The sequence below is a fragment of the Aquila chrysaetos genome, chromosome 7 (genome assembly GCF_900496995.4).
Source record: "Aquila chrysaetos chrysaetos chromosome 7, bAquChr1.4, whole genome shotgun sequence".
Lineage (NCBI taxonomy): Eukaryota > Metazoa > Chordata > Aves > Accipitriformes > Accipitridae > Aquila > Aquila chrysaetos.
In genome coordinates this window covers 22,975,532-23,119,710 of record NC_044010.1, presented here as the reverse complement: position 1 = coordinate 23,119,710, position 144,179 = coordinate 22,975,532, and the positions used below count along the sequence as shown (strand labels likewise).

The window sequence follows — 144,179 nt, the reverse complement described above, 5'->3', positions numbered from 1 at the left end:
CCACTTGAGGCTGTCACCTACAAAGCCAGTGTGGCAAATAGCATCGTGCTTGCATTCATGAGTGTACAAGAGCTTTTACTGGGAGGGCTGCATCTAAGAAACAGGATACTTAATTCTGATCAATGTGAAGCAGAGGGGTTCCAGGCAACCATTTGCAAACTAGCAAGGCTCCACAAGGATTCAGCTTGGTAGGCAAGTGCCAGCTTTGGTGTCTCCGTATCCCTGTAAAGGAGAGATGGTGCCTTAATGCTGGTGGTCTTTGTGGTTGTGGAGCTCAGATGCAGGCACAACCACGCAGCTCCCCTTTCCAAGCGTGCCCCATTAACAAGTTGCTGAAATCCCCGGGTATGACATAGTGCCAGACTATGGGAGAGAGAAGTCCATGTCCAAGGGGCCAAGAAAGGATGCTCCCTGTGTCCCTGCAGGGTCATGTAATAACAGAGGGCTTGCAGCTTAAAGCTGCTGCCAGGGCCTGTGCCTTTTTGTGAGACAGTCCATGAGGTGCAGAACAAGTCTGTGCAGACAAAATTAAACCAGAGCTAGGACAGGGCAAGGACTAGAAGAATAAGTCTTGCAACTGAGACTCAACTCTTATGTCTGCAGGGCTGGGGTAGCCCACAACATCATCCTTTGCAGTGCCCCTCTGCTTGTTCAGGTCAGGTAGAAGGGCTCCTTCTCTGCCCATGTGCCGAAGGAAACCGATGTGTACAGGTGGTGCTCCTGACCCAAAAGCCAGCCTGGTGTGCTGACAGCAGCATGGCCAGGGCACCCTGCAGAGACCACCTGCCCTGTCGTGGCAGACGGCCAGCAGAGGCGTAGAAGTCTGAAAACCATCCCATGCAGTGTAGTCCCTAACCTGTGAGAGAGAAGAAAAGATGGAGCCTAGGAAAATGGGCCAAAAATAGCTCAAAAGAAAGAGGGAAGCAAGAAGAGAAGGCTTTTAAGAAGGGAAATATTTAATGTATGGAGGTATGTAGGTAGGTCAGCAAGGGGGAAAAGAAGCAGAGACACAATGGGTAAGGCAAGTGGAAGAAATACAGAAGGAAGAGGAAAAACTGGGTAGATGGAATAAAACCATTAATAAGGATGGTTGGAATTTTTAATCTATTACATGAGCTGTTAAATATAATTTTTCAGTAAGTATAGCTGATTTTTTAAATGTATTAGATGACCTCTTAAATATAATTTATTCTGCTCTCTCATGTTTGAATCTAAATTTTTAAAAGCAATTCTGAAAGGAGTCGATAGGATTTTTTTTTTAATGCGATTCAGTTGGATTTGACTGTTATATATCTGTCAAAATATTCTAAACTATAGCTTTTGCTGTTGTATTGGGCCTTTACAGAGCATAAACGCTGCAGGAGAGTGGCAGGTCATAGAAAGGGAGAAGAAACCATTCAGAGATTAAAGCGTTCACAAAATGAGAATTTGTAGGCGATGTCTCCAAAATGGAGGTGGAAATACAGAGTGTGTGTATGATGTGCTTATGTTTTATATATGTGTATGCATAAAGTATATATAAAATGCAATTAATGATGTTTTTACTAGTGAGATGATGATATATCAAGCAAACCCCTCCCTTAAAAAGAAAAAAAAAAAAACCAAGGGGGAGAAAAAAGTATTACCATTATTCAGATGTAACACCTTGTTGTGTTGGAGAGAAGGCATTGGATAGAGCTTAGTGACTAATTTGCTGACTATTAGTCATTCATTAGTTTTTCTTCCACTTCTGTTTGATTTATGTGCTACATAGCATGATTTGCTAAATAGTTTCTGCAAACAATTAGCTGATGTAGGAATATAATATTCAAAACTAAAGCTATAATTTAAATATTGCACAGACTAGTTACAGGCTATGTTTTTGATCCCTGACTGGATTAATAGAAAATGGATTCTGGTCCAAGCACAGAAGTCTAAACTAGGTTTTGGTTTTAAAAACAAACAAACAAAATCCCCAAACTCCAACTTCATTTCTTATCCTGAAAGGTCCTGTTACTGTAGAAGACCTTTCTGCGTTGATGGGGAGCACACATGCAAGGACAGAGGTGTTCCCAGAGCAGCTGTGTATCGAAATGCAAAGTGGCTCTTTGCGTGCACGTTCTGTGCCCTGATTCAGGAAAACACCTTCATAGGCTGACGTCCTCCTCGCTTTCTGATACGTTGGTGGGCCTGAAACACTTGCAGCAGGATTGAAGTATATACTTATGCTGTCTGAATTGGCATCTACATGCCTACTGTTTTTGTTACTAGGACTTTTTCTTTCTTTCTAAATATTGATGTCAAAACAGTACAGGAGGCTTTGTGACTAAAGAGTTCAGGTTTTCTAGAGGTTAGCTGATTTAGCCTTGGGTCCTTCAGATACTTTAAGCAGTTGTGCAATCTCATTGAAGTGGGATCTTTAAGTTCATGAAGTTGCCTCGTGTTCCTAATTGCTGTATATAGATGGCCAGGTCTTGAATCCTGTTCTCACCATGCTAGATGAGATGGCTCTTGTAGCTATAACCTCTTCAAAATATGTTTTTCACAAGCTTGTCTCTTTTCCTTGATGATAAGGGAAAAAACCCACATGTAATATTGTTGAATGATAAAATTGTCATTACATTTTGCAGTGAAAAGTTCTCCCTTGTATGGTAAATCTTTATTCAAAATGTGCTAAACTAAGTGTAAATCAAAGTCATCTGATTCTTCTTATATCAGTTTTGTTGTAACTGGTCACCAATCCTAGCTACCTGTTGTTTGGAGGATTTTTTTTTTAATTTTTTTTTAATGGCCAATGCCTGAAACTAAAGGGGTTCTTCTCCCTAAAATTCAATGAGAAATCTCCTTTAAAGGGTTGAGTAGCCAGGTCATGTTTCTGTGACGTTTTCTTCTGTTAGTGTCCAGTCAAAACACGGATCTGATGTGAAAATGAAAATAGCTTGTCAAGATTTACAACAGTATGCAAAGGCTTGGGAGTGGGTAAATGTGAGTCAGAAAGAGGTTCGCATGAACTTAGGTGATTTTTCTTTTCCATTGTATGAGATAGGTGCTACATGACAAGCTATTTTAGAAAACTACATAAACTCTGCACCTTCTGTCAAAGCTTTCACCAGAAGATGGGAGATACTCTTAGCAAAGAGGAGCTAGACTTAAATGAACAGTGGGTCAAATCTGGAAGCTTCTTGCTTTGACTCCATGTCCAGGGAGTCATCTGGGGCACTCTTGCTAAGCTAGGAGCAAACAGGCACTTCCAGCTGGTTTAGTTCCTTATCTGCTGTGGAGTCAGCAGGGGAGGTAATGCATGGAAATATGGCACAACACTGAAACATCATGGGCCACTGTAAGCAGCATACTAAATCACCAAACTGAATGGAAGAATTAGCTATTGCCCATTCTCTTGTGGGCGTGGGAAGATCCTTTCAAAAATCCGGTCATTTTGGTGCCATCCAAATGAATGCTGCGGCAGCGCTCTGCCCAGGGGTGTATGTACGGGTGTGCACTTACATTTAACAGCCATTGTCAGACAAAGGCTTGTGGGGGTGTCATCTGCGGTCAAAGCTGAATTTTCATTTGGTTGCTGTTTGAGAGCTGTCTTGAGCTTCTCTTGGATGTGGTGGCTCTGAGGTTGTCTTTTTTATTATTTTTTTATATACACTTTATTTTTTCCATGCTAAACTAAAGCACTCATAAAGCCTCTCCAGTGCATCTGTTCTTCCTTCTGTATCTGTACCCTCATGGCCTTTGCTGTGTCTGCTACAAGAGTCATTTGGTTTTTAACATGGTTTTCCAGCCCAGGTCTGGGTGATATGGTATTGCTGAAATCACCTTTCTTAATAATCCTGTGATTTCTGCCTTGTAAAACCCAGAATATACTCTCTGATGCTCCGATTATTAAACTCTTTCAGAAAAAGTTGTCCTATATCTTCAAGAGCCTATTTGACTCAGCTTATTGCTACATCCCAGATCTTTTGTTTCCTTTTCTAAGATTTTTTTTTTCCCAGTCAATGACTGAAGCCCTTATCTCCGACAATTTTTCCATCTCTGTTTTTCGCATTTGTATTGTATCTATTAAGCTACCACCATTGCCTCACTGTACAGACCTTGAAATCTGCAATCACAACTAATTAACATATTAAAAATTGTTTCAGCTGCCCTCCAAGCTCCAGTCCAGCAAAGGACTTCCACATGAGAATAGCTGTGAGTGCACGGAACACCCCGACGAATTTAATGGCCCAGAGGTTTTGACCATTGCAAGCAGTAGTACCGCTACTGTCCTGGAAAACACAAGCGCCAGCAGAGCTGGATGCATGGTGTGCATCAGCATGTTCTCTGCAGGGTGGTGCTTGTGAGGTTGTGCTCCTTCCTGTGTCGTTTGTCTAACGCACAAATGTTTAAGCACTCAAAATTTGCCTGTCTGCTTGCTCTGGGAGTAGTTTTGAGAAATGGGAAAATTCTTGTCCTAATCAGGTTTGGTTAAAGATTTGTGTCCGTCTTCAAAATCACAGCACTGCAATGTTACTGCATGGCAGCTGCATGTGGAATAGGCCACAAAATATAGTAACCTTTAAAGGAAGACAAGAAGATACAGGTTGAGAGTGCAAAAGGTAATAGTGATGTACATATAATGGTGGTGAACTTAAATGATGATGCCTTACTAAATGAGGTCATCATCTAAAATGCCCTCCCCTCTATGCCTAGGAGCGAATGTGTGGCTGAATTCTGATGAAATATTTGTCAGTCAGTGGGTGTTTCTTATGTTTACTTCTACAAGTATGGAGGCTAAATCACTTGTTTCAGGACCATATGAGTAAAGTGAAGGTCACTTTCAGCATACTTTAGCATGCCTTGGAGGCACTACTGATAAGGAAAAAGACAAAAGGACAAAAAAAAAAATTAACTTTTAATTTCCCGCCAAAACTATGGCTGTCAGAAATAGGGAGATGAGTGAAATCTCTTGTAACAAACGGCACAGGACTGTATATTTAACATCTTATGTGATTCAGCCTATCACAGAGACAGAGCATGTAATTGCGTGTGTGTGTCTGTATAAGTATGAATATATATGGATCCTAACACGTAGCTCAGAAAAATTTTAGTGACGCACTTTCATATCTAGTTTCAGTTTGAAATCTTTCTGCCCTAAATTAGATGAATACATAAACAAATCAGATATATTAATTTTCTGTTGAGAATGCTTTGGTGATTGCTTACAAAGAAAAGTTATTTACATGCTGATATAAGGCATTACTTAGCATAATGAACAGTAATTTTCTCATCCTCAAAGGTATTAGGCTCCCTTATGTGTTATACCCAACTCAGTTACATAGTTGTGCTGCTCAGTATGATCCCCAGGTGCATATTTGAAAAGCTTGGGTTTTATCTGATTGGGTTTTATGGAGCTGGCTCAGAGCCCAGGAGTCAGCATGCGGGTACCAGACAGGCAGCCCCCACCAGCCTCCAGCACCCACCGCCTCCAACTGGGGCGGCTAATGCCAGCTGCACCCTAGAGCCCCCCCGCCGCTGCCAGGGGGAGGTCAGACGGCAAGTGCTTTTGACCACTCACTGGGTGTTGGTAGGCAACATACCTACTTGCAACTATCCTTAATGCGATGGATGTAATGGTACTGGGGTTTTCTATTTGTTTTTTGAGAAATGACTAATACATCCCTTGAGGATAACTGGTGATTATGTTATGTTCTTGTGTGGGATCGCTTCCCCCTCCTCGTCTTAAAAATACATTTGCTATATATATGTAAGAATGAAGAGTCACAAATGATAATAGTTGTTATTAACCACTAATGACATTGATCTGAGGCTTTACAAAGAAGATGGTTTCTAGAGAGAGCTTTCAAAGTCTGAAGTATAAAAGATCATATTTTTCTGGCCTGAGTTGTGGAAAGCCCCTTCACTTATTTTGAGGTTTCCCAAAGAACTTGTTTCTGTTCAGAGACCATCTCTCTGGAAAAAGACTTGTGTTCATCCACTGAATGAATAAAGGGGACAGAAAATTAATTCATGTCTTCCTTGACAATATTTTGGGTTTGTTTCAGCCTTGATCTGGTCCTGAAACTACTTTGCCTTTTAGAGTCTCTGGCTTTTTGGTTTCTAGGTTTTCTATGGAGAATCGTGGCAAGGATATGAAGTGCAGTTGTGGTCTCCATAAGGTAGATGAGGAATAGCATGAGACTTACTGAATTGAGACAGTCAACTTTGTTAACATTTATTTGAATTCAAACCAGTGACAGGCTGTGAGCCCTACAGTCGCTCTCAGTTTTATGATATTAAATTATGAGCTGTTCAAAAATACATTGTATTTTCTGCTTAAATAGTTTTATGTCTGTTTATATCTTAATTGAAACGGTATGTAGGCATCTGCAAGTACCTTTTGTATGAAGGCCATTATTAAATATTGATATAGCAAAGGTGTCTTAAAAATGCATTTTTATTTTGTTACAAGATAAGTGTTTGTTGAGAATTTCTCCATTAAACAATTAAGCCTCTAAGGCTTTTGCCTGTAACAGGTATAGGTTCTGTTTTGTCAGCAACAAATGACATAACTGCCTGGAAATTACAAGAAAAAGATCTCGCATTGAGCTACAGAAAGGTCAGCATGAATCTGATAGCAGCCTGAGCTTCCCCATGTTTCAAAATGGCGTGACCTGCTCTTCTGAAAGCTCCAAGTGTGCTCCCCACGCAAGAGGGCCAGGGGGCACCTGAGCCTTCACCTTTACAAAGCATGCAGGAGTGGGAGTACTTTGAAGAAGCAAATATCGGCTTTGTCCTGAGATCACAGCCCTGATGGACCAGAGTGAAGGCAGGTGTTCATATAAACCGAACTGTTGAATTTACTCACTTCTTTTTGAAGGACCACAGAGGGATTCAGGTTGGAAGGGATGTCGAGAGGTCTCTGGTCCAACCTCCAGCTCAAAGTAGGGTCACCTGTGAGATCAAACCAGGTTGCTCAAGTCTTTGTCCAGGCAGTTCTTGAAAGCCTCCAGCAACGGAGCCTTCACAGCCTCTCCGGATGACCTCCTCCACTGCCTGCCTGCCCCCATGAGGAAAAAGTCGCTCCTTATATCCAGCCTGAACCGCTCTTGTTTCAGCTTTCAGCCATTGTGTCTCATCCTGCCATACACCGCTGCAAGAGTGTGGCTCCATCTCCTTGATCACTGCCCTGTTGGTACAGGCAGGTGACCATTAGGTCCTCCTGCAGCCATCTCTTCCCTAGGCTGAGCAAGCCCCAGCCCCTCAGCCTCCTCTCAGTTCCCTCAGTTATTCATCAGCTAGAAAAGATCTCTTTTGCCTTTTCTGCCTTAGCACACGTTCAGTGAGGGTCGCTCCCAGCTGCGTGCCCACAGATGTTGGGAGGAGAGGAGGTGGGAAGGGTAGTACAAAAAGGACTTCTGAAATGGGATAATACCTGTGCTAGCTGAGACGGCTTCTGCAGCTCAGTGGTGCAGAGAATTGAGTGTCCTAGCTTGGGAGCAGAAAGTGGCACAGGCTGGCTTTAAAGCTTTAAGTCAGAAATCATCGTTCAAAGTAAACAAGAACTGTGTGCATGCAGCATAGGAATACAAGTGCAGGATGTTAAGCACCCTCTGCATCATTGTGCTCTAACAGCACAGGAAGACCCTCTCAGCATGTGTCTGAAAGGGCCATGGGAAAGTTAGAGTGAGTCTCAGCACTTCTTTTTTGTGTCTTGAACTCTACTAGACCACTCTTGAGGTAGGACAGTAATTGCACTCTATAATCACTTTAGTTCCTGTATATGTACAAAAACTTTCTTAGTGAGTAATCATTGGCAGGTACTGTTAATAGAAAATCTGGAAAATCAGAAGTCCTAGCTCCAGCAAAGGAGTACTTGAGTTCTGCGGTAGTTACAAATATTAGAGGTTCCCAGCACATTTTGATTTCATTTCACTTTGATTTCTGTTGTTGTTGTTGACTGAAGAAAGGCTCTTCTCCCTCCCTCTCCATTCTCTTTGTTTCTGTACTGAGTACTGGATATGCTGTTACTCTCTCACCTAAGCCACTGTAATGTCATTAACTGCTCGCATACTGTGGAACACAAAAGAGAAAATCTTGATCTGTGATTTCCAGGATGCTTTTTTTTTTTAAAAATTATTTTGGGGGGGGGGGGGGGGGGGCAGTGAGTTCATCTGGGGAAAAAAAACTTTCACAGGAAGTTTCTTGAAAGGGTTCTGGGCAAATCTGCTTGCTATTCAGGTTCTGAAGACACTGGAAAAAAACCTACATGAAAATGAATTGAACTTTAGTCTATTCTGGCCCTAAAACCTAGAGGAGTTTGTTTCACACTTTTATCTTTCAACCATGGACAGATGAGACTGGACAGCCAATTAGCAATGATGCATATCTGTTGACTAGACATCATGGGACAAAGCTACGGCTAGTTTAAAATAGCATAATTCCACTGCCTGCCCTGAGTTTTCCTCTGTGCTGGACAGGGATCCTGCCTAGTTAGTGTATGTAGTGTATATAATGGAAGTGTGGGTATAATTACATATAGGTCTCCTTTAGAAAAATAAGACAACCACAGAAAAAGAAACTTTATTGTCTGAAAGCAACAATTCTACAAGAATGGGAGAGTCTTTGCCAGAGTTGTTATGAAATAACATTGGGGATCATGGTATACCTGAATGCTGTTTCTTTCACGTTGCATGTGAGGCATTCCAGCTAAGCCTTGTCTTTTTTGTGTACTCTGCAGGGCAACTGTCTCAAAAGAGTAGCTTATAAATTTGGAAAGAAGGCGATTCTGTGAAGTAAATCCCACTGGATATTTCCACTGTTCCTTTTAATTATTTTTTTTTAACTCTTTAACATTTTTATTGTTGGTTTGGTTTTTTTTTTAACAGATAAGGACCACAAAGCAATCTATCTAATTTTTGCCAAAATGTAGCTCCATCACAATTTCAATGCAAGGCTCAGACAATTTTAGCTACAAATTTACCCTAAAAGTTCTCCTGAAATCAGTATTTTTAAACAAAATTATGGAATTAGAGAAATAATAGAATTGATTAGCAGATGTTTAAAAGTTGCTGCTTTCCAGCATTCCTCTGATGATCCGTAAGTCAAAATAACAATGGGAATTGCTTGACTGGAAGACTAGCTACCATCCTGCATTTAATTTACATCTTAATGCATTGTTGTTGTTTTTCCTGTTCAAGTAAGCTACTTCTCAGGATGCACCTGTATAATAAATTTCCATGGGAATAGGCTTATGTGAATTTTTTCCAAGCTATGTTAAACGTTAGAGGGTCTTCCTGAGATCAGGCTGAGATTTAAATAGATGTTGTCTTGAACACTAGGAGTGAAGTGTAATTTTAACCAGGAATTAGGAGTTTAGGAGTCAGACCTCTCCTTTTCTTGGTATTACAAATACACAGAGGTTCAATGGGTTCGGTTGGTACATAAAAGCTAGTGTGTTGGCTATACAGAGACAGGCCCAACTGCGTAGTTTATTATTAGTGTCACACAGTGATGGGTATGTGTGTGAGAGAGCAAGCGAACTGTGTACGTACACCCAGCACGTATCTATCACAGTCCCGCTTCTGCCTATAATTGGGGTCTGCAGCAGCATACAGGCTTTCTGATAGTCTTCAGCACTGGGCTGAATACTGCCTACAGCTCTTGATCCATCAATAAAACAGCTGCCAACCATACCATACCACACCTAAAATCCCCTACCCGACTGGTCTCTACTACGTTTGTGAAGTCTTAGGAGAAATCAGGTGAATATATTTTAAATATACAAGTGGCGATGACCTTTCTGACTAACACTGACTATGGGTCTGACTGACCTTGGCAGCATGAGAGGGTCACTTTTTGACATGGCTGAACTGTTCTTGAACAATTTATCCAGTGTGCTGGGTACAAACAGTCTTTTCTTCAGTATCAGGCATGCATGTCTTATCTTTCTACCTATTCTTTTTTTAAAGAATCTTAGCTATTGTGAAGCAGGCAAGGAAAAACATGTTCTCTATTTATATTGTTTGTTCTCCTCGGCCTCTACTATTCTATCTTGGACAATATATCTTGGACATTCATTTCATGAATGCCTGTTTTTACTCTTTTTGCTTGGATGACTTTAAAGGAGTCTCTTTCTTCTCCAGCACTACAGAATGGGGTCTCAGGGACTGATTCTGTGATGCTGATGTTGATGGGCCATTTCCAATTGACTGAACTGGGTTTAAACCAGTTACCTAATATTGTCTTGTGAATGCAAGAAAAGGAAAAAAAAATACTTGCCAGTCTTTTAAAACAGCAGTTCTTGAAAGACGACAGGACCGAGTGAGAATGCCTAGTAAGACAACTCCCTTCTACTTTGTCTTCCAAGGAAAATTCTACATTAATACAGGGAAGAGAACAGATTTTAAGGTACCCAGAATGACGAATCCAGTCAGCTCTGCTTTTTTTTGGAGGGGAAGGGTATGTGTGTGTGTCTCTAATTTCCATGGTGGGTTGTTTGCTTTGTGGGGTTTTGGGGGGTTGATCATGTCAGGTTTTGGTTCAAGATGAAAATCAGTGTTTTCTTCTCAGTGGATTATCAATGATAGTCTCCATAACAGATTTACTCACCTGAATTAGTCGAGTCCCAATGCAGACAGTGACAAATGCAAGTGTGTTTACGTGCAAGGTTTTCTTTTTCTAACAGAAATGCTGTGAAGCCACTGCGCATGAAGAATATCTCTGGGGAAGAAAAACATGGTTATGAATTTTAAGGGAGAGAATCAACTCTTATCTGCTCCAAGCCATTCTCCACTGCCCCGGCTGTTCTGTTGTTGGGTTTGTCTGGGGCTTTTTTCCTTCCATTTTACTGTTTCACAGAGGGTTTGGGGTAACTCGGAGGCATATTTTTTTTTTATTTTATTTGTTTAGCAGCCATCAAACATAACATTACATGAGCTTTTAGATCTGTATTGCTTCTTGTTTTCCTGAAATTTTAATTTTTTTTGTCCTTGTCATTATTTTAAAGTTTTATATCTGTTCTCTGTGAAATAGAGAAATAGAAGATGCAGGTGGTGTAGACAGTATTTTAACCATGTCATTTTAGGCCACAATCTAACAATGTGTAGTGCTAATTTTAATAATGATTTTGGTGGAAGACATCTAATTCTAGTGTAGAGCATGAATTGCAGAAGAAATATACCTGTACAATCCTATTAGGATGTCCTTGTTTAAAAATCCGGAAAGTAAAGCATAATGCAAATGAAATCAGTTATGTTATGAATAATGTAGGCTATCCATTATTCTTTATAAAAAGTTGCACGTGCTTCTCAAACCTATCTAGATACATTCCTGTTACGTGACCCCCATAGCAATGAGAGCCATGGAAGACCAAATGTTATGTGGCAGAAGGAGAGACCAGAGAGGATTATGTTTGGCTGTAGTGTTAAGCCAAAAATGCATCTAAATTACACCAACATGCCTCCATGTCTTCACATCGATGAACTCCTTCATGAAATGTAACTCCCGTCTCTGCAGGTGGAGGGGGCCAGGGCTTTTGCCTGTCTCTACTTTGCTTCCCATGGCTGGGTGTGCTCCGGGGGGGGGGGGGCTGTGTTTCAACTGTACATCCCCAAAGAGAAGTGAACTTGTGTTTCTGAGGACAGGGTTTGGCTCACAGAGTTACCACAAGCCTATGTCTCTTTATTGTTTCCAAAGAAAACAGTCTCTTTGGCTGAGATCCTGCAAAGATTTATGCACATGCTTAATTCTGTACTCCGGGAATAATCTCGCTGGTTTCAGTGGGACCACAAGCAATGTGTAAATGTAAATCATTGCAGCGCTTGTTTCTGAAAATCAGTGTAAATAGAAGATAGATCCAAATGTATAGCTGGTCATGCAGCCTTCTTATTTAAGGGGGGAGGGGAAAAGAAACATTTTCTCTTGATAATATGGATCTTGAAAATCCTTCTGCAGTCAGACATTATTTCAAAACTGGTAGTGGGAGCTGGTTTTAAATAAATTTCACTGCAAAATAAAGTTGATCATAAAGGTTTCTAGGTCTTAACTCCTCAGTGACTGGTGATAGAAACCTCAAGAAAAAATTATTTCAGTGAGGACTATTGACTTGCTTTCTCACTCAGCCTGGTCCAGTTCTACTACCTCCCTCTCTTTTGTCTCACAGGACCAGAGCTTCAGGATCTTGAGAGAAAGTAATCTTTTCAGTAATCAAGAATCCAAGAGGGTAATGTGGGATTAGAGAAAGTATGGCATGGCTAGCACTTCTTTCAGCAGTGTACGCTTTCCCACCTAGGATACTTTCTCATGATGTCCTCTGCAGCTTGGGATGCTTTCTGAACACCTCATTCACTCACTTGGAAAAATTTATATAGATGTATATTTTTTTTTTACTTTTTGTTAATATTTTCATTTCTTCAGTAAGTAATTTCTTCCCTCCCTTAACTAAGTTTCTGTACCCTGCAGAGAGTTAGAGACTGGATTTTGGCAAGAGGAGACACACCAGGCTTCAGCAGGTTAGCTGCTGACCTCACCGAGAGCCTCCTTGGAGGGGGAAGAGAAAGATCTCAGTAGACATCTCAGAGAAAGATCCAGGCTGCATGTGACTGGGAAGCTACACAGGGGTTTTGGAGACATATACCTGAGTATACCAGGGTTATGCTTGAGGGTGGGCATAAATGTTGTTGTTTTCTAATTTTTCGGGGAGAGGGGGAGAAGAGGGATTTTCATTGTGCAAGTGGGGCAGGTAGTACAACTAAGATAAAGAGAACTAAAAAGCAAATGCCCCATGTTCCTTTTTGACTGCATCCCTGCTTTTCTCAGCATCACTTCACCATTTGCCTTTAAAGCCTCCTATTTAGAGGGACTAGTAGAGGTGGAGATGGGGAAGGGAGTTTACCAGTACAGTAAAAGAGTGCTAACCTCAGTCTTGCGTACCAAAGGGCTTCTGCTGTTGTGGTATAATTCTTTGCTAGAACGAGCCAAACTCTGTTACTTAATTGGGCAAAGCTCCCATTGAGTTGTGCTTGATTAACAGCTCTGGAATCTGGCTGCGCAGATGTGATGAGAGAGGCTTCGGCATTTCAGCTCAGCCCGCCAACACTGATCTCCCCAGCTGCTGGTTCCCTGAATTTCCCAGCTACTGTTGTTGTGCGCTATTTGGGGAGAGAAATTTCTCTTTGAGCAGCTGTAAAACATTGTACTAGGCATACTGAAAGGCAAAGCCATAGGCTGGCAAGTGGGAATGAGGGTTAGGCAAATGGCAGAGCACAAACCTCTCTCCTTTCTGGCTCATCTCCAGTGTCATTGCCAAGAAAGTTTTGGGTTGGCTTCTTTCTTTTTTTTTTTTTTTTTTAATGCGATTGGGTTGCTTTTATGGTTGCCTTTGGGGATTTGTGCAGTGCAAAAGCCATTGGTATTTGGCATTAGTTAAGACCTTCTATCGGTCTGTCTTGATGGTACCAGAAGGCTTGGTTTTGTTTGGGTTTTGTCTGTTTGTTTTTAATGGAGCCAGCAGACCTGATTGCAGTTTTTAGCATCTCGGAAGTCAGAGGTGGAGACCACTGATGCTGCATCTTGGGGTTTTGTGGTAAAGTATGGTCTCCTCTAAGTTACAACAGGATTAGAAAAGCACTAGGCTGAGCATACACTTATGGAGACTGCCTAAAATTGTATCCTTCAGACAGATTGTGAGGTTTCACCTGATGCTCATTGTACATGGCTTTCTAATTGATGCGTGCAGTTTGAAACTCTGCATGTCAGACATGTACAGCTATACTGTACTGTTGCTACGCTGTTACCATATGCAGGAGTCACTTTAAGCAGAAAATAGTCTAGTTGGTACAGTCTTTTAAAAACAAATACTCTGCTGTACTTGCCTAATGAGCACTGGCCATGTTTTATTACATGTAAACTCAAAGAACACTATTCATCCCCTCAAAAAAAAAAAAGTCAAACTGTATAGACTGGAAAAATTAGGTAGTGCACAGGGCTGTTGTTAAAACACCTTAGATGTCCCAGTCAACCTTTGAATTAAAAACAAACAAACAAAAGGCCTGCAGGCTGCCTGGTGTTTAACTAAAGAGGGGCAATTAATGAATTGGGTGTGAAGCTGCACTGTGATTTTTATGAAAGATTATGAAAAGGGTGTTAAACTTATGGAATCCATAACATTTGGCACAGGGTTTATTGGTTTTAATTTCACATTCTTGGTTCACTCTTAACTGTCTCACATATAATGGACAGGAGAAACTTCTTGTGTAACACTTCCTCAGTATCTTCACTTCTTTTCTGTATAAATATAAAAAGCTTAAGCAAGAAAATATAAACAAGTACATTATTTGGTTTCTATTAGAGAATTATTAATGATACGGCAGATGTAGTGTTTGCATATTATTCTTGATCATTAAAACCTTGCTGCATATCTCCTTAACAGTAACGTTGAGCAATAATGTGGCTTGAATGAAGACTTCAGGGTTTAGCAAATGAGGAATACACAGGGTTGGGATTCAGAGGAGCTGATGCTCCGTCAGCTCTTCTGTGTTGACGGTGACGTGCTCCTGTCATGTTCACTATCTGTGCTTGAGAATTGCCTTTTGAGAAGCAACAGCCTCACGCTGGCTGAAATTGCTCTGGGGTCAATATCTTTATCCTTCTTCAGGAAGGAACATGGATCCTGCCATCCTCTCTACGGACCGCAACGTATTTCCATTCCTTTTGTTTAAAGGCCATAGTTCCCACTGTTTGTTTGTTCAGCTTCTTTCCAGTCCAGAAAGGTGTAATGACAGGGCGTGATAAACATGTATGAGTCATATGTATAAAAGGCTGGACACTAATTCTTGGGACAGAAGTAGATATAAACAAATGGATTTCTATGGGGCATATATCTATTTGATTTGCTAGGTAGAAGGGCGATATCACTACGGAAACAATGCTGTTTTGTTTTGTTACGAAAAAATAGCTGATATTTTGGCCTAATTCTCTGAATTTCTGGAGTTATATACCATCTGAAGAGTGATTTATTAGAAAAGCAAGGAATAGGCGCCCTTGGTTTGAAATCAGTGTCCCCAAATATGCAGCTGTTGTACACATAGAGCCAAAAAGAACAGATGTGGGAAGAAGAAACTGGAGAACATAAGAACGTATCATAAAATAGATTATCCTATACCCAGAAACATATATTTCTCACATGTATGCCTCATATGTAGCTTGCACCAATTTAGGTTATAGTTCCTGATATTCTGGGTAGATGGAAGCAAGTTTGGGTACACTGAGGGATGGTCTGATCTCCTCTAGGATACCTTTATTTTTATGTACGTACTCCTCTGAAATTGGTCCCATCTATGAGGCCCTGCAATGTTAAATCAGGTGAAGCAGGATCACCTTAGCACAGAAACTGCTACCACACCTCAAACACTGTGGCTCTGCTCTGTCTATTCTGTAACTTACAGTGTCACTTTTGCTGGGATAGTATAAAAAGAAAGGGAGGGACAAGTAAATTACAGCAGTGCAGTCTTTGGTACTCTAGCTTTTATGGGACTGCTATACCTGGCTGCAAAGGGATTCTTTACTCTGCTGACTTTCATTTTACAGCAGCCGCTTTGTGTTCTACTTTACTGCTGAATTTTCAGGAGTGTTACTTTGTTATTGATGTTGTTCATGAATTGCAGTTTTAATTGATGGAGACCTTATGTGGGGAAAAGAGGTTCTGATGTGTCTGCATGTCACTGTCATCGCTTTTTTCTCTGTGCCTTTCTATAGTAAATCTACTCTTATACTTCTGACGGTGCAACTGTAGTAACTGAGCTAAGTGATTATATGTAGATACACACCAGTTTTTCAAAAAGCAAATCCATTTACATTTCTCAGGGAGTGCTTTAATTTTTTTAACTTGTATTGGTAGCTGAAATGACTCTAAGCTTTAATGATATTAATACTATTTTGTGTATTGGGGTCTAATCTTTGATACATAGGATATCCCTATTAGTTAATGGTAGCTCTGAGGGTTCAAGATCTGTCCCTATGTAACTAATTCCTCCCTTTATGTTTTTAAAGTGGTAGAATAGTGGAAAAATATTTAATTCAGGGTGTATTTGTGAATATTCCCTCAGGTTGATTCATGCATAAAACTTAGAACTGATGTGCTGCTCAGCTAGCAACTTTTCAGCAGGCCCCCTTCCTCTCAGCAGAGAGACCTCCTGTTTTGAAGCAATAATTGTCCTTCCAAATATTTGGCCAAATCAAATCGTGGTGCAGATAAGCATAGCTTCGTTGGCCACAGAAGACTAATGACCCTTCCCATCACCCAAGGCTTTGATTGACTGCTTGTATAAAGGCAACCTTGTTACAAATTAATAGGAAAGTTATACTTGATTTTATGTGACTTTTTTTTTTTATTTTAGGTGAATTTAAACCATTTGGCAATATCTTAAACTGTGTGTGGCACTGGTTTTTGTTGATTGGGGTTTTTTTTAATACTAAACTCTATTAAGTCTTCTTGAGCTCTGTGTTGAGAGACATATTACACTGGTATACTGGAATAGAGGTAAACACAGAAATGTATGTCACTTCCAAAAATGGAAATAAAAAAATGGTTTTACCTGATTTACCCTGTTGGAACATGTGGTTTTGCTTAAGAAAAAACAACAATAAAAACATACAACAAACATCACCCTCCCCCAAAGCAGAGCACATGGAAAATATAACAACTCAGTAGGAGGCATAATACAGATTTGCTTCATGTAGTAATCCCTTTGATTTCTTTTTCTTTCATGTGTGGTACTATCATTTATAATTCTAGTATTTATCTGCATGTCTCTAACTATAGTGTTTACTCCCAGGAATTGTTTTGTGATGGCTGATTGCCCCGAATCAAGGATAGCCAGATAACCTTGTCTTTAGCTAAAATAGCTTGGTGTTTTTTCAGTGGATAAAATACAACTATTGATAAAATACAAAAATCAAATATTTTTCCTTTACTCATAACCTGCAGAGGAAATAAAATGAAATCTGACCTTCTATAATAATTTGTAGCACAATATTCACAATCTTGTTGAGAAATCAGATTCTTCCATTGAAATGCAAACTAAAAATGCATTTGCTTCTGCTTGTTTTTCCCTACTTGCAATGTATTTGGAGACCTAGTAGAATAGCATTAGCTTGAGGCTAAACACCTAATAAAAAACATGGTTTCCATTTTATTCACCGAAATCTTCACTCACAGAAAAAAATTGGACAAGCTTAAGCAAACATATTGGTAAATGACAAGTGACACCTGCCAGAGATGTGACTACTGTCATCATTTTGACGTACATTCCATAATCATTCCCTGTGATATCCTATACGTATACCAAAGATTGTTCTAAGCCAAATCCCTGTGTAAAAACATACGTATTGTCCCTGGAGGCCATAAAATCCAAGTAGAGATTTTGTTGTTGGACCCTTCTCTAATTTCATCAGGTATATGTGCTTTCATTGCAGATTTGTTAAATTACTGTATCAGCCCAGTTCTATATTCTACAGTTGCTATTTTATATAAAAAAAGATAATGGTGATACATTGCAAAATGCATCTTTCTGTTTGCCCGGGGTTTTGTGCCGTTTCAGTATCTCACAAGTGTAGGAAAATAGTAGTGCCATAAGAAGAAAAAGTTATGAAGTCTGATTTCCTATAGGTTTGTGCTTAATATGTGGATCTTCTTGTTTCTAATAAATTAACATGGCAAGTTTTCCTCAGCAAAAGCATTAACTTTCTTCTGCCCTACCATTTATACATGTACAAAACTCAATCAGACACAGTATTTTTATAACTGCTACCATTCTGTCAAAACCTCATTGAAATTGCCCTGGAAAACTGGAAGTTACTTTGCAAGATAGACAAATGGATAGATACACCTGTACAGGCAGTTGTATAAACTGGCTTCCTTAGGAAGGTGGACTGATAATAAAAACTGACTTGCTAAATTCAAGCTCCTTCAACTGTATGCTGGAGTAGATAACGTGTGCCTCCATTTGTCACGGAGGCAAGAAGCAAGAGCAGCCCTATTATGGCCAGATTTGATTTGCTGCAACTCAGAAGTGCTGTTCTACTTCTAGGAGATCTCTGAATGGATTCTATTCTGCAATAGTATCAGCTGGATGGTGATTGATTTGGTTGTGCTTTTTTTCTTCCCTATTGTGTAAGAGTCTTGGAGATTTCAAAAAAATGTTTCTTTGATAGCATTAGCTGAAAGACTGGGGAAAAAAAATAAAAATCAACAGTGTGTGTCCTCTCAATCCTTCTCTTCCACCCACCAGTAAAATTCAGGGAATTTGAGTTGCTGTGTTTCAATTTTGACTATAAATTTTTTCAAATTAAATTTTCATTGTTGTTGATATCACTTTAGAAATGGGAAATGTAGTATTTCATTCTGAAACCTCAAAATATACATACAGTTGGAATTTCACAAATTTAAAAATATTCCACAGCTTAAAGTGTGGTCAAAATGCTGCCTTCCTGGGCAGAATTCTCGTTCCTTTGGATCCATATTTTCTAATGACTGGTGGGGAAGTGTGGATCTATGATTATAAATAAATACATAAATAGAAATGCTCAGCTGTTCCAGTATTCAGGCTTTGTCAGCCCCTCTCTGAGGAGCATCTGTTGGGAAGTCTAAAAAGAAGTGTGTATTCTGGACGGTTTTCCTTTCCCCTCCTTTTCCCCCTTTGTTTTCATTTCCCTTCCTGGAAGGGAACATCTGAGGCTCCCAGGAACTGGGGATATTTGAATAAACGAGAGACTGACAGCACTAGCTTTTATATCGACAATGACTATCTGCATGTAACCTAAACTTTTAGAATACTTAATGATCAGCTAAGCTAAACAGATTGCCCAGAGTAGCTATAGGTTGTTTCAAATAGCTTTTTAACGGTCATTTTGGTGTAAGCATACTCTTGAGCAGGTTTTTTAAAGTGGACTTGGCACTGAAGAAATCAGTTAAAAAAAACCCAAAAAGCCTGTGCATGGAGAAGACGATGACACTTATCAGAAGATAAGGTTACCATAGCTTTCCCTTGTACTTCACTTCCTTGTGGCTGGAAAATGTGATTCTTGAAATGGCAAGTGTTATCTGAGTAACTGTTACCATTGGCAGGGCAACGCTCCCAACCAGCCCGGGAAAGCACATATCCCCTCTGCTCCAAGTGGGTACCTATACGTCTGTGCATGAGTGCTAGGAGCGTAAAGCTTTCATGCCAAAACCTAAGCCACTTGATGACGTTGCCCGTGGGATCTTCTGAGATGAAAAATAGCATTTAGATGAGAGATCTACTATATTTGTTCTGTATGGTTACTCGGAAGTTAGACTTGGGAAAAGAGCATGCAGTCTAAAAGCAGCTTTGCTAAGAGCAAAGAAAAAAGGAAGAGATTTAGACTCGGTCTTTCCTCCAGGACCAGAGCTCTGTGTGTATCCTGATAGGACTCCTAAAGCCGAAGTTTCTGCCGGTGCGGCACAGGCGCTGGTGGGAGGCGTGCGGACGTGCTGGCGAGGCCCTGCAGAGCGGCCACCGCTTCTCCTGCTGCCCCCCGCCGCCGGGGAGGAGGGGGCTGCCTGCCAGCTGCGGCTGCAGGGGCTGGGGTTTCTCCTTCTTTTTCTTCGTATCTCTTTTTAATGCTAGCGTCCTGGTTTTGTCAGCTGAGTTTTCCTCCTGCTTGAATTATTCCTGCTATAAAACTGGCTCTGAAAGTGTTCTGGTTTTAATTTTTGCCTTTTGTATTTTGAACATCCACTCAGGTAGCTGTTTCTACTGGTTGTTCTGACTCAGGGCACCTCTGGATCGTGCTCCTGCCTCTGCTCCACAGGGCTGGGGAACAGCCGACAACCCTTCAGAGACACCCAGGTACTCACTGAGACTTGCCGTGATGAATAGTCTGTGTCCGATGCTTGTGATGGCCTCGGGCAACTCTGGTTGCTTCTGGGTTTTAGAGCTGCTTAAAGATGTTTGTGGGAGCCTCTGGGTCCTGCATTAGACAGTAGCTGATCCCCTGCAAAGCTGACATTAGTTCAGACCTGTGGAGCTGTATCTACATGACAGACTTGAGCATGCCTGTCTTGCTCAGACTTAGAGGGATTGGTGTTGTCCGACTGGCAGACACCTTGCATAAGATGCAGTTGAAACTTTTTACCAGAGCAGTTTGTTGGTAGTAGTTCATTGACAGTGGCAGCTGAGAGGGTGGAGGTCATGACAGAAAAGTTGCTTCTGTCTTGTTCCTCCATTAAGTGAAAATTGCTGGTGTGGTAGGGCAGTATTCCTGTATCAGCAAGGGCCTCCTTTGGTATTATATTAGACTCTAGATCTCTTGCTGGAAGGAGTCGTCTGAAGAACAGTTATCCCAAGTTGACTGTGACAATCAGAGCTGTCCTGATGAATGCTCTGTGCAACATTGTGTCTGGGGGGCCGAGGCTGGTCACCTCCACTACCCCACCGTGTTCAGAGCCAATACGACACCACCAAACCATTGGTGGTTTTAGAAGTTTAATCAGCAGCAGTTAACTCTGGAGGATGAGGTACCACCAAGGTTCTCATCTGGTTGTTTTTGTTTACTTCTAATGCTCGAGTACTGGCGACGAGGATCACCAGGAGCTACCCAAAACATGACCTGGAATAACTTTCTCACTAGACCTAAGCCTTGCAAATGTTTTCCACTGCACTCCTGTCATTTCTTCAGTCCTGTAAGAGCTTTATGTTTCAGCCAGTTAAAAGCCCTTCCTGGTCTCATTTGTGCTACTGCTCTATGTGTACCTTTCCCTTTAGATGTACCTAGGCAGCTGGGGAAGGTTCCCTAAAATGGGGATCTTGATGACAAAAAAAAAAAAATACAGAAAATTTTCATGAAGTGTATAACTAACTGTCCTAGTTAATGACCTCTCCAAGAAGCTTATCAAGCAAATACTGAATAGTCTTTGAACTTGCCCTTAACACAGGCATTGATATTGGGCTCATCAGTGCTGCAGAATTACAGTATACTTCAGGGAATTTTTTATCACTGTGATCCTCAAAAACAGGATGACTGGAATGGTTAGAGGCAAATACCAGCCATTTTGTCCTGGCATGGGCTGGGTTTTCAAACACTTTTGAGATGATGAAAGCTATATTGTTTTGCTTTATGGATGTTATCCTGCCTGCTATTATCTTTAAGCATCTGGGAAATAATATTGCATTTAGATGGACTAACTCAGTTTTTTAAATAAAATATAAAGAATTTCCTGTATTTTATTCAGAAATTTTTAATTTTTTTACTTCCTCCCAGTATTTGTGGCTGCACATGTGAGGTACATCCAAACTGATGTACCTCATGGCTTGGCTTCTAATGTATCTATCACCTTGGGGTCTCTTTGGCTCTAGGCTTTTGTGAGTCCTTTACTCAAGTGGTGATTTCAATAGACTAAGCACTGAACTTTGAGTTGGATTTTTTAGAACTCAACAACAACTTTATATTATGTCTGTAACTGAACAGTAGTGGGAATAATATTTTACTCTTAAATTGCTTTTGTTTTCAAAGAATTTTTAGAAGTTAATTCACTGATCACTGAATCCTTCCACATCTGGAGTGGAGCACTGCTGTCAGACGATTTGAAGGCAAGTTCACACTTACATGTATGAGACACGCTGTTGTTGTACACATCGTGGCTAGACTATTCCAACATGAAACTGGAAAGAAAAGGAGAAACTCATTACAAGAGGTAGCATCAGGAGAAGCGATATCCTCCTCTCCGAAAATGGAGAATTTTATGTTCTACCTCCTCTTGTGTGATTAGTCATTTGGAGAACAGCTGTTCACCATGGACTGGGCAGCATTCCAGCTGTGTGATATTATTGACGTGCCCTGATCATCACCCATTTCTGCCTACACTTTCGGCCTACATGCTTAAAGTGTTCATTTTGTCAGCTTTTGGGTCAACAGGAGGCTGGAGCCTGTATGGAAGTGAGATGAGGGTACTTCTATAACAAACAGGACTTCTCATTTCATGCGTCCTTACTGCAGTTTTCTTCTTTCAGTGGGATTTCAGTTGAGTTAGCAAAGCTAACGAGGAGCTCCCTCAACTTGGGGATCAAGTTGCAACCTAGAGGTTTTTTTATTTAGCAGTCCTGGGTTAAATTATCTTCAGCAGCTAAAATAAGACCCATATCTTTTTTCAAAAAGGTGGGTTTCTGAGTGCTTGAGTTCTGTTGAGTAACTGAAGGAGAGATTCCACAGATAGTCTTAACATTTCTGTGTGGTCTCATGAAATTATATCTGTAACCCCTTCCCCCTCCAAGGGGTCCGTACATCATTATATCTTAGTCAAAGGGGTTTGGAAGGGTTACAAAAATAACTCTGTTACGCTCACTGAAACGTGACTGGCTCACTTGGAAATAAAACCTATACTGAGGAACCGTAAGAAAGAGATGAGCTACAGCTGTCCCAGATTTTGAATGCGCTTTTTGGTCTCTCTTTGCACTTCAGAAGCATTATGTAATTGTCAGAATGAATCAATGAGTTGTGTGTATATGGAGAAAGCTAAACCAGAAAGGTTAGTTGCTCAAGAGCAAAACCAAAAAAAGCAATAATCCTTTTCTTCTTAGTCCCACAGTAGATGTATTTGACAGTGTTAAGGCTTGTTCTCTTCCTTCTTGTTCCAAGGGAAGGGGATGTCTCTCGGTCCCCAGTGCCCTACTCCCACAGCCGTGAGTGGGGCTGGATCTCCTTTGAGCACGGGTGCTGTGGTCAGAGCCTGAATAAGCCCCAGGGACCTTGAACCCCTGGCACAGGAGGAGTAACTTACTTGCAGGGAAAATCTTGCAGGGAAAAATGGTGATAAATGTTCCACTCCAGCAGCTAATTGCACTTTCAATGGTCCCTTGAAAAATAAGGATTAATAAAATAGCAGAAGACTGGCATATTTAGGCTTTGTTTTACCTTGTTTTTAAGTATCTCAGTGGCTCAGCAGCTGCTTCTGAGAGCTCCAATATCACCTGGACAATCAGTGCTCAGAGAGACGAGCTTTATGTTTCCTTCAGTGTTAAAGGACAAGAGCTACCTGCCTAGCTGGTGAATGTGATTAATTGTTGCTTGTCTGTAGTAGAGGAGTTATGGCCTGCTGGCTTTTCATACTGGCTTGTCTGCCTTGCCTCTCCTACAAGGCTGTGAAAACAAGAGGAGGTGAGGCTATTATAGAATTTATCAGTATGATGCTGATATACAGTGAAATGCATGAGTATAAATATACTTTTCCTTTTTAAACTGATCTGCATCCACAAATAAGCAGACTACAATAAAGCATGGGGTAAATCTCTTAATTTTTTTCACAGATAAGTGTAGTCACGAAAAGCAGATCAGTTTCCAAAACTACTGCTTTGCCAAATGCAACATTTCTGTATATACATCAGTGTGGATCCAGCACTGACATCCTAACAGCAATGGAACAAAATCTTTGTCTTTTAATGCCAGTGTTTATTCTTTGTTCCCTCAATAGCTCCTCAAGACATGACTCTGTTGATGAGCATTCATTGGGTTTTGTTTAGAGGAATTATTTTCTATATTCTCCCTGGGACATGGGCTGGGGAAAGAGCTTAAAAACAGCAGGGCTGCCATGTAACTGAAAGTATTTAATTTTTTGACATTTTGTATAAAACTCATGTAAAATTATTATTATAAAAAAGGAAACTAGTGAGTTGTTATTACTTATTTGAAAAGAAAAAGAAGACCCTTCAAGAGATTCTCATCCTCATCATCTTGTGCAATTCTTATTTTTGCTGCTTATTTGAGCAGAGAAAAGTCCCAGTTTTTATAATTATTAGGTATCCGGATTATGCCCCAAGACGTTTAGGATGTAGTCCTAGGTGTGTTATAAGCCTATGTCCAGACAGTGATGATGTTCATCATATTTTTATTTGGGGCTTGGGGAAGATAGGACTGTAGTGAGGCATTTTAACACCAGAGCTGGGGTCCCCATCAGGTCTCCCCCACTCCAAACTTTTCTCCTGCTCTTCATTTTTACATTATTATTATTTTCTTCTTCCGTGTGTCCTTCTTAGCCTGCTCTCCTGACAGCCCAGCTGGTACTATTCATAATTGGCAGGCCATTCAGGGCTTAGGCAAAAATAGCTATAAATTAAAACACGACTGACTGACCACTCTCTCCCCTGCCTTGCACCTTCTGTAGATACTTCCACGTGTGGAAAATGAGTGGGGAATTATATCATTTTGATCTAGTAAGGTTTTATGTATGCTTTGAAGAGACATAAAATGTATATGGCTGGTATTGTATAGACACAGAGCCAATAGTTTGTATTAAGGCTTGTGTGCTAGTTCTTCCTTTGGTTCACGATTTCCACTTTTGGTATATTTCACTCATTTTAATTATTTATAATATTAATAATACATTAATCTTCCTTCTATTCTGTCCCAGAGGGACCCTATCATGAAAGTTAAAAATTAGATATGTTATTACTGTATCTGCTAAGCATTAGCAGTCTGATTATTCTAGATAGTGATATCTGGAGAGTATACTGATAATTTTAGATAGTGATTCACCTAGATAGTGAATTAGAATTGAAAGAGGGGTGGGGGGTGTCAAGCTATTACAAGCTCTATAACAGCAGCTCTGGAAACCTCAACAGTGATTTAATAATGAAAAAGATTCTAAAAGCATTAAAAAAAAATCCAAAGCATACAATGGTCCCTACCTGTAACAAGGCTGATTAATAAAATATTTTTGAAATGCTAATTATTGAGATGAAAGACTAATAATAAGTCTGTGTAATTATCAACCAACTTTCAGAACTGACCTTACAGCCATTTTCTTTCCTTTGGAAAGGATGATGGGCAGAGGGAGAAGGCTGCCACAGTGATCCACCCATCTTCACTGCACAGATACATACTGTGAGGTGTAAACCCCACAACTGGTTCTGTAACTCAGACAGAAAGTAAATCTGACAAGTAAATGCATTCACATTGAACGAGTGGAAGACATGCTTAGGTTTGGCCTGTTCTAAATCATCTCCTCTGAAAAATGAAAATTTCTGGGAAATTTTTGGCCTGGTTTTGGCGTCTGTTTTGTTGACTGTGTGGTGTTTAAATTCTGTACCTGGCTAAAGGGCCAATTCTGTTTCTAGCAGAAAGCTTACAAAGGAGTCCGCGTCCAATGGTCTGGTCTAACATCTGTAAATGAGGTCGAAGCCCTCTTAAGTCTACGTTTTAATAGTGCTTTTGCACTAATGGCTTTCCTTAGAGCAGGCATCCAATTTCTCTTAAATCCTTTTAGGTCCAGTTGACCCAGGAGAAGGAATTCTTAGCAGGAATTTTCCATTCCTCCTGCATCCAACCATTGTACAAACAAAGTGAAGAACTGAGCCCCTGTGTGTAAATTACTGTGTTTGGTATAAATGTCTTCAGACTTCAGCAACTACAAGATGTGCAGCCAGGCTTGTTTTAATTCTCCCCTCCCCTCTCCCAGGAACTGTTGCTCAGAAAAGAGTTTCTGGGGTGGGTTTTGACTAGCTGTTATCAGGGCTTTCTGTCTTTACATGTACTCTTCTTCATACATGCTTGCTAGCATGTTTGTTATATTCACTGGGTAATTGCTGTTCTGTACTGCACAGAGACCTTGATCTACCACTGAAGCAACTGCAGTTCCTGTGTTGAAGGTAGAAGCTTCTTTTTGAAGGCTGCCATAAAGCTCCTATTCTTGCAGAAGGTAATGGATTTCAAAGCTGTAAGGAAAGCTGTCAGTGGGATCATGCTGAATATTGCCCTAAGGCACATAGATATCTTTTTAATATTTTTCTATTTTTTTTTTCTTTTTTAATTAATTAATGCAGACTAAAGCTTCTCAAGACTTGAAATATTAGGGATCTCTTCGAAGTGGATTTGCTGGCAGAGGCTGGTGTGCAGGGTCAAAGATGCATAATAGATTTATTACTGAATGGACCAGCCTTAAAGAACTGAGAGTCATATCACGATGCAGAAGTCGATGGTGATTTTTTGATTTGTTGTGTAATCTATTTTGAGTGCCTGTCAGAGCTCTGCTGTGACTGGTTTTGTTGAGCAGTGCTTACTGTATAGTTGACTGGCTTATCATAAAGTTGAAGGTACATATTCTATGTTTGGGTCATTTCAAATCGAAAGCCCATTTTAGCATGTAGCTTCACACACTTTCTTTGTTGCAGAAGAGGACAGAATTTGAAAATGTGTGCTTTTTAGATGGAAAAAGAGAGTTTGTGTGCGTTTGACTAGTTCTTTTTACTTATTTGAAGACTGTACTAAGTATGTTAGTGTTATTGGACTGAAACAAAGGGTGAAGAAGGAATTAGTGCTTTGTGGACCCCTGTTGTAAAGCTGATGGCTGACTTGTTTTGGGACTTGCTTTCATTCACAGTTCCTGATGTTGGGGAAGCACACTTAGATTCCCCCTAGGTTTGGGTTTGGTGTGCAAGCACACAGCAACATGTTGACAGGCAGCTGTAATCCAAGCACTTCATAGGGTAAACTAGAGCAGCGACTGTACAACCTGAAGAGCTGTCACAGAGGAACAAGGGGAAGGATGTGAGAGAATGGATGGGCTAGACAAATTGGAGTGAAATTACTCCAATGTGTTCCTCACTACCACACTCTTCTACCTTTTCTATATTTTTAATGGGTTGCTCTTGGTCCGGGTGAGCCTGCTTGCTGTCTTGGCTCCTGTGCTTTTGCTTTTCCTGCATGCTACAATGGTTGCTGGAACAAGGTTAAGAGCATGAGAGATGGGGAAAATATGTTCATATTGTTTGGTAGTGGGTGAATACCTGAACAACTCCAGGTGAACCACCTTCTAGACTCACCAGGCTGCTGCCACACCTGAACTAATTAGCCTCACAGTGATATTTTTATTTACTCTAAGGAAGTCCCCAGAAGTTGTGCTGTCTGTGTAGGAAGAAGAGTTTAAATCATTCAAGTAACCCCTTTCTCCTACCCATTTTCTGTTAGAATTATTATAATCTTTATTCTCTATGTACTATTGAGAGCAAACTGATAATTGTAGCTTTCGTAAACTGTTGGTATGATCACTTTTTCTAGGTTAAATGATTTATGATGTTTTACCACAGCCTTATAAACAGGAGAAGCCAGCCTAAAGACAGAAGAGAGATACTAATTAGAGAATGGCAGAAATACAAATTTAAAGCAGCCACAGCAGGGCTGAGAATTTAAACAAAAGAGCGTCCCTTTTATTATAACCTAAGTCTTAATTATATATCTTAAGTCTTCTATTACATCCTAAGTTTAATTGCAGAAAACAGGGGATAGGAAAACTAAGCCTTCACAGCCATATTTGGCAGAAGATCCAGAATGAGATTGCCATTAGAGGAGAAAGTAGGAAGCGAGCCCTCGTGAGGAGCATCTAGGAGAGATCAGGACGCTCTAACTTGGCCAAGGGGAGACGAGGAGAGCCTGGAGCTCCTGCCACCACGGAACGGGACAGAAGTAAGTTGGTGAGTGCAGGCTGGATTTGGATGCCTCCTGAAGTAGCTGAGGGAGAAGCAGACAGTGAAGTATGATCTGATGACGTGTTTTACTGTTATATCATTTTAAAAAATGTTTAACTCTATGTTGGTGGCGTGTATTTGTAACAGGACGCCTTAACAGGCTCCCAAATTGTCTGTCAGCCACCACGAATGGTGTTTTCTTGAGTATATATTCCAGCAAATGCTTTTTTGGGAGATTGGTAGCATCGGATGCTAATCTTACAGAAGAAACACTTGTAGTAGATCATGAAAGGATACAGAATACAACTCCTCGTTACTTCTCAGTATTCTTAAATAACAGCAAGATTTCTCTACTATGCTTGGGGACTGTCTCCTGCACACGGCTTCCCCCTGCAAGCTGTCTCCTGCAGACAGCATCTTTTTGCTTTGTTTCATTTCTTCCCACCGTCCCCAAACTGGCCACTGAGGAGGGACGTGTCCTGCCTCAGCTAGTGTATGGGACTGTGATCAGTCCTGTTAGCTGGTTTTTCTTCCAGGCAATCCTGGACTTCTTCTGTTGTCCTAGTTTATTTTTCTGTCTCCAAATACGTTGGATTGCCTAGCTAGTGTAAATTGAGTCTGTTCTTGTGAGTGTGTTTATTAAGTCCAAATAATGAAAGCATCCCTCTCAGCTTAGTACAAACAATAAAAAGAAAACCATAGCCTAGATAATCATGAGGGCTTAAGCCCCCACAATTCATTAACTGAAAGGAGATTCCTCAGTTTCAAGAGTTAGGGTGGTTCTTCAGGGTTTGGGTTTTTGTGTGTGTAGTATCTGAGACAGAGTTGCATTTTAATTAAAAAGAGGTGGATTTTTCCTCACAAAGAAAAAGGCACTAATCTAACCATCTTTGGTTTATATTTTGAATTCTTGCTTCAAATCATGGGAATCCTCTAGAATTTCTGAATAAAATCATTAAGTATTTTGCATAACAATATTTTCTAATCACATTCTTTAAAAGCCTTGGCTGTTTTACCTGAAGTTAGACACCCAAAAAGAAAATGGATGCTAGTGGGCACTCTATACTAAATACTTAATGTCTCCATAATATCTTAATTTTTCAATGCTTAATATTATCTACCTATATTATCTCTATAGGTAGAAAATTGTCCTCTCTTTTTCCTTTTCTACTGATGAAGTGACACACAGAGACAATTAGACTTATGTCTTCAAACCTCTTAAAAGCATCAGGGCCCAAGGTCATGCAAGAATGATATGGTGGTGTCAGGAGCTAAGCTTCACTTCTCGGCTTAGACAATGGACCACACTCCTCTTCCTTCAGCTGAAGTGCCTCCGAAGGGGATTTGGAAAACTTCATACCACAAGCAAAAGCTTTTCCCTCTGCTGCTTCCAATGCAATTTTGGTAGAGGTTGTTTATGGTCTCCTTCAGTAGCAATCGTATGAAGTCTGGAAGTTCTCAGGGAGAGAGCAGTCAGTGAGAGACTCACAAAAACAGTGTGTGTGGAAATGGGAGAAGGTCTCTACCTCCATTATAAGTACTGTGGATTGTCATGGGCTCCGTTCCCAGCTGACGGAGGCACTAGATGAGTCTCCATGCAACTCTATTCCCAACTGAGCTAATGGGGCTGAAGGTTTTCTATCTTTATTCCCAGCTGCCAATCAAGAAAACAGTTTGTCTCCATTGCTGCCATCTGTTAAGGGACATTCAGAGAATACAGCTGGATTCTTTACCCATACAGCACTAAAGCTAGGGCTTTGGTCTATTGTAGATAAAGCAGATGATAAATTCTGTGTTTATATTATACAATTTTCACGTCTGCAGTATAAAATGTATCTGCAGCTGTGGCACTGCAAAACCTGGGCTATTAGAAGGCTTCTGCTTTTTTTTTAATGCATTCTTTTGCCCTCAGTACAGGATCTCTTTGCCAAAAATACCGGGGTGAAGAGCCACCCAGCCCTCACCTTGTGAAAGGTTTAGAGCGAGCTGCTGCTATATCCTCCTGGACTGGGGGACACAAAGCAAAGGCTGGCTGACACCTCTGAGAAACAAGAGCGTGTTTCCACTTCTCTATCTCCTTTGCATAATCTGTGATATCTGAATTAAGTTTCATGACATATTAACACTTTGAAGCTGAGTTAATATACTGTGTTGTATAATACATTATGTATGACTTGGGCATCAAATGTGCTGGAGCATCAGCAGCCACAGACTTGAAAATGTCTCTTTCAGTGACAGAAATCCTAAATAATACTGAAACCAAATTCCATTGGCATAATTTTATTTTGTATTCCTTGTCCCATTACAATATCTCTTACTTTCTCTTCTCTCCTCCATGTACTTGTCACAAAGTCCCCATTCCACATCTTTCATATTACAAATATTCCCATGGTGCTGCATGGTAATTTTAGTTTGTAACATCAGAAGTGTTAGGATTATGTTAGCTTTGCTGAGCCTGGGCACTACGATGTGAAAAAGAACAATGATGAGCATTAACATTTATAATAATGATGTGCTACAAAGAAGAGTAAGAAACAAAAAGAAAACAAACCCCACTGTGGTTTTTTTCTTCTTGTATATTCATATTTCATGCTTCGAAATACAGCTAAGATATAGCTTGTTTTATCAGAAGTTGTCTTGTAAACTATACATTGGCCTGACATTGGATATAGTATATATATAGGCAAATATGCAGTCAGAGGTTTATTGGTCTTAATATAACTCATCTTAAGCCTGATTACTTTGTTTCAAAATTAGACTCTTAGAACATATTAATTATGGACACATCCCCAGACAACGTGGCTGTTCCATGGGGGATTTCTGCCTTTAACTCTGATTAGTGTTAATAGGAGCTATCCATGTAAACTCCTAGAGGACCAAAAAGAGAAATAATTTTCTGCTAGCTATATTTTTCTTTTAGGGTATAGAACAATACTGAAGTGTTCTGGGAGTGAATTGGTAAAGTGCTTGACAGTGCTAGTCTGAAACTTTTCCTCTCTGTTGTAGATTCTGGATCTGATAAAAGCATGTTACTGGATCTGGATCTGATAAAAGCACAATACTATACACAACGTTGTATATTTTTAAGTTTTTATATAAAGCAATACTCCTTTTTGTTTGGTTGCATTTTTTTTGTTGTTGCTTTTGTTTTCTAACCTGAATTAGACATTAGAGAACATTTGTTTTTTTCTGGAAGCACTGGACTGAGGAATGCTAGTATTATATAAATGATGTCTACGTGACCTGGTGTTGTATGCACTAATTATCCACTTGTCATGATTCTCCCACCTTGGATTACTCAGGAAAATATAATCTAATTTGGAATTAGCAACAGGAACGATTTTCAGACAGAGCAGGTGGCTTGTGCTAGAAGCTAGATAAACTAGAAGATTATTGGGCCTGTGTTGACTGAGACTTCTGGGCTCTAGTGTAAGCTAAGCATACAATAATTAAAATAGTTTCTTAGTGATGGAGAATTTACTACATCTTTTGACAATTCATCTCAGTAGCTAATTATACTTAAAACGTGCTTTTTATCTCCAGATTGAACTTGCAAATATTGGATTCTGTTGTGTGTCTGCCCACTAATTTAGAGTCCTCTGAAATATCTTCTTCTTGTCTAGTCCCTTAAAGATTATAATCTTCTCTTTGAAGCAAAACACATTTAGTTCAGTGTCTCATTGGAAGGAGCCTTTTTTTTTTCCAGACCTAAATCATTCTTGTTGCTTTTCTCTGCACTCTTTCCAAGTTTATTCATTTTTATTTATTTATTTTAATTAAAGGTATTGTAGTTTCCCAGAGGCTTGCCTGCTTTGTTAACACAGACGTTATGGTTTGCTTGGCTTCATTCATGTTCACGTCTGTGACTGTCCCTAGCTAAGCAAATGGTACAGATCTTCATGCCTGCCCTCATGGAGAGAGGTCTGATGCCTTTGATGAACTGATGGAAAGAGCAGGCAGGTGTTATCCAAAATCCAACCTAAAGGTTTTATTGTCTAACACAATTCAGAAACTGTACCCAGAAATAAAGCAGTATCCATTCCAAATGAGAGCGTCTATTCTTAGCAATGGCTAAATCTTATGATCGTGATGGTAGACCCGTGTGACGGGAGGGCCGTGTTCGAGGGGTGAGGTGATAAGGCATACATAATGCATGCCTTATCATGAGGGGCACCTCAAGGAGGAGAAATCATGGATTTCTGGATAGAGAAAGGAAAATAATAAGGTGTAACATTCTTGTAGTTGTGCCAGCTGCTTGGCAGTCATAGGAGGGCAACAGTACTGTTACCCAAAATAGTAGTAACACAAGAAAAGTAATTCTGTCATTTTCTGTCAGTCTGCTCTCTGCAAAGAATGCAGATCAAACTCTAGGATTAGATGAATGATGATGCTTTCAAAGCAGTGCACTGAAAGTGGTGGGTAAATAGATGCAAATAAGAAAAGTCATGAGCTTCTCACAAAGAAGCTCAGGAGCTGACCATCCTCACCTGATTGCTTCTGAGTCCTGCCAGCCCAGCTTCACGCAAGGGAGCGGTCTGAAATTGCTTGATTTGATTTATTCTTTTCCCTCCTGTCTTTCTAGAGCAGTTGAAAATTTCCTTTTTTGTATCGTTCTGTTAACGAAAAGGAAGGAAAGCTGGGGGGTGGTGGTGGGGTGGGGGTGGTGGTGTGTCTCTCCCCATCATATGGAAGGAAAAAAAAAAGGAGAAGAAAAAAGCTGACCACAGAAGCATGGAAAGAAATCAATGTTGAAAAGATGGTAGTGATGGAAAATAGAAAGAGTGTAGCTGTGATCCCTCTGTCTGTGGACAATTTCTTTCAAACAGATTGTGACAAATACTTGTGATATCTGAAGACAAAGAAAATATACTTCCAAGTATATGTTTTATTCTAGTTGCATATGAAGAAGTGTTCAGGAAACCTTTACTTTCTTAATCTTCTTTGCCACTCCATATTGTTATGACAACACAGACAGTGCAGCATTACCAGGATCTTCCAGTACCTTTCTGTTACTAGGTTTTGTTATGGTAAATGCATATGTGCATCTTCAGCTTTTACTTCTGGTACAGAAATGATTTAAGCATTTTGTGGCCCCTCTCTTGAGGTTTTCATTTGGTCCTTGTTTAGGTAGGTTTCTGTTCCTGATTGAAGTTTTATATTAGTGAAGGCTAACAAATGGATCGGTCACAAATGGATCTAGGCCTTTAATATCTTCTCTACGAATTTGCTGTGCTGTGCATGTCAGCATACCTTATGGTGAAATACACAGAAGCCAAGCACGGCCCCTGCTTCAAAGTAAAAGCAGTAGCAAAAAACTGTACAACTTTAAAACATCCCATGACACTTTCTTAAAGTATGGCTTTTTAGTGTGAGTGGGCTGACACTTTCCTACAATTTTAGTTTTTTTATTTGGTGTGTTAAATGAGGTTGAATGTTGCCGCAGGCTGAGTTACTGTGGGTATCATCTCAAGAAGTGATCTCTGCAAAGACAGGCCCCAGAATGTTGCCCAGTTTCAGTAATTAGCTCTGGTTACTACAACAGAGTCGCTCAGAAGAGAATACACAACAAATATCTATGGTATTCAGAAGGTGCATAAAGTCTAACTTTTTTGGGGGTGCTTTTTAACAGTTAATGTAATCCTATCAAGTTGGGTGGTGGGTTTGGGAGAGGAAGGTGGGAAAAACCCCCTCACACCATGCTTTAAAGCTTCATTAACAAAGAACTTTACTCAAGGAGGAGATGTTAATAAGTAATGAAACAAAGGCTCTGTTATAGAGATTAGATGTGCATGTGTCCAAGTACAAAGTTCGTGTTGCAAAGTGCAGCTGTTTCTCTGCTCGCAACCCCGCAGCAGCCCCAGAGCCCCGGGTTCAAAGTCTGCCCGCTTTCCTGTCACAGAGCTGACCGGGGCAGGGTCTGGCCGAAGTTCAGAGTTCAGTGTCTGAAGGCTTGCTGGCTCTGTCTGCCGTGCTGTCTGATGTTTTGGAAGGAGTCGCTGAACTGTTTAAAAATAATGTGCTGTATAATGGAGTGACCTAACCAAGCCTCACTGAAGGAACAGACTAGTAAAATGACGCGTGCGGGAAATAGCGCCTGTTTGCGTTCTCCTTCCTCCTGAGGTTTATTTAAATGACGAAAAATAAAGTAAAAGAACTAATGCTCTATATACAAAGACATGAAACTGACCTCTTTAAAAAAAAAAAAGAAAAGAGCTAGTCCGTGTGTTTCCTTTGGTTCCCTTTGTGTCATGATAACAGTGTTCCACACCGTGGGGGTGAAAAGAACTTAATACATCTGGATATTCTGCTTTCAAATCCTCCTTCAAAGGCTTTTTTATGAAACTAACCCCAACTTTCTTATTCAGAAGGGCTGCAGACCCCACCTGTGCAGCTTGCTTGGTTAGCTGCTGTGCCCAAGCACAGACCCTGAGTGAGAATGGAGACTGATGGCTGAGAGCAAAGGGTGGTACAAACACCCTTGGAGGAATTTATATTTCAGGCAGTGGTGTAGCTGTATGACATGTAAGAATTTTTTCTCTATCTGTTGCCACATCCTTTCTCAAGGAGAGGATGGTAAACCGTGGGTGGTAAACCAAGTCATCAGTGCTCACTGCCCACAGCATGCCGCAGGTCTGAGCAGACTGCTGTTATTTCACTGCACTGAAAGGAACGTGGATGTTCAGAACACTTTCTCGGACATCAGAGGTCTGCCCCGTTTGTATCACAGCTTCTATTTCTCTGGGTTCAGTAAATTCAATCATTGAGAGCCACAATTAAAAACAGGATGCAAGGAAGGACTGTAGTAGCCAAAAACATGAGTTCTGGACCAAAAGATTTGTGTGTTTAGATATGATGATTTTTTTCCCTTCCTGCAAATTCACGAGCTGTCAAACTCCAGAGGAACCTTCCTCTGATGAGTTAGTCCTATGCTTTGGTTATTACCCCAGGTCTAACCTTCCACTTCTGAGCAATGTGTCTGAGAAGCTAACAGAGACCCTACAGTGAACACTCCAGACCACAGCTTGTTAAGTGTTCAGATGGGCACATGAGTGAGTTAGTGCTCAAAAAAAAAAAGCCCAGAGATCCAAAACAATGTGTTATAATGGCTAAGCCCTTCCTGGGAGGACGTGGGGAAGGAGAAATAACAGGAACTGCACCTCTGGTGTTCCATTCCTGTCCTGCACTGTGGAAAATCAGGAGTATTCAGGTTATTTTCTGTTGCTCTTGGCTGTCTCCATGCAACCACTGCAGTGAACAGGTCAAGTCACTGAGACTAGTAGTGACACTGGCAGTGCATATCCATAATTAGTTAATTTGGTCTGCACTGATGCAAATCCCTGACATAACAGCACCTGTGAGTAACAATTTCTGTTGCTCCCACTGCTAAGTTCCACCCGAGTCTCTGGCGTCTCTTTGCTAGAGTGATTATACCTGGTCTTGGAATCTTTGTTGCCTAAGAAACTCTGACTAGTGCCACTACTCTCCCCAGCACTGTAGGCTACTGAAAACATACAAAAGGTGAGGAGAAGATGATGAAATTAACAGGTGTAAAACATGTACATTGCTTACTGCACTGATAGAAGTCCTTCAGATGATAAAGCTCTACTGGGTGGTAACTACCAATTTAAGCCTTGGCTTGCCTCATCCAAAAAGATGGCCCTGTCAGGCTATTACCTACTGTGTGGGGTGGGTTTCTTTCATTTTTTTCCTCTTGGCATTGACCACATATTAATAATAATAAACTTGTAGGGGAGAGTATAGTGGGAGAAAGGAGAAGAGTCCTTATAGCCCTGTGGTTAGTAAGGTTGCATGGGCTAGGGTGGTAGGCTGAAGTTCAGGTACATAGTCCAAATGAAGCAAAACAGGAACTTGGACCAAGTTTGCAAGGTATCAACTATTCTGGTTGTTGGCTCTGCTGAAGTAGATAGGTGAATGTTTGTATCTCTCCCTCTTGCCTTCCCCTCCCCCATTTTCATGATAGTCTTCTGTGGCCATGTCACCTGGCTTTAGTTAGAAATACAAGAATAAACAGGAAAATTACTTGCAGGTCAATTCTTGTTTTCCTGGGTGTTTGTTTTTGGGTTTTGTTGGTTGGTTGGTTGGTTGGTTGATTTTTGTTTGGTGGTCGGGTTTGTTTTTTTTTTTTTTTTTTTTTGTCTGGGTGTATCTGCTTTTGTTTAAAATTACTTATTTTCTTTCTCAGCAGATAGTTTGAGAATCATCCCACCTGTTGCCTGCCTGAACCAAGAACCAGATCCTGGAGTAGGACTGTGCTGGTACTAGTTGGCTGCAGATCTGCTGGGATCCTAGTATTGAGAGAGACCTAACAGGTAAGTAAAAATCAGAGTTTATTCAAGGGGCTGAGGCCCTTAGAAGACAAGAATACTATTGCTATCTGCCCCTCTCTGAAAAAAAATCACAGGAAAAGGGTATATGCATGCAGATATGACTTGCAGGATTTTTTTATCCTGACACTAGTATCTTTCCACTAAGAATCTGAGCCTGTCAGTTGTTTTCTTCTCAGTTTACACACTCCCCAGCCCCTGTTTTCAAACCCCTTCAGGTAAGGCTATCGGAAAACCCCTCCTTCCATTTAGCTTCCCTCTTCTCATTCAAATTCAGATGTCTTACGAAAATATAGAGGAATTTCCTTTGGCAGGAATACTGGTAGAAAACAAACAAGAATAGTCCAAAACAGGATTGGCACAGCTGCCCTTGAGCTGAGGTTTTTATTTGTTTCTGATTATTTTTTTGGTTTTGCACTCCACTTCAGAATTTTTCTTTTCTGCAGTCAGTCTTGTCCACACTGGAGTGGTAGAGTAAGAGGGCTTGTCTGCAGCTAACATTTTACTGCTTCATTCTGCTGGCGTAGTTAAGGCAAACCCTCCACCACCCCTTGCTTCTTCCTAATGCAGGCTGTGTTGTATCAGTAAGAAAGTGCTTGTACAGATACTTACAATGCTCTGTAAAGCAAATTGATATATATTATTTGCTGTCATATTTATGCAGTAAAACTGTGCACTAAGACTTTTAGTGATATAATTACTTAATTTTAAAAATCATATTTCAAATAAAACAAAAAATGTCTACCGGGTAAATGTTAAAAGCAGAAGAGATCTCTGGGTAGCTTACTACTTTATACGTTGGTAAAAATTAAACTAGTACACCTTACAGCAGTGGCACACATTGTTACAAAATTAGAAGAAAGGAGTGAATTAAAATGGAGTTATTTTTATAGGTATATGTACATTTGCTATGTAAGGACTTTGACAAACTTCTTCAAAAGTGTTGTTGAAACAGTACTGGTTTTCTCCTTCCATCCAATCTTTCACTGGCAAGAACCTCAGGTTTTTGCACTTCAGTCCTATGGCATGGCCTACCCTATGTAAAATAACGATTGAAAGTGCTTTTCTAAGAAAAAACTGAGTAAAATCATCAAATTTGCCTACAACCTGTTAATTATGGCATAATATTGGTGAAAGGTTCAAGTCTTTATTATGGAAGGTCCTTGCTCCTTTTCGTCTTTCTGTCTGACACGAGATTTCATATGAAAACACAGATTTGTATTGCTTCTGTGTTAAGGGGAAGGTTCTGCATGATCTTGTCTGGATCTGGGCTCTGGTTTGCCATAGTTAAGGATGGAGCTCTGTGGTTTATTGTGGAGATGCTGGTTTTAAATTCAGAGTTCAGATTGTGGTAGAAGCTTGAGATTGTGGTAGAAGGGATCTCAGTTCTCAAAAAAATCTCAATAAACTGACACCTAAGGTGGGAGTGATTTAAATATTGAATGACATTTTGATTGGAAAATGAATGGACGTAGAAGGGTCTTCAAGAGTTAACAAAGGGTTTATTTCTTGCCAGTGTTTCTTTTAGCTTATTCTTCCTTTCTGTAAGTCACTCTCACACTGTGGGATTGATCCTTTGTTCCTGCTCTCGTTCCCCAAAGTGCTCCCTGCTTGACTATCAGTATGGACATGTAGTTTTCATCTGTGGAGAATTTTCTAACTTTTTAGTCATAACTGAAAATTTATGTGCTAAGTTCAACTCAATGAATTACATGACAAATCTGCAGCAATGCAGACGCCATCAGGGAGACAGAGAGACTGGCCGTCTGTCTTGGCAAGTATCTCAGCAATCCTAGGGCAGAATAAGCTTTCTAATGCGTGGTATATGTGATGATGAGATGTGCTGACTTTTTGAGATATACGTGTACAAAGTTCCTGTTAAAGATTTTGTTTCCCAATGAGAGTTTGATGCAGCTGGGTATATACCATGCTTTCATATCTGTTGGAGAGGGAGAGGGAAGGGAAAACATTAGGGCGTTTCAGTACATTATCAGCTGTGCTGGTGGGTGGTGTGAAGATCAAAAAGGAGCCAGTGTACTCCTCGCAGCTTTTAAGGTGTGTGCCTGCATGTGTAGGGTATGTTCCACAATGCAACTTAAATGATCACTAATTAGCTTTTGCTTATTTACATGAATTGAACTTAGACCTATATACTATTTTGATGTATTTATTTATATTTCAAAACTTTGTGCTGTTTTTTATGCTGAATATATAACATCACCATGCTTTTATTTCCTGTGTTCACAAGCAAACTTGCTTCCTTGTAAGCAGATGAACTGTTTACTTTTCAGACAAAATAAGAACATACTCTTTGGAAATATATTATAGCATGATCTGGTCTGGCTGAGAGACTGGTAGGTACTCATTACACAAACAACAGGTGTTCACATTTATTGCTACGGCTAAAATAGCATTTGCTGAAACATGTATATAAAAATCCCTGAAAATGCATGAAAGATTTAAAAGTGTGTCTGATTTTTTTAAATTCATATCCCATTTAGATAGCTCATTTTTTCATAATAGTGACATTGTTTTGGCTTACTTGGTTTCAGTTATTATTGGCTGAAGAAGTGTAGACAAGATAAAATAATTGCTTATCTTCAGTTATGTGTTAAGATGTATTTTTTCTTTTTCCAGAAAAAGATCCTTGAATTAAATATAAGCCAATTGATTTTTCATGGATTTCATCTAAGCCACAAGCTTTAGGTCAATGAGACTTTGATTTCTTTTTCAAAACACCAAATCAATTTATGTGAAGGATAGCATGTAAGTTTTAATTTTAGTCTCAGTTTTCTATCTTTAATATGTTTTCTGAATGGACTCTTGTAGGCTGGAATATAAGCAATTCAGGGCTTGCTTACTTTGACCGTAGTCAGTCACTGGTTGTGCATGACTGCCGTAGTGAAACGAAGCTGGTGGAGGGGAGGCCAGCCCTGCAGGAGAGAGGAAAAACCCTGCAACAGCAGCTTACAAACTAGCCAGCCATCTTCCTTGTAATATAATGATGCTGGCAAAAATACTTTAATTCCTACATTTTTTTCATGTCTCTTGTCTCCTGTGGAATTCAGCAAGGTGCCTCTGGGTACAGTCAGCGGGTCCAGCTTCTGTAACGTGGTGTTGATGTTTTCACAAAACCAAGCAGATATCAACCCCTGAAACACTACGTGTATGCAAAAGGAATATATGTATTTAGTTTCATTCCTTCCCTTTGCATGTAACACAGGTAGTTTTCACATAAGCAGGATAAAAACAATGTTGTAGTTTAAGCATCTTGCCGTAATTGTCATTAGATTTTACTTTTCTGTGTTTATGTACCCTTTTTTTTCCCTACTTTGCCATTGACTTTTGTGGGAAGGAGCTAGTGTAAAGAAGGTGGTTCTGAAAAACCCATGCTGTATTTCTTAAGCATCACTTCAGCAGTGAATCTTCGTTTAAGCTGCAAAGCCATTCCAATATTCAGGATTTTAGCCAAGGTAACAGGGCAAAACTCTTCTGTTGCGCCAAAAAAAAAAAAAAAGCCAAGGGACTTTTAATGATCAAGCAGAGATGATAGGACCTTGGCATATGAAAAACCCTGATGTAGTAAATCAAAGCAGGCTGTCTTGAGTGTAGTAATATTTTTATGCTAATAAATTAGTGTCATAAGTGATTTGTCAATAAGATGTAGAATATGCTATGAAAGAAGTCAGACAATATTTTTCTTTCACATAGAAAAACAGGGTGAGGTCATAGCAAAATCCTCAACATGATTTTTTTCTAAGAAAGGTGTTGGTGGTCTGACCCACTGCACAATATTTGAATATTTAAATTCTTATGTGCCTAAGATATCTTATATACCTACGCTAGATTTAACCATTTAGAAGAGTTTAATGAGACCTGTTATGGTAAGGAGCCGCACTGTCGTAGTGGAGAACACTACAGTCCAGGGATGTGCAGCACTTCTGAACCAGTGGCTCCAAAACTTGCTTGAGCAGAGCTCTATGCGTGGGCAGGGAGAAGCTCATGGCCCATCCCACCTTTCTTCTCATAGAGATGTACCTCACAGCTGCCTCTTTCAACAAGAACTGCATGCCCAAGTAGTAGAGACAGCAATGTCTGTCCATCACCATTCCCTCACACACATACCAAACCATGCCTACGTATCTCACCAACACAAACTCTCCAAACTCGCATGCTAATGTCATGCCGACAAGAACTCTTGACCCACAGCCATGCACAAATCAGATGCGTTCGCAAGGACTCATGGGAGTTACTGTGTCCCTGAGGGTGCAGGGCCTTCATTTCTCCTAGTCCTTGCACAATCTGTACGAGGATGGAGAGCTGCCCTTTCCTGTGTCCCAGTAGTCCAGCAAAGTAAAGGCCTCTGACTTGGCAGGATGAAGGTGTCAGTCCAAGGTAAAGAAAACTTTTCATTGGGGAAATCCAAGGGGCCATGATTTATTCTTTAGCTTTTGATCTGATTTTTCAGACCAGGTCCTGTTGCATACGGCCTTCCTCCACTGCTGCTTCATGCATACAAAATTACAGGTGGAAGTCCAGTCCGACCATTTGGCACTGCTCTCTGCAATGATACTAAGAAAAAGCCATGGGAAGGTCAAAGGCTTATCAAAACTCTAAAGATTCATACTAGTGCAACTTTGATCTGTTTGTTTTAATTCATTCCTGCTTTTACCAGATTCGGAAGTTGCATGTTAGTACCCAATTTAAAAGTGGTATGTGGATGTAATGCCTCTGGAACTTGCTGGGTCAGCAGCAGCAGAAATGGTAGCCTTCTATTAATCTACCTACAGGTATGAAACTGAGAAAAGAGTTTCCATCCCTCTCAACACCCAGACAGTTTGGAAGAGTAGAAGGTTGGCTTATTTGCCATATTTTTCATGGAAAAATTTTCTGCGGCTGCAATTATCTTGATGCAACACAATAATCTTCTATTGGCACTTGTTTTACTAGTCATTTGGATATTCTTGTAGATATGTGTAAGGTATGTGAATATTAATCTTTCTTATGCCAAGAAGTTTTTAAGCTTCCCCCCCACTTTCAGGTCCTCAGTACCTCCTCTCAAAATCAAAAGCATCAAAAATGAACATGTTTAACCCAGAGTCTATTGTAAGACTAACTGCAGTTGTGATGCAGAGATGGAGATTATTATATGCACTCATCCTCCGCAAGGGTATGTCTACTACAGCTGGCTGTTGGGTTTATGAGAAACTAGGGGGAATTCTCTCTGCTAGTAACTGTGCTTGTCAGCCAATGCAGAGCATGTATCTACCTGCACTGGGCTGTCCCATTTGCAGCGTGATGAGAGCAAACACATACTGCACGTACCAATCACACAGATGTACCAACTGCCTTATATTCACATTATCCTCTGTATTGCTGATCTGGGATAAGGCCTTCTTCTGTAGTAGTAAATCAGTTTCTCTGCAGTTTGGACCCGTTTTTAAGGGGTTAGCTAGAGCACGTCAGCCAGTGACTCAGAAGCAGGTCTCCGAGGCAGAACCCCAGCGCATCCTTTTGCATGTTGTACCGTACATTTTCAGAGCCACCTCTGCATTGTGCCCTGCGATTGTAATTTCTTCTTGTGGGTTTCTGATTTCAGCTCGTGATTCCTGTGCAGATGCTTATTCCTAGCTCGGGCTGCTGACCCTTGGTTTGACTTTCTGGTTCCTGATTTTTGGCCATGAACATTCGGCTCCTTTCCCAGTTCTGGACACGGGCCCTAACCTTTGGGCTGAATAGCCCATGCTCTAATCTGTAATCCTAGAAGGCCACCAGGTCATGTCTAGTAGACTGTACTCTAATTTATTCAATAACAAATGAAATATAGCAGATAAGTTATTTTTTATGACTATTTTTATGACTATTTCTTTGTAACCTGGTCTTCTATTAGTATTTTGCTGGATTGCTAAACATGAACTTCTCCTTTCCATTAGTTATCATATTGTGCTTGATGGCCATTCTTTCTTTGGGGAGAATATAATCATACCTCAGCCAGTGGAGCGGGTGAACAGAACTGTTAGCGCATATACAAATTTCAAATTGGTGGCTACAAGTCCTGTAAATTACACCAGAAAAGGCAATAGTGTCAGAGTATTATGAACTTCCATTTCATTTTTATATGAAATATTATAAAGATTATTGATATACTGTACACATAGTCTGTTTTGTCTTCTGGGAGTTCATAATGTCATTCCGTCACACATGACATAAGAGTGTAAACATACACTCAAACATAGCCACTCAGACCTGTTATAGTCTCGTGACTGAAACTCAATGAAAATATGAGATATAAAGTTGACAAAGTATGAAGGAAAATTTCGAGATGAAAGAGGAAGAACTGAAGCTTATAATGTGTGTTAATGTTCAGGTGGAAGAAGGGTCACGTTGCTTTGGCAGGAGAATTAATGGAGAATGAATACAAAGCTGAGTTGTAAAATGAACTTAACTTAATACTTTATCAGCTACAAGTAATACAGAATAGGCAGTAATGTGGTTCTGAGTGAAAATAAAACTGCTTTTGTATATACTCTATATGTTACATTGTTTATACACAAAGATTATGTAACGTAGACATTTATATGCACATGCTCAACAGAAAGTAAAAATCACAAGATCTGGGTGGATTTTATTTAACTTTGCTCATCAGCAATTCAGGGATAAAAAGCTCCATGTTGATGCAATGCTTTTGCTTTGTAGTATTTTTTATGAAGTTAGGTATCTAAAACCAAAGTATGATTCATCTGTCCTGCTTCTATGTCAAAATATGTGACAGTTGTCAATCTAGGAAAAGTGTACTTGTTATTTTTCTTTAGCCTAAAAGCAAATCATATTATAATCTGCTGTTCATTGCTGTTTCATAGAAATGTGAAGCTTCCTTAATTTCAGAGCTTAAATCAAGACATCATTATGGAGACACTTAGATTAACTTTTTTATTAAATTATACAAACATCCTTGCTAAACCCATGTTCTTGTGCCCTTTGACAAGAGGAACTGTCCTTTACTACAGTAATTTTCATGGGAATGCATATTTATTTATTTTTTCTGAAGCAGGGTAGCTCAAATAAGGGATAGCAGGATCTTTGTAGAATTCAGCTAATGGTGAATTGAGACTCTCCTTTGCTTAGTGTAAGTGAAGAAGATGGTGAAAGAAGCAAATTTAGTGTATTGCTTTGGTGTATTTCCTCCAAATTGGTCATGTACATTAACATGATTTTACATACTTTTGTTAAAATACCAGTTCAGAGAAAGAAATCTGGTGACATAAAACAAGTGACTTCTTCAATTTGTTGTTCAGGTAAAATTTGTTAGTATAAAAACCTAGAGCAGAAAAGTAGGGCATAGCTTTTATCTAAACTGAGAATTTTTACTTGGTGTAAAGCTCTTTAATGGAACTGCCCGTGAACTCGTGTGACATTCACCATGTGTAATGACATCCGTTTTTTTTTTTTTTCAAATGACTTACTTAAAAATGGAAAGTACTTCCAGTACTTCTTGGTAAGTACCAAGAAGTCAGATCCCTTGGTACCACAGAGGTCCTTTCTTCATTAGAGGTAGGTAGTTTCCATTATTCATATTGGGTAGCATTTCATTTAAAGTCCCACCATTAGTTAAAAAGCAAGATATTAATGAGATGTTACTGGAGTGCTGTCTTTCAATTTGATATTGTTTGACCCAGCTGTTTTAAAATTTCAAAGAATAAAGCTTCCATTCCCTTACATCAGAGAAGATTTTTACAGGCAAGAACATCTAATTCTTGCCTAGTTTCCCTTGATAGCCAATTGCCTTTCTTAAATCTTCACCATTTACCTCTAGGTTAATCCTCTTGCTTCACTTTAAGCAATTTCTCTGATTCCTTGATATTCATACATTGCAGTTAGTTATATATAGATATTTTTCATACTACCCCCATCCACTTAGCTGGTGAATAGCCAAGTAATACATACTTAGCGCTTTTAATTTTACCTCATAAATCAATCACTGTAGTTCCAAAATCAGTTACATTTTTTTCTTAAACCATCATTCAATACAAAGAGTCCATTATGCATGCCTGTGAATAATATATTAATTGTGTGGCTTAAATTCATAAACAATGTTACACAATTAACTTCATAAAATTGCTCACTTTGAAAATTGTACAACTACAATTTCTATAATAGTAGCTACAAGATGACAGCATTAAGCCAAGCACCGTCGCTCTGAATTGTGACTGGTAAAGCAGAGGCCACTTAAATGTGCAATTACGATAGAGAGTGTATTCCTTGTTACAGATTTATTCCTTTAAGTACTTTTTCAAAGGTTTTTACCTTGTTTTGCATTGCCATGCACTAATTGTGTAAGTCAAGATTACTTCAGTGAATGGCTTTATTAATATAAAGAAATACTACTAAAGATTTTTTTTTAAACTAGATTTTAAAAAAATTCTCTTTTTCACTGTGCTGTGTTCTCTATCAGGTTGTTAAAAAACAAAAGATAAAAATTACTTCTCTACTGATTTTGAGGTTTTGCTCTTGGCAAACACTGTTCTTTGTCTTTTGGGATGGACATAGAGATGGAATGAACAGCAGGATCTACAAGAAAAGAGAATACAAACCAAAACCAAAAGGAAACATGCTTATACGTTCATAATTATTTGTTCTGAGTTAGAAGACTAACCTGAGATCCAGATTCCATAGGCTAGACACAGTGCTAATGTCTCTAATGAAACTATTCCCACTGTATTACAGTGTGCTTAGATAAGGCAGAGAAAGAGTTGAAAAAGGCATTACCCTACTTTCAAATCTGGGAAACTGAAGTGCAAAGAGATGAAGCAATTTGTCCAGTATTACAGGATTCGGTAGGAGAATCGGTAGTGTAAGCTCCTGCCTCCCAGCTGAACTGATCTACAAGACTGTATTTATTCTATAATCTGTTTTTATGCTCTTATCTATTTAATCTTCCCCTCATACCAGTTTTTATAAGTATGTCTCCACAGAGAACTCCAGCATAAGAAATGTTTCTGCAGATGAACCCTGAGGTTTTATAGTAACACTGTATAATCATTACGTGGGAGGTACTCTGAGTTAAAATGGTGCAAATTACCATTAGAAGTGAATCATTTCAGCACAGGGAAGTAAGGTTAGGTATCTGCTTATTGCCACCTTTCCATCGTTCACCGTCAACAGCAGCCGTTCCTACGGCGTTACATAACGTTACATATGTTTAGTCAGATTGCCCGCTTCTGCTGCGGGTGGCGGGGACACGAACACACGCACCCTCTCAACCCCCCTTCTGCTGCGATGGGGAGGAAAACCCTGAGGAGACCCACTTAGGGTTGTCCTCCATTGCTTTCTGGGCGCGGGAAACTTTGGCTCGGGCTCTGTCCCTCTGTGTGTGTACGTGGGCAAAGCCCGGGGAGGGAGGAGATGCTGACACCCGTCACCCACCTCCCTCCCTTCCCGCAGTGCCGGGGAACCGCTGGCTGTGCTCCCCTTTTTCTCAGTGGTGCTGCTAAGGAAAGGCCGTACCCTGGCTCCTTCCTCAGCTTGCCTCATGCCTCTCCTGTCCATTTTTCCCTGTTACTCTTCTCCAGATAAAGGGGATGGGTTAGCACTGCCCCCCTGTCACCTGGATATCCGCACACAAGGGCTGCATGGTCAAAACCAGTGTCCTACAGTCATCCTTAACCTTTGCCGCATAAAAATAAACCGGGGGGGTTATCCCGTGGCTTAGAGCTGCGGTATGGAACTACACTAAAATGAAAGCCCAGGCGTGGAATTAATGGATTTGGTACCCTACTACTCAAAGTAAAACACAGCCACTAACACTTTAGCACGGTGTACCAGTTATTTCGCAGGTTATTTGTTTAAACTGAAGATTCCACCACTGCTTAATTGTACTGTATGTGAAACTCCAAATCTGCTACAGTTCCAGATTTATAAAAGAGCATTATATAGAATATAGGCCTATTAATTTTACAGTCTAATTTCTGATTAGATTTTACAGCACCTCAGATGAACTGCATAGATTTTACCCATTAAAAATGATGACAATTCAGTTCTGTCATTTTAAGAGGAATTAAATCCAGTATTGCCAAGTATGATAATATCCTATGAAAAAATGAACCAACACTTACTTACATTAAAAAAAAAAAAAAAATATCCCAGCACCATGTTATTTCTGTATAGGAAAAGTCCACTTGCCAAGACAGTGGAACTAACTGTTACCTGTTAGTGCAGTCAAGAGCCTGTTGGTCTGACAGCTGAGATCAACAGAAATTCTCCATTCAAGCTGAGCAGGTTAAGTAATGTTTTCTAGCACAGCTGTGTAATGTGTCTGTTGGTAATTAAAAGAGCCTGCTAGAGCTGGTTAAGGAAAAGTTTAAACAGTTTTCTATCAGAAAATCGTTCTGTTAAAAATTAAAATCTCTACAATGTCTATGCCTTGTTTTAGAGGAAACTAAAAAAAGTGGGGTGTTTTAGGAGGAAAAAAAAAATCCAACACGGAAACAGTCTGTCCTTGACTTCTTTTAAGATGCATACTTAAATAAACACCCCCAAAACCAAGAATGGAAATGCTGTAGTATGAAAATAACATGTCCATTTTCTTTAGTGTAAATTTTAAATTTGGGGAAGCGGCTTATTCTGGTTTGAAACAAAGCTGGATTCTGAAAACAGACATAAAATGACATTCCCACTTGTGACATGACTTTCCATTTGCATTTGTAGATGCAAGGTATATTTTTTAGCTCTGATTTTTTACACTAATCCTGTTGACTTCACTTGAAAAGAATGGCATGTTTCCCACTAACTTTATTAGTGACAGGATTGGGCCTTGATGCAATACCTCATGTCACAGCAGCAAAACTTGTTGCCAATAGACTGTCTCAAGGGAGGAGATTTCCAGTAACTGCTCCCTGAGAACTATTCTAAAAATGCATCTTTTTCTGTCCAGCCGTTGGGATAACGATATACTCCATCCCTAAAGAGAGGGGCACTGACTGAGCTGCGTTGATGGCACCAGAGGCCCCTGCTGGCTTGTTCACTAAACAGAACTGGCAAGTGACTCTGAAGATAAAAGTTCTTGACGTTTTTCCAAGCTGGTGGAATGGAGCTGAGTGACACTTAGAAATAAATAGAGGAGGGAATAGTATGATTTTGAATGACAGAGGAGCTTTCATGAAAGACTTTCATGGGGAAAATGTGGGATGTACTGTTCCAGGCTTGAGTCTAGGGGATTTGTTGACAGTTGGATAATGTGCATGTTTACTACCAGTAGTATGAAATGTAGAGGAAAACAAAGGGAAAAATTCCAAATGAATTCTTTATTCCCACTTAAACGGTTAAAAACAAAGTACAATGATACATCTCTTTCTTCCCTATAATTGACTCTCTAGAAACTGCCAATCTCTTTGGAAATCTGCTAGAAGAATGTTCTCTCTCCTGACAAGGAAATGTACTTCATGCAAAACATTTGTCATTTCTCTGTTATTATAATTCATGGTCTTATCCTTCATTCTCTTGCTTGTTTAAGCAAACAGTAATAGTACTTTTAACCTGAGACTTCAAAGGTAAAGATATTGTGAAGAGGTCCCCATTCTTTGTCTTCTCATCTCTGATCTTAGCCAAAGCCTTTGAACATCAAAGCGGCTCAAAGTTTGGGGCAAGTTCTTAAGGATCAGGTTACTAGAAAGAAATTCATTGAATTTCCATGTTCATATTCAAGATGGACCAGAACAAATATTAATATTCAAGAATAGTTTAATTTAATCACGACAATTAAAACAAGCTGCTGCTTAATCTTGTGCGCAGTACAATGAAGCTCACTCATTCCATCGTACTGCTGTGAAAAATCCTTGACTTCTGTCAGTCAGAAATTGCTTGAAAAAATTTCTAGCCTAGGAACTACAAAGCAATTAGAATGTAAAATAAATTCTCCAAACAAAGAATGTTGCCATTTTAATTACAGTATCACACTGTCATGTAAAAGGTTAACACTTAAAAAATGAATCTTGTACCCTCAATCTATTACCTCTAAGCAATTCTCATTTTCACATTAATTTTTGTAGGCTGTCATCTAAATTAAATACTTTTCAGCTCTGTCAGTTTATCTCCATATGTATTCTCATTACAGCAGTCACTAGAGCCAAAGTATTTTAATCTTCAGTATAATCCCTGTAGGACCATATTCTTAGCTACAACTTTAGGGGTTCTACAACTGGTCTTTTTCTTTTAAACAGTGGCACTCCTTTGTGCGGCAACTCTTGCCCTTGTAAGGACTTTCTGTAAACAAGTGTTTTGCAGTCCGTTCTGAAATTACCTTCACTGTCAGTGGCTAGATAGTCATAAATCCTCCCTTTCCCTATTACTCACCTTCTAATTTCTCTGTTCTCAGGAAAGGTTCTAGTAACATTATTCTGGTAGGTTTAATTTCTGGTCATTTAAAAGCCAAATCCTGGGGATAAAACTCTTAATATATTCCTTTTTTTTTTTTTTTTTTTTACTCATAAGAACATATTGGACAAATAATAAAATGTGTTAGTCCTAAAGCTAGATCCTGCCTCAGATCAGTACAACCATACCTGAGTGTGCAAACCTGAGCAACCACAAGAATCAGTAATCAACTGTCCAGCAGAAATGCATGCCATCAGGAAGGCCAGTAAGGTGGGCTAGCCACTTTGCCACTCAACTGCTGCTGACTTAGGTTATGGTATGTTTTGTTACAGAGAATTTTCGCTGACTTCAGTAGCACCACCCAAGAAGTAAGGAACTTGTTTGAATAAGGTTGCCTGAATAAACAGGCTGCTGTTGTTTGTTTGCCAGGGTGGGCTTTGGGGTTATTTATTTATTAGTTAATAGTAAAGAGTGCTTAGTGCAAATTCTTACAAATGACTACAAGGACCAAAATAAAATTAAACAGCTCCTTAATCCATGGCAGCTGACAGACAAAACACCTTCACAAGCCAGAACTCCTCAGAAAACAATGCAAATCTTGTGCAGCTTGTGACATACTCAGACCATCGCCAGGCACAGCAGCCCAGACTGCCTCTGACAGTCCTAGTCCTCTCATCAACCTGACGGAAGGGAGGTCACACGAGGGTTTCCTTCAGAAGAAAATCAGTTTGCAAAGAAATAGTGTGTATACCTAGGTTTCACTTCAATATGTAGGATATAGCCATAGTGCACAAGCACCTGGATTCAGGAGCTGCAAAGCGCTTCTGAATCTGCCAGTTGGGATACACCAACTCTTTCTGAAAAAGACATAGTTACGAGCAGAAAGCCATCACCCAGTGTCCATGCAATAGCTTTAAGAACATGAGTAGAGGCCACGTGGGTTTACAGCTCATGTTTTCTGAAGTCAGTGATAAAGCTTCCATTAACTTAACTGGGTAGGATCAGCCCCCTGACAAATATCTCTTAGTAAGAAGTCAAAGTTCATGAAAAACTTCATAGGGCAAGAGCAGTAATAGCTTAAATAGATTTTGTGGTGTATCAGTAGCCACCATGAGAGAACAGCAGTTATGAAACATGCATTAGTCTGTACAGTACATTGCCCTGGAAAACAGAACTTGCTATACAAGATGAAATTTGATAATTGGTCTCATCGGTGGATCAACAAGCTGGGTATTAAAATAATCTAGTCTAGGGAACATAAAAGCATGAATGAGCAATAAGCAAAGCACGTTTACTTCAACTAATAATAGGAAGCCTTATTCTTTTGACTCCAATACTGAAAGAAGAGCTTGCAATCAAAAATGACATAAGGTTTTTAACCAGTGAACCTGGGTTGAATTTTAAAGATGGGTTAGAAGTTCAAGTGGGTTTGGGTTGATGGCAAGAGTCAGCCATGAACAGCTCAGTTTTGTCTGATTTTAACTGAAGAAAATTGATGCTTATAGAGGCTTTTACAGTCACCAGCTTGTCAATATGGTAATAGCATAGTTTGAAATTGCTGGTTTGGTTGACAAATAGACCTGTGTCTTGTCGGCATAGAAATGAAACCCAGCATCATGCCAATGAACAGCCCTGCGCACAGGCAGCTTTGGATTGCTGAGTAAGAATGGAGCCAAAATGGAACCCTACAGAGCCCGAGAAATAAATGCTCTAGGAGAAGAACACAAATTACCCTTGAAAATATAATGCAGGTAACTGTTGGATAAATACGATTTAAGCCAATTTAGAACCGTGCCAAACAGGAAGATAAAGTCCCTCAGGCATTCAAGAAGAACATCGAGATCTAGCAAAATTAGAGTAGCTGGAGAATGAGAACCTGTCTTTAGGAGAAGGTTACGTCTCATTGCTGTCTTGCTGAAAATTTTAAAACGTAAAAAGCCCACCCAAAATACAGAATTTGATTCCATGCTCACTGAAGTCAATGGCAAATCTGTATTTTGGTGATGGTGCATTATGGGGATGTAAAATAAGATAGTAATTCACGCAGGGATTTTATGCTTTCTGTGTATCAACATAGCTCTTTTTTCAATATAACGAACAGAATTTGTGCATCCTGGTGCATGCATCTCCTGGTGTTGCATCTCTTGCTTTGTTTTGGATTCCAGCAACTAAATAATGCTTATTGTTACTGTTTTTCATTTAACCCCAGAAGAGAAAAGAAAAAGATGATTAATCATAATAATTGGGTGAAACATTCTGCAAATCTGATTTTTATCAATCTTTAAGAATTTGAGAAAACCTTCAACAGGTTACTCTTTATCTTCTGGTTTACAGATTTTCTATCAGAAACATTCTAGCAGGATCGGAAAATGTTGAAAATGTTCACTGATACTTCAGCTCTCAGTGAAGAGATAGGGGAAGGAAGGAATGAAAACTTGTAAGGAAGAGAAGAGCTGTGCAATAGGAGGAAAGGTTGAATATCCTCCTCTTTTGCATGGTCCACACCATGCAATTTACCCCACAATTTAAAAAAAAAATAGAATTTTTTTTTTGATATGAAGGTGGAACTGGGAAGAAGCTGATGAGTCACAGAAAACAGAATTACATGTCTTCATGTCATGATTTACGCTGTGTTTTACTCATAAATCCAAGTACAGCTTATTACTGGAATTGTAGTAGATCTCTGTTACTGGGAAAGAGAATTTTGGTAGAGAATAGTGACAGTCATAAGACAGTAAATTGTTTCTGCCTTTTCTTTATAGAAAGGAAATGAACAAAATCTATTTACAGTTGAAGGAATAACTCTGGAAAACACATAAAACTATTTGTTTCAAAAAGCCAAGAATTCATCTGAATTTTTGCTTCATTTTTTAGCTTGCTTTAAGCATCCATATGAGCAACATCAAACAGATAGCATAAGTAGAAAATTACAAATAACTAGTACATAAAGTGGCTTGGGAGAGGTGAAGAAATGTTTATGGATTTAATGAATTTATATTCTGTCGACCTGGCAAATTTAACTGCTTATTAATTATTTGTTAAATAATTGTGACTAGTGATCACCTTTTCAAGAGTTTAAATCTGCTCTAGACAAACCACACAGACACCTTTTTTTCAAATACATTTTTTCAAGTAACCTTTTTTGTACATTTCTGCTGGTAGACAATGTTCCCGGCCAGTAAAATATTTAAGAGTTATAAGGCATACAGAACGTAACATATTTTAGAAGATACCTGTAAGGAGTCACATGAGTCCTTACCGTCCTATTAAGAAAGTTAGCAATAATGTTAAAGAACTGATGTATCAAGAGTTACAGTGTCGTTTACATTAAAGAAAGTATTTTAGGGAATGGAGTAATTTTAAATAGAGAGTATCAGAAAAACATGGATCCATTTGTATTTTGTATGAGATGAGAGTATTCTGCTTAAACAAAATAACAAAACAACAAAACAAAACAAGAAAGTAGGCACAGCATCAAGTTAGACAAAATTCAACATGAAAACTTTTGAAATATTTCTTTGTCCTGCTGCTTGACCATCTGATTCCTCAGATGGGGGAGGAAGTGAGAAGCAGGAACCCCTAAGAGTACAAACTTCTCCTCCCTCTGTATGAGCGTCTTCCAAGTTCAGGCTTCTTGGGAGTATTTTATCAAGACAACATTAAGGTCCTGGCTTCCCAAATGAATTGTACTGTGGGAAATAATTATAAAAATATTGGAGGACTTAAAATGTTGCTTCTCAGTCCAAATAAACATGAAACAAAACTTTCAAACTATTCACAAAATGTATTTTTTTTCTCCACTCAAGCTTTTACTCTAAAATTTAAAGTTGTGTGGCCATTGTAATGCAGCAAAATGGATGTTGTTCAAATGAAGAACGTTAACACAGAGACACAAGTGCTAAGTCATCAAAATTCAGAATGAATTTTCTCCTCCACAGAAAATATTTTCACTTTTTTTTTTAATTATATATCGGACAAGAAAAAAGAGATGCAATTATTTCAAAATTAGAATTATATATACAGAAACAGGTTATAGCATCTGCTGTTTATATATGGAAGTATTCCCACATTCCTACTCCTTGGTTTTCAAAACAAGAGCAATCTCGGGTAGTCAGTTTTCTAAAAAATATGCAAAAAGTGGCAAGAGAAATTTCCTAGCTCTAAGAGGGGACGTAACTTATGTGAACATAACTGTTGCTATCTAGTTTATGGTGAGTTGAATCACTCCTATGCCTCTGCCAGCTTTATGTCACACGTAAAATACTGGTATGATGATCAACAGCATCAAAGCTGGATTTGTTATATATCTAACATTTAGTGAACCTAATGTCTCCTAATAAAATCTAGATATTTGTATGCTAATAAAAATATGCAAAGATATATAGTTGGATCAGTTATAAAAGTATAGCTAATGTGATTCTGATAAACTAATCACATAAAATACAATCAAGCAGAAACATATCTAAGCTTACATGGCCCAGTGATTTGAGTTCCTTAAGTTTTTTGATACACAATTTAAGTGGATTTTCCCATTAGGCATCTGTAGGTAAACAGAAGTAGTAATCACTTGTGACTACATCTGTGATGTTAAGTAGGTAAGTGCCAATTTTTCTGAGAATATTTAATCCTCAGAACTGGGACCATGTTTTCCAAACAGTCACCTTTTAGGTACATAGCCAAAGCAGCCAGATTTTTTTCAGAATTTCTTAGGTGTTACTTTTCTGAAGGCCTTCATGAGTGATGTTAGGAAATGTTGGGTAGTAGTCCATGTTCTTTCTCTTTCCGTTATGTTTTTGTGCATTTGTGAAAATTGTTAAGTGTAGGTTTTTCCAAAATAATATCTTTTTCTTTTCATTATAAAACAAGAAAATAATAAAGACCTTCAGTACTTTTGGATTCCAGTAATCTTCTGAGGCCAACCTCTTCCCTTCACCACTCCCTCCAACTCTAACAATGAAAAAAAGAAAGAAAACAATCAGCAACTTAGAAAAAAAAATTACAGACAAATGGAAAAGATGCTACCTTGGCATTCAAGACACTGGTATTGTATTATTTCATCAATAAAACATCCATTCTTCCGACGTATGAGGGCTGAGCTGGCTGAAGTAAGGTACCCTGTGCCATATTAGAAATTTGATATTTACTTTACACTCTAACTGAAATCAGATAAAATAAATCAGGACTTGCTTGTTTTCCTTTTATTTGTTGTTAAATAAAATAAGCTATTATTTTTTATTTTTCTTACAAAAGGAGAAAAAGAATAAAGAAGTGAAAACTTCTACTTAATGTAACTCAAGTAAATGTTCCAAGTTAGTGGATGGGTAGAACTATAGCTTAAGTGTATTAAAATCACTTGTATTTCATATTATTGGCTTTCCATCAAAGGTTCTCTTATTCATAAGCTAATATGTGGGGAGGTAAATATATTTAATAAAAACACATGAGATACACAGTTTAGCTTAACACAGTAGTTTCATTTACTTGAGTCAGAGCACTTAAGATCATTTGTACTAAAGAATATTATTACAATTTTAATATGTAATTAAAGTGTTCATATATTGTGAAACATTTGCCCAGTACCTGTGTTATTCTGAAGGGCAAACACAGGGCACTTTAGCTTCATTTTTTTAGCTGGTTCCTAATTGTCCTTTCCAGAACTTTATTCATTTGCAGTGTGGTACTGGCTGCCAGATCACCGTATGTATAATTTGTACGAACTGTTCATTTTATTTTAGAACATACTGTTTCAACAACATGGCTTGTGTCATCATGAGAACCATGACAAAGGGTTATCCAGATTTCATGATAGCCAGCCAGAAAAATGGGTCTGTGAAACAATATTGCTGCTGAGACTAACTTCTAAATGCGGAGTGTGAGGGAGGGCACGACACTTCAGTCCTCATTCAATCGGTTATTGCCGATATAGGGAACATCTTTGTGAAAGAAAAGGGGAAAATACGAAGTCTGAAAGGAATATGCATGTTCTGAACAGTTTTGGCTGCATGCATATAACCTTCCCAAACGTTATCTTTGCATCATTGTCGACCCACAAGTAGTAACAGTATTTTCATAGTGTTATACCTGCTCTACTGGTACTTTCTCATGTCAGTTTGGAAGTAGAGACTCCATACTGGTTATTTTCTGGACAGGCCTTCAAACTATCAGGAACGTGACTCATCAGAGCAATGTTCTCATAAGTATATTTTTTATGTTTGTTTGTGCGAGTGGGATGAATTTGCAGAAAATTCACAAGTACAGGATGTGTTCTTCTGGCTAAAACCACCAATATCCTATTCTGGTAAAAATATTAACAACCAGTATACAGTAGTCATATCAACTTAGCATACGCCCCTTTGATTCTTCCATGAAAGGTGTTACAGGGGCTGAAAGCGGGGTTTATTTCCTGCCACCAAAGACCCAAGGTGTTAGTTCCTGTCTATGGTCAAAAATTGCACACCCCCACCCCAAAAATGCGTATGGGAAAGTAAGCCTCACCCTAGCTCATGCCTCAGAACAGATACAGCACGTTAGAGGCATGGCCAAAACTCACCAGATGCTGCAAGCATATGATTCCTCCATGAGAGTTTATATGGTACAGCTGTTTTTAAATGTTTTTGTAATTGAAAAGGCTCTAGCATCTGGTCCTTTGCTTATTACTCTTAGATCAAATAGTCACAATCTGAAGTCTACTTTCAAATAATGCAGAAAAAAAAAGAACTTGAGGCACTGAGGGTACATTTCTCTCAGATGACCTCCTTTGAAGTACTTGTAAAAATATAAATAAACTGTGTAATAAAAAAAAAAAGAAAAAGGCAGAAAACAACTCCGGTAGGGAATGATATCAGTTATGTATGCATACAAATACCTTTATCTTTTTAAATGTAGGTAGATAAAGTAACAAGTGGTATGTACTCTTGATATCTTTCAGTCATGTAAAGAGTATATTACTCTTCCCTGCACGTGTTATTGTGTAATTCAACTCCACCTCCAACAGTTGCAGACTTGCTGCTGTCATGAACAAAACAGGATATGCGCTATGGTACACCCTGCAGAAACCCTTGCCCTGGACCAGCTTTTCCTCTGGTAACACTCAGAGGGTTCCCATTGATTCCAGTTAGTCCTAGACAGTACTCCTGAAGAAAGTCAGACCTTTGCACCTTACTAGTTCAGATTTATGGATGAACACTGTTACATGATTATCATTTATTTAGGCAAACCTCCTCTGAAGTCAATTATTGAATAAATAAGAATCATAATGATTCCTTTTCTTTTTTTATTTATTTTTTTTAATTTATTTTGTCTGCCTACATAAATTCTGGAATACTAGGTGATTTAATCCTCTGTGAAGGCACTTCCGAAATAGTGGGTAATCTGACATATTACATGAATTGAACTAGGCTGAGTCAAGGGTGGAATTTCATTATTTGTCTATGTAAGGCTGACAAACTATTTTAGAGGAAGATTTAGTCTGGAAATGAATTTCTGTAAAGCCAGCTAGCTTCTCAACCACATCCTAAGCCTTTCATATCATGATTGGATGCCATAAAGCAAGGCCTTAATTATTTCGATTGAAAAAGGTAGTTTCAGAGCTGTTAGTTTTTTGAGAGGCTGAGATAGCCTCAAAGGAAAATCAAAGTAAGAGCAACTGTAGTTCTCCCAAGCTCTTCAAAGCGCTTTATGTGATTTAAAAATAGGCTAGCGTTAGCTTAAAAATATTTGGGAATCATGTAACAGCATTTTCATTTTCTTTTTGAAAATAATACATGTCTTGTTACCACATGGCACAGACCTATGTGTTTTACTTCAGCAAGCTAAAGACAAAGATAAAGTTTGTTACTGGAACTGTAGCTTTGTTCATAAATTTAAAATACATTATTGTAATCATCAAAGTGATAAAAGAAAAAGTTGCAGGTACAACAACAATTTATTTAACCATTTTCAAAACGGTCACACAGATTAATTTTGTACTTCAAGAATGTCAGTATCACAATTATATTTTGATAGAACTCCTACTAGATCAAAAACATACCTTTCTGTCTTGAGATTTCTGGTCAGCAATTGTAAAGAAGGGTGTGTGTGGGGGTGGGCGGGTGGGTGGGGGGTGGCTGTGTATTATTATGTATTTTTATAAATATAAAGTGGTTCACTGATATTACCAAAGTACGGTACCAAGAGCCCTCCACTAACTGCTTGCAATTCTGGGAATGAGTTCTAATACAACATCTATAAAGGTGTTTTTCTCTTCCAAGACCGATCCAAAGGTAGTTGACGTTTTCCTATCATAATTGGCCTTGCATTTACAGACATCTTACAGCAATGAATTCCCCTTGAAGAAAAAAATTGAAAAAATGTCCCCTTTTGCGATGTCTATAACGAAGTAAAGGTATAGACACCACCCACAGATGGTAGATCGGTAGGTACATCAGTAGATACTCATCTTCTTTGCTTGGCGAGTGTGTGTTTAGGTTTGGCTGAAGACTGCACAGGAAGAACCAACAAACACACATCAGTATTTCATACTTCTTAAGAGACTGATTTCACTGTGTGCTGGAAGTCTTCCTTTACTTGTACAGAGTATTTATTTTGTATATTGTTTGAATTCTCATAGTTTAAGTAAATATGAGCAAGTGGCACAGTTCAGTGTGATGTGAATATTAAGTGTTGGAAATAACCTGCTAAATCCATACATTGTGTTACTTAGTCTCAGTTGATTGTATCATATTGAAACTTGTGTCCTCAGGCAACTGTATGTTACCCAACAACGATCATTTTAACAAATATTCCACATGCACATTTTTTCTGTTGCTTGTCCAAGATTCCTCATTTTGTAGGTCTCTTGTCTATGCAATACGTTCCCTAAGGTTAAGAATGAAAGAGGTCTCTACTACAGACACTCTTGATTGAAATAGCAGCTAAATTGCTGCAGTAATGAGAAAATTTCCTTTTCCCTAGATAATTCAGCTGCTTAGCATTGAAAAATTTTTGAGATAAAGATTCTTTGTGAAATAAAAAAAATAAAGATCATTTCTTTACAATCAGAATTTGCTAATGAGCCTACTATGGAAATGCAGAGCAAAACTTGCTGTTTTAATGGAAGCATGGTCAGGCTCTATTATGAGACTTAACGCTCTCAAAAAAAGACTGTTGTATAGACACTGTGACACGCAGTAGCTTTAGAAAATGCTGCTGTGTTTCTGGAAAAAAGTGGTTAAAAACACACGACGATGAAGTTAACCTAAATCTTTCATTGGCTTAAAAAAATAGGTCAAGTAATACATTATTAGCTCAGCTGTAAGCCTGTACACAATCCGTACATTCCAAAATGAAAGAGGTTTTGCTTAACATTCCTACATCTACTTTCATTCATGGTATCTCTAGGTTAAAATATTTCGCTTTTCACAAGCGTGACTCCCCTTTGCTTTCTCTGAAGTGGAAATTCGGGTGTTCTTTAACGATACTAGTCTTTTGCTGAAAAAATGCTCGAATATACCATTTGTAATTATTTTACCTGAGTTTTAGAACTAAAATGTTGGCATATGGTAACGCAGTTATTATCCCACAATTTATAAGCGACTTGTAAACAAATTTGTTTCTGTTTTCTCAGCCTTTAGCTTCTAAAAGTATCACGAAGTGCTCTGTAAAGCCTTTGGGGAACACCATGCCCAGCGTCGAGACATTTGTTAAACACAGGCACACAGAAGGTGCGATGAAGGTCACACGCGCTTTGTAGCTTCGCCTGTGCAGCCGAGTTCAGCGTGTACCTCTGGGTACTCTCTTCTCTGATGGGGATGAAGTCTAAAGAACAACTTGACGTATAACGCGGTTTCTGGCAGCAGAGGTTGTGGGGATGCCACCTACCAAAATGGAGGGCTGACTCTTCTCGCAAGCTCTGCCCACGGCCGGTTTTCCTCCCAAACTGTGTTTACCGCCACGTGGGCAAACGGCACGGCTCCGAGGAGCCGTCGTGCCCCCGATTCTCGAACCGCTTCCGCGGGGGGGGCAGTCCGGGAGCCGGGGCCCTCCCCCGCCCCCCGCCGCCGGCACAGGGACCGCCGGGCGCCCCGGCTGAAGGCGGGAGGGATGCTCCCCTCTCCCGGGAGCGGCCACCATCCCCGCGCCGCCCGGCCTGGGAGGCAGAGGCCGAGGGGTAAGGAGACGCGGCGGGAGCCGTGAGGGCAGGCGGGGCCGGCCCGGTCGGCAGGGCCCGCCCGGCCCTCCCGGGAGCAGCCGCAGGTGCCGGGGCGGCCGCCGTGCGCTGGCGGGAGCCTTTTCGTTCAAGGGGGGGAAAAAAAAAAAAGTTTCTAGCGCGTGTTTTTCGGAGAAAAGGCGGAAAACAGAAGCTCTAAACCGGCGACAAATGGTAACCGCTGAAAGCGCCCCCCCCCCCCGTTATTCTAAGCGAGCCCAAGAAAAAAAAAAAAAAAAGTGTTATTTCTAAGCCACCGCTGTTTTCATTAAATACGGGTCCTCCGGTGCTATCGCTCGTAAGTTTGTTTCCCGGGGGCCCTGCGCCTTTAGTTAGATTAATTAGAGAGGGCAGGAGGCGACGCGACTTGCGTACGTGCGACGTGTTTAGCGGCGACCTGCTCCGCAGCCGCCGTCCGTCCCCACACGGTGCGGGGCGCACCCCTCCCTCCCGCCGCCCCCCGCCCGGCCCGGCCCGGCCCGGCCCGGCCCGGCCTCCCTTCCCCTCCCCTCCCCTCCCCTCGCCGGGGGTTAGAAAAGGGTTAAGAAACTTGGCTGGAGAGATGAATGGCGCGGCGCGGGGAGGGGCCGGGCTGCGCCGCGGCGGGCGAGGTGGAAGGCGGGGAGGATCGCGGCTGCGGGTTAGGCTTTGAAAGTCAGCCTCACAGGCATTGCAGCAGAGCCCCGAGCCGCGGAGGGGCGCGGAGAAGAGCGGAGCGGAGCGCAGCTCGCCGTGTATGTGCGCGGGGCCGGGCGGGGGGCACGGACGGACGCGGCGGGGGGTCGGGGCGGGGGGAGAAGAGGGGAGAGGCGGCGCGGCGCGTCCTGCCCTGCCCTCCCCTCCCCTCCAGCCGGGGGACCCAACCGCCCACCTCGGCTTCGGGAGCTGCCGCCGCTCCCCCGACCTCCGCGCCGGGACTGGCCGCCGGAGCCCTCGCCTGCTGTGGCCGCTGGGCCGGGCCGGCGCGCCTACCCGCTGCCTGCGCGGGGGGCCGCCGCCGGAGCCTCTCCCGGAGGCGAGGCCGGCCGGCGGGCACCGGGCAGCCCGCCCGGGAGGAGCCGCCGCCGCGGTGGGGGGGAGGTGCGCGGGCCCGCTGCGGGGTGAGTGCGGCGCTCTTCCGCCGGCAGCCGTGCTGGCTGGCGGGGGAAATGGCCGAGCGGGGTGGGCCGGGGCCGCGCTGGCGGGCGGCGGGCGGGGAACAATGCCGGGGTGAGCCCGGCGCGGGGGCGGCCGCGGCGGCGGGGGCCGTTTCCGGTGACGGCGGCCCCTCCGGCACCCCCCCCCCCCCCGCGGTGGGAGCCGAAAGTTTGCCTGGCCAGGGTGGGTTTGGGCGAGCTGGAGGGCCGGAAAAGTTACTCGTCTTCACCCCCGAGACCCGCGAGCGTTTTCCCGAGCGCTGGCTGCAAGCCTCCCTCGGTCCCCGTTTCGGAGGGGCACCCCCCTCCTCCGCCTCCCGGTGTGCGCGTGAATTATTTAAAGAGCCGCAAGCTCGGTGCGCAGCGGCTGCGGCGGCCGCCCGGGGGTGCGGAGAGACCCGGCCCCGCCGGCCGCGGCCTCGCCCGCCGCCTCCCGCCGCCCGGCTGCTTTCACAGCAGCTGCGGGCGAGGCCACGCTTCCCTCTTCTGCCCCCCCCTCGGCTGTTTGTTACTGCCCGCTCCCCCGCTCCCTGCGAGCGGGCAGCCGGTGCCTTGGGTGCCTTTTCCACCGCCTCTCGTTGGTGGCACCCGCTCGGCTCCCTGCTTCCCCCAAAGATGCCTTCTCATCGCTTCGGGCTCCTGAGGGACGTCGCTGTTTCCTTTCTAGACTAAAGGTTACTTGTTACTTTTCCAGACGTGTTTTTGTGTCCCTGAAGCCCTTTAAAGGTGATTCCCCCCCCCTCCCCTTTTTCTCTATGGAACGTGTTGTTTGAGGCTGTTCTTTGTAAGTGTCGGTGATTAAGTTGGAAGGTGGTGAAACCTAAAGAAACGTAGTGTAGGCAAAATAAGGGACAGCTTTGTAACGTGCGAACAGCCTTGTGTCTGTGCTGTACCTCTCTTTTTCTTCTCCTGTATCGTGGATTCTGATGATTTATTAGGTTTTTAATTTAAAGAAGAATTCAGCTAAAATGCTTGACACGTGTTGAAAATGTTGAAAAAACGGTGGGGTTTCTGGCTTTGGGATTGCGGTGCTGATAGGAAAGCTGAAGTGGAAGTTGTCCCCTTCTGCCTTACCTCTCTGGAATCTGGAGACTATATTATTCTTTTTTTTTTTTTTTTTTTTTTTTTTTTTTTGAGGGGACCTGCCTGCCTGCAGGGTCTGACAGCTCACAGGCTGATTAGAATTTAACTGAGTCATGGCACTATAAATGTTCAGAGATACTATAAAGCTTTATTTAACAAAGAGTGCGAATCCAGTCTGTGAAGACCCACGGGGAGGAAGCAGTCACTTTTGGAAGGGGGGTGGTGTATCCCTGAGCGAGTGGTGGAAAACATTTATCTTTAATATTCAAATGCGATTTACTGTTTCTGGGGCTGACTGAGCACACTAGAAAGTGACACGTTAAGATGTCATGTGACAAAAGCTTTCTGAGCTGAGGATATCTTCTGGTTAAAGTCTGTTTTAATAGGATCTGAGTAATTGTTGCTATACGGGCAGCAAGAGTTGATATCGCAGAGAGCAAAAGTTCTCGTCCAGAATGATGTTCAGGCAGGTTTGGGGCTTCTGCTGCCTGGGGCAAGTGTCTTCTCAAACTTGTGGTCGAGAGGTCTGACTTGTTATTTTATCAGTGGTCTCTCGAGATAGAGTTGACGTTGACTCCAAAGCAAGACGGCAAGTTTGTCACGAGTGAAATGCATACGTAAGGGTGTACATTTTCTGTTGAGTGGGATGGAAGAGGTGACAAGTAGTGACTGCGTGTTTCAGGTAGGGGTGAAATCTGACCTCCTGTTAGAGTAGCCTACAGTTCCAAGTTATCTAATGAGTGAGAGCTGTCAGTGGTTTTCAGATTCTTGTAGACCCCATGTGCATAGACTACAAGATGCTGTCAAATGCCAAACCGTACTGAATAGATTTTTTTTTTTTTCATGAGTCTTGGGGTAGAAAATTACCAGATGAAAATGTGCTCTTCCTCTCTGCTCCCTGAACTTTTTTCTTTCTAAAGTGAAAGATGTGCTAATCAAAATTGGAGGAAAATAAAATAACTAAAATTTATTATAGTCATAAAAGCTATGTTGATAAAGAAGTAAAAGTGAAGTGATGTTTTTATATTGTAAACTTAAATAGGTGATTTAAATGCTGGCTGTATCACCTGTGGTGTTTGATAGCTGTGTTTAGGGTGAATCTGTTCTGTAAAAGGCACCAAGGAAATTTTTTTTTTTTCTTAAGTGATTCAGTAAAGGTTAGAACTCAAACATGAATTAACTTTATGGTGATCATATTTGCCTGTAAGTTTTGCTTAATGTGAGAGTGGTTTAAAAGAATTGACAAAGGCTTCTTCGCTTAAAGCTTATTTTGTCTTTTCAGAGCTAACTTTATTTTTCTGTCTTTGAACAGTGGCAAAAGGTTTCTGTAATACCAGCTGTATTATTGTTAGCAGTGAGAGCACTGTTAATTTTACCAGTGACAGTGCGGGACATTAGTATATTAAAAGATAAATGATGTTTTGCGTTGTGCCGAGCACATGTATAAACTTGCCCGAGGCAAAGCCAGGGAGTTGCGTTTCCCAGTCAGCTGCCTTGCTCAAGGGTTGTGCTTGACACCTCCTTGCAGGGCTGTCGGAGAAGACAGGAACACTGTAATATTTCTTTAATTTTAGAATAGCTCTTCAGAACTTGCCTGAACCTCAGAACCCAAATGGCTTGTGGCTTTTTTTCCTGTCTGAACGCGTAGGGAGTGGAGGGGGTCCAGAAGAGAGACTGGGCAGAGCACGGGGTTTCCAGCTGGGTGCCTGACGGGGGGCAGAAGCCCCTTTGCGAGTGGGGCTTTGGTGTCCGACCTGCCATGCATGGGGCCTGCGGGCAGGGGAGGCTGGGCTCAGCTGGGCTGATCCCCTGCTGCTGGGTGAGGAGCAGTAGCTGGGGTAAATAGGATAACTATCCTACGGATTAAAAAAGTTTTGTTTTTTTTTTTTTCACCTGTTTGGGACAAGAAGTGCAAATTTTGAAGTATAAATTATTACTGCTTAGCAGGTGTTTAATGGCAGGCAAGAGGAAAGATACTGTAGGTAGGGAATGAAGCCTGAACAGGAGGAAAAGGTATGAAAGAATATCCACAAATGTACAAAAAAGATAAAAACCATAAACTTGACAGTCTATCTGAACAGTCTTAAACTAGAGACAAAAAGGTTAATGGTAACAGCATTTGTGGTTTGCTTGCTCTTCCTGCCAGCAGGCCAAAACGGTAAGAGCAGTAGCTGTCTGAACTGCACTGGCCTGCCTATGGCAAATGTGAGGGAAGTTATGAGGAAAGCATTTAAAAGGCTTGTGGCATTGCTTTGTGATATTATGGTGTTAGGGTTTTGCTAGGTGCATTTGAAAATACTGAATTGGAAAACAACGTGCGATGGTTGGCAGGCGGTACTTTGGGTGGACATCTGTGATCACAAAAACTTTCTTGCGTTCTCACATGGGAAGATCTGCCTCAGGAAAAGCAGGTGGAGGGATTCTTTTGGTAAAGATGAATGCCTACACTTTAGTGTTTCTGGATTATTTATTTCAGATACTTGGAAATGTTAACGGACCTATTTAGCACTTGAAAGAATTAATTTGGTTATTTATTTGGCTGTCTGTTTCAGGTCACTTGGCTTGATGGTTGAAGAAGGAGAATAGGAACTAAGACTCAACGTAAATAAGTATTCATGTGTAGAAAGGGGAAGAAGCAGTTGCTAGCCATCCTAGTTTGGGTCAAACCCCTCCTGGCATAGTCTTCTCGTACTTAGGTTGTTACTGGAGCTTGTTGCTCTGGTTTAATTGCCTGTCTTGAGAGGAACTCTGTTTTCATACCACTTATTTCTAAATACCATTGTCTTTGGCAGAGGAAAACCAATTTTGCTCATAGAAAAAATCAGATTAAAAGCAGAAGCTACAGATCTTTTGTTAGTCACTGGTTTCTGAAGAGGTTGAGTTTAGTGTAGAAAAGCAGCTCAGTGTTGGGGAAGACTTCTGGTGGGCTGCTCTTCCTCCTCTCGAGAAAGAAAGTTGTGAGGGAGTCACCATGAGAGAGAGCGGGTGCTAGATGTAGAATGTGTTTCAGTCTTGCCCTGAACTATTATTTGAAAACAAATAAGAGAGGATTTAATTTGCCCCAGAAAGTGCTTAATGAATTTCTATGTTAAAATGTGTCGGAAGTAGTATGTCTTACACGCAGAAGAACAGTGGTTTTGTTCTCCTTGGTGCTAGGCTGGTACCGCTGCTCTGATGCTGATTTTTTTTCATAGCAAACATTTAAGATATTCAGCTACGGGCTTTCTAATTATTCTCTGTGCACCGCCCCACCATGAAAATGGAGTGGGAAGAGAAACTGAAAAGGCTTTTTCAGTGATACAGAAAGTAGAGGTAGAAAGAAATGATGATTCTTGCCCCAGGAGCTTGTCATGTTGGTGGTGTTCATGTCATCACCTATCCCACTTTCAGCAGTTTAGAATATGAAACAAATCAATGTTCAAAAAAACTATAAGGTGTGCAAAGCAAGTGATCCAGACGTGAAGTTTTGCGGAATAAAGTATTATTCTAGAAAAGCTTGCTTTTTTAAATTTGTTTTTAAAATGTTATTGAAGGAATATGGTATTTTCCCCAGAAATAACAAATTCTTTTGTTCTCTTTTCTATGAACTCTTATAAACCTTTTGCAGTCACTTGGAACAATGCAGAAAAGACTGTTCAATGCCAACCTGAAGGAAATCCTGTCTATACACTGAACCTTGATGGCAATGCAGTGTAGGGTGTTTGTTGTTTTGTTGTCCGTCCTCCCCCAAAAATCTGTCTTCTCTTGGATGTAGGAATACTTAAATAAAACCACTTGGCAGTGGTGGAAAACATTTTGTCTACATGTATAGTATGGAACAGAAGTACTGGAATTAACTACTTTTCTCAAATTAACTACTTTTCTCAAATTAAGGTGACTTGAAAAGGTGATGCTTCCTTCTGCTCTAACGGACCTCTCGTCCCATTTTTCCTTTGGTCACAAAAGATTCCACATCCAGCTTATTTGCCCTACCAGTGAAATGGAGTTGGGAAGGCTTTGCACTATGTTTATTACTACCTTTGTCACTGAACTTGTCATTTCTCTGTTTATTTTGACTGCAGTGGTAGCTTTATTTTTTTTTTCCCCTAATTGAATCCAAATGTTGAGGATTGCTACTGTTCTGTGGTGCAAATTGGTTTTTATTTTGTGATTTATATAGGGGAAGGATTTGAAATAATGTCTGCATGTAGTATTTCAGGGTATTTACTTATTTTTCGGCTTAATTGGATCTGTTGCTTTTGTTGTGTCTTGATACTGGCAGTAGTCCAGCATGCTTCTGTTATTTCATGTACCTGAAAGCTTTGAATAGGTCTTTTTTGGATGACGACCCATCTATCAACACCTGTATCTTTTTTTCTCAGGTAGCACACTGCAGTGGTCAGTTAGATGTTTTCTCTAAGCCCAAGCAGTTTTGCGGAAGGGGGAGATGCTGAGAGCTGCCCCCAATGTACACAGTTCCCCCTCTGCCCCTCTCCACCCTCCACGCCTGTAGCCACCTGTGGGGTCCTCTGTGCTAGAGAAATACTGTGTTTATAAAGCTTTTGTATGCAGTTTTTGTGAGAACAGAAGCTAAGGGTGTGGAAAAGAGGAGAGGAACTCTCCCTCTGCCCTTCAAGAGGAGGGGAAAGTTCATCCAAACAGGGGAGAAAGTGTTGTGTGGTGTGTGGTTGTTTTGGTATTTTTTCGTTGTTGTTTAATTTTATTGCAGTTAAATTTGACTCTTTATGCATAATAAACTTGCTGCTTGGGTAGTAACTTTGTGACAGAAGAATTAATATAACTTCTAATAATGAGGCTTGTCACAAGAACAAGGCTGAAATAGTACAAACAACAGTGATCTGGGCTAGCTGTAAATTTGCATCTTTGAGCAAAAGTTTACTTAGGAATAATAGAGAAGTGCCGAGAAGAATTGTTAAGGTGGTGCTTGTGATAGATAATGTCTGTCTATGTTATGTACTATTTAATTCCTAAATAGCTCAAAAGCAAGTATAATTTCTACTGCTTTAGTTTTTTCTAACTAATTTTGTGGCATTTAGCATTACATCACCAGTTATACTATTCTCTTGTCTTTTATTGGTGTGTATATATATATTTAAATTAATAGGGGCTCTTTAAAAAATATGATTTTGATGTTCATAGGTGCAAGTTTGAAGTGTTAAGCAGTAATAGCTACATAAGACGGAGGGCTTTCATGTCATAGGTGTTTTTTGAATGAAAGGACAAAAAAGAGGACCATGGCTTTGAATCAGAGTTGAACATGGAATTTGTTCTTGCAGAAATACTGTCCACTTGTCTAGACTTGTATTGGCTAACACAAGTTGTTTGTTTTACTGATGGCTCTGTTTGGAAGATTTTGATTTCTGAGGTTTGGAGCTACATTTTTATTCTGAAGTAAAAATGTTGTTCACAGTTTTTACCAGCCAAAATGAAGCATCACTTTCTCTTACACCATCAACAAGAAAGTAGACAGAGGTATATTGGATAGGAAAAATTAGTATGCGGACTTTCATAGCGTGATTTCTGGTATTCTTTTCAGATCAAGCATGGAATTGCTGAGGAAGAAAATTAATGCATCCTTGGGCTCCTGAAGGAAGAGCTTTCCTGATGGGACCATTTTCAAGGTAAATAATTTGTTTGGATTATTTACCTTGTCTCTTTGGTTTGGGGTTTCTTCTTTGTCTCACCAAATCTGTCAGACAACTGTCTGCCATGTGTAAGTCTTTTAGGATTATAATATATTTTAAAGTGATAAATTTTCCAGTTAATTGCTTTCTTTTACTGTAAGACTTTAATCAGCACACACTGAAAAAAAGAGAAGTAAGTATTTCAGTAGCATTTGAACTTTTTGTATGGAATTTGCTAGTAAGTCCTGAAGATTTAGCCTGCTTGTTTGGGAGGTAGCTGCTAAATAGAGAAGAACTTGATTTACATGTAATTTCGGAGTGAAAGAGAAGATTAAATAAAATTTACTGTGTTACAATCTCTCTTATTTCTTAAATAAAACGGATCCAAATTGAGCTTCTGTGGCAAGGGACCGCCGCAGTAAAATCATTATTAGATATTACATTATAATGGCTTGTAGACATTTAGCACCACTGTCATTTTGTTTGGATCTGCTCCCTTGGTTCCCATTTCCTAAATCCTATTTTTCTTTGATACCGGGGAATAATTCCCCGAGTGTTGTCCAGTGATTGCTTATGTATACGCACTTTGGTTTGTGAGTGATTTTATTCACTTGAGTAGCCCCACTGTACTCGGTGGGCCTACATGCATGCCTAAGAACTTGAGAATGCTGATGAGCATAAAGAATACAATTTGGGCATGTAATGGTTGACAAGCAGTTGTTGTTTTGTTTCTGGTCTCTCTTAGGACTCATTTGCATTGCCTCCAGTGGCAACTTTTGTGAGCATTAGTGGGGAAGGTCTAGAAGCTGGAGGCAGTCATACCAAATCCCAGCCTGCAAAACTTCTTGCATATCCGTTGTAATGACACAGTTTGCAGATGCAAGCGTGTATTTTTCTTTTTTTAATAAATCCATGTGTTGCTTGACTTTACTTGAATATAACATTGGTCTGTGTACAGCAGTTTGAGCATCTCAAACACAGTAGAATATAGCAAAGTGAAATCATTAGCAAATACCTGTGCTTTTTAAATTGAAGGGATGTGGATTTATCCAGAATGAGTGTTTTGGAAATAAAGGGAAATCAAGATGAGGGATCTGTTTTTTTTCCCCATAATGTTTCCTCTTTGACTCCTCAAAAAAAGGCAGCTAGCATTGCTGTAGTGCTTCTTAGTTGTCCGAGCAATTGTATTTACAGGAAAGTTAGTTGTGTTACTTACTGGTCTCAGAATCAGTACGATAGGCCCTTCGGAATTAAAACACAATTAATTAGCTATTCAAAACTTGAGAATTGTGATCAGCAGCAGATGGGCACTTATACAGCCTTAATGGAACTTAGTAGATGGTGGCTTTTGTGGCAACAAGCTTTTCAAAATGTTTCACATCTTCAAAAATAAAGTCATTCAAAGCTTAGTTTCAGGATTGTCACCTCTGTTTAAAAGCAATTCTAGTTAGTCAGTTGCAGAAGTGTAAGCTGTAAATAAGGGTCTTGCACCAAGTATTCAGCTTGTCAGTAAGTAGGTTAAGCTAAAGATTTGAGAAAACGTGTTTGTCAGTGTATACATGGCTGCTAATCCTCACACAGTTTGCATTCTTTTTTCCATTTCTAACCGACATTATGAGACAGTTGCATGCTATGTCTTTATTTTTTGGGGGGTGAGGAACAGGTTTGTTGTAAGCAGTAACTGTAGAATACCTGTGTTGTTATACAAGTTTGCATTGTATACCACTGTAAATAGCTTCAATGTGGAGTGCAGCAGAGTTGTGTCTTGATCAGAGGTTGTTTTTTGTCACTGGAATTAGATTTCTTGTTTTAAGTCAGAGTTCTGGACCATTAGGGTGGTCTTTCTCCAACAGTGTACTGCTTTGCAAACATAACTGTTGATCTTGTTGAAGCTGTGTATCCTTCATGAAGTAAGAGATACAAGAGGGGAAGGCAGTCATGCTAAAGTTGAGCTTACATTAAAAGAAAAGTCTGTAGCAGTGAGCTGAAATTTATGATTTATGTCCTTGTTTAAGTTTATGCAAGTCTGAGAAACTGCAAAAGATGCAACTCATGAGAAGATATGGATGAGAATTAAAAACCAATAATAAATGTAACTCGTCAAAAGAACAAGGTGGTGACTCAGCATGTGCAAGGTTGGCAGAGGCAGCCTTTAATTGAGGAGGAATTGGTCACTGTAAACCAATTACGTCTTATTTTTAATGATAGGTTTCAGAGAACAGCAAATGAGTGTAGTATGATCTTGGCTGATAGTATGTGATGTTCTTGTTGGATAAAAATGTGAAAGCCTGAGGGTATGAAGTTGCAAACAGAAGTTTCACTTTTTTTTTCTTTTTTTTTTTTTTTTCTCCTCCTTTCTCCTGTGAAGAGGAAAAAGTAGGCTATGCAAGTGGAAGAAACTCCACTTTTTTGCAGTGAAACCTTTGGATGTATTTTGTCTTTGGTGACTAACAGTGCTTCCACTTTGTCAGCCTAGGAAATTTGGTAAAGGGATTGGGAACTTGCAGGGTAGAGAAATGTCCCTCATTCTTTCTGTAGCTTGGCATTTAATATTTTACAGCAAACTTTTAAGTTTAACATATTTGAACTTGTACCAGATAGGGTTAATAGGCTAGAACAAAAGGTCAAAGCATAAGGCATTAGGCTTAATTAAGGGAGAGCAGGAGTGGCAGGAGTATGTGACAGTTAAATGGGTTTCCCACAGACTAATGTCTGGTACAGTGCAACCATGCCTCAACTTAAGTGGGTTATTTTGTGCAAAGGGCAGCCGTGATTAGCAGTTTGACATGCCAGACATTTCTGGCCAATCCCATCTGTTTTAGAGGTTAAAAAAGCACACCTTTATGAGCTGATAGATTGATTTGTGTGCCCGTCTGGTAAAGATTAGTAGTCCAAGGCCGATGCTGTAAATGCCAGTTATAGAATATTGTACTTTCTTAGTTGCTCTTTGTTTAAACTGTCAGCTGTGTTGTAATGGGGCTAACAGCTATAAAAGTGACTGTGCAACATGAAGAACACGGCAGGGCTGCTGCGGCAAGTGTTTTGAACCAGAAAGGTCTGGGAGGAACATTTCCTCCTTCGTCAGGTTTGTTTTGAATGCGAGCCTGTAGGCTTTGGTCATCTCGCAATGCTTTGCTTGGAAGGGAATCTAGCTTAATGTGCTCCTGTGTAAGGCTCACGCCTTTTCTTCATAGCAGTCGCCGTTAATGTGCTTGTCCAGAGGTTACCTGCCTCGGCACAAGCAGTTTTCCAGTTCTGAGCACAGTCAGCTAGAGGAGAATTTCAGTACTTAAAAGGTTTCAGTATTTATGTCAACTTCATTATGTTCTCTGTATCCTTCCCACTCCGTTGCTGAACTGGGATGATACATGCGTATTCTGTTGTTTTTTCCTCTGTAGCTGTTACTCTCTGGATAGTTTTTCCAATTATATCATGAACTTGCCTTACAAGCCTAAAATAAAATAGGTAGCACAATAAGTCTTGACTGTGTTTCTCGTCATCTTTCTGACTTTGTAAAGTCAAAGTTACATTACTATTAATATAAGACTATTAATAAATCGTTGATGCAATAAAACTGTTTTTGCTAATGTTCAAGGTTCATACGTAGTTGAAGGTGATTATCCTATTTTAAAATCAAGTAGAGGTCAGACTGTATTGTCAGATAACTGACTGTGGCCCAAATGATACGTGATAGCTTCAAGACCAATGACAGTCTTCCTCACTTTAAATAAATACATGATTTTGAATTAAATTGTTAACTGTAAATGTATTTTGTGGTAACATACTGATAACTTCCTTTGTATTTTGTGAAAAGCAGTGAGATACATGTGCTCACTTAAAAGTAGTGCTTAAAGCTCTCATTTTTAAAAGACATTGTTTAAGTTATCCCTATTCTGTCCCTCCTCCATTCAAGCAGTGACACCTGTAGCTAAATATAACAGAAATAAAACTGCATGAAATTAACATTTGACACCTTGCATTTAACATTCCTACATTAACTTTTAAAATTAGTCACCTGTCTAAAATTTCATGTTTTTCTCCTTGCAAATATGATTCTTTCCCTTGCTTCATTTAAAAGAAAATAAAAATTGGAAAATAGTAATGACTTGATGTTCATACTATAAAGGCTGCTCCACATACCTGAGCTATACTTTTGCTGTAACAGCTGTGGCCTGTTGCTGAAGAGATTGACTAATTTGTGATTTATGAGTTACTTGTCTTCACCTTATCTAGCTTTGTAAGAGCCACCTTAGTTTTTCTTTTGTTCTTGTGAAAGTCTCTTCCTTTTACTTCTGTTTGAAATGCCTAGAAATATTTTCAGTGTCCTTTAGGATGAGCAAGGCAACATCATTATCTTGCAGTTTATTTAGTAACATGGAGCTGAAATGGGCATATGCAGCATCATGTTCTCTGTGGAATAATATCTATTTAAATGATTTGGATCTAATACATATTTACATGAAAAAACATCTTGCCCTTCTCTGTGGGGAGAGAAGGTGAACTAGCATAAATTTTATAATACTCATTGCTTCTCTTGCACTAAATCATACTTAAATTGCAGAAGGTTGTTGGCTTGAGAGTTGTGTAAAAACTGCTTGGCTAGTAAAGTGAGGGTGCAGGGAGATTTATCTAATTTAATACTAAGAAAATGTTGTCAGCTGCAGTGCATTGATACAGGATTGCCTAAATCCAAAACACGTACTTTAGATTTTCGTGTATGCATGTTTGTAATATTTTCATGGTTATAATATACAAAATATAATCCTGAAACAATCCATTAGTGCAGTGTGTGTGTGTGCTATATTTTGGCTAATTTGATTGTTATTGATTATACCTGAGCCATTATCTAATGTCTTGGGAATGGGATGGACTCTTGTGACTGCTTTTCTGCTGTTTCAGGGCAGAACATACTTTATTAAGTTTCTTGCAACAGTCATTGTTAAAATCTTTATAATTACTGCTTGAGTGTAATTAGCATTTCCTGCTCTAAGTGTAGCACAGATTAAATAATGAAGGTGTTTGGGTGGCATGCTAAAGATTGTACTCAGGACTTAATGCAGGATATTTTCCTCCCCATATCTTGGGTATAGTCTAGTTCTGTTGATGAGAGTGGAAGTCTAGGCAGTGATTTTTATCGGGCTTGGGCCTCTCTCCAAGTCTGCGCAGTTCGTGAAGTACAGTGATGTGGAGTCAGTATGGTGGCTTCTCTTCTACCGTTCCATTTTCATCATTGGATAGAATTCAGTGGAACTATTCAGTTTAGCGTTACTGAGTGTAACGGCACTATACCAAATATTCTGTACTTGTCAGTGAATCCACTGCATTTTGTTGAAATATGTCTTCTTTTGTATTGTGCCTTTCAGTTAGGATATTATAAAATATTTGCATAAGATATTCATACAGCTTGATTGGCCATTAGGCATTAAAAACAATTCTAAAGTGTCCATTGTTTTCAACTTCAAGTAGTCTTCAACAAAAGAAAGGATGCACTCACTGTCTCTGATGTTTCAAAGGATTTGCTTTTTTCATGTAATTGATGAAAAAGCGAGCATTTGGTTGGTATCCCTGACCCTTTATGAACTGGGTAGAAAGGATGCTGCACCATGCTTGTGTGAACTGGCCGACTATGGATTTCTCCTTATTTTAGATTTCCATACTCTTTGACCTTGTAGTTGTTGACTTTGGTCTGGAACAATTTCAAAGTCATGTAAATGAATGTAATTAAGGTATTGCTTATCATCTTGGAGGGTTCACAGAGATGCTTATTGGCCAGAAAGGTTTGTTTACTTAATATGGAAGGTTAATATAAGGTTAAATTTTACTGTGTAAAATGGCTTCATAATGTTTTTATTTAGCAGCTGAAGAAAATAGTGTTTGAAAAGGCAAATAATAGTTTTATTTGACCTTCATGTGTTTCCTGTAGCTTGCATTATTGGGAAAATTTATCTTCATTGCATAGTCTTATTACAGTTTTCCTTTCTCCTTGTTCCACAAAGGGAACTCCTCAGAACTATTTGTAGGCCTTTATATAGGAAAGGAGCTACATTAAGGGAGGAAGTGCAAAAATATTTGACAATAATTGCTCTAAGTAGTCCATCCACTTCCACCTATGTCTTTTGTCCCCCCTGCCTCTTTTTGCCAGAATGGGATTCATGCTTTGTTCTTTGGTGCTTCTTTTGTCTTTATTGCCACTGCTACTGAAATAAGGTGAAAAAGCAGTATAAAACAGCAGGGAAGAACATCAAGCTACTGGTTTCTGCCTTCGTCTCTCAGGCAGTAGAAAGAACAGGGCCAAGGCCTCCATTTTCTTGTCTGTAGCCCTCAACTTTGTTTGGATATAGTTGTTTTGCTTACCATTTATGGAAAAAATTGCTTGCCTTAGTGTTGTATTTTCTCTACTCCAAGTTTTTGTAGTTACCAAAACAGTGGGTACATGAGAAGTGTCATGTTAAAAAAAAAAACAAAACTAAAGACCAAAACAAACCCCAAAAGAAAACCAAACCAAACCAAAAACTCAAACAAGAAAAAAAGCCAAAATTTCAGTAAGGCCAGAATTTCACCTGAATTCCAAGACCATATGTTAAAGTCCTGGAACTCCCTGAATAATGGAGAAGAGGTGTATGGTTACGGGGTGGAAAGGCAAAAACAGCTGAAAAATGTCCTTTATCTGTTACCTCAGGCCCTATGTATGGGAAATAAGGGAAGAATCTATGCACCTTTGCCATTCACTTTTGCTTAGTTAACATACTAAGAGCAAATCTGCTCAGAACTGCTCAACAGTGGCCATGTAAGAGTGCAAAATTTCTTGAAGAAAAATTTCCCCTTGTTGCTGGAGGTCCAGATGATTTCTCAAGAATCAGTCCTGGTCCTCTCAACTTATTGGTGTTTAGTTCTCTGCTACCTGAAGTTTTATCCTGGTACAAAATAAATGCAAAAGGAACATTTAATAAACTGTGCTGATAGCATTTTGTAACCTCTTTGCACTCCCTCACATAGGTCTAACTGTCGAGATGAAAAGATAACAAGGTTGTGCAGAATCACATTTACAGTTTACTGAACTCTGCTTTGGCTTTGGATTGCAATATCAAAGATGAAAGTTTGATCATGTCTTTTGGATATAGCTGTTCAACACAGCTGTCTTGAGTGCTTGCTCTCGAACTTTTTTTTTTTTTTTTAAAGCTAGCTTGTCACGTCTGAGGCTATCTCAGCATGCATATGACCGAACTGGTTTTTGATCTGAAATGCATAAAAGGTTACTTTCCCAAACTTTATCTTCTAGACCTCAAGTTTTATTGTTAGTAATTTTCTACTATGAGTTCCCTTAATGGAAAAAGGGTCTGTTCAGTGTGCCCTTCCAGCTTTCCAGGCAATATCACTTTTGCATTACCCTGCCCTGATTTTTTTTCAAAATATTCTAATGTGCAATATGGGAGACAAACAGTACTTAGACACTGCTTTTGGGGTAATACTGGGTATTTTGGGTTACAATGCTGTATAGTTTCTCTAGCTCTGATGTCTTCAGAGCCTTGTCTAGACAAATACCAGCTGTTTTTTGTCTCTGCAAAACTGAACTTAAGCATTAAAGCGGGTCTTAAAATAACCTCTTTGTGCTGATGATCACGCTATTTCTGTGTCTCCTACCTTATGACTTCGTTGGGTTTTTTTGAGGAAAATTGCACATGCCTCACAAGATACCAGGAGCACCGGAACAATCAAATTTCCTCTGTTGCAGCCTTTTGGGGGTATTGTAGGCCATTGCTGTTTTGCTACTTAAGTAGATTTAGAGCCTCAGATATCAGTTACTCTTTTGGATAATGGATTGTATGAATTTAACATACAAGCATGCTCGTCTCCTTTTCTTGTCCTCCTTAAAGGTCACTGTACAGGAGGGAAAGTTGAGTCATGGGCTATAAACACTTGTAGATCTGCTATCTGATCTAATTCTTGTTCACTTATTGCTTGGTGCTGTGGCAGGTGGACTTTGTCAGGTTTATCCGTGGTGGTGCTACTGACCCTAGTGACCTGCTCCACTCCTCTGCCGAAGGTCCCTTCCCTGTAGTGGGATGGCATAAGTCAGGGTGTGTTGTCTCCTCACCTGCTGCCCTTCCTCACTGAGCAGAGAGTTGCTCGGAAATGCAACTGTTCCATGTGTATCATACAGCTTATTGCTGTGGAAAACTTAATTTCTTTTTTTTTTTTTTTTTTTTTTTAAAACTTGCCCACGTCACGTGGAGATCATCTGCAGGATTTGGAGAACTCTGACAAGATGCCCTGGATTGTAGAAATAGCAGTGGTTGTTTAAATAATTCAGAAAAGTAATACAAAATACTACAATATTCCTGAATATTGCAGTTACTGTGCTTCAGTATCAAAACTGTAGATAGGAGAAAGACTATTGGAAGGGCATGTGGCAACAGGTGTGTTGGAGCTGGTGGTACTAGGAACATCAAATACCTTGAAGACCAGCAGAGAAGTAATGGATGGTTGTTCAGGAACTAAAAAATGGACATCTCTCATGCTGTCCTGGGGATGAAGCACATAGTGTGGGGGTGGGTTTTGGGCTTGTGTTTTTATGGTTGGTTGTTTTTTAATCCTAATCTAGATTCTGTATTTAAGATGTCTATCAAATGACCTCATATGTTTTTATTTGGAAGAATTAAGGCAGAAGGCCACCTTATGACATAATTCAAGTTGTAGTGATGAAATTTACTTGTAGAAGGTTTTTTTTGGAGGGGGGGGGGGGGGGGGGGGAGGAGTAGTGATAGAAATCCTGGGCAGGTAAGTTGTGATTTATTTTGTATGCTTTCATATCTTTCTAATGAGTGAGAGCCTTACTCTTTCTGGGTAAAACAGGTCTCACTTGGATGGATCAAATGTGAAATTTCTAAATGTGTCATTTCTAAAAACCATTTCTGCAAAAAATGTTTGGAGGTTTCTCATGATTTGAAGAGTACAAATAATGCAATGCTCTTCAGCTGTAATAAATAAAAATGAGATGGAAAAACAAACACATGCTTACCTTTCAGCCTGCATAAACAGCCTTACTAATTAAGATAAGGGCAAATATCCCTATGATTTCTCTTTTGATTTAATCACTAGACTATATAAAAAATGTATACATATAAACATAATTCATAAACTCACTTTTCTGAATTCTGACTCCCCATACATGCACTGATGATGTTCCAGCACTCGATTCCTGTATTTGTTATTTACAAGTGAGTTGCTTAAGATATGTAGAAATAACTGGTAATTACTAAAATGAGATCAGGGAAGAAAAAGGTATAATACCTTCTGCATGCTTTTATTAGCTCTCTTTGGTTACCTCGTGTGTGCTATTTAGTCTTTGCGGATTGCTCATGTGCAATGTGTGCATAAAACATTTTCTTCTGGAAATGCATAAATGGTTTATGTTTGAGTTGTTCAGTGACCATGGTACAACCAGGAGGCTTGTCTCCCATTGGATTTGACCAGCACTGAATATTTTGATACTCTGTGGTCTGTGGGCATAGCTTCCTCTCGGTTTACAAGTGCTGTTTGCCACTCCTTGGGACTACATGTGTAAGTAATAGAAATCTGAACTAATGTCAGCTATGTTTTTGGAGTGACTTGAGGACCTCAGTTTAAGGTGGACATCTTTCATTAAATATTTTTGTCTTAGAGGCTCTAAATATACTGGAAAGCATTTTTTATTAAAAAAAAATAAAAATTGGTCTTTCTGTGCCTGAGTGATTAATACCCATGCCCCCTCCCCACAATGTGTGAGATAAATTTAGTAATTTGTTTTAATATATTCTATGGCAATCATTTGCAGGCAGTGTTTGTTGGCATACTGGTGGAGCAAACTGATTAGTAGCAAAGCTCTGAAGAGGAGTTTGGCCTGCCTTAAGAGTATATAGAGAAGGAGAAGATACCTGAGCTGTCCTAGTCTGAAGGCAGAACCCAGTATTTCTTTCTGAAAGTAAAGGAGAGAGTGAATGGATAAGCTGGAGAATGAATGAGTTGGGTCTAGCAGTGGGCATTCTTTAGAGATTTTTTTAAAAAAAAGATAGCATCCTTAGTTTCTGGGAAAGCCTCCTAATGTGATACACATAGGAATGTGATAGAGATATTAAGACTTACATGTCCTAAATACTTGGAACTTGGAGGACATTGTTACTTGTGTCACTGGAAATACCACTTCTTGGAGAGTTAAGGATATCGCCAATTTGGCACCTTGACTTCTATGTGACGTGTTTGATTCTCCATCTCTGTGGGCGAGAGGGGAAAGTCTTCATGAAATAAGTGTGTTAGTCAACAGTGTGTGGATGACAGGAATTTTGAATAATCCCTTTGGGCTAGGTTGAGTATCCTTCAATTTTACAACTTGATTAACAATTTAGAGGGAAGAGCAACCATGTGGAGAGGAAGAGCAATAGCGGAGGGGAAGGTGCTGTGTGAAGCACGCTTTAGCAACATGACTGTATGCAAGGCTTCTGGAGCACCCGGAGACTGTATCAAGAGGAAGAAGAGGACCTGACAGGAGCACCATGTGGCTAATGAACCCTGTCAGTGCCCTTCTGAAGGTGGGGTTTGTTCTGATTCCTGAGACTACAGGCTGCTGGAGACCAGTGGGAAAACGTGCTGCTCTGTGGACCTGAGAGTACCACTGGGACAAAGTTGTTTAACTTTGGTGTAGTATAAAAGGTAAACAATTGGATGTTCTAGCTTGTTGTACGTGCTGTCATCATCACATAGGACTTGCAGAGTCTGTTCTGCACCCCCCCCGCCCTTTTTTTTGTACTTTGTTGATACAATCATTGCATTCATAGCTTTAAAGTGTGTTTTTATATGTTATACGTACATATTGTGCTGGAACTGCTCTTAGCCTGGTAGCCAGTCTAGGGCATGAACTGTCACAAGTGGAAAACTGGCAAAATGTGATGTGTAACCAAAAATATGTAGTAGTTCTAGGCAGCGAAGTGAGGGAACAGATCCATGCTGTACTTCCCACCTCTGGGGAGGGGCTTTAACATCCATCAGTGGCTGCTTGAGTTTTGGTCTGCAGGTACTGCTCATTGGTTAGCTGATGTAAACTAAAATAGCTGGTTAAACCCCCCCCCGCCTTTAATCACCGTTACAGTTGTTTTTTTTCCAGCTGTTTGCAAGTGGAATGGGAAGAGCTAGCTTAGTCTAAAGCAACTTACTTCTTCCTTAAATATTTCACACTGTCACCGCTGGTTGTCTGAAGTCTTTCTTTCCTTTCAAAAGATGTGTGTTGTATACAGGCTTTCAGGTACAAGATCCTTCTAAATAAAAGTATATAAACAGACTTTGGTTAAAATTGTTGCGTTTGAGCTGTATCAAGCATAGCTAAAGCTATAGAAATTGAATTATATCTAGTAAAGAGAAAGCTGCCAGAAGGTTTAGTTAAGTATTTATACTAGAAAGTCTGTGGTGGGTTTATTCTGTTACAGAGATGCTGTCAAGCCTAAGCCTGGGCTGGCTACTTTATGAATGAAGGCAGATATGCTTATTTATACTCTCTTCTGTAAAAGATTGGAAACAGTGCTGGTTTGTGGTTTTTTTTCTTCTTTTAAGCCTTGCAGTATTTAATTAGATGGCTTTGTCACCTACTGTGACAGAAAGTACATATAATAGCATGCATGCGTGCTGTAGGAAGTTATAGGCCTTGGCCTGTAAGTGCTGTGCCCTGTTGCGTACAAGGGTGACTCTTTCCCTGTTTTGGTTTTTCTGCTCATAGTAGGAAAGGGTGGGATGCAAACCTCTGGCAGGATCACTTCCATGTCCTTGCTGCCTCCAGTAGTGGAATGGACAGGCTCAGCAGGGATATCTGGGCAGAAGGAGGGTAAAAAGTATCCAGACTCAAGTTTAAAAATTAATCTAGGAAGGACATTCTAAAAATAGATGAGAGCATGTGAACATATATCTATAAGAAAGAGAATGTAAAAGATTTTGGTCCTGAAAGAGGCTCTTTAAAGGGATAGCTGTACGTGTCTCTTTCAACATGCCAAAATGCACATTTGTGTTGCTTAAAAATATTTATTCTTCTTATGAGGGAAACCTGTCTTTGTTTGCTTTCACTGCTTCCTTCTCTTCTTGTAAACTTCAATACTGAGTGTGAGAGAACATCAGACTGAAGTGGAACACACCCAAATTTAGGGGAAATAGTCCTACTGTGCCTGCAGAAAGCGAGCTCTTTTGTTGAGTTAAAGGCTGAGTTTGTGACCAAACAGCTAACAATTTTAATATGCTAATTATAATTTATTTCAGTTGTTCCTTTTAGTAGCTATATTGCAGTAAATGTGCCTTTTCCAAGGAGGATAGTCAGTCCCTTAACCATACTGTGCACTGATTCCAGGGGGGAGCTCAACATGAAAATTGGTGAAACTCTAGGGTCTCCTGTGGGTTGGTGGCTTGGTTACTGTAGTTTCCTTTTGCTGGAAGTAGTAGATTGTATCCAAGGAAATATGCTAATGATTGTGTTGTAATACAGGAGCACAGAAATTGTAGCTGGAAGTAGTACTCCACTGTGTTTGGAGCATAAAACCCATGCACACACTAAAACAGAGTAAGAATGGGACTGTTAAAATTTTACAGGTGTGGGACTAAAATGTGGGGACTTAAGTTGGAGTGAGCATCCAGAAGGGAGGCCTGTGGCAAGAGTATATCCCATCCCATAGGCCCGCAGGATTATGCCAGCGTTCCTGGGAGGTTGTTCAGTCTAGCACTGACAAACACCTGGTTGTAGTTGCATGGAGGCATTACTTAACAATAGAATTACGATAGAATATAGGAAAAGATGCTTGCATAAAACTGGCAAGAATGGCAACATCTTCCTAGCAGTGCAGTGCATTAGGCTAGCCTGTGTATTAGTCAGGGACAAAACTAAGACCAGATAAGACAACGAGTAACCCCCTCACAAGACATAGTCTTCATTCAGAAACAAAAAAAACCAAAATAAGGATATTTATCTCTTTCTCTTTTCTTGCTAGACGTGGAGATTAGAAGACAACAAGAACCTGACCTGTGCTTTAGTCTGAAGAATTGAAGTACTTCTCTTACTTGACCTCATAATATAGAGGCAAATGCTCTGTTTCCTGTGTATGTGGCCAATGCAGTTGGGATTCAACATTGTTACCAGTGAGGGTTGTCTAACCTCTGCTAATCAGTTTTCATTTTAAACTAGTGTAAAATAATGTGAGATTTTGCTTGCACGGAAGGGTGATGTTGCGTATGTGAGGGAAAGCTTGGGCATAGTCACTTAATTAGATATGGAAGTGAAAGAGAATAGCAAGAGTGAATCCTTATCTATAAAGACCAAGTACACAGATTGATACTACAGCTCAGTTTCACTGAGCAAGGAAGTCCTATGCCTGGTCCATCACCCCTGCTACTTCACTGGTGCAGGCATAGACAGTGGTATTACCTTGTTGGGAGCAGTTTAAGGAGGTGCAATTATGTCCTATTAAAAATAGAAATGTCTGTGCTGTCTTCATTACTTGAGCCAGCTTACTGCAGAATCAGGGAAGAGAGTGCTGTCAGTGATCAGGGTTGGGGGAAGGTAGAGGATATTTAGGGAAATGTTTGCCCGAGGGCACAAGTGGAAGTAAAGGGAAGTGGGGGACTGGAAGTGATGGGGGTTTTTTGTTTGTTTGTTTTTTTAATTTTTATTTTATGTTATCACTACCCCCACCCCCTTGGCTCACCTGAGCCTAGGCTAGATGATCAAGAACAGGAGCAAGAGATAGATAAACAAAACACAAGTTAAGTATGTTAGGTGATTCTCTGAACAAGAACATTTCCTTTCAAGAGACTGTATCAGTGTTGGAAGCTTTCTGGGTTTTTTCCTCCACTTTCTTTGCTCCTTTTCCAATTTTATTTATTCTTAGCACTTTTCCAAAGTAAAGAAAAAACATAATCAGGTATTTAAGTAGAGGATATTTTTGAGTGAGGCTTATGACATATTCTACTCTAGTTTTGCTAAAGGAAATTTTATTAAATCAGAAGTCTGACTCATACGTGTTACATTCTTTCATTGTAAAATGCAACTCTCTACTATGGTTAATAAGGGACTATTCTAGCCTAGTATTGTATGAAAAGGCACATATTACCACAATAACTTCTCATTGGATAGTCTAAACTAATTTAAATAAAAAAACCCAAACACACAAAAAACCCGGACAGAAAACCTAAATTTATGAAGACCACTCATTTCCTGTAGGTTTTGTAATAACAGGTGATGAAGAGGACAGGCCTTAAATTATTTACAGGTTTGCCTATAGGATAAAAAAGTGGAACAAACTGATGAAATTCATATTCCAACTAACAAGCCATTCTGTCATCCAAAAGTACGCTGTAGGCAGAAATAGTAGTATACATGAAAACATTAGTATAACTTGGATAAGAAGGCATCAATCACAAGAAGCGGATCCAATTTCGTAAGTTTAGGTTCATGAGACTTTTCTGACTCAGAAACAGGAAAACATTCTTAGCTAATAGCCAAACTGAATTAACAGTAAGTAGACAAATTGGAAATATGCTTTTTAGTTTACTACTTTATAGGTTTTGTGTTTAAAAAAAAAAAAAGTAACCTTTTTCCTAATACTGAAATGTATCAATTTATTTAATAGCTTAGAGAACATACACTGTTTAACTAAAGTGATATTCTTAGGGAGGTATGGCAAAAGCAAGCAGTGTCTGTTTTTCAAGTAATGAAGTGTTCTGTATAGGAGTTAATTCCATACTTGTTAGATTTGTGTAGAAATGCTGATAGCCCATTTGTAGAAAAGTGGCTTGAAAGACTATAGCTTCTCTGCTGCTGAAAAAACAAGCATTTTGTTTTTTAACTCCCTAACATATTATTAACAACTCACTGTAATGCTTCTCCTGAATCAAAATGAGATAAATATTCCTTCAGTGCTCTCCTCCTGTTTTTTTGTGTGCGTATGGTGTAGAAGCATCACTTACAGCAGTAGGAGAGAGATGAGGGTAGGGGGCTTTAGGATTAGATTGCACTAAACTAATAAATCTGTGAGCAGAAATGGGCACTTCCGAAGAGGTGTATCATGAAGGGAGATGTGATGTTGTGGTTTCAGTATTGCATTGTGTGTTCAGCACAAATGCACTGAATTGAAGAAGCCCTTTCCACCTTTCTCCTTTTTAGCCATCTTAAGGGGTCCTGGATAGTCCTAGTGTTTGGGTTCTCTCCTTGATGCAGAAAGGCAACTCCAGGCTGTGCAAAAGCAGAGTGAAACCTTGGCCTGTCCCTTTATAGATGGCTGGGATGTAGCTGGCTGCCACACATAACGGGACTGAGCAAAGGATGCCGAGATCTGCAGTTCTGGGGGCATTTTTCCTTTAACACAGAAGTTGGATTTGCTGGTTGGTATTCTTGGTTCCTGCCATCAATCTTTAATCTGTGCAGCTGTTGTCTGCACTGGGAATTTGTGTACATAATACCTGTTCAATATGCAGTGTTCCAGAGCTTTGCTCTGAAGACTGGAGGAGACCTATCACAAAGTATTGATGTCCTTGTATGAATGAAAGAGCAGAAAAGGCATGATTGGGTATTTCCAAACTAAAAAAGCCCCTTGAAAAGTACTAACAGGTTATCAATGTTTTGTTGACTGCAAATATGGGTACAGAATCATAGAATATCTCGAGCTGGAAGGGACCTGTAAGCCTTATCAAGTCACTGCTTCTCGCAGGACTACCTAACACTAAACCGTATGACTAAGAGCATTGTCCAGATGCTCCTTGAACTCTGACAGGCTTGGTGGCGTGGTCACTTCCCTGGGAAGCCTGTTCCAGTGACCGACCACCCTCTCAGTGAAGAACCTTTTCCTAGTGCCCAAATGGGTAAGGGAAAGATCTGCTCAAGTTTCTAAAATGTGATCAGTGGGGGATTCACCAGGCTTTCTCCCTTTCATACGGGCAGACTGTGGTGATTCCTGTTGGCTTACATTGAAAAATGTTTTGTACTTCTTATTACAAGTACTTTTAGGGTTAATTTTGACTGTTGCCATATTTGAACATTTTATTCCTTACCTGGGTCTGAAACAGTATGCACTGTATAGGAGAGAAAAAAAAAAATATTTTAAGGCATTGTTTTAGGGTTTGGTTTTGTTTTTTAAATGGCACTGGCTGGATTTTTAGAAAATTATCCTTGATGCAAACAATTTTGGACCAAATGTGAAATTGTAAGTTATTCAGAAAATTTATTCAGTGTTAGGTATCTTTACTAGCTAAAGAGCTTGTACTTTGGGGGCTGGGGAGGGAAGTCTTTTTGTGTTGTCATTGGACTAACTGAGCTGTCAATGGTCCATAGTGCTGCACGTGCTGTAATTGCCAAATAGTTGGCTTGACTGATACATTACTTCTTTCAAATGTTCCTGCTTTGAAAAGTATATTTCAACACCTGTATTCTTAATCTTTTGAATAAAATAATACAAATATGGTTGGACTTGCTGCAGACTTTTGGTTTTCCAGCTGTGTTTGGGTCTACATGTAGCTATCCAGTTGTAAGCTAAATATTAGCTCAGGGTCTGTCGCTTGAGCTATTGTGTTACAGCAATGTAAAGAAGTTTTATAACAGTACAAATGGGCACTTAACCCATATTGGGTTGGCAAGGAACATCAAAACTACAGTCAGACTCTAATACAGTTATCTATAATAAAATTATTTTTTCTGGCACTTAAAAAGCATTAAGATTCAGCAGTGCTTAAATGCAAAGGAAAATATTGATTACAATTTGGAAACCTGCTATGAGTTCTGGAGTAAAACTATGTATTTTGATCTTTTACTCTTTAAAAATTAATCTGTTCCTTTTACCTCTATTGTGTAAAAGGCCGTGTTGTTCAAGCTGTGTGCGTAAGTAAGATGAGCCCCTGGCTGTTTTCTGTTCCAGCTGTAGCTTTGGAAAATATATTAAAGGCAAGAGCTCATGGAGTTGCCTCTTTTCTTTACGTGAACTCATTATATACATTGAAATGTTATTCATCTACTGTAAGTAATGTTTTGGAAATAATTGGAAGAATATGTGGAAGGAGATACTCCTCAGCATGAACAGTGGTTCTAGAATCTGACCTTCTTGGCATTGGCCACGATGATAACTCTGGGATTGAAAATGTGAATTTGAATTCTCTCTTCCTTGTTTGCATTAGTAAGGTGCATTCTCAAAATTACTACTGTTCCTAATTAACCATATTCCCTTAAAAAAAAAATCATCTGAGATCTTTGATATCAGATGAATGTTTCACTTTTTTTAAATCCTTTATTCTGGCCGTTGCCTCATCAACAGTGATAACTTTGACTACTTGGTTACTGTGGGGTGTCTGTCTGTCCGTCCCCTTACAAAAACTCATGTATGTATGTTTGTGACTCTCCTTGGAGTGCTGATCCGTTTTGATACTGCTTTCTCTTTCTCCAGATTCTTCCTCAGCACTGTTACATACTTTGCCTTCAAAAAAGTCACCTTCCAGTCATTTTTATTTCGTATACTAGTCCAACAGAATTGCATTTTCTGTTTAAAAAACAGAAAAGCAAAAAAAAAAAAAAGCAATCCTTCTCTGTCTTTGGGAGTGGTGGTGGTGGTGGGGTGTGTGTTTTGGGGGTTTGTTTGTTTTTTTTATTTTTCTTTTCAGCCAACACTCTTGCACATGGTGTTCTGAAGCATTTGTTGACTTCTCTGGATAATTCAGAGTCATCCAGAGTCATCCAGTCTGGTGCTCTTGTCAATAAAAAGATGACTTGCTTTTCCAGGTCATCTTTCCTTTCCAGTTGGACATTGCACATGCTTTGCCTTCAGAGTACGTGGAGATAAAAGTAGTAGCCAATAGAGGTTAAAGCACTAAAGGCAGGTAGTACTAGTTTACTAGAAACTAGACTGTTTCATCTGTCCTTTTACATAAGCATTTTGTGATTTGCTGTTGTTCTGAGGTATGTGCAGCCAGCAGCCTCCTAGCCTTCTGCATCAGGACATAGAAAAGCGTACTTACGGGGGCTCCATGTCATGGTGGCAATCTCCGCCACTGTGACCTCCGTGTGAGGCTACAGGCTAGCCTGTTCTTGAGGCTGCACTTGACCAGTGCTACAAAGCTTCAGTTTGAGAAGTAGGCAGCTGCCTGTCTGCGGAGAGGGCATGGGTGGCGAGAACATGCTCGGGCAGTTCTACAACAGCTGCGTTGGCTTCCGTTTGGCTTCTGGGTGCAATTCAAGGTTTTGGCCTTGATTGCTTTTAAGCATAATGTGACTTGAACTCCAGCTGAGAGGCTGCCTGCTTTTTTTGATCCAACATGGCAATTAATGTCAACCGGGATACTTGACCTAGATCATCCTAGTTTTTAATGTCAAGTAGCCATTGGCAGGAAGTTCTTCGAGAAGGACTTTTGACTGTGGAATGTGCTCCCAACCTGGTCTGGTGGAGTCAGCTTGCTGAGCGGGCTCAGCGCCAGGCCTATCTTATTTCTTTGCCTACGGAGATGACAATTGTTCAGTGCTTCTCCTGTTCTCCTTTGCCCCTGAAGAAAGGCAGGTTAATGTGGGTTTATAATCACTACACTAAGATTTTCCATTTCAGCCATGTGAGAAGACAAGTGAAATATACTTTACAGAAAAAGTAGCATACATGCCTTTGTACATAAAAGGGCCTTTTTCCTGAGAGAATATAATTGAACGTTTTGCATGAAATGAAGGCAAAAGACGTTTCCTCACACAGACCAGTTTGAAAGTATGGTAAGTTAAATTTAGGTAAGTGCTGTTTTCTTTCAGCTTTGTGGAAGACTGTAGTTCACTGCCAGGCACAGAAAGCTTCCTTCCTGCTGGGAAAGGAGATTTGTCAAACCATTAAAAGCCATCACCAAGTTCTTTAAGCTTAAAGTACCATTCCCAAGCCTCACAGCAGAATAGACTGTAATAGGGCCTGATTTACCCCACAAGAAGGTGTTTGATGCTTTTTTCCTAGCCATGCCATTTCTGATGAGATTGGTCAGTGAAGAAAAATGTTTGGAAGCAAAAGTGATTTTTGAGAAGGAAGGGTTTTGTCTGGAGTGCTGCATGACAACTGCATACTAAAGCTGGAGTGAACTGTTGGAATATAAACACAGTCATAACTTTGGCCTGGAAAAACTCTGTTCTCTTACAACTTCTGCAAGATGTCTGAACGTTTATTGGCAAATGCCCAACAGCCAGCCAAGATGACTATGGTTATAGAAGGGTATGAGGGAGGAGGAGGGGAGATAAATTTGATCTAAAGCCCTAAACTTCAGTTCAGGGAGCTGGGACCAGTTTCTAACAGTACAGCTACATCGTGCCTCTTTTTGCTCAGGTGAGAGACTGCCTGGTCCTACAGGCTGAGAGAGTTCAGCTTGCATGTCTGCTTTGGACAGGGTAGAAAAAGTCTAGCCACCTCCCTTTCCTGAACACGTTTTAACGCTTTTCCTGTCGGTCTGGCTTCTAGAGAGCCTCAGGAACATGGTTTAAGAGAAGTAAGGGGAGGAATTAAAGAGATTAGAAATAAGGAAAAAAGTTACTTGTTTCTGGAAAAGGTTAGGAAATAAAACAGAAGTAGAATTAGAGAACTTGAGAATACCCATAATTTTGGTTCTTGACTATGCAATAAAAAAAGATGACTCTGTAAGGAAAAATAAGAGGTAACAGAGATGATAAACCTGATCAGGTGGCTTGATTCAAAGTCAACTGAGGATTCAATGGTTTCAGTGGATTTTGGGTAATACTTTTTTTTTTTTTTTTTAATGTAGAACAAAAAAAAAAAGGCTTAAGAAATGGAAAACTTAAAGGAAATAAACTAGAAGAAAATACATAGGTCACACCTAAAGGGAAAGATCTTTTTGTAAGTCTTTTTCAAAGACTAGTAATGAAGAGAGGAAGTTTCTATGCTAATGAGAAGAGTTACTACCTGGAGTGAGGCAATTCTTGCGACATCTGAGGGGAAAAGTACTGAAGGAATAGGTGCAAGCCGCCAAATATGTTGAAATAAACATGCTAATTACTGTCATGTAACTAAAAGCAGTTATGTGAAGGACTGGTGTTTCCCACTAGCAGGCATCCACTGTATTGAGTGGGAAACTCAAAACTTACACAATCAGTGTTTTGTTACTGATTCTTAAATGAAGAGGATTGAGATGGTGCTAGGACATAGTGTGGAATTTCTCTCACCTGTGTTATAGATGTCTACCTCTTGAGTAGAAGGTGGGGGGAAGACCCTATGTATACTCAGCACAGAGATACAGGAACCCTGTAGAACTCTTACCAGGCAGGGTACAGAAACAGGCACTTTTAGGGTGTGATTCATTTGACCTCCTTTAGACATGTGCTATAGGATGAGTTCAGTAGAAGAGCCTAGTTCTTCCCATGGGCTGTACAGGGAGACTAACATGACCTGTTCAGATACAGACACCTACACTGTAAACATCTTTATTTGGTCAAGTGAATTCTGGCTTGGTGTCCACATCTAAGAATGGAAAGGCAAGGGTGCTCTGTTATTATGGCTTGTGGTTAAGTGTCAGATGCCCTCCATCCTAGTTGAGTAAAGACTCACCACCTTTTCAAAATGGAAGTTGGCATTCCAGGGCCTCCAGAGATCTGCCCAGGTAGGGCTAACGATTCATGCTGAAGCATTGCAGGGCATCACCCCTGTGCCATCTCTTCATGGGCAGCAGAAGCAAACCGGTTGTGACTCGTTGCTTCTCTTGTGTCAGTGTACATGGACACCAGTGGTGGATTGAGCTACGAGGCTGGGTCCTGCAGCATCACTGGCAAGATGTGAGCACGTGTATGGTTCACGTAGCTCTTGAGCAGGAAGCACCTTCAAAGAGCTGGAAGTAGTATCCCATTGAATTGCCCTCATCTAGCAGTGATTGATTTACAGGTGAGCATGTGTAGATGTGACAAGTGGTCAGACGGTGAGCTCCACAGGGATGCTGTTACTGGAGAGCAGAGCGTACGTTCTGGTGACAGGCTTGGTGCTTACCTGTAAATCAACTAGCACACATTTGGTGGGCTGTGAAAAGTAAATGATCTATTGAAGCTGGTTCCTGGGTGAAATTGGAGTGTTGTGCTGTATCGTTAAATAGGGCCACATAAAATACAAGAACTCTTGTTATTACTAAAAGTAAGTAATTTTAATCTTTTGTTTGGACTATAAGTAATATGCAGATGTTACCATTCTCTCACTTGTTTCTATCATATCCATACAAATCTGCTTTTATTACTTTAGGGCTTTGAGATTTTTGTTTATGCTGCAGAACTCCTAAATAAATCATGTAACTTTATTTTACTTGCAAACTCAATGTAATTTTTTTCCTCTCAATTTTTCCCGCGGTTTATTTGAAATACCAGCATATTATATGGTGGCTGCAGTATTATTTCTCTGGGTACACAGTATAATGGATGTCTCTGGAACTGATTTTTTTTTTTTTTTTTTAAAACAGAACAGTTTTAATATTCTGTTACTGTGAAATGTGCTCAAGTTAAATTTTTCAGGAAATTTTTGATAGGGAAGCTAATAAAAAAACTTGTTTTGATTTGAAGTTTTATTAAAATTCAAGGCACTGGACTAATCCTTTTTTAAGAAAAGGAGGGGTGTCAAATTTAGTGTTATGACTTATGAAATTATTTTATTAAAGTACATTTTAAAAGGCAGCCTTCTTGAGAGTGACTTCATTTTTATTGCAAAAAAACATAAACAGATCATTCTCATTATTACACCTATTTTCTTAAAGTGCTCATTGTCTCTGTGCAGGCTCATTTTATAATGTGTGCATCTGGTAATGAAAATAATAATTAAATTCTTTCACAATGAAACTGTGATAGGGGGGAGGGCAGGGGTGGAGAAAGCTCAAGTAATAATAGCAGCCAGACTCATACCTAGTAAAGCTGGCTAATTGACTACTAAGGCTGATTCTTCACCTAATGCATTTTAAAGCCTAAAGTTTTATATTTTAAAGCAGTGGTTCTCCTTTTCCAATAGGCACTCCCTATTTGGAAACACCACTTTTTTTTTTTCTCTTATTCTTCCCTTATTTTTTTCGCCCTTTTCTGCCACCCTCCCGCCATGTCTTCTCGCCATCCTCATGTATGTGTTCGGACCTTCAGCCATTGAGGAATTGCTCTTGTACTGAGGCTGTGAGTGACTCAGGCACTGACTTGGAAAAGTTTGAAGAAGGTGCTGCTGAGAAGGTTGGAGAGGTCTGAGAGAAAGCGGCTCTGTTGGTCCAAAAAGTGCACAAGGTGATGAGCCACGTTATATGACCAAACCCTAGTAAGTCTCTCATTCCTGGGAAAGATGAGGATGTAATCTATAGAGCGGAGTAGCACAACCAAACTCATGTGGATTAACATAGAGCTATTTTGGTGAGTCTGTGCTGATTAAAGTGTAGGAAATAATGCAACAGTAGTGTTGCAACATGGCTGACTGAAAGTATTTGGATTAAATCTGACTTAGTTTTTTAGTTCTTAATCTCCCTGCTTTTCATTTTGCTATTGCTTATTTTCTTTGTTTGGGATGATGTGCTTTCTTCATGGTTTTTGTTCGTTTTTTTTCTGAATCCTTGCCTTTTCTTTTAAATCTGTTTCTTTTTTTTTTTTTTTTTTTTTTTTAAAATAGCCTCCATTTATACTATTTGGCCCAACAGTACCTCTAACCACTGTTCGCTTTCCTGTATGTCTTCTGCATTCCTTTCAAGGCATATTCAAACAGGTCTGCTATTGAGTTAGGTCTTGAAAATAGTAGAAGCAGCATCAAATGTTTTGAGAGCTTAGGACAAAGTTTTGACAGTGCCCAAGCTCAGCATAGCTGCGGAGGTCTGTATTCAGGTCATCTTGCAGGCCCAGATTGAAGCTGAAATAGTCTCCCCGCCTTGGACTGTGTAATGATTCCACTTGTGTAACCGAGGGGAGGAAAATGAGGTGGGAAAGATGTCAGACCTGGCTGGGTATGTGGGTTTCAGCCTGGGGCAGCTGTAGTACCAGGGACCATATTTTTCAGGATGCTTTTCAGTCTTATCTGAGGCCTGGGTCCATATAAAATGTGATTTTTTGGGAAGGCTGGTCCAATCCATGCACGAGTGCTGCATGTTTGGTATGGTGTCAGTTTTTACTTTTTGAGATTAATCGTTGTAGTGTTTTAATAAAATGGATGTACAACCTACTTTTTTAATAAAGGCAAATGGTGTACAATATTAAAGACCTAAAAGATGCACTAAAATGATGGCATGTAATGTTAAGACTTACCTTGCATGAAGTGACTGGTTTTGAAGCTGCTGCTCCATCGTTAATTTGGAAACTAATTTTGGTCTTTCTTGGACTCATTTAAACTTTCTGCTTCAGTCACCACCTGTAGTTGTTTATTCCACTACCCTTAGCATTAAATACTTCTGCAGGACCTATGTATTTACTTGTATTTTCAATCAGTTACTTTATGTAACTTTGAAAATGTCTAAGTCATCTCAGAATATCTTCTTTCCTGATGACAAATCAACCTGGATCCTTTAACATCTTCATTACGAATGTCTAAGGTCACGTATCACCTTTTTTTGTCTTTTGTTGACATCTGTATTCTTCTTTACATCAAAAATGAGAATCAACATTTTTTCTCGTTTGCCTGCAGCAGCTGTATCCTTCAGACTTTTTTAGTGCCGATTATTTAAAATATACTCCCTCTCTTATCTTCTCCCAGGGTAAGTTTTTCCAGAAACTTGTAAAAAAGAAAAATTTGGTGATGAAAAGCCAAGTTTGGCATGGCAAAATCTGAGTTTCATGGGAGGATTTGCAGCTATGTTTACCTGTAGCAAACATTTTGTTATGTGAGACAGAACTTGATGGAAAACTGTAACTCTGCGCTTTGGTTTGTGCTTTTCTCTTTGGCCGTTAGAAGAGAAGAGAGTAACCCAGGTGCTCAGCTGTGCTGGTGGCTGCTCTGGAGGGGTGAACCAGCAGACCCCAGGTCTCGCCGCTTACCTGCCAGCCTCCGCAGGAGGCAGCTTCGTTGTCCAACGTGGCTTCCCTCTCCAGGAACAGCTCCTTCCCTTCTCAGGGGAACAGCAGTGTTCAGCCTCTTACGCTCCCCAGCTCTGTCACAGACATCTGTTCTGGCCAAAGAGCATCCCTATTAGAAATAACTAAAAAAACTTCTGCATCTTTCTCCATGTAAAGCCATCATCTAAACATCAAGCTATGCACTGCCAAGAACTTTTTTTTCTGAAATGAGTTGTATTTTGAATAGGCAGTCTTCTACTGCACACTCTCAATGTTTTTGTTTACATCCACAGAACTAGACTTACGGTGTGTTACATCTGACTAAAGAGGAAAAATCTTCTATGGGGACATTATCAAGTTCAGCAGGTTGTAAGCCTTACTTGTTAGAACTTTTAAATTGTTTTAAAAAAAGCATGAGGATGTTGTGTCCTATGTCCTTGTTTTGGCAACAAATTGGGAGGGGGGGGAGCAGGGACAGAGGAGAAAGTAGGAGAGTGTAAATGCCATGTGCAGCTGCGAAAGAGTTCATTCACTTCTACCATATAGAGATAGACCCAGAAACCAGAGTTCAAATCCATGTCCAGGTTTGTACTGTGCTTTTAGTGAACCCATACAGACTACTACTAAAAAACTGAAACCCAACTACTCTGATGGAAGAGCTCAACTGTGTAAGTACAGAAGAAAATTAGTTGGAGGTTTTGGCCCTTTCCTGCCGTTTTTCTTGTGGGCATTGGTAGTGTGGTGTATACAATGCATGTAATGTCTAACCAGCGTTTCTGTCTTGGTGAATGACGTTGTGTGACATTTGTATGTCGTGTTAGTGGTTGTGAGAAAGTACGACTTTAGAAGTTGCTTACATTTAAAGTGCTTTATTAGATTTATTTCCTGTTTCAAACAACTGAGAAGTGGAAAGTTGTTTTCTTGATGGGTGGATTAAAGAATTTTCTACATGTTCTTTACCATTATGAAAGACTAGTAAATCCTGTTTCCATGAGGGTTGGTAAATTTTTATGAGTAATTAGTCAAGTTAATTTGAGTGTACAGTTTTTTTGTTTGTTTGGTTTTTTGTTTTTCCACACCACTGATGCTCAGGTTTCTAGAATGAATTATGTTCTTGCAGGACATCTGATTCAGTTTGTCTGCAAAAAAACCATATTGGGAAGGGGTTGTTTTAATTTTTTTTTAAGTAACAGAATACAATCCAGTAGCTTTGTTCCAAAAAGCATGTATGAATGAGCCTTCATTGTTCTTGAAATAATACTTTTTCTTATTTGCATTCCTTGATTTCACTGTCTACCAAAGGAATGGGAAGATCTTCATATTTCTAATGATGATTGATTGGTGTTTGTGAGATTTTCTTATTTTATCCCCCCCCCCCCATCAGTCATGGTCATCAATCTGCTCTTGAATTTGTGGACTCAATTTTGCAAGTTTTGTGTTTGTCCTATCATCCATCTGTCCATTCCCCCCGTCGTCCCCGTCCCCCGCCCCATGACTAACTAGTGTTGAAGCCAGTAGGTTGATTCATGTGATTAGATTTCTTCTGCTCAGGTTCAGTCACTGTTGTCTTTTTACTTACTGATCCATATGCTTGTTGTAAGGCTCAGTAAAATGGAGAGGATGATTCAATAGGCAAAATTCTTTTTCTGTATTTTTTAATTCTGAAATCTTCTGCTGATAAATGGAAAAACTGTGGATAGAAGTTTCCTGATTGTTATTAGAAATTCTAGCCCTTACCTTTCAGAAAAGTTTGTTAATAAGGCAAAAAATAACTCAGAGCTGTTACTTGTATCTGATGACAAAGAAACATCTGCTTGAAGAGCTTACAGTGACCCAGTTTAAATAGTCTGAACTGTGCTAAAACCAGTTCTACAGTATCAGGGTTTTTTCTTTCTCATTTTGAAAGAATCAAAGATAAATGTCTTGCACATTAAGGAGATGAGCTATAATAAAACATATATGGATAATATGGCAGCAGTCCAAAAGCATTAGTATGCATGCCCTGATCGAGTTGTGGTGGCAGCTAGCAGTCACTCTCAACTTACAGTTAAATGCTACTCAGTGAGCATGGCGAGCCTTCCTCGGTGAACTGTACCTGTTTTGAAAGGCAGAAACTCACCCCAGTTTAAGGTATTTGTTGCCTGGATTGGTGTGAAACCTGTTGATTTGGAGAACTAGTGCCCAGCCTCTCCAGGGAGCAACATTTGTTATGGAGGGTGTGGACTACAGATGACAATGTCTGTAGCCGGGTGGATAAACTGCGTTAGGATGGAGCATGTATGCGTTGTAACAGAGATGTGTGGGTAATATACAGTCATGCTGACAGACATGGAGCAAAATTCACATATATTAACAGGCTTGTAACAGTTACATGAGCACCGTCACTACTGCCTGATAATTTCTGCCCAGTTTTTTGATAGAGCGGAGGCTGCAGGTTCTTAGGAAACACAGCGGTGGGAAATCAGATGTGAGAGTAAATCCCCTAGCCCTTGCTGCTTCCTTCCCATATCTAATTTGCCACTGGAGAGGACAGCAAAGAGTGGGCGGCTGGCCAGATAAATTGTTACAGTGGATTGGATCTGGTCAGCAAGCTGCAGCATGGGCATTCTGGTTTGCATTACAAAAAAAAAAAAGTTTTATATGAATTTCTGACCCAGCTTGCCTTGAAAGACATGTACATTAGATGTTGATGATTGTTATGTTTAAAGACCAGGTTCTTTTTCTGTTCTTAAGTAGAAGACTTTTGGAAGATCTTAGTAGTTTCTTTTCCATGATTATCTATTTATTCCCTTTGCTTAGGGCGGGAGTAATCTTTACTGCTTCTCTGCATTATTACATGCTTCTTGCAAGTATTCAGGCTTTTGCTTTATTATCCTTTGGAGACTCTTTCACAGAGAAATGAACCTTGATGTCAGGTGGTAGTGAACATGAATATTCCAGAGCCAAATTGCTCCTGCTGTGGAAAACCTCATACATAGGAAGAGAATTAAGGGAAGGAAATTTTCCATGAGGTTCTTCCCACAGCCCTTTCTCCTCTGTTCTTTATATTCCAATGGCAAATGCAGCAGATCAGAGGAGAAGGCTGCTTCATGAGCATGGGAGATCCTTTGGCTAATGTTGGGATCCACAATGCAGAGCCATCTGTGTAGGTGCACTCTGTGGATTTGTTGGTCGTCTCTGGCTTTTGCAGGGGTACTATAAAGTTAATTTTGCTCTTGTCAGCAAATAAATTGGGTCCTTTTATTTTTTCAGTGGTCAATACTTTGTTGATTGGTGATGCTTTGTTTGATGCTTGTTAATGCTAACACACAAAAGATTGCAAGGAGGAAAGGTTTAGGGTTTTGTGTTGGTTCTCTCCCTAATATGGCTGATCCACTAACCATGAAAGTTGAAACAACCTGTAGGATGACTTCTGATGTTTATGCATACCACTATTTTATAAACGATGTAAATTATATTTAGAGTAGTAACCAAAACATTTCACCTCCTTTATCTTTTAAAGTTAGTACTCAGTTTGCTTTTTCCCAATAGTGCATGTTCTGCTTATCCGTGATTTCTTGATAGTAGTTCACTTGTACAGCAGGAAAGATGGCATAACGGAATAATGTTGTTTTTCATGATTATGGATGTTATGTACATTTCTAATAGCTCAAACCATTTTTCTGATGTTAATGAAAGTTTGGAAAGCTGAAAAAATTCCTTTTAAGTTGCTTTTTGCTTTTGAGGAAAATAATTATTCTCACAGTATTTTAATTTAGCAAATCTGTGTTTTTATGTAGATTCGTGCCCCTTGAAGAATGCGTTTTATGTCTGGCGCACAGACATATTGTTAGTCATCCTAAAATGAAAATAATTGATAAGTGACAGAGGTCTTGTAAATGTTTTGAAATCTTTGAGTGCATTTACAAAATTTGTGAAAGCTTCATATTTCTGATTCTTTAAATCAATTAGCCTGAGGGTGGTGGTGGGGACAGTTGTACTACTGGCAAAATATTAAGAATTAGACAAACTTGAATGGACTGTTTTACACTTTGAGAAACTGGAGTTACGTTTTGTAGTGTGCACTAAATACAAATTTAATGTGACTTCTGAAAAAGCAGAACAGTTTTAGTGTGCTCTGTATTTTCCAAAGCCAGTAGTTTGGTAAGATCTTCTGTAGTTTAAAAAATTGTTACGAGTATGGAGCTGTTGTGCTGTTTTATTGAGGCAATGTGTTTAGTTTGAGGGTTTGTTTACTACAAGACAAATGAGAGGCTTTGTTTCTAAAAGGGTCTGTCCAGTGTTTCTTAGAAAGGGAAGAGAATAATTCAGGGTAATTGCCTAAGAACTTTCTTTCCTTTCCCTTTTTATTATTTTTTAATTATTTTTATTATTTTTTATTTAAAAACATTACTGGTTCTGATGACTTGGTCCGTACCTAAACTTACAGCACTGGCTTTGACTAGGAATAGGATAAATCTCACCTGCTCCTACTAAAGTTTCTGTTGACTTCAATGTGAGATTTAATACATCTTCTAAGTTATACGGTAGGAAGTAGTCAAGAGGTCTAAAACTTAGAAAGGTAATAGAGATTCATAAACACTTGAGTTACTAAGGTTAGAGGAAAAAAAAAAAAGAGCCTAATATGTTGCAAACTTATATGTACACAGTAAAGTGGGAATCCCTGGCTTGAGTATAAGGCGAAGCACCTGCAATCCTAAATTAAGAATGTTGTAAAGTGAAATAAAACAGTAAGAGAATATGTGTCGTAGAGGGATTTCTGACACTCTTGCTAGCTGGAGAGGAGGTTTGAGTCTCTGTATGACCTAGGAATTAGTGTTGTTGAAGATAAAACGAACCATGTTTGGGAGAAGGAAATGCTCGTGGCAACGGAGTACCCAAATATACTTGATAACCAGGAATCACTGCTGACTACTGTTGGCTTCAGCGATTTTGTTGGACACATGGCAACAATATTACAATGTGATCCTTGCTGGAACTGTTGAAGTGTAATTAATTCTTCTGTTGGGCTTATCTGGTTGTCAGCTTCTTACTTGCCTCTCAAAATGGCCTGGGGTACCAGGATGAAGTATACATGTCTAACATAGACACACATGTGGAAATAAGGTGCGTGTATATGAAAGATGGCTGCCTGCCAGACACTTTTAGTTTTTCACTTTTTGTAACAAGCTATATTTTCTGTAATCAGTATGCTGCTTCTTGCTTTGTAATGATATCTGAGATTTCCAAAGGCAAAGAAGAGCATTTAAACAAGGGTATTTGAAGGTGAATATTGGCAATGCAACGTTTCTGTATTGATACAGAGACCCATCTATTTGTTGAAAAAAACAAAACACAATGTGTTGGGGGTTTTTTCTTCTTCCCAGGCTTGTGATATTTCTTTAGCAATCAGGTGTTCACAAAATATTAATAATAGTTAATACAACAAATCAAAAGTGTAAAATATGTGCTTGCTTTCCCCCCTTAGTCCCACATCCTTAATTATAAGAAGGAAGAAGTGATACAGAAGCCTAAGGAGGTTGGTTGGGGTGATGAAAGAAGAGGACTGGGGAATAGGGAATCTTTAACTTTATAAAACAAACTTGTGGGTTTTGGGTTTGGTTTTTTTTTTTTTATATTGCAAAGTATTGTTTAATGTAGGTGGCTTCCCACCCCCTTTTTAAGTGCAAATGTAGAAAAGCTTGTGTTTGGCAGAGCAGGGGAAGGAGCTCAAGGACCTGGTTCTATACTGGATGCCTTCAAAGGCTAAGAATGGGAGGTGTAGCTTAGACTTGGAGATTGCAGGAGTTGAAACTGATTTTTACATCATGTTTATACCTCCCAGATATGGGTGGCTGCAGAGATTGAAGGCTAAATTAGAGCCTATGGTAATAAAGGTAGCCAAGTAGAATTACTAACAGACAACTGATTAAGGCAACTTTAAAGGATGTCTTTTCACCATTTAAAGATGTTTCCAGACTTCACTTTGCTCTGAAGTGCACTTAAAAAAAAATTCTGTGCTCTGCAGACAGCCAAAAAGCTATGCTTGTGAATGTTAAAAATGACCTTGAGCAGAAGAACTCAAAGGTTGTTGGTGGCTTTGTACTAAATAAAATAAACTGGCACAGCAGTGAGAAAAACCTGCATTAAGGTTCAGGGCCCTGATTCAGCAAAACACAAACTTAAACATGGTTACGGTCCTTATTCTTCTGTGAATGCTCATGTAATTCTGGATCAGGACAGAAGTTAAATAGTAGAATAAACCATATTCATGAGTGTATGTACTATGAAGTGTTGATAATGTCCTTAGATGGGTATCTGAGATGTCTGAAGCAGGAAGTGAATGCCCCAAACTGAGTAGTGCTTTCTGTGCAAGCAGTCAGCCTCGCTTTTTTTGAGATGCACCTTGAGGAGAGGTGTCCCCAGGTTTGGAAGTTACTGCTTTTGGCAAAACATCTGCAGAAAATTGTTGCTGTGAGTGTTGGAGAGTTGTTGGGAGACCTAAATTAAATGTCTGGTTTTACTAGCAAGATGCAGAAGATGCCTGAGTATTAATTGAGATCTCAGTAGGATAAGGTTATTTCCCTTGTAACCATATAAACACTCATAATCTATTAAGACTTTTTTTCCCCCTGTGGATATGGAAAGAATAGCTATATTTGATCACTTCAATCTACATTATTCAGCACTTCTTGCCCTTAACTGTTGGTCTTAAGCAATAGTTACATACTAGCATAACTAGTGTATTGCATACTAGTATAAGAATGCTAGCTATATTAAGTAAACTTGAAACTAATACGCTAATAATAAGGCTTCTCTACCTTTGCTTCTTTACATCTAATTTCCGTGAGTTTAGTTAAGATGGGTAGAATTCATATAGACAAGTAAGTAGATGTACCTAACACTTCATAATAGTATTCATCTTCATTTTTCAGCTATGTTTTTCTTTATAACCATTCTCAGATTTATCTGTGCTAATGTTTTATCTGTTATTTCAGTACTTAATTTGTATCTGGTGATACGTTTCATGCAAGCACACTTGTTTTTACTATATTAGTGTTACTAGGATATTAGTACTATAAAGAACAATTTATCAAATTTTCCATTTAGTCGCATAAGTAGCTCCCCTTTACCTAATTTGCACTGAAAAAAAAATTGTAATTGCTTCACAGTATAGCTATCTCATCAACAGTGTAACAGAACGTAAAATAACGAGAATCATAATTTACAACTTTTGTCTCCAGAAAATACTCATGTGCGGTGCTAGACCAAGGGCTGCTTTCAATGCTGCTGGGAAGTTAGGTTAGCAATGTTGGGTGACATAGTCTCAGGACAATTTTTCACTTGTTCCTTGTTAATACCGGTACCGATGGGAGTATCTGCGTTTGCTCCCAAGAGAATGTTTTTGTCAATAGCATCTTTGCTTTGGCAGATGATGGTTTCATTTAATAATGGGGTCCAGGTGGGAAGAGAATACATTATATTAAATTCTGCCATCTTTGTCCCCTTTCTCTTTCTGCGCAGAGGTACACTGCATGCAAAATAACTGCCTTACGCTTAAAGAACGTTAACAGTGTATAGTCAGAATCAGCAGTTAGAAAATGGCAGAATTAAGGTTGCGCAGACAACCTGTACGTGGATGGGTTGTAAAATGCTCGTCCCGTCCATTATAGGGCTTGCACGCGTTTGTGCAAGCGTGCCTATGTAGGGAGCCACACAGATAGAAAACAGCCTCCCTCTCTGTGCTTGCTGGCCATGAGAAATTGTAGCCGCAAAGACCATTTTTATCAGATAGTTAGCAATGAATGACTGTCTGACTTCACAGGTGCTATGTTGTCACGATGGCTGTGTTTTGTGTATATGGGCGTGCAGGTGGCTGCTGTAGCTTTTGAGTTGTGGCTAGGTGCTGAGTAACCGCACTCGCTGCTTCTGTCTGATGTTCTTAGGACAACCTGATTTGGAAAGTTTTCGCTGGACTGTTGTGGCCCTGGAAGAAAGCTGCTAATTTGTATTTTTGGGTTTTGGCTTCTACTGTTGGCAGAGCCGCACAGTGTGTCCCATACTTGGCAGCAATGACTACCTGGCTTGGAAGCTTTTGTTGCATCTTTAAATCATCCCGCTCAGCTCAAATGTTGCAACACAAGTTCTTTGTTTTTGTTTTGGGGGTTTTCACAACACTTGATGTTTGGAAAACCCATAATATATTTTTGTTTTGTTACATGTTGGAGAAACTTAAGAAACCGCGCATGTTGCATGGTTGGCTGCGCGCACCATGAAAATACTTCTTGGTATTTTCTGCTAGGCTAACATGTAACATGTGAACTACTTAAACTGATCTCCCCTAATCCCCTTTCCTGGTAACTGGGGTAAACTGGAAAGTTTTCTAGGAAACAGTGTAGAACCCAGCACTGCAATAGTTGTGTAATATGGTAAGTGACCAAACTCTTTTTTTAATCCACAGTTGGCTGCCCATCTGGCACCCTGTCATTCAAAGGCCACAAAAAGGACACGTTTGTGCAGAAAGATCAATGAACCCACATGTGTGGATCTGCTCAACCTCCATTTGCTAGAGGCCCCGAGGTGGCGGAGGCGGCATGCGAGGTTTTGAGCCACCTCTAGCCTCCCACTGCCCTACAGCCGCGGAGGAGAGTCGGGCCGGGTCGGAAGGGCAGAGCAAGCCTTGCGACCGCTCCGAGCCGTCGCGGGGGTTGTTCTGACATCCAGGCGCTGTGGGAACGCCCTGGCCTTCTGTCCAAGTGTAACAAACGCTGTGGAAACCTTGGTAGGTCTGTGGAAAAGCACATGTATGGTGCGAGTTCCTCGTCTGCTGGTACAGAAGGCACCGTCACTGACATTACTGGAAACCAACACTTAAAATCGTTAAAGCCTTCTAACAAGGAGGGCATTTTGCGAGAAGAGCCGTGGTTGTTGGGCATGAACCCGTTGTAGTGGTAGGCGGAGGGTGGTGTTACAGCAGTTGTGACATAACTGCCAAAGCTGTGTCCTTCTAAAGTAAACTTGAATGTGTTTTGTTCCTGTCTAATAGACTATGGTACTTAAAAAATGACTGTACAAACGCAGACGAAAGGAAGCCCTGGGTGCTCAGCCAGAGAAGAATCACAACACCCTCTGCTGGTACGAGTGGCTCCTTCTTCCTCTTGTCTGCAAAGACTTACTTGCCTGGCTGGTATCCTAGAAATACTAAAAGACAGTTCTGAAGTGCAATGCTGGCTCCTCTCAATTAAGATGAGGTTATTTTAACCCATTTGTATTTTTTTTTTTTTTTCCCTGTAGAAATTTGATAGTTCAATCTGACCAGTAACACCAGAACTAAAATAGGTGCGGAGGAGGCGGTGATGGTTTTTCTCCACTTTCAGATGTGGGAATCCATGTTACTTTCTAACCAAGCATACAGAAGGCCACTCCTAGTTGGCAGACTCTTACTGAAGTTGGAGTTGGAGGTTCTGTGTGCCAATCTGTTTCTGAAGAAAGTGTCCATCCCTTCGATGTGCTGATAGTTGCATTCGAATAACGCTGCCAAATCCATTGGGTAAACTTGTGGTTTCACAGAGTGACCATGTGTTCCCAGGGCCTTTCCTAGAGGTTATCTCTGTGTGCGTGCTCAAGTTTTTAGAAAGCCTCTGTGTCACTCGTCAGATGATGAGCAGTCTAAAGCAGGCAGGCAGGCTGGGCGATTAATTTATTTAATTTTGTTTCCCCAGTGCGTAGTCATGCTCTCAAACTCTTGGTAGGCCTGTCGCATATTAATACCCTCTCCTCTACTTCCTTCTTGGCTCAGGATGACTGAGAAGGAAATCACAGGTTGAGGAGTGGACACTTCTCATAAATTTCTTCTCATAAAACATGTCTGATGCCTGCCAAAGCAACCTTCTGCGGGTTCCTGACCCTCCTCCTTCTCTTACCTGCCTTGCCCTAGGACACAACGTGTCGTGGTAGGTGCTGCCGCTTTCACTCGGAAAAATAACGGTCACCCACCCACAATATTTACGGAGGGGCTGGGACGGTGAGGCGCTGAGCACCCCTCTCTCCCCCCGGGCCTGCAGCCTGAGGAGCCAGCCTGCAGAGCACCGGGGTATGTCACGGCAGTGCTCTGACACAACCCCCAGCACCAGTTGGAAAAACGACAGTTTGAGTTGGCGGGGAGGAGAGGGACGGGGATGGCTGTGCGAAGGGCCGGCTGAGTGTTCGGTATTAACAGCAGCACCATTCCTAGTAAATGGTTGCTTACATAATTTCGTTATGAAAGAATGCTGCTGGTGGAACCGTGCTCCTCTCCGTGTCTTATTAAAGTGTCCCTTCAGCACGCCTGTGATGCACTGCCTCCTGCATGAGAAGGGTTAAGAGGAGACAACATCCTGTCAAAGACCTTGTTTTTAATTTTGCCTCTCACACTGGCACAGATCCGGCTAAGAGCAGCCCAGATTAGTTCGGAAAACCTTTGAAGAGATTTAAGATGTCCTTCAGCCAGTTTGAAGGTTTTTGTCTTGCAAATCCAGTACAAGGGCGCCTGCAGGCATCTCGACCCTTGCTGTGCTGCTGATGCAGCTCAAGGTCACACTAACCCGCCCTGTGACATTCAACAACACACACACAAAAAAAAAATTATGCGGTGAAACTGCTTCAGCATTCAGCCAACCAACAACTTCCTCAGTTCCTCACTAAAGGAAGAAGTGTGTATTTTTTTTTTCTTTCTGTCTTTTTTTTTTTTTTTTTTTTTTTTTTTTTGGCTTCGTAGATTTTTGCTGCAGGAAATAATCCAGGATTTCTGGTGTGTGTGATGACAAGGTCATTTCTTAATTAGAACACATGTAAAGAACAAAGCTAAATGGCTTCAAAACAGCTTTGTAGTTGATGGAGAGGATTTAAATTATTTAAAGAGATAGTCACCCAAGTATGATGGAAACTGAATTCTAAACACATTAACTCTTTCAGTACTCTACGGTTTCCATATGCTACTCAAAAGAAAATGTCAAACTTGATGAGCGTTATTGCAACTGCTGTTAAATGAACATTTTTACATTATTTATAGTTAGGGTTGTATTATGCTTTCTCTTATCAGAGTTATGAAAGCAAGATTTTTTTTTTTTTTTTTTTTTGAGTGAAATATTCCACGCTGGCTAGAGATCAAGAGATAGCCATAGGAAATTGCTTCTTGGACATCAGTGACTTAATTTCTACCACATTGTGTATTTTGGTGAATGTATTAGCATAAATATACGTGGGTGTGTGATTACATGTATAAATTACAGTGCAAGTATACAGGTATTATTTCATATCTGCTGCTGGGAGAAATCTGGACTACTGTCCTCAGTACTCAACACGGTTGCAAGGCGTAAGGATATAAAGAAGGTGGATTTGAGATTAGGGAATAGGGAATGAAAGGAGAGAATTGACAAGGTAAATGGCAACTTCGCTTAGTTTGAAATTACCGTGAGCTGGCTGGAAAGACTAACTATAGGAGACACCTTGGAATTTGAATTTTGTTTCTTTGACTCAAAGCACCTAAACATAAGACATTGGTACAGCTGTCTTAACCATGGTTTGGAGTGGTTGTATGTTAATTATCCATCCTTTTAATCTTATCCTCCTATTTTTTTTTTCCTTGTTCAGTTTTCTAGACTCCTTGTTCTGTAAATGCCTGGGGACTGGTAAGACGACCACCCTTCTGTGGTGGTTGCCTTGGGGGTGTGCAGGCCGAGGCGCCCGTGGGCAGCACTCACCCGTGAGCTGCTGGACCCGCTGCACTGGAGAGGAGCTGGAGCTGGAGCCGGAGCCAGATTTACTGTGGTCTGTAGGACCTGCCTTTTGGTACCAGCACACAGTAACTTCCCAGGCTGACTGCTTAAGAGAACAGTGAGGGCGAAAAAACATTTGGAAATTGTTCACCAAGGGGGGAAAAAAGGCAAAACCAGCATTGAATAGAAACTTTGCTGCCAAATTCAGGGCTATATGTATGCTTAGAGATGCCACTGCATGATGCATCAGAGAACTGAAATGTGGAGAAGTAAGTCTTCCCCCTGTAGTCAAAAGTCTAGCACTTAACTCATATTTAAGTGTTTGAAGTGTAAGTGACATAAAATTTACAGAGAGTTTATGGCTTGTTGTTGTTTTGTTTGTTTTTTTCTGGGGTAAACCTTGTTCCGCTGGAACACGAGGCACAGCACATGTCAAATGTCAGGCTGAAATGAAGTATGCTTACTAGAGAGAGATTGTGCTGGCTCTGAGGACCTCCTTGTGAGAAAGGAGGAAGCTGCATTTGCCAGGATAAAGAGGGAAGATCAGGCGCTACAACTTCTTTCCTCTTTGGGTTGCTTTTTTTCCTTTCCCTGCACTATCTGGCTGAGACAAGGCTTGCGAAAAGAAAACGAGGGAGGAAAACAGGCTCCACACAAGGAGGATGGATAGGACAAAACTAATGTGCTCTGTGAAATCTGTACATTCCTGCCCTTGCCTGGGGTGTGCCGTGCCCTTAATATTATGGGAGACCTAAGCTCACCTGCTAGTAATTTCTAATTTACTGTCCTAATTCATCGATTTGTTATCACTAATTGTACTTCATTTACTTCTGTGTAGTTTCCAGTACCTAAAGGGTTGAAAGGTTGCTGTAATTGGCACCCGCAGCTGCTCTTTCTTTTGACAGGGGATAATTTTGCAGCCTATGCTTTGTGTGACAGCTGCCTAATTGGGCATTCTCCCCTTGTAGCAAGCCTGCCTCCTCCAGCCTCCCTGCTGACAAATGGTGGTGGATTATAGATGAGGACACGCTGACCCGTTCGACCTTGCTGAGACAGCGGGGAGGGGCCTCCTGCTACTTGAGGGAAGCTTTGGGTCATTTAAAGGACAAGGTCATGAGCCAGGTGGGGAAATGACATGATATCACATGACAATAGCCCGATGACACGGTCAGTATGTCAAGGACAAACTCATCAGTATTGATTAATGCTGCTTTTGCCTGGTGTCTCTGCGAAGCCACGGATATTTCAAAAATTTTGCTAATTTATTCTAGGTAAAGTGCCAAACACTATTCTCAGGGTTGTTTTGGGGAGTGTTTGTACAGTGTTTTCTTCTCAATACTGATCACGTGCAAAAGCAGTGTTGTTGAAACCCTGCCGATGATCATTTATAGGGTTCATCTCAATGTTTTTGGCAGAATGTGCCTCTGCATGTACTGTAAGGAAAATGCCAGGAAGGATGCATGACAGGGCAGAACTTGAGGGGGAAAAAAATCCCTGATTTTAGATTCCAGTATTGCACTTTTCACTCCTAGTGGAAATGCACGTGTATGAACCTTTATGAAAACACATGTGTCCGCATATGTATGGCTGACTAGAATGTGGGAGAAGCGTGTGAATAAAAAGAACCAAAGAGAAAAGTTAAATATAAATTGAACAGTTAAAGAAAAAGTCTTGTATTAGCTCAAGGGTGATACAGTTAAGATAATGCCTTGCCTATTTTAAGAACTAGTACAGTATCCAGCTATGCCAGGCAATAAAAACCTGCTAAGTGGGTTTTCGAGAATGTTGTGAATACAAGTGACAATATTTTGAGAGCATCTTCATGTTGCATTTCTATGCTAATAAACTTCAAGGTAAATGAACAGCTTGTTTGACATTTGCTATGTTAGACAATAATAAAATGCTTTCTTCTGGAGTAATTAGACTTGATAGATTGATTATGTTAAGAGGTAAAGATAAATACAATCAAAAAGAAAAACTCTCTCAAAGGTAGTGGTTGCCTGGTTTTGAACTTTTAACGCTATTGTTCTGTTTTAGCCGATGCCTAATGGTGCATCTGGCACACATGGCGTGTGTGCACACGCATGCACGCGTGTGTAGACACGCACGGCATGCTCTGAGTTTTTGAAACAGCCTGTGAAGCTGGGAGAGGAGTGTTCACCCAGGAGCACAGTTCTCGTTTCTGTGAGATCTGATTTGTTGTTGGAAGCTGTTGTGTCTGAACCTCGTCAGTTCACCAGGATGTAATTTTACTCCCCCGAGGTAAAAAGCCGTCAGTGGTAAAGTGTGATAAATTAGTTCACTCAAGTAGATGCGCGTGCGTGTGCGTATGTGTGTATGTGTTTAATTCTGACCTTGCTGTGCATGTGTTTAGCTGCTCTCAGTGCCCGAGTCAAGCCTGGTGGAGGTTTAATCCTGTGCCCTTGTACACGTATACTTGATTAGTAGTTGTGGTTATCTCAGCAGAAGACATTCTGCCCTCCTCCTTGTATTGGTCGGGACCCGGGCATTGGGGAGTCAAGTCGAAGGAGAAAGAAAAGAGATTTTGCATTAGTATTCTATGAAAGCCTTACTGTCTGCAGAACAAATTGATTGCTACAGTGTACCTGTGCTTGGCACCACTGCTGTGAAAGAAAGGTATGGTTGTAATCTGTTTTATTGTATTACATATTGTGACACTCCAGGAATGTTTAACATTCGGCTCTTCTATGGCACATGCTAGAAGTCTAAGTAAAGAAAAATACGTGAATGAATGAAAAGTATGTGAGGCTGTTGTTATCGGTAGCTTTGTTTACTACAACGAACTAAGTAGCCCCTGCTAATGAGACAAATTTATTTTATGTGCCAATGGCAACGTAAGGAGATGGATAACTGAATTCTCTGTATTATATTCGGTTACTCGCATCTGCCTCAGTAGTTGCGACGTACCTACACAGATAAAATCCTAATTAACCTTTAAAGGGGGTTTTGGTTTAGCTTTAAAATGTGAAATATACTTCAACATGGATGTGTTTGCCTCTTTAAATGAAAACGTGGGGATTTTTTCTAGTTTTTAATCTGCTGCACTGGTCCTACATGGGGGTGGTGGTATGTGAGTGGAGGTATAAAAATATGAAAATCTTAGATGTGCCGCTATGATAAACAGAACAAGAACAAAGCTGAGGAGAAGTCTTACAGGATTTGAGCCTTCATCTTTCCCCCTCACCCCCCCCCCCCCCCCCCCCCCCCCCCCCCCCCCCCCCCCCAAATAACATGTAAACATGCACCCATATTTTAATGAGAAAACTAGTGCTCTTTATTTCCTTAACTCAGTTGCAGACTTTACACAGTTGATTCTCTGGTTTTATAGACGCTCAGCTGATGTCAGTTGTGTGTTTGCTGGGAAGTATGAAGCACTCCATTAATAAAATTCAGGCTGTTTCACAGAGAGCTGTGCTTAGTGCTTCGGTCTTGGCATTACGGAAGTTGTGTTGGTGATTATTTGGATGTTTGCTTGTGGTCACTCCAGAACATCTGAACTATCTGCTCTTGTCATGCAGACATTCCTGACTAATTAAGTTTAGGACAGGTGGCAGACTCCTCCTGGGCATTTAAATCTGCATGTAAACCTAATCTAATAACTTGATGAGAAAATGAAAATCCATCTTTCCTGGTGTGTTATCACCATGCATAAGCCACAGATGTATTTGTGAAATCCTCTCTCTACTCTTTGTCCTGGTACATGACAAGTAAATGAGTTGCTTTAAGGAAATGAGGGACTTGGAAAACACGGTATGCTGAGGAGCAGTCATGCACTATAATAGTTACTTCTGTCATATGGCCTTGCCGACTTAAGATTAACACTTTATAGATGTGCAGTATATTTATATGAGTGTACCCTTGAGCTTACGTTTTTATACCTGCAAAGAGTGTGAATACAGCCTTATGCATGCAAGTCGTTCATCTTCAAGATCCTTTGACAGCTAAGAAAATTTGAAGAACCCTGGATAGGGAAGCTCTGTGATGTGATTGTTTGTACTCAAATAATGACAACTTTAATTACAACTAATTAGTCAAAACTTATTTATTCAAAGCAAATATTCTGTGAGTGAGCTATTCTTCCCCCTGGATTTTTTTGGAAGTCTAAACACATGTTGTAGTGATAGCAAAAGTCAGTAAAAACAGTTGCACCATTTACACAGCAGATCGCAAGATTAAGGTACTTGACCATATGTAACAAGATTTTGGAAGTTAATTGCAGTAATACTGCAGAAATGGTTCAATCTTACCTTAAATTCCAAATTGACTTTTTTGTAGATTTTAACTAGTTAGTGGCAGGCGGTTCAGTTCTGAAGAAGGTGTTAGGTAAATATGGGGCAATTCTGCATTTCAATGCAATTAATTTTTGTTCATAAATAATTCAACCTATGACTTTAAATAAATGATTAGTGGAAAAGAAAATGACATGTGATTAAATCCAAGTCCTTGAAAACATTTTACCAGTCAAGATTACTGTGACTGCTTTGAGACTTTTTCTAATTCCTCTGTTGAGTAGAGCCAGTTCTGGGAGTTGTGGGGTTTTTGTTTTGTTTTGGTGGTTTTTTAAAATCAATTATTAGTGTATTGATAGAGATATGAGGTAGATTTGTTAGATCACAGTTAAAAGAGGACTGATGAGTATGTGGTTTTTCTCAATTTTCCTAGGGCCATGGAATATATCAGCTTGGGTAGCATGTGATTTTCCTGGATTTTTTTAAATGGAAAATAGAAGGATGTTTGCATAATTAAAACTTTTACTGCCAACTTTACTGAATGAACATGCCTGGTAACACTAAAATCTTGATGAGAATTTTGGAATACAACTTGGCCTGGCACAGACTGCTATATTTGAGGGGGTGGGATGGGTGGGTAGAACTCAAACAAGAAAACCAAAAAACACCAACCAAATAAAATTAATCAGATTTTAAACAATATTCTTACTTTACATTGGAGGCATGCAGTTTATTCCAGCGTTGATTAGCTGTGTAACACCGCCTTTCCTCTGGAAATATTTAATCAAGTTTTAAGTAAGAGTTGGTGCTTGAGTGTATCATCAATGTAGGCCGATTTTAGAGGCAAATTCCAGTTTAGGTGTGTTTTTGAAAGGTAGCTGTGCCCTGCTTGAGATTGTGAAATGCCTGTTCCCCATCTCCACCCCCTTTCCTTCTGTTTTCGCGTTTTACCATAGTAAAGAAAAGAGGAAGTTGAGGTGTTGCATAACTTCTCTAAGTAAATAGATTTTCTGTGCAGATACTGAAGGCAGCCTTAACTCAACCAGTGCTGTAGCTACCAGATTCCTGCTAATGCTAAAGGCAGTTGTGTAATTAATGGCCTTGTGCACTGAACTGAGACTGCTGCAAAACCTCTGGAGGGAATTATTTTATCTATTGTGTTGGTTAACTTCCCCTGAAAATTAAAAGTGTTGCTGATGCTCCGTTGGGGTGATGGGTGAGGATTTCACAAGGCCTGATGAAATAAGCTCTGGCATCTTTTTCCTGACCACCGGACAAAGCATCTGCAGAAGCAGAGTTGGATTGAATGATTGAAATTGAGCTGTTAAGAAAATTGTGATCAGTCTTACTTGAGGGGGTGAGTGTGGTAAGATAAGAAAGTAGAATGCTGCACTTAGAAGTTTTGTGTGTTTTTAAGATGTTCTCATTGTAAAATCACAGAAAGAATTGGGACCTGGTTTTGGTACTAGCATGGTTGCCTTTTGCAATGATGGTAAATGATTTAGAGTAGACAATATTATTAATCTTCTTTATCTAATCTATTCTCCTGAAGCCATATGAAAAACCTGAGGATTGTTAAAAGTTCCAAATGCCTTTTTTTGTTTGCATCTCTGCTTCTGCAACATCAGCCGTAGGTGGCACTGACTATTAGCAGTTATAAGGTTTGGGATACTTCCCGTCCTCCCAAATTTACATGTTTTGTAAAGCCAGTGGCAGCCACTTAATCTATTTTCTCTCACTCTGGCAAAGAGCACATGTGGCAGGTATCTGCAGGTTCTACAAAGGAGTAAGTATAGGAACTAAGTTTAGTGGATTTGGTCAGTTTGGAAGCTTCCATCTTCTGAAGCTGAAATTTGAGTTTGTGAGAACTCATCAGGAAAAATGTTAGTATTGATTGTTATGGGATGAATATTCTTCCTCTGCTTTTTGGCTCTTGTTTAAATGGGAGGCAAACTTGTTTCTGCAGGCTTAATTCTAGTTACTGGTGTGACTTGCAGAGGATGCTCAGTCAGGCTTGGTGTAATTCAGGGTTCCAGAGCCTGGGCACCACGGAGCAGTTCAGCACACACAAAAGCTGCCTGTCTGGATTCACTTGCTACTGCAGCTTTGTCACCTTTCCTTCATAGGTCTGCTTCTAGTGTGGACTGCTGGAGTTTTTTTTATACACTGGTGTACATATGGATGAACGCACACTGTTCTAGTCCATCCAAGCAATCCAATGCTGTGAATGTATTGCAGGTGAATTAGACTGGTAAAAAGCAGGTTTTGACAGCTTTCTAAAGCAAGGAAATAAAAATGGACCTGTTTGGGAAGGAACTGCTTAGATACATGTATACGTGCTTATACATAGTTGACTATGAAAGATCCTTGCTTCAGGAGCCAAAGGACTTATTGTTCTTGGTTATGAAAGAGACTGAAAGTGGGTGGTGGATCAGAAGAGCCACTGCTGCAAAACTCTATTTGCTGCTGCTGTGCAGTGGTCCTTCCAGCTCCGATCAACTAAATAGCGCTTGCCCAGCTCATTAGGACTGTTTCAGCATGTCAGACCTCTGAGAAATAGGAAAAGTTGGTGGAATTATGTTTTTGATCCTAATGCCATCATTCATCTTTTCAGTTCAGTACTGACACAGTTGTTTTCTTGGAGAGAACGTCGTTTCAGCAGGTATAGTGGAAAATCTGTATTGACTGTACTTGACTGGTGCACATCTACCCCTAAGGGTGATGGCAGTGCTGGTAATTTTTCTTATTTTGGAAGGTAAAGGCATTTACTGTGGTGTTCAAGTCCTATTCCTTTAGTAATCCCCGTTGTTTCCTCAAGCTTAGTGTACTCAATTTTTGTTTTATTTCACCAGTAGAAGAAGAAAAACCACCCACAAACTGTAGAGACAGAATATCTTGGAATTAAAGGGCAAACCTGAGATTTAGAAAATCTGCCGTCTTTTGCTATGGATATGGACTTCATGTGACTGTGGGCAAGTTGCTTAATCTTCCCCTGTGCTCACTGTTCCTCATGTATAAAGTGGGAATATTCTAAATGACTGCTGTGGTATGTTCATTGATGTTGTAAAGTGTTCCGTTTTGTTCAAAGACGGAATAACTTCTTTCTTGGAATTTTGACAGTGCCCAGTAGCCTCCAACATGGTTTAGACCCGCACAGTGCACGTAATGAGAGGTCGTGGTGAACAATGAAGGAGTGAAATTACTATGATCAGTCTCTAAAGAGCAGCAGCCACCTAACATCACATATTTAGATGTCAGACTGAAATAGGTCTTTGGTAACTGAAATACCTCTTACTTGTCACTAGTTTGTTTGTGGGTGGGTTTTTTTTACGACCTCACGTTATGTATAAGTAATATGAAATTGAATTCTGTAGCTCATTCGAGTCTGAAATAGTTTGGGATTTTTTTTTCCAGATTCATATAGTGGATGGATAATCTGTGAAAATCCCTTCTATAGTTGGGAATGTTGCCTACTGTCTGTAGCTTGGTGGGGACTACATCAAGTTTTTTTAATTAGGGAGTTTTTAAATGATGGCTGTATGTTGCATCGAAGAAAAACAGGATGCTTGGTCAACTTCAGACACTTTCTTCTTCTAAGCTTTTCTACCTGTGACTGTCATTTAAAAAAAAAAAAAAAATTTCATGGAAGGGTAGTTCACATGCATGTTTTGTGTAATGTGCAAGTGTGGACTCTTGCACATAGTTACAGCTGACAGAATACAGGCAATGGAGGAAAAAGTCTCTTATCAACAGTTCCCTGCTCTTAAGAGCATTTCTTCTGTTCTCCACGATTTATGAGGTCACTATGTCAAAGGTTTTTGTAGCATTCAGCTAGTTGTGATGGAGTGCAAACCAATTTAAAATTAAAAATGGCTGGATGAGCTTTACTATGCAAAAATTAAACTTCTAATCAAATTTGCCAATCAACCAAAGAGAAGTGTTTAACAAGAGAGGTTTTAGTGGCAGTACCTAGAGCGGCAAAGATTTTGCTTATATAACCCTATCAAATAGCCTGGGTTTTTTGGATGTGCATTAGGAAGACTGTTGTAAATACTATTACTTTTCTTGGGATTGGTATCTGTGAGGAACATGGATCATGCTTGCTCTTGGAAAATACCAATTTGCATTGAAGTAAGGTAATTAAAGGTGAATACAAGAATTCATGGAAGACTTGAGAAGGGTGCTTTCAGTAACATGTTATGTTCAGATGTATTAGCAAAAAGAAGGCTGTTGTTATTCTGTGTTCTTTAGTCATTCATGGCTTACCAGGTAGCTGATAAAAATAATTTACATTCAGTGCACACTTTGCTTCTCATATGTAGAAGTGAATTACAAGAATAGTTTAGTCTATTAATTTTCATTTTGGAATGTAAGCCCCCCATGCCCCAATATAAGTGGAGCTTTTGGTCTGAATGGTGATGGATAGGGAGTTACTTACTGATTTTTCTCCTTACCTCCCTCCTGTCCCTTTCTCAAAAACAGATCATAGAGTCAAGATGTTTTAGATCTTCCAATCCTCCCTCTTGTTCCATTGGTCAAGATCACAATAAAAATGATGTAACCCCTGAAGATTTTGACTTCCCATCCATATGCATTGTAGCATGATGTTTATTGTAGTTCAGTGGAAATACTTCCTACAATGGTGGAGAAATACAGCTGTTTAAGGAACCATGCTACCTAGAATTTCACCTCTTGCTTTATATTTTAATGAAGCAGGTTGCATGTGTCCTTTTACAGCGTGCAGCATCCTACATCATCTTGTTTCTGCTCTTCTTTTTCTTACTCTTTGGGACTTCATACTTGTGAGGCAGTGTCCCAGGCAGCTTGGATAGCCTCACTGCCTTCACTTGCCATTGATGCTTTTCTTTCTTATACCTACTTTTTCCCTACAACCCTTTCTTTCTGCTTAGTTATCCCTGTATCTTGTCTTAGTTTGTAAGCACTTTGGGGTTGTAGTCTGAATTTACGGGAATATAAAATGGTTTACAGTAGTAATTATGCCATGCAGTGTTTCCCAGCAAATGTCAAGCGCAGACAGACTTGCTCTCGTAAACCTGGCAGAATATAAAGGCGGCAAGTGGAATTTGCATCCCAGTAGGTTATTCTTGGTAAGCCAAACTGTTCACCTTCAGAAGTGCTACAAGCAAGCTCTGGGTTATGTGATTTAGTAGAGAGATACCAAAGGGACTTTGGAAGGAAGGGTTAAATTTTATTTGCAATAAAACTGAAATCAGAGGTAGACCCAGTAAATCAAGTCTCTTTGATTTGAGGAGTGGAGGAGAAATTATGTTCAAAACCGTGGAGAACTTGCAGAATTAAGTCTGCTATTTGCGCTGAGAATGTTATTTCATTAAGGCAGCTGAGACACAGAAAGCTTCCTTTGTTTCATTGAAAGAGGTCTGGGTTTATGTTTAACCAGTCCTTGGGACAGGTAGTTTTTCTGCCTTCACCTTCCTCCTCTAAAGTTTCCTTGTTCGCGGCATCTTTGGCACCACTTGCTGTCATGATTAAGAATAAATAAATAAACGTTGTTGCACTGAAAATAAGTTTTCCTAGGAGCAGTATTTCCTTTCCTTTTCTGATCTTACTTCCATCTTTGCACTCTGAAGTGAAAACAGATTGCATCAAGGTAGGGATACTGTTGTCGTACCAACCCCGGGAAGGAAAAGAGCTTTCACTAGATCTTTAATAGCAGCAGCTGAAGAGATGGGGAGCCCTTTCATGCTATATTTTAACCCTTGTGCATTATATTTCGGTCCTTCTGTACCCTTTTGTCCATATCATTAATCTTTGTGTTCTGTTGATCTTCTAGTGTGTACCACTCTCCTTCCCCTCCAATCATATGCAGTAAAAGAAAGGTATCAGGTGAAAACTGTAACAGTAACATGCATTGTTGTACTGCAAAAACAATAAATGCAGTTTTTCTTTTGTAAGAGGAAGGGAAAACATACTTATCCTGGAGGCCACAATTGCTCTAGAGCTTCATTTAATTGTTGTCCAGCTGAACTAGTATTGTGTTTGTACTCAGCATCTCACAGGTGCAGATGTATTTATTTTAAACTTCGTATATACTGTGGTGAGGGAAAGGGAACAAACTGCAGTGTGAATCTGTGAGGAAAGGCAAGCAACATACATCATTTGTGTTTTGGCTTGTGGTTTTGCAGGAGGTATTTTGGTGGATTTGGATGAATTTTTGCTATGGTGATTTACTGTTGGAGGAGAGGAAGAAATAGCCTCCAGAGTGTAGATGATCTTCGCCTGGGGAGCAGTGCAGAAGCATAATGGAATTTCCTGTGTGAGAGGTGCCTGAGTATTACAGTGAAAATGAGTGTTTGTGGAAACAAAAGGGTAAGGAAGAAGGACACAGTAAGTGGTTAGGCTATGTGGGTAGAAATGAAAGAGTTATTAATGTCTGTAGAACTCGGATGAGAAATTTTAAACTTAATCTAGAGCAAGAGAAAAGCAGTTGAAAACCTGAAGTAAAGGGTTATATGGTCAGAGTGTCCTGAGGGGAAGGATTACAATAACAGCTGTGGTTTGTGTAGTGTGGAAGGGTTGTTGGATGTTGGTAATGTTACATAAGTGTGGGTTGTAGAAGTAGGGAGCTGAGAGAAGACTAAATGAGAGTATAAGGATTATAGCAGGAGAAGGTGAGTAAGGTGTTAGAAAAGCAGAATGCAATGTCAGGGGTGTGTTATGTAGTTCATTTTTTGTTGTTTTTTTTAGTCATCATGGGTAAATTGATAGCAGGAGTGTCAGAATAAAGATAATCTCCTGATGGGAATTTTTTGGACAAAGCAGATAGGTCTCCTTGCCCAGCTAATACTATCCCCTATCTCCTGGCATATTACCTTTACCAGCTTGCTCAGCTCAGTTTCACTGGCCAAGCTGTGATGCTGTCACAAACTGACCACAAGTATAACCAGCTTCAGGGGAAAACTCTATTTTAGTCTGTTGATACCTTGTTAAGAAGTAAGATGGACTCCCTTTCATAAGCCAATCCTGAATCAACAGAATGACTTTCCTGTTACAGTAGAAATAAAATTGTTTTCCACCATAAGTTTCTGCATCCTGATTATAATGTATTTGTTTTTGGCAGGGTGGAGTGAAAAGCAGATTCACAAAGATCCAGCACTGACACTTGAAAGGTATGAGTTTCTGCCCCTGAACTTGGGAAGAAGTCTATTAACCTGTATTTTTTTCTCATCCCAGGCATGGAGTGGTAACTTCATCTAATTCACGCTAGCTTTGGTCCTTAACCTTCTTAAGAATTGTGAGACAGAGGGTGGTTTATTTCACATCGCCAGATCGTCTTTGATCTCTTTCTGCTGAGAATGCTAACTAGGGTGCCAAGGTAACAATCTGCTAAAAGTTTCCTGGGAAGCTGGAGACATGATCACCTGCCCACCAGAACTTCTGGCCTTTTCTCAACAAATGGATTTTAAATTGTATGTTTTTAGAGCATAAAGTCTCTTAGAAAGGAGTGGGGTTTGTTTTTTGGTTTGGTTGTTTTTTCCTCTGGTCTGTCTTTGTTGCCCTGTTTCGCTTGTACCTCCCTGTCCAGTGTGATTCACTTCTGCATTAATTTGGTATTTGTGAGTCATCTTATGGTTCTGTAGGATTCTGCAGGGATGTATGAGCCTGAACTGCTGTTGAATGAAATCACATTAATGTAGTCTTGAGTGAAGTTATTGTGGTATCATTCACTTATGAAATTTAGCAACAGGGGTTGAATGAAAACCTTCTTTAGTTTTATGACAGGATTCTTAAAAAGACTCTAAAAAAGAGAAGAAATGAAAAAAAGTGTAGTAAGAGTACAGGCAGTCAGTGAAACTTACCTTCAAGTCATTGATAATGCCTTACTATATATTGATTCAGAAAATGCTGGAGTTACTGATGGTATGTTGAGCTGGGAAATGACTCCTCCAGATACATCAAGGAAAGCTGGCTTCATATAACACAAAGGACGTGGGTTGTGACCTGTCAGTCATGCTCAGGTCTCTACCATGACAGGTGAATCTGGAAATAATACCTAGCCTGATCAGCTGAATTGATAGAGTTGTGGTTAGGGATAATAACTATTAAATAATGACTTTATACTACATGATACATAGTTTAAGCTACTTTGGTGGAGTTTCACGTGTTTATTTTCTAGATTCATGACTTAGGTCTTTGTTTTATGACAATTTCCCTCTCTCTCTATACTTTATCAGTAGACATTAAGTGAACAGATTAAAACTGTAATTACAACGTTGAGATATTTCTGTGGGTTCCCCCCCGCCCCCGCCAAAGCTGAGACAAGATTTACAGAGGGACATTTACCACCTACCGCCCACTGCCTTTCATTGTTACCACCAGCCAATTTTGTTAGATGATGAATCTGTATCAGACTTCCAGCGTGTGGGAAACCAGATCACCTGCTATGGCTGGTGAGTGTTGAACAACTTGAGGAATGGGAAAGCTGGAATACCTTTTTTTGCACATCTTCTTTGGAAAAGGAAATCCTGTGCTGTGTCCTGAATAATAGAAGAATATTCCAATTTTGAATGTGAACCAGTTTGCTTTTAATAGTCATGATGCTTAAACTGGTGATGTATTACTGTTTTTCAGTATGGTAGATGTCCATCTATCATGTGTCTAATTCTGCAACCTTAATCTGTGTTGCATCAGTTAGATGCCTCTCTCACAATCATCTACAAATCTGCATGTGTGCATAATCTTGCCATTATTTTGTTGTCCTATTAAAATCCATCGATCTACTTCTGTTAAGAAAAATAAAAAGAAAGTACAAAATTAAAGGACTTACTATTAAGCTATTCATCAATATATTTTAACATTTTTAAAAACTTGATTTGACATTTCACATGTGTAAATATAACCATAGAAAACAATTATACATTTACAGAATTGGGCATTGGCAGCCATCCATTGCTTCAAGATAACCCATTGTTGTGGACTGTTTGACTACTAAATTTGCCAGAAGTACTCTTTTCTTTGTGCTAGCTGTCATTTTAATTTTTTTTGCTATATTGGCTAGTCATTTATTGCAGTTTGTCATTACTCCTTTTTAAATGAAATGGTTTACATTAGGGTCTCTGTGCAGAAAGCTTTGGCTCTGCCTATTCAAGCTCTCCAAAGAGGAATGGAATAGAATTGGGTTTCAGACATTTTCTCCGTGGTGTCACAGTAGGAAGGAGACCAAAACTGCCACTGGCCACTGATAGCAGCCTGCCATATCCCTGATGCTTGAAAAATGGGGGATTTGATCCAAAATTCAGAACTAGCAGAAACCCCTTGCTCCTGCTGGTTACGTGTGTAAAGAGTATAGACTTGTATTTAATAGGGGGAAAAAAAAAAAAAAAAAAACCAACTGCTGCTGACTTGTTTTATTAAAGGTTTGGTTATGATGATTAAAGAAAGTTTTCTATAGTGTTAAGCATGAAAGAAGACCTAACGTGATACTGAATGAAGTTACTCCCGGTAATATAGCTCAATTAAAGTAAAAACTTTTTCGTGCATTCGAATTTTCATGCGTTAGTAAACTTAAATAAGCTATATGACTCCAAATATACTTGCTTTAGACTTTGACGTGTTGAATAGCTATGCTAATAAACTAATGTGTTTCCTAGAATTTTTTGGTTGTAAAATATATACACATTTTCATGTGTGTTTGGTTGTCAGAGTAAGTTGGTGTTTTGCAGTTGTTGAATGAACATCTGGGTTTTTATAATCTTGAATCATAATCATTGCCTGATTTTTTTATTTTTTTTTTCCTTCGTAATGCTTCAATGCAGTGAGAAGCTTTATCAGCCTTTCGCAAAGTAGGAAGGATAGAAATTCCACTTGGAAAAAAAAAAAACACAACCCCCTCCCCCCCAACAAACCTCCTCTTTTCTCCTGTTTTGTTGAAAGGGTTTAGAAAAGGAAGGACTAAGGAAGAGCAGAATTGTATTGCCCCGAGGTCTACAACTTAACTCAATTTGATCTTAAACCAGTGACTGTTTTAAGGTCTGATGAATCACTATCAGGGCTAAAAACACCTGTACCGTTGTGCTGAGAAGCTCGCATCCCAGGCTTCAGGATTGATTTGTATCTGGCTCTAGTAGCTCAAGCAATAGTATAGCTTAAAAGTGTCACAATCTAACCGTTGTGAAGGATGTTTTCAAAAAGGAGACAACTTTTTAAATCTTACCTTATTTTTTGTCTTTTTCATTTAAGGCCTCTTCATTAGTAGCTGAGCCAACCCAATCACACAGGTAGAGTGCTGCAAATGTAATACATATACAAAAAATAAATGGAGAAAAATCAGTAAACAGATGTTGAAGCATAGCTGAAACAAGATGCAGGAGGGTGTGTGATGGCATGAAGGTTTTACTGGCAATGTCTGAAATGCCCACATACAAGTGAGTTACATGGGTCACCCCAAATGGATTCCAATAAAAGCTTTAATACCAACACGAACGGTCTTATTTATAGACGTACCTCTCTGTCTAAATATAAACTGCTCCCAGTCATGTCTAGACTAACATTAGAGCTGTGCTGGTGTTGAAAGTGGAGGTTCAGAAGTAAGAGTACCAAGCCACACTATTCTTTAAATTACTACTTGTTACAATGAGCATCTAAACTTTGGGGCAGCAGTACACCTTTGAATGTCATATGGCATTGTGTCACCCAAGACACCTTTTCTTCCTCTTGTTTAAGCGTCAGAAGGTACGTCTGGTGGACGTGACCAGTAAGCTAAATATTCTTCAGCATGTGTTTAAAGCCTTGAGAATGTATCGGTGGGTGGATGGATGGATGGATAGATCAGTAAATGGCTTTCATTGCTAACTATTTTCAGCAGCTGAGTTTTAATGAGTCTTTCAACTGTTGCTACTGTGTTTAATCTGCTCACTTACTCAGTGTTCAGCATTAAAGAAGCTTTCCAGGAGGTAAATGTCCTGATTACAGAAGAGGTTAGTTTGATTGTGTTCTGCACAGACCTTGTGTTAAGAGTTCTTTTTTTATTTTTTTTATTTTTAATTAAGAAATATATGCTGTGCACACAGATAATTAGGATAGATGAGTGAGTGTTGTGCTTGGAAGTGCACATCCAAATATACAATTGCTATATTAAGATAAGTAACTTGGACTGCATGAAGTTATAAACTGAGGTCCTGATTCTTTAGCAGTGGTCTTAGTGTCATGTCCTATATTTGTGAGTGGATTCTCCTTTTGCATTTGTGATTCAATATGTATCAGCACATAGCTGAAGAGAGTGAAGAGGATGGCAAAAAGTGTCTTCCACTTTTTTTTTCTTTTAACATAAGAGTTCTTCCTTAGTTTACTTGATACACTGCCTAACATCTCTTGTCAAAATAAATAAGTACAGGGCAGCTGCTCTTAAAGGTAGGGAATACTTAAAACATGTAATGTGCCAATGTGAAGAAAATGTAGTGTAGTGGTATTTCTGGTAAGTGTACTAAAAAAAAAAAAATATATATATATCCAGGAGCTTTGATCAAATGCCAGCTCTTACATCAGTCCTCTTTGTAATCTTTCTTGCTGATCTGTGACCTTGACCTTGTGTTTGTGTTTGTATGTCAAATCTATTTTAGGGATGGACAAACTAAGTTCAGTTTAATAGGATTTATACTCCAGTTTCACAGGATGCCTCAGTAAAATATAAAAATCAAAATATTTGAATTAATTATTCTATTTCCAGTCATCTTTTCAGATTTCAGAGGGCTTGAATACATTGACGTTTGTTTGTTTGTTTTTAATTCTGTCTAGGAGATGCTTCTTAAAAAAGGCATCTTTATCTCACAGATGAACTCTTCTAAATTCAGCACAGACATTCTGCCTGGAGGTGGGGTTTCCTCTTGGAGAATCTGACTGGTGGCAATGCTTTCATTTGGCGTAAGTGCGGTTCAGCACTGAAAGGAGTGGTCCCTGCTCTTTGTCCTTCCCCATGCCACTCCCATAGGCATGTGTTCCCACGTGGAGAACTGTGAAACAACCACTCGGCAGTATCTTTGGGGTTTCTTTTTGACAGCGATGAGGTCCTTAGCTTGTCTTGCCTCGTAGGAGCTTTCTGTAGGAGTGCTTGTGTCAATGCCAGGAAGGTGGCAGGCGCAAGCGGCTGCAGATCCTTAGACTGAGGCAAGGCTATGCATTTTGGCAGCAGCTTCACACTTAGATCAGACAAAAATTCTTGTGGAACCATGTTTTTGTATACAGTTTAATGTGCAGCTTCTGAACTAGTTTATTTTATTTATTACTAGTGTTGTTCTTCATGGCGACTGAGGTGGCCTTTTTTTCTAGAGATTGAGATGGAGCTCACTAGCAGCCAGTTAGGCTCTGATGCACTGGTGCTGCTTGCGTTCAGCAGGGCTCTTGAGCCACAGGCTTAATTTTAGACATATGCTAACATGGCAGTGAAGTTGGTCTGTGTAACTGACACTTTGGGCATATGGCTTTATAAAGGCTTAGTGAGGTTGTTGGTTTGACAGGCGCTGTGAAAGATGGTCCCAAATTAGCTAATACTTATGCGCAAGTATGGAGTAATAGAGGTATTTTTAATAGGCCTTATATTTTGGGGGTAATATTGTTATATATAGAAAATCACACACCTTCTTCAGAAATCACACATCTGTGTTGTTTAGTTTTATACAGTTTTTAAATGGGTATGAGCACTTGTTTCAACTTTCTTGACATTAATGAAACAAGCAGTAATAATAAATAGTCTTTTCTTGCTATTTTGCAATTTTTTCCTTCATGCAGCACTCATGAAAGGCGGATATAACACATATTAGTAAGAGCTGTTTTCCACAACTTTGTGATGGCATATTATCTTTCTTCTTAAAATGCTTGTCGTTTTTATCAACATAAAATTTGAGAAATTACTTCAAAGTGTATGCCCCTTATATTGAGGGGTAGTTAAACACTTCCCCTTGTCAGCCATCTGCTGTTCCTGCCGTGGCTTTGTGGCACTGAATACAGTTTTCATTGGTTTTGAGCTAAGTCAGTATTTTAATTGTAATGATTTGACTCATGGCTAAGGTTGAGTTGCAGCCCAATTCCAAATGTTTGAGGGTATTATTAACTAACTGATCATCTACATATACATTTATATGACTTAAGGCTTTTAGTATTTTACTTGGGGATTTACGTTAGGAATGTCCTCAGATTAACTCTGGCATAGTGGTAAAATGAGGACTGTCTGTGACATTCTTTACAGGATGTTGTTAGCCTCTTCTCCCCAGGTTTCGCTAAAGTTGGTTCTTATGTTGTATCTTTAATTCCACTTGGTTTTATTGCTGCTTTGGAGAGAAAAAAAAAAATCAATTTTTAATGGTAATTGAACTAGTAGAGACCTTCTTGCTAATGCAGATTTTTCCTTTCCCACTTAACTGAAATTATATGAGCCTTTTCTGTGTCCATAGCCTTTAGAAACATCATCTACAAGAAGCTGAAATCTCCCATTACAATAGAAACTATATTGTCCTTACACTCACTTTAAAAAAACCCAGATCATCTGGGTCTCTAACATGGATTTATGGGGTTTTACATATAATTGAACACTGTGTGACTGTGATCCTATACTTCACCTTGCTATGGAATTACGGTGTATTTGTGTTCAGTTAGCTGAAACCTGTTGTGTTGAAAAGTCTAGAAAGTGGCTGTCGTTCATAACTAACCATGAGATGCTTGGTCCCAAGTGGAACACAACTACTACTGTCAGTAAAAGCTGTACATTACTTTTTAGTGCTTTATTGCAGTTTGGCCTCTGTAAAACCAATTCTTGGTTAAAATAACATAAAGTGACTTATCATGTGGCAAAACACCTAATGTACAGTTATCCAAACAAATCCAAGAAATAAACAATTTTATTGTAGTGCTGTCAATAAATGCCTGTATCTTTAGATCTCTCCAACAAGCAGAAGGTCAGAGTTGTGTGGAAATACATTATCTGCATGCATTGATCGTGACTCAAAAGCATGATTGTCCAGAAGAGGACATTGATTTCTTCACTGTATATTAATCAAGTTTCATTCTTGGGGGAGTTGACGTAGAGTTAAATGCATAATAAGTTATTTGGTTTTGTAGGTGTTGAATATGTAAGTGTTGGAGGGAATCTGGTTGTTAGTTTCCTTTTAGTTGCTTATTTATAGGCAAGTGGTTTACAAAGATTGGAAGGATGCATCCTCTGTCCATTCTGTTGTACCTACCAGTATATTATCCTCCCCTCTACCCTGAAAATGGATCTTGGTATATGTTTTTATGCCTGTTTGCTTTTGGTCTCTTGAATAAGAAAACTCAGTTAACCAAAAGCCTTTTCTGCTCACCGTACTTCTGAGCTTTGATCAACGCACTACCCAACTTAGTCGAGATTTAGTGATACGTGTTGTTCTTATTGGGTATAGAGTGGTGTGTAACTTTTCTGCCTTATTGTTTAGTTTCTGCCCCTTTTGTCTTCAGTAGCAGAAGATCGAGCAGTGACTCATGGGGCAGTTTTAGATGTCAAATACTCAGTTCCTTCACAGGTGGCATTTGTAGGTTGAATGTCTATTCCTCTTCATACTACAACTAGCAAAGAGTGTGTTTACAAGTTCATGTCTGAGTGTTAGCAGATCCCGATCAAGAAATGAACTCAAAGGTGCCCTTTACGGTACCATTACAGAACAAAATAGAAATGTTCCTCTAGTAGTATTTGTAGGAACGAATATATGTGCATGGGTCTGTGCTAAGGAATTGACTGAAATTTCTGTGAACCACTCAGTTACAGGGGTAAATCATAAGTTATATGAACAGGGTGGGTTTTTTCCACATCTAAGAGTGATTAATTCTTTTACTTGTTAGAATAAGAAATACTAATTTAAGGTAGGCTGACATTAGCTATTGTTTGAAGAGCGCCAAAAGCATGAAAAACGGCCACATGTGTGATTCATCTCTGAACTTAGCAGAACTTCTTAGCAGGAGGTTTTGACGTGCGGGCCAGATTTGGATTAAGCTGTGTACAGTGCTTGAGTGTACTAATAAACTTTGAGAGCTGCTACTAAGGCTTTCACAAACTGAGCTTTTATTGCACTTGGTGTCTGTCCCCCATTTCCCCCTCCCAATATACTTACTTCAGCTCTTTTGAAGGTTTGCTTGGTTTTGGGGTGTTGTGCGTGAGGGACTTTGTTGTTGTTTGGGTGCGTTTATTTTTCTTTCTTTTCTTTTTTTTTTATTAATTTTTTCTCCTCCTTACTGGTAGGTTTGTGAAGTAAGCTTCAAAAATACGAGTCGTGTGTAACTTGGGCAGAAATGTCTGCCTGCAGCCTTGTGTAGGCTGTGTACTGCTTTCTGGAAGAGGTAGCTGAGATGGGTTGAGTGCCAGCATCGGGCGAGTCACGGCAGACCAGTGCCATATTGAAATACCCTGCTTCTCGGGGGAGGCCAACCTCTGGGGGGTCCGTTGCCGCTGGGCTAGGCATACTCTGGCACCTGAGCTGTCTTGGCACTCTCCTGTATGCGTCAGTCTGCAGTGCAGACATACGTTTTTCTTCGAGCACCGCCGCTCTTGGGTTGCTGTCATTCATGCTTGGACTGTCCCTTCTCAGGGGAGAGCCGTGCATCGGACCTAAACGGGCGTTTCTTTGCAACGTGATTCCCCAGGGTTGGGTAAAAGCTGCAACGTAGCCAGCACTGCTCAGGCTTTTGGTCTTAGGCGTGAAAACGCTTCGCTGACGAGTTTGAGGCTCTCTGACTGCTGTGTCTCTCCTCGCACGGGTGCAAACGTGCACAGCCTGCCTTGCCGCCTTCCCGAAAGGCCCTCTGCATAAATATGAAAATCTCTCTGACATTTCCACACCTTATTTAAGCAGACAGTGGAAATATTATATTCCCCCTTGATATATATTACGTATCGTCCCAAAGCTCCTCGTTGCCGTGAGCTGGTATTGCATGGTCTGGGTGAGTCACAGATTCCTGGACTGTGGAGAACCCCATGTGAAATCTGAGGAGTGGAGGGACACTGAGATGAGGTGTCTGAATCCCCCCTTCCACACCCCAGAGGGAATTTGTAGGAACAGCCTTCCCTTCCTTATGTGCCTCTGGGGCCGCGATTAATAACAAGGGTAATTAGCATTTACGTTTTAGCAGTCTCTTAAAAGCCAAAGGAAATCTAGTCTCTACTGCCAGAACAGTTGGGTTTTTTTCTTCCCACTCAGTTGTCTGTTAGCTAACATTTCAGCCCAGTGGTCTGTCAAATCTTATTCTCACAGGAAAAACAGTTTCTTGTGTCTGCTGTGCTGTTGGTTCTGTGTTCCTGTCAATTTTATGTGACGTAGGACTTCTCAGTTACTCGCGGTTTGTGTGCTTTTGTAAAACGGTAGATTTTGCACCTCTCTGAGCTATTGCATCAACTGTTACGGAAACGGTTTTCTGCAGTATTTTTCAAAATCCTACCATTTAAGCCGCTAAAATCATCAGAAAGTTTTGATTGGGCTGGTTTGGGTCTGTTCCCTTCCACTCACGCCCTTCCGCCCACCCCCCCAATACTGAAAAAAACACCCCTTTCTGTTGCCCAAACTTCTCTTAGGAAAAGAAAGTAGCGTTAGAACTGTGTCTGGCAGTACGCAGCTTAACAAAGCAACAGGGAAAAGGCTTTTCTATTTTGTATACTTGCGCAGGATTTAGCCGTGAAGCCATGGCTGTCGCTAACCCTGCCGCTATCCAAAGGGGGTGTTCAGTAGAGTGAGCGATGCCGCCGTGTGTGCCAGCCTGGAGGGAACACTCCTGCCTGGGATGGGGACGCGGGCTCCGCGCCGGGGTCGGGGCCTCGGGAGCCCCTCCAGAAATCCTGGCAGCAGCGGGGGCTCCTGCTGCTGCAACCCGATTCCCCGCGTGCCCTATCTTGACCGAGCTGTCTAAAAGCGATAGGCTATCCTTTCCGTGTTTAAAATGTCTTTTGGAGTCAGTCAGTAGGCCTAACGAAGAAGTGAATAACATGCCAAGCTCCTGGGAAGAAGCCTATTTTTGCTTTCTCAAAGTGATATCCTACAATTGTAGGAGACGAGCCTGGTTTTGTTTTTCTTTTTTTTTTTTTTTTTTTTTTAATTTATTTATTGTAAAAAAAGGCTTGTTGATTCCCAAGTTCTTTTGAGTGCAACCATGGAAGAATTCACCCATTTACTGCTGAATTTTGCTCCACCACCCGCTCACTTTTGCCTTTTTTTTTGTCTTTTTCTAAATTACATTTGCAAAGGGAACCTTCAAAATGTCTTGGCAGCCTGAATCAAAACTGTGAAGAGGTCTCAGCTGCTTCATTCATCTCAATAGATTTCTGACATAAAGCGGGGATTTAGCAAAACACTTAAATACTTGATTCTCTCAAAGGACATGCTTAAGTGCCATTGAAGTACCTGCACATTTGTGCAGCTCTGTGGATTTGGTACAGTGGGTTGTTGAATCAGGCCTGTTTCACTGCTTATAACCTTAGCAAAAAGAGTCAACTGAAGTGCTTATATACCACCACTCAGAATACATCCTGCCTGACTGCTAAAATCAAAAGAAGTACAAATTGAGGTTAATAAAAAAATAATTCTGGGACAGCTAGTCTCATTTTCCCTGCTCATGTTTAGTTCACTGCAAGATGCTGCTGCAATTTCTAGTGCATCTAGGAATTTTTCTGGAGACCTTGATTTCATTGTGCTCTGCAGCATTTCACTCCAGGCAGCTATAAGGATGGGGAATCACTTAAAATCCTATGTTCTAGGTACTTAGTGCTGTTCCTGGAGCTGTTGAGCAACACACAGCCTTTAATATATTTATCCTCAATTATCTTTCTGAAGTTTGCATCTATTCTTACTCCGTCTGGGGAAAACAGGGTACAGAAAAGTAAAATGGGAAGTCAGATAGCCTATCTGCAGCCCAGTAACTGGACCCCTGGATCCCAAGCTGCCACTGTAATCGCTGTACTGCATTCCTCAAATCTGTAATAATTAAAATGGCTGTCTGAGCCATTGGTTGATGTGGTGGGCTGTAGCCTTTACACTTGGGAATATGAGAACAGGAAGTCAGTGAGCTCGTGAGTGACTCTTTCAGGCTCTTCCAGTAGTTTCTAACCATTAGAACACTGAATTTATTAAATAACTAAAGATTTTAATTTCACTGACCAGTTTGATTTCAGCTCTACAAATTCATGTTTTGACTCATCTCAACTTAAAAATGGAACACAAAACTACTACAGGAATTTAATAGTCATTAAAGAACTCTGAATGCAGTTAATAAAAATGTTTTATCTGTGTATACATAATACACATCTCAACCTCTATTAATCATTCTAACAATGTGCATGAGTTTGGATAATCTCTCTTTTTAGTAAGTGTTCATGTGGGCGATCTGCTAGCCATTGCTGGTTTCCTAAATGAATACCTTAATAGTTTCTGTAAGATTTTTTCATAAGATCTTGGATTAAGACTACAGAAGAAGACACAGAATATCAAGTTTTATGAGTTACCTCCATTAGATTGTGTAGCCCTCCTACTCAAATAATACTAGTCTAGTGTTGTTAATTTACTGGGGCTCTCTGTTCCATTAAGCAAAGGGATTTAACTAGAAACACTAGTCTGGGATATTGGAAAAATGTCTTTTGGATGTCATTTTGCTAGTTTAAATTGTGAACTGTTCTTAATTTCTTAAATGGCAGCAGTTTAATATCTGTTGGGTTAACTAGGAGGCTGCTGTTTGTTTAGAGTCTCCAATTAGGTTTTACAGTTGAGGCGTTGGTTAATTCAAAGAATTCTTTAAAAATAAATAAATATCTATTCAGGAGTAAAAAGCTATTGGCTCAGATGTTGTGGTGGTTTAACCAATTAGAAGATGCGTTCTCCAATTTCATTAGCTTTTGCAGCAGTAATATTTCATGGTAAGCAAAGGCTCTTAAAGTTTATTATTACCATTCTTTTAAAGTCTTTGTGACGGCTAAGTGTATCTGTAGTTTGCAACAAAGGAAAACTCCAACAACTGCAAAATTAGAATTAATATTCTGGACATACACAGTTCAGTGTACATTTTAATATTCTCTTATCTTCCCTGTTCTGCCCACAGTTTCTCCCTAGGCACATTTTAAAAGGCTGTAGGACTGATTTCCCATGGTATGCTCCACTTGGGGAGTGTCTCCCCAGGTTACAGCATTTGTGCTGCGAATCCTGCTGCTGCTTTAGTTCTGTCTAGGTAAACATGGCTTAATGAGCTGTGATCGGTGTGTGCTCTTAGAGGTTCTGAGAATAGTCTCTGCAAAACAAGTGGTTTATTTATTTGTTAGGATACAGAAGTCTAGGCAAAGATAGTTGAAGCAACAAAAAGGAGTGCATATACAGTAGTTATGTGGTTAAGAAAGCACATCAGCTTTACCGATTTATTTTGTCACTATAGTTAAATATAATTTTTAGGGCTAGAGATTCATAGATATTAGAGATTGATGTTAGAGGCTAATTGCAATAAGTTTACTTCAGCCCTTACTGGGAAATAAAAGATGTATTGCTGCATGGCTTCTCCTTTCTCTTCATTCTGCCTTACTTCTTTACGTTCTTTTTTTTTCTTTCCTCGGTTCTGGTAATTTCTGGAATAATATTTAATAGTGAGAAAACTTAACATTTCAGTGGGTCCAGGGAAATTCTTTGGTACAGTCTATATGTTTTTAAAAGGTTGCTGAATGGTTGCCTTAGCGTCCAGCTAAACATTAATTCCCAAAGCTGGTTTGGTTTCCACATGACCACACTTCAGACAGTGAAAGAAAAGTGTACTCAGTTCAAAACTCACTGGAAATGCTTAGTTACTGCCTTCAAACCCTAAAATTTACTACCTGGTTTACCATTACAAATAAGGTGTAGGTTTGGAGACTTTTTTTTAAAAAGTAATTTCAGTTCTTGACAGATGACTTCATCACATTTGTGTATTGTACATTAGGTCATGTAAGGTTTTATAATGCTGTAATACCTGTTGCAGCGCTAGATCAGAACAGGCTCTTCAGAAGGATCGCTGATGTCCCATTCCTTGTGTTAAGTGCTTTTCGGATTTCATTCTTTTTAATGAAGTTTCCTTTGCATCAACTCGATTTTTGTAAAATTATCGGTATTTCCTTAGTACTGAGTAATTTAAAAAAAAAAAAAAAAAAAAAGGTGGCAAAATGCTTCTTAGAGTAGTTATTGTATATAAACTGTACTGGCTACAAGTGTCATCTCCTGCAACAGGGTTTTTGAGTACTGGAGGGATTTGCATAAATGCATTGTCTTTTTTTTAATTACCCAGAGCTGTAATGAGTAAAATTTTACTGAATATTGGTTTAATAGTGTGCATTTGTTTGGGACTTTATCCAAAGGGTGACCTGCAAGGCTTGCTTTTATGAGATGGCAAGAATTGTTGAAAAATTTTCCATTTATTCTCTTAAACACAAAACACAGGGTATCACGGGCTGCTCACTCTTTTTAAGAACAGCATGCTGTCAGCTTAATTCTCTTTTGAAATATGAAAATGTGGCTGCAGATAAACAGTTTATTTTTGGAAGTTGGAAAACTGTATTTTCCAGATAAAGTGCATTCCCAAATATTTGAGGAAATAAGTCTAGCTGTATTGATGTTGCAGTTGCTGTATACTTGATGTATTCATTGGAAACCTTGATTTTTTCCAAGGATTTGTTATTTCTGATTTTAGTCTATTTTGGGTTGAAACTCTGCAAAAGCCCACCCAGAGGTGCACAGGTTTTTGAAGGAACAGTAAGGTGATTGGTAATTTTTAGTTAGACGAATCCACATTAAAGTTGTGGTTATATATTTGAATGAACACTGTGTGTTCTACAGGTAATTATGTAAATGCTGAATGTAGGCATGTATTTCTGAGAGAAGTACTGAGACCCCGGCAATAGATACCAACTTTTCATTTGATATTTAGATACATGGTTATACACAGTTACACTGCAATGCACTGCTGGTATTTTAATTCTTTTTGGGTTGGTTGGTTGGTTTGTTGGGTTTTGCAGTTTTTTTGGTGGTTTGGTTTGGTTTTTTAGGGTTTTTTTTGAGAGAGGTGTTTTTAGAGTTTCTCTAAATGACTTAAGATCTAGTAAGGAAGTATTTAGTATTTGCACAGGGGTATATATGGGCTGTTAACATTATGGATATTCAGTTGTTGGTCTGATTCTTTACTTCTTTCAGATCTGATATTTTTCTGACTTCTAGTTGCCTGTAGCTTTTGAATTAAAAAATAACCTCTGGGAAATCAATCATAAAATATTCATTCACTTTAAGGAGGCATGGATTTCATCTGTGTACATCCTTTTTAAACTTGTAAATACAAGTTTTCAATTGGCTTTTAGTCTGTGAAAGTGAATTGCCGAGTTAGATATGTGGAAAGACACCTAGCTTTGCTCGTGTTGAATATTTATGCCAGTTTAGAACTGAGTGAGTGAAGGAGTAGGCATGTGTGGTGTAATGATCTCAATATTGAACTGTGGTGACTATCTGAACTGTTCATGCTGTCACTGACCAGTAATATAACTGAAACTGAAGAGATGCATCTAGCATAAGTGCCATTGTTGCGCTTTTTAAAACAGCTTTTTATAGTGTACTACCTCATCCAAGAAAGTATTGAGTAGAGATGTTCTACACCCTTTGAAAATAACAAGGCTTAAAGGAAGACCTGGGGGTCTTTTACCATTGTGTGTTAAATACATGGAAAGAATGTAAAGGTAAAAATTCTCCAGTGAAGGGAGGATTTTGATGTCAGGATTTATGTTATATCAGGAACATAAGCACCGTTTTCTCCACTGCTATCACATGATTCTTCTAATGACTTACGGTAGTTCAGAGTTGGAAGAACAACAGATTTCCTCACTGTTGTGCTATCGTACTAGATTTTGTGTTACTAGATAGTCCTGGGCAGCAGTGACAACTTGGTTTCTACTTTTAGCATTATCATCTACCTGCCAAACAAAAAATGTACTGGTATATATGATGCTACCTATTCTGTTATTTGAAAATTGATTCAACATGAACCTAAACATTAACTTTAGGCATGCCTTTTCCTATTAATTGTCTTTTAGAGTGATATTCTGCATGTCCTGTGTATTTACATAAGAAGAAAGGTTGATGCAACTGTGAAGTAAAATCCAATGTGATTTTTTTAAAACTGTATTTAGAGTGATTTAAGATTTTTCTTCCATGTTTGCTGTTCCTTATTTTGAGCTGTAGGGTAGAGAAATTTGATGAACACTTGTAGTAGCTATACTTGTGATAGTTAACCTTTAATTTTTGTTTAAAATTTTCTGTCTCAGAATTGTTTTCACAAAGTTCTTTAAATTAGTTACCATGTACTTTGTCCATTATTTAATTTTTAATTTCTTCTGGAATGTGGTTGTTGCTTATATATCCTGAATATGTCTAACAAAATGTGTTTTTAAAAAAAAATAAAAAAGAAAAAAGTCTTATGCAATTAGATCTTATCCTAAATCTTTTCTTTCTGTTTTGTTTTTTTTTGTTTGTTTGTTTGGTTTTGGTTTTTTTTTTTTTTTTTTTTTTTTTTTTTTGGTTTGTTTTGGTTTGTTTTTTTTGTTTTGGTTTGTTTTTTTCACTTAGGAATTTTATGTGCATGGTGGACATGGAAAAAGATGAAAAACAAGCTGGCTTCCTGGAGAAAGAAGGCGGCAAATACTTAATGGAACTTTATTACTGTAGAACCGTGTTTTGAGTGCTCCTCCTAGACTTCTTTCATAAATATTCTTGATATCAACAGATTGATATGATTGGAAACCTGGCTCATCAAACAGTATACACTGGAAGAAGCCTGCTTGGAATATGACATTTTGTATTGTTTCTGAAAGTCTGTGAGAAAACACTACAGACATCTACCTGTTATTTCTTAAGTCTGCATCTCAATTCAGCTACAGCAAAACTAGTCTTTGAAGTGAATAGAACCAGAGCCCTTTTGGAAACTTTTATTGAACATGACTCATGGAGAAGAGCTTGGCTCTGAGATGCACCAGGATTCTGTTGTTCTAACTTACCTAGAGGGATTACTAATGCATCAAGCAGCAGGAGGCTCAGGTACTGCAGTTGACAAAAAGTCTACTGGGCATAGTGGAGAGGATCAAAACTTTAAGATTTCTGGAAGTATCTTTCCCAGCTGTCAAAGTAATGGTCCAGTTCTTAACACAAATACATATCAGGGATCTGGCATGCTGCACCTCAAAAAAGCAAGACTGTTGCAGTCTTCTGAAGACTGGAATGCAGCAAAGAGAAGGCGGTTGTCTGATTCCATTGTGGATTTAGATGGAAAAAAGGAAGCTTTGTTAGCTGGCATGGTTGAAAATGTGCCTAAAGGCAAACAGGATAGCACATTACTTGCCTCTTTGCTTCAGTCATTCAGCTCTAGGCTGCAGAGTGTTGCTCTGTCACAGCAGATTAGGCAGAGCCTTAAGGAGCAAGGGTATTCCCTTAGCCATGATTCTTTACAAGTGGAGAAGGATTTAAGGTGCTATGGTGTTGCATCCAGTCACCTGAAGACTCTACTAAAGAAGAGCAAAGCAAAAGATCAGAAGCTGGACAACAGCCTGCCTGATATAACAAAGAACCTGCCCAAAGAGAGGTTTATAGAATCACCTCATGCGGTGCAGAGCGGACCTAAAGTGATAAATGAGCCACTGTCCTGTGCTGCAAGATTACAAGCTGTTGCAAGCATGGTGGAGAAACGATCTAGTCCTGCTGCTTCACCGAAGCCCAGCGTAGCATGCAGCCAACTAGCTTTACTCCTTTCAAGTGAAGCTCACTTGCAGCAGTACTCCAGGGAACATGCTTTAAAAGCACAAAATGCAAATCAAATAGCAAGTGAGAGACTTGCAGCTATGGCCAGATTACAAGAAAGTGCTCAGAAAGATATTGGCCAATTCGGTTTAGCAAAAGGAACGACAAGCCATCTCAATGGTCAAACAGGATCATCAACCAAAACAGTACCTAGCAAAAGCAATATGGCACCATTTCAGAGTTCAGTGGGAGTCATGCATTCACCTCCCAAAACTGTGGGATATAAAAGTACTTTGGAAAGGAGTAACCTGAAAACCTCTCCCAGCAACAGTTTGCTCTTGCATCTACTGAAAAGCCAGAATACCACCAAACATGTAAAAGGGCATGAACAGAGTGAGAGAGCCAGCATTTTTGAAGACAGCAGCACACCAACAACTATTGATGAGTATTCAGACAACAATCCTAGTTTTACAGAAGATGACAGCAGTGATGATGAAAGCTCCCATTCTAACTGTCTTCCTATAGACCTATCCTTTAAACAGAGGACAGATAAACCAGATGCAGGTCCACCTGCATCACTGGATAACCTGACTCAGTCCTTGCTTCATAACTGGGATCCAAAAGTTTCCTGTCAGGAGAACAAGGAAGACAAAGACACTCCAAAAGCTTCTAAGCTGAATCCCCATCAGAAAGTAACACTACTTCAGCTGTTACTTGGGCATAAGAGTGAAGAAAAGGTAGACAAGAGTAATGACCCTCAGGGACCACACAGTGCAGCTGATGTGGCAAAATTCACTGTACAGACTGGTAAAAGGACTCCTGTTACTGGCAGTCCCAGTGCAAATCGAATGACTCCGTTAAGCACTCCACCTTTGCTGGCTTCTACAAAAGCAGACTCTCCTATAAATCTCTCGCACCAATCGTTAGCCATCAAGCGTAGCTCGCCACCATATGCTTGCAGCATCCAGACAGACAGACTGGTGAATCCTGCATCTAAACATTTGATAGACCTTTCTAAAAGCAAAGAAATTCAAGGAGCCAAGCTGAGCAGGAACGATAGTCCGCAGAACTCCTCAGCATTCAGTGCCAGCAAGCTGCTGCAGAACCTCGCTCAGTGCGGCATGCAGACTTCCATGTCAAGTGAAGAACAAAGAGCTAGCAAACAGCTGCTAGCAGGGAACACAGATAAACCTGTTGGCTTGATTGATAGATTGAACAGCCCTCTGCTTACGAATAAATTGAGTACGCATGAAGAAAACAACAAAATATTCAGCTGTCAGCCTGCACCCGCTGAACAAGGACTTCCAGGTTCGGAAATAGAAAATCTTCTTGAAAGGCGCACTGTCCTTCAGCTGCTTCTGGGAACTCCCAGTAAAGGTAAAAGTGAAAAGAAAGAGAGGATGCTTTTAAGAGATGAAAGTTCTCAAGAACAGACAGATAAGACTTTGAATGAGCAAATATTGACAGTGAAAATAAAAACTGAACCATCTGAAGAATCAAATGTTCCTTATAATTCAAATGCACAACAAGTAAGAGAGTGCAAGGGTAACAAATTTCAAGGATTTGTTCATTCACTGCAGAGAAACAGAGCTGCTTCTCCAGCATCCGAGGAGTTGAAATCTGAGCCTCTTTCACCTCAAGATTTCTCTTTTTCCAAAAATGGCCTGCTAAGTAGGTTGCTGAGACAGAATCAAGACAGTTACCCTGCAGATGAGCTGGACAGAAGTCACCGAAACAATGAGCTGACACACCTTGAATCAAAGAGTCTTTGCACAGTACCGAAGAAGAGGAAGCTTCACTCTGAGCCTTTGGAAAGTCCATTAAAAAAGATGAAAAGTAATGTGTCTGATGCTGCAAACAATCATGCTGCTTCTACTGAGGCACTGTACGGGCCTTTGCTTAACCAGCAAGAACTGAAATTCAGCAGAAGTGATGCTGAATTTAAATATGCTGTAAGTCATGGTTCAAATAATGAAAGTGAAAATAGGAGTTGGTCTAGAGATAGTAAAGGCTTTAATGTGTTGAAACAGCTGCTTCTCTCAGAAAACTGTGAGAGAGATCTGTCACAACATAGGAATAACATACTAACGGAGGGCAAGAAAAAAGGAAACAAAACCAGTGCAACAATTAATAAACCTGAATTCAGCATTTCTTCAGTAAATGCGTTAATGGGAAGCCCTGTGCAACAGAACAGTTGTGTAGATCATAGAACATTTCAGTATCCTGTAGCGGTAAAAAGTCCTGCCAGTTCCCCCTTCCCTGAACATTTGGGGAGTACAGTATCTAGACTTGAGTCCGACCAGTTTAGCATGTGTCCCATGCCCAGTGAAAAAGGGCCCATCAGATGGGTAATCACAGGTATGGACAAGAATGATTATGAAAAAGACTCTCCAAGACTGACCAAAACCAATCCCATATTGTACTACATGTTACAGAAAGGTGGCAACTCTGTTAGTAGCCAAGAAGCACATGACAAAGAAATTTGGAATGAACCTTCATTTACTGATAGTTCAACTCATCTTACAATCAAAGAGGAGTTGACATCCGATGCAGAGCTTAAAACTCCTTTTAGTAACTTAAGAAGCCCTTACAACAGCCATATGGGGAGTAAGACCTCTCATCAACATGGTGTGAATGGAGAAGTGCATGGACTTCTGGAAAAAGTGCTAACAATCAAAAAAGAGCCAGAATAAATTACAGCCTCCTCAATGAGTTTACAATCAGTGGTTTTGAATCTTTGTTTAAAAAAAAAAAAAAAAGAAAAAGAAAAAATAAAAATGTATACGAACTTGACTACTGTATAAATTGAGCATGATTTTAGAAAAGCATGGTCTAATTGAAACATGTTTTCATTTGATAAACTTTTTATTTTTCTGGTGATGTTATTTAAAATACATGTAGATAAAATTTGCTTTACAATAGATTGTCACAAGGAAACTAGAAAGGTTGTAATTTGTACAAGACATTTCTGTATGTATCAGATTAAGTTATGAGTACTCTTTGATCAGAGTCTTATTTGGATCTGCAAGTTTTTGGTATAACATAAAGTGTAAGCGTACAGCCTAGGTGGTGGTAATGCTGCGTTTCCTCCCTCCCTGTAAAATAATCCTTATTTTTTGGAAGCCTGAGCATAGAGACAGTGTACCTTTTTTTTTTTTTTTTTTTTGAATGTTTAATATGTTTTGTGAAATTTTAAGAATAACTTTTAAGAAATGGAGCAGTCCATCCAAGGTATTAGTTTGTCATATTGGAAAACCTATGTCAGTGTTAATAATTGAAATGCACTGAAATGTATTTTTTAGTGCTTCCAAAATTTTTATTGTTATTTTTAAATCTTGCTTGTGGTCCTGCCAGAATAGTGGTGTAAAATCTATTTTTCTTCCTTGCCCTGCTCTTGACAAATGCCTTCCTCAGAATCCTTAGCCACAGTTATGAGTTACTAGTTACAATTAAGGGTTTTTTCTAGGTTTTTATACAAAAGGCAGATTTTCATAGGCCATGCAAGTACTGCATGAGCCCATTTGTCAGTGCATTCCTGTTGCTTCCTTGCTGAAAAGGGGAAAGCCAAAATGCCTCTTGGAGTAGTGCGATTAAGAAAGCTTAGTTACATATATTTGGTGAGGAAAATGGTGGAAAGTTTGTGAAGCGGATGAGCAGAATTGTCTGTTTAGCACCATCCTGCCTCCCCTGCAGAAGAATACCAACTGCGCTAAAGCAGCACATCAGACTTCCACTCAGAGATGGAATAGGATTTTAATGAAAAATGTTCTGGCCTCTTCCTACAACCAGGGAAAAGAATCCATATTCTGCCAATATTTATTACTCTCTGAACAGTTGATGCATGGTTTAATGCACTACCCTTTCACTGCAGAAAACCTGGTTTCAGAATAACTTTTCGGGTTGCACTGAAGATAAAATTGTGGTTTTGTCATGTTCTGTAATGGATAGCGGGACATGTCTGAGAAATCCTCCTCTGCCCTTTTCCTCAATCCCTGCCTGTGCTGTGATTTGTAACATCTGGCAATATCAGCCTGAGATGGGAGTAACTGAAAATTGCGGTCAAAGCTGAGACACCTTAAAAGAATTGCTGGCTGGGGAAGAGCCATGTGGTTCTGCTTTCCTGTTAACACTATCTGTGTTAACTCTGTTCAGAGCCCTTATTTCTCATGGGGGAGGAGGAGGACAAAATCCAGTTTCTCTAAATTATATGCGTTATTGGCAACCCTAAGTTTTGCTGAACGTCTTACGCCACTGAAAAAAATGTTCTATGTAGCTTCTAATTTCACTGATAATCCCTATGCTATCAGCAAACAGCTAAATAGTTGGCTTGCACAGATAATGAAAGCTACGCTCTGCGTTAATTTTGACCGTTTTCACCATTGAGAGCCGATACATGACAAAACTGCTGTTTCTGTCCCTCTAATGTTTGCACAGCAGAGATGAGTGATGGGGCATTTTGCTCATTTCCTTTCTGGTTTGGTTTTGGAGATCCTTTTCCCAGACTGCTGGCTTGCTGAGACAGAGCAAACTGTTGTCCCCCCTCTCATCCTCTGTCCCCTGCCTGGGATCAGTTTCCCTTCTTTCCAGTGCAGTCCCTACTGAAAGGGACTTTTCCTGGCTGCCAGGTGGAAAATGCACCACTATTCTGTTTTGCCCCACCCCCTGGGGGATACTTTCTTTTAGGGAACACAAATATTTGGCAGTATCTGGTATAAAACATTCCCCTGGTTTATATTAGAAATAACAGAGCGATTTAAAGATATATTTTTATGTTATTTGGGTGAAGCGTAATATATTAATGGGCTGTACAAAGAAGATTTATATTTTAAAACCTTCACGCAAATCTAATATCACTTTAAATGTCATTGTCTGAAGTATAATATAAAAATAAAATTTTGTTTGTCTTTAATATTACATTTGTAAGTGGCCCAGTGACAATTCAGATGTCTCATAGAATAACCATTAACGAGATAAAGTATATTTTGGATTGACAGTGGAACTGAATTCCTTTTATATGAGTCAACCCAGCAGAAGTATTAAAAAGGTGGTTATTTGTTCCATCCATTAAATGTCTCTTAAAGTCTTAATTGATTATTTTTCTTGAAACAACATGTATATAGCTAGGAAATATATACAATATAGAATAATAGATGGTCCCTGGAGTAAATACAGGGCTATAATTTACTTGAAGGGCTCCACAGAAAAATGCAGCTTGAATGACTGTGAAATAATCTGGTTGGAAAAACTTCATCAAAACAAAGTTGAGATGAAAAGTAGGGAGGAGAATCGAACCCTAACACCAAGTAATATTGGAGTCTAGGAGTGTGCTTACCTGTCTATTTATTCTATGGTAGTCTATTGTTATAATATATACTTTTGAACATTTAGTTTTTAAAGTTTTATAAAACATTTAAGTTAAAATGTTAACAGTTTGACCAGTTAATGATTTAGCTTTCTTTTTAGGTGATGTTAATGAAAGGGTATTACCATTCTCACAGACGTCAGTAAACTATAATACACAAGAATTTAAGTTTAGGACATGCTGTTCATGGAGGAATCTTACCTCTTGTAGACATTGCAGTCTCAAGCAGCATGTATCAAAACAATGAGGCCCTTGAGAGAGGGTAGGGCATGCCAACTGAATGCTCTTCAGTCAGTTGCTAAGAGGGCAGCAGTCTCCTACATGAAATTCTCCACTATCACTGATGTTAGCCCTCCCTAGGGAAGAGAGGTCTTTAAAATCTACCCCATCCACATTTACAGCCTTTAAACCTGAGGACCAAAGGCTCTTTAATAATTTTTTATCTTGTAGCATGGGTGAGTAAAAAGGAGACACCATTGTCTTCCTTGAGGACTTTTCCATCAGAAAAGGGGGGTGCAGGAGCTGGGTTTGCTGCACCAGCAGAAGGACCAGTTGGGCTGGCCGTGTTTTCCCAAGCAACTCAAAGATCCTTGATTTTCCCCCAGTCCCTGTAGATGAATGACAAACCAAGGTCATCTGTTGAGTATCGCTTGGTATTCTCCAGCAACTCCTGTCTCCTTGGTTCAGTAGACGTTCACTACTAGGATATGCATTTTGGCTGTCCTCAGTCTGTGGCAGTGGAAGCTTCCAAGAGAGCTCTGCAAACTCAGGAGGCTGAAGTTTCAGCTAGGCCTTTGGACTGTAGGCTTGAAGAAAAACAGGGCTTTGTCAGATACTGGCAAAGAGGTGCAGGATTGATGGGTGCTGTTCTGTGATCTCACTGTCAAAGGAGTAGGGAGGGAGGGGAGAACACAACCCAGTTGCAGCTGGGCGAGACTGCTGAGGGAAAGCTGCCTCTGCCTCATGGAGCAGTGAAGAAGTGAGTTAGGGATGTGTCTGTACCACACTTAGTTGTAATTGCAACCCCTTGGGACTTGCACCCGAATTAACTTGAACCTCACGTAACTGGGAGCAGTTGGGTTGCTAAGTGCCCAATGCCTTGCTCGAGGCAGCATCTACAGGCTCATGCCGCTGCACCTGCTGTGGTGGTGCAGCACTCAAGCTAGCTAGATTTGGGGATTGACTTGTAATTGCCACACAGATATGCCTTTTCCTTCCAGAGGAATGTGTACGGGACTGAGATAACCAGATTTCTAGTGTCTTCTCTGCCAAAGTTTGAGGAAATGATGGGGGGGTAATGCATGACCACAGAATCAAAGGTGTTTTGCTGGAGGGCTTCTCTGCTGATGCCACATAACTGGGTGGCTCAGTTTGAGAAGTTTGTAAACGTTACAAGATCAAAAGGGAATTCAGCCATAACTTTCACTTTTTTTAGCCATTTACTCTTAGTAATGTTTTTAAATTTTTAATTTACAAATGTTTTTAAAAGAAAGAAATGAATGGTTTAAATTTTCCCTGTTAAATGTTGGTGAAAGTATTACAGCTCTCATTGACGTCAGTGACATGATATTACCAGTTTGTTCTCTGCCACATCTTACAGAGGAGTAAACTGGTAAGTATATATTATATATATTTATATATAATGTAAATATATTGACTTGTTACACGTATAATATGTTGAAATTGGTTTTTAAAAGGTGATGTAAATAGTGGTTTCCTTAATGAAAAATACATATTTTGTATTCTTCTAATGCAAAGGAAAAAAACCTTTTAATCTTTTTTGTTATGTATATTCCATGTATAAGTGTAAATATGATCACATAGGTTTAAAAACTTTTGCATGTATGTATACAGTTGCAAGTCTGGAAGAATGTATAGAAAAATACTTTTATTTAAAGTTGTGATTACCTGCTGCATGAAAAGTGCATGGGGGACCCTGTGCATCTGTGCGTTGGCAAAAAAAAAAAAAAAAAAAAAAAAGTCTTAACAAGTCAGGTCAGTTCAAAACACAACAGTATTCCACTTCTGGACATGACTTCTGCTGTGGTATTTTAGCTTTGTGAAAGAATGTGCTTCAAATCAAAAGGGTCTGGGGAAAAAAAAAATGCAAAACTACTTTTAAAACATGAAGTACTTGTACAACTATAATCAGTCATGTAAGTTCAGGACTCCATTTTACATAATTGAAATATTGTACCAGGACTATTCCATCCCTGTAAAACAAAGGAATATTGATTTTCATTGCCATACATAAGAATTCAGGATTTTACCACACCCAATTTTATTGTGATGTGTCTTCAGTAATTTATCTAACTGGTCTCATTTTTTTATTAGAAATTAATTTCCTCATGTGATGTCACAAAACTGTACATACTGCAGTGTGAAGTTTTTTTAAATCTTTCCGTGTTTACTTCCTGCAGAAGATTTGAATAAATGAGAAAAATGCATTGTCTTTGATGGTTTTTAAATCTGCTTTATTTCATGTGTACTTTCTATTATTGGAGTGTTAGCGGGCTCTTTGCATCAGCACAATTAATACAAATTTCTGACAACAAAAATATCTCAAGGAACTTAGGGACACACAGCTTTCAACAAGGCTACTGACTGGAAACAGAGAGTCATGGAGCTGGAAATAAAACAATCTAAATCAGATTAGCAGCTTTACTTCACAAAGCACTGTATTATGTTTTATTCAAATACCCTTCTGCTTATTAACTTGAAATCAGTGACCATAAACTAGAAACCTCTAAATGGGAATTTTCATGTGAAAATCATTTTAAACAAATGTTGAAACATTTTTCAGGTCCCCTGTGCAGGGCAGGAAAGGTGTGTTTTCCCAGTAAAATCTACTTTAGTCCATATTACGAAGAGGACTTCTTAGTTGTATTCAATATAAGTTCTTAAGCAAATGTGTAGAAAAGTGCACGCAATTATCTGTGAAGACTATACAAAGACTTAACACTGCACTCACATCATATTTTGCAGTTTTTAAGTTAGCTTATGACATTAGTGCAAATGGTGGATTGCAACATTAGTGCTAGTGCTGTTTCTCCGGAGAATTTTTGTTCCAAGATGTATAGGTACACTGTGTCTGGAGCTGTACAGTTGCAAGAAAACACTTGGGTCATGACTATTTTGCGTAACAGTAGCAGCTATTTCCATGAATCATCCTATGTTTTCTGATCTCTTAGCCATAAATACGCATGCATGAGGTTCTTTGGAAGCTTTCTGGAAAGCATAAATGATAATCCATAAAGTTAATTTAAAAACAGTAATTCCAACTCCATAGATCTCAGGCAGGGCTTCATGAAGTATATAGCTGAGCATTTTAATTGTTTGGTATCCTAAATGGAGTAGGATTGGGATACTGTCTTCGGATATGTCATCTTAAAGTATGTATATAATGCTACCAGTGATACTCAGCTGTGCTTCAGAGGGAAAAGACCCTTGACCAGCTTCTGCGTAGACTCTTCTGTCTGTAAGTAGGCTTTCCCTGATTTGAGGGATGAATGGCTAAGCCAAAATACAGCCACATGAAAAAGCAGTATAGTTAAGGAGCCAATCTAGTCTTCTAATGGCTGTATGGCTTGGAAGTAATTACTGGAATACATGCTTCCTCACTGACTTGGTTCCTTTGGTTTGATTCTACCTACCAAGCAAAACCCAATGGTATGCCTTTATTTCTCAAGTGGTGGTGCGCTAGGACAGTTCCTTGGAGCACATGAATATCACTGATTTTTCTTTTTATTACTTGGGGAGTTCAGGCTCTTGTAACTTCACTATATTTATTCTATTTATTTTGCTGTAACACCAAGTAAAACTTGCTTTGTGTCTACCAGAGCAAACAGGCCTGTGGACTTGAGTGTATGGTATGCTAAAAAGCCTGTGGAGTGACAAGGATGTTGAACGGGTGTAAATATTCTGAGAAGTATTTCACTCCGAATGAACATTGACAATATTTGCGTAGTGATTCATAATAAACTGCTCAAAAATGCCTCAAACCGCCAGTGAATTCTTTACAAACAGACCTATGGTCATGTGGAATCTTCTTGATCTTCAATTTGTTCCTCACAAAATGAAAGATGCATGTGATGTTGATGATTTTTCACAGAACAGCCCCTGGATAAAGAAATGAAAGTTTCTGCTTCAGCGATTTCAGAATGTGGGGAAAAAATACAGCAATTGTGTTCATGGGACTTGGCAGTCCAACCTTATGGTCCTCAATGAAATTAACTCTAGCATTGTGGGCATCAAGGACAGATGTGGACTCTGATAGATCATTTGCAGGCCTGTGCATTGTGGAAGCCTTTATCAGAGTAGAAAAACTTGTTGCAGTAATACAAACATGTCTACACATAAAAAAATAAAGCAAATTATTCTTTATTGACTGTAAACTTTGTCAAGAAAAATGTGATTTTGAAACTGAAGAATACAATGACAATCTTTTTCTCTGTGACACAGCTTGGCACATTAGAGTACTGTAATGCACCCATGGGAATGTCTGTAGGGACTTGATATGAGCCTCAAGCAGTGGCTAGGACATGCAGGTAATAATTGTTGATAATATTTTTATTTCCTTTTGATTGTCAGAGTGACTCAAAGGGAGCATGGCACAAACTCAGGGCATGAAAATCCTCTCTGCTGGTAAATATCAATGTTGCTAATGAAAGAGCATATGCTGATCCAAGCTCACAGCAGCCCACTTCGATTTGGCTTTTTAAGGACTGCTTGCTCTTAATGAATAAAGAGATTTGTCACTATTTCCAGATTACTTTTCTGATTAAACTACTCAGAATTTAACTGAATGCAGAAGGAACATTATTGACTTGTGACTGTGCCAGTTAGATAAGCTTGATGCCTGCCTCCGCAATTAAACTCAGCATGTGCCTTCAGTGCATCTTGGTGTGTTGTGGAGAGATGGAGAAATAACTGTCCCCCTGCACAGTATTAGATGATCTTGATTCTCTTTGTCCAGTCTGGTTTGGTGAGGTGGGGATACTTTCTCACTAAATGGGAGGCAAGCTGGGCTGTTCTGTAAGTTAGTGTGGGCTCTCTGGCCCCAGTCTTTACTGAAGCTGGTGTTGACTTTTAAAGTCACACCTTTTTACGTGCTCAAATTCAGTACAGACCTCAAAGGTGACTTCTGCAAATGAGTTGTGGGTAGCTGCTGAGACGTAGATACATCCAATCTGTTGCTGTTGTCTATTAAATTTGCCTGTCTACACCTTTGTAACTCCAGCAAAATGTCATCATTTTCCAAGTTCTGCCTGACTAGAACCCACACCCAAATCTCATCACTGGTACCAAGAGAGAAAGAGATGAAATCCAAGCATGTTTTGGAGTTGGATGCCCTGACACTCAGTCTCTTGTATGCCATGACTTGGGAAAAGGTTCTGTGGAAGATGGATGGAAGTTCCTCTAACACCTCTGTTAGCTGTTAGAACTGTGCATTTTTTTTTCCTGAATGTGTTATTCACATTTGGCTTTGGAAGAAACCCTTGGGTTTTTTTAAAGAAACCTAAGTGACTCTCATGTGCCTTACAAATGGCTCAGCATGTGATTTGCCTTTGGTCATGCAGGAAGCCTCCTGTGTTCCTTCAGTTGTTACGCGCTACCCCCATGCTTGTATGTATCTGCATGCCTGTCCTTTGTGTTTGCTGTGGCAAACCAGCGACTTGAGGGTGTTACCTCTTGGGCTGCAGTTAATATAAGGAGAGGTGGAAGAAAGAGAGGGAAGGAGAATCTTAAGGTAGCAAGCTACAAAGATATTATTCTCAAGTGCCTTTTACTTTCTAATCCCACCTCATTTTTCTCTATTCAACATGGTCACAGGGAGAAAGTCTTCATTAGCATCTGCAGCAAGAATTAGATACATCCAGGAAAAAAAAAACCTCATGCATCTATTAATGTCACAGATAATGTACTAACTAACTATAGTTCAGTATTACTGCTTAAATCTCGGAGTGTTACTGATGCAAGTTTACTTACCTCCTAGTCCAAAATCAAAAGAAGCCTTACATTTTGTTATGCAGAAGTACCAATAGCTGGTTGGTTGGCCTGTAAATATGCTTGAAAATCTGAAAGGAGTTAGTTTAGCTAATCCTTGCATGTAGTGATGTGTCCATCTCTGGTGTGAGCAACTGCTAACTTATGTTATTTTTCCCCTTCCTCTTCCTTATTACTTTTGAGTCCTTTCATCTGATCTTTAAACTATATGGGAGCCCAGTCATCACCCATGAAAGGCAGAGGAGGCAAAAAAAAAAAAAAAAAAAAAAGTTTATATTTTTAGACAAAAAAATGTTTTGAAATAACTGTTTGCCTAAGGTAGTTGACTGTATCGAATGCTGTGTCTTGGGCTCTCCTACTGAAAGTATTCACCCAAGGCATTGCATAGTGCCTGCATACTGAGAAGTGATCATAGAATCATAGAATGGTTTGGGTTGGAAGCGACCTTAAAGATCATGTAGTTCCAACCCCCCTGCCATGGGCAGGGACACCTTCCACTACACCAGGCTGCTCAAAGCCCCATCCAACCTGGCCTTGAACACTTCCAGGGATGGCGCATCCACAGCCTCCTCCCTGGGCAACCTGTTCCAGTGTCTCACCACCCTCACAATGAAGAGCTTCTTCCGTACATCTAACCTAAATCTACCCGCTTTCAGTTTAAAGCCATTACCCCTTGTCCTATTACTACATGTCCTGGTGAAAAGTCCCTTTCTGGCTTTCTTGTAGGCCTCCTTTAGGTACTGGAAGGCTGCTATAAGGTGTCCCCAGAGCCTTCTCTTCTCCAGGCTGAACGATCCCAACGCTCTCAGCCTGTCTTCATAGGAGAGGTTCTCCAGCCCTCTGATCATCTTTGTGGCCCTGCCCTGGACTCACTCCAACAAATCCATGTCCTTCTTATGTTGGGGGCCCCAGAGCTGAATGCAGGACTCCAGCGGGGGTCTCACAGGAGCAGAGCAGAGGGGGAGAATCCCCTCCCTCTACCTTCTGGTTATACTCTTTTGATGCAGCCCAGGGTATGGTTGGCTTTCTGGGCTGCAAGTGCACATTGCTGGCTCATACTCAGTTTTTCATCCACTAATACCCCCAAGTACCTTGTCCTCAGGGCTGCTCTAAGTCCTCTCATTAACCAGCCTGTATTTGCGCTTGGGATTGCCCCAACCCACGTGCAGGACCTTGCACTTGGCCTTGTTGAACTTTGTGAGGTTCTCATGGCCCCATCTCTCAAGCCTGTCAGGGTCCCTCTGGATGGCATCCCTTCCCTCCAGCGTGTTGATGGCATCACACAGCTCGGTGTTGTCAGCAAACTTGCTGAGGGTGCACTCGATCCCACTGTCCATGTCACCAACAAAGATGTTTAAAGAGCACTGGTCCCAATAGTGACCCCTGAGGAACGCCACTCGTCACTGCTCTCCACTTGGACATCGAGCCATTGACCACAATTCTGAGTGTGACCATCCAGCCGATTCCTTATCCACCAAGTGGTCCATCTGTCAAATCCATGTCTTTCCAGTTTAGTGACAAGGATTTCGTGTGGGAGAGTGTCAAATGCTTTGCACAAGTCCAGGTAGATGACCTCCAACAGCACCTACCCCCAGTATCTCTTTATTTTAGAATGCTTCTTACTGTGGCAGAAAATTATATGTCATAAAGCCTTTTTTCCCCCCAAAATTGCTATTTAATGGCTTTTAAAAGTGACACAGAATAGAAGGTGCAAGTCCAAGGACAGAATAAGAGAAGGAAAATGAGAGGGATTTTTTTTTTTTTTTTAGTGTCCTCAGCATCGTCCAGCTGGCAGCCTGTTGCCTGCTCCCATTCTGTCCCACCACCTGTTTCCCAGAGGGAGCACACAATGGTGGTGCAGGCAGTGGTTGCTTCCCAGGGGGCCAAATGGTGCCATTTGCATGAGATCTGACGCAGAGAGGTGGGAGTTGGTGGCTGCTGCTCTCACTGCAAACAGTGGCAGCTGCTTATAGAGGAAGAGAAGGCACTGCTGAAAATGTTAACAGCCCAAAGAATCATCCTGCATTTTTGCATGGCGTAGATTTGCAGTTATTAATTTAGAAGCAGAAGGAATAATTGTCTAGTAGCAGACAGCAGCTATTGTATTGAATACATCCCACTTTATAACTTGCATAGAAGGTCTAGTGATAAAGCTAGTCACATTAAAAAATGACTTTTTTTATAACCAGTGGCTTCAACAGATTTTTTCATTGTTTTCCCACATCTGCTTAACACTTGAAAACTTGGTTCACTTTAGTAAGAAAGGTGCTGTTCCAGTTTTCCTGTTGTCTTTCTCTCTTTTACATGAACATTTATGTTGTGCTTACACTAGAACAATATGGCTGGCTATCCCTTGTTTGTTTTCAAACTATGTCTGTAACACAGTACAATTCTGCCTGCAAAATGTCTCCTGACAGTACCAGGAACCTCCTGCATGAACAGAAGTCTCCTCTGACCCGGACTAACTGCTGTGCCTCACTGGTAGGACTCCTGGAGCGGTAAGTGGTAATGTTAGTGATATGAGATACCGAGCCCTGTATAAATTTCCCCCTAGTTCAGTTTTTGTATTTCCCAGTTTGGATCAAGGGGATACAGAATTTTTTTGGCAGTACATAGAGCATGGGCTGCAGAAGTAGCAGCCAGGTTCCAGACATCTACTATATTCATGGTACCCTGCATTAATGGTGCAGCTGTGCTGGTGTCACCCTTTGCGCATGTGCCCAGTTGGCCCAAAACAAATACGATTATGCTGGAGCTGAGACGGTGCTGTCCATTTTGATGTGGAACATGGCTGCCTGTGGCATGGAGCCCTGTGCTTTGCAGGAAAGTAGAGGATTGGAGTTTGCTCTCCTCCTCTGCTTGATGCACTCACTGCTTTGCATG

At 39.9% G+C, this 144,179-nt stretch overlaps 2 protein-coding genes across 15 annotated transcripts; one reads left to right on the top strand and one right to left on the bottom strand.

Moving 5' to 3' along the window:
• The first annotated feature begins 35,644 nt into the window (after window positions 1-35,644).
• NRIP1 (nuclear receptor interacting protein 1) lies at window positions 35,645-137,742 on the top strand. Of its 14 annotated transcripts, none has more exons than XM_030020393.2 (5): window positions 35,645-35,770; window positions 57,759-58,301; window positions 66,096-66,180; window positions 113,266-113,314; window positions 128,765-137,742. In XM_030020393.2, exon 5 carries the CDS (start codon window positions 129,133-129,135, stop codon window positions 132,619-132,621), a length of 3,489 nt encoding a protein of 1,162 aa, XP_029876253.1. In that variant the 5' UTR covers window positions 35,645-35,770; window positions 57,759-58,301; window positions 66,096-66,180; window positions 113,266-113,314; window positions 128,765-129,132; the 3' UTR covers window positions 132,622-137,742. The 14 variants fall into 14 exon arrangements, 11 of the variants coding, with proteins under 11 accessions (XP_029876253.1, XP_040980898.1, XP_029876252.1 ...); XR_003924302.1 differs by lacking the exons at window positions 35,645-35,770; window positions 57,759-58,301; window positions 113,266-113,314; window positions 128,765-137,742 and adding exons at window positions 58,801-59,074; window positions 68,437-68,444; window positions 83,768-83,772; window positions 84,163-84,173 and having other exon boundaries at window positions 66,096-66,191; XM_041124964.1 differs by lacking the exons at window positions 35,645-35,770; window positions 57,759-58,301 and adding exons at window positions 58,822-59,074; window positions 112,331-112,514.
• LOC115343862 (basic salivary proline-rich protein 1-like) lies at window positions 48,149-89,475 on the bottom strand. The gene is made up of 4 exons (XM_041124962.1): window positions 89,438-89,475; window positions 59,212-60,076; window positions 53,035-53,101; window positions 48,149-51,843 (listed from the first exon to the last, which is right to left on the bottom strand). The coding sequence occupies exons 1-3, from the start codon at window positions 89,473-89,475 to the stop codon at window positions 53,084-53,086; spliced, it is 921 nt and encodes a 306-aa protein (XP_040980896.1). The 3' UTR covers window positions 48,149-51,843; window positions 53,035-53,083.
• Window positions 137,743-144,179: the final 6,437 nt, after the last annotated feature.

What these genes read in the sequence shown, in the direction of transcription:
- LOC115343862 (XM_041124962.1), bottom strand. Translation starts at nt 89,475, where the DNA reads ATGGAGCAGCAGCTTCAAAACCAGTCACTTCATGCAAG. An exon ending in AACCAGTCACTTCATGCAAG is followed by an intron (nt 60,077 to 89,437) that starts GTAAGTCTTAAC and finishes TGGGGGAAGCAG; the next exon opens with GGAGCCGAGCGGGTGCCACC.
- NRIP1 (XM_030020393.2), top strand. Translation starts at nt 129,133, where the DNA reads ATGACTCATGGAGAAGAGCTTGGCTCTGAGATGCACCAGGATTCTGTT.